At 39.9% G+C, this 125,271-nt stretch overlaps 11 protein-coding genes and 2 long non-coding RNA genes across 15 annotated transcripts; 4 read left to right on the top strand and 9 right to left on the bottom strand.

Annotated features, from left to right (window-relative positions):
- Window positions 1–1,341: 1,341 nt before the first annotated feature.
- Window positions 1,342–11,632, bottom strand: LOC146363349 (elongation factor 1-alpha). Its single transcript, XM_084918450.1, has 8 exons — window positions 11,521–11,632; window positions 10,339–10,491; window positions 8,507–8,686; window positions 8,114–8,410; window positions 7,881–8,031; window positions 6,104–6,360; window positions 4,461–4,695; window positions 1,342–1,718 (listed from the first exon to the last, which is right to left on the bottom strand). Exons 2-8 carry the CDS (start codon window positions 10,480–10,482, stop codon window positions 1,594–1,596), a joined length of 1,389 nt encoding a protein of 462 aa, XP_084774576.1. The 5' UTR covers window positions 10,483–10,491; window positions 11,521–11,632; the 3' UTR covers window positions 1,342–1,593.
- Window positions 11,633–11,820: 188 nt separating this feature from the next.
- On the bottom strand, window positions 11,821–15,452 carry LOC146363348 (elongation factor 1-alpha). The gene is made up of 8 exons (XM_084918449.1): window positions 15,318–15,452; window positions 14,329–14,483; window positions 13,647–13,826; window positions 13,254–13,550; window positions 13,019–13,169; window positions 12,682–12,938; window positions 12,366–12,600; window positions 11,821–12,278 (listed from the first exon to the last, which is right to left on the bottom strand). The coding sequence occupies exons 2-8, from the start codon at window positions 14,470–14,472 to the stop codon at window positions 12,154–12,156; spliced, it is 1,389 nt and encodes a 462-aa protein (XP_084774575.1). The 5' UTR covers window positions 14,473–14,483; window positions 15,318–15,452; the 3' UTR covers window positions 11,821–12,153.
- Window positions 15,453–28,046: 12,594 nt separating this feature from the next.
- Window positions 28,047–43,305, bottom strand: LOC146363347 (sialin). Its single transcript, XM_084918447.1, has 11 exons — window positions 43,140–43,305; window positions 38,734–38,887; window positions 37,830–38,047; window positions 37,502–37,735; window positions 36,871–37,045; window positions 36,452–36,570; window positions 34,582–34,743; window positions 34,040–34,172; window positions 32,012–32,159; window positions 31,730–31,820; window positions 28,047–30,436 (listed from the first exon to the last, which is right to left on the bottom strand). The coding sequence occupies exons 2-11, from the start codon at window positions 38,816–38,818 to the stop codon at window positions 30,269–30,271; spliced, it is 1,533 nt and encodes a 510-aa protein (XP_084774573.1). The 5' UTR covers window positions 38,819–38,887; window positions 43,140–43,305; the 3' UTR covers window positions 28,047–30,268.
- Window positions 43,306–43,431: 126 nt separating this feature from the next.
- Window positions 43,432–46,060, top strand: mycbp (MYC binding protein). Its single transcript, XM_084918453.1, has 5 exons — window positions 43,432–44,121; window positions 44,360–44,432; window positions 44,540–44,588; window positions 45,629–45,758; window positions 45,844–46,060. The coding sequence occupies exons 1-5, from the start codon at window positions 44,107–44,109 to the stop codon at window positions 45,886–45,888; spliced, it is 312 nt and encodes a 103-aa protein (XP_084774579.1). The 5' UTR covers window positions 43,432–44,106; the 3' UTR covers window positions 45,889–46,060.
- Window positions 46,061–46,162: 102 nt separating this feature from the next.
- Window positions 46,163–51,660, bottom strand: gja9b (gap junction protein alpha 9b). The gene is made up of 2 exons (XM_084918448.1): window positions 51,445–51,660; window positions 46,163–49,414 (listed from the first exon to the last, which is right to left on the bottom strand). Exon 2 carries the CDS (start codon window positions 49,395–49,397, stop codon window positions 47,892–47,894), a length of 1,506 nt encoding a protein of 501 aa, XP_084774574.1. The 5' UTR covers window positions 49,398–49,414; window positions 51,445–51,660; the 3' UTR covers window positions 46,163–47,891.
- A 2,199-nt stretch (window positions 51,661–53,859) lies between these two features.
- srsf10b (serine and arginine rich splicing factor 10b) lies at window positions 53,860–61,089 on the bottom strand. Its single transcript, XM_084918451.1, has 6 exons — window positions 60,916–61,089; window positions 58,497–58,601; window positions 57,469–57,572; window positions 56,236–56,407; window positions 56,100–56,153; window positions 53,860–54,985 (listed from the first exon to the last, which is right to left on the bottom strand). Exons 1-6 carry the CDS (start codon window positions 60,978–60,980, stop codon window positions 54,763–54,765), a joined length of 723 nt encoding a protein of 240 aa, XP_084774577.1. The 5' UTR covers window positions 60,981–61,089; the 3' UTR covers window positions 53,860–54,762.
- Window positions 61,090–61,173: 84 nt separating this feature from the next.
- fabp10b (fatty acid binding protein 10b, liver basic) lies at window positions 61,174–62,245 on the bottom strand. The gene is made up of 4 exons (XM_084918452.1): window positions 61,972–62,245; window positions 61,721–61,893; window positions 61,433–61,522; window positions 61,174–61,346 (listed from the first exon to the last, which is right to left on the bottom strand). The coding sequence occupies exons 1-4, from the start codon at window positions 62,165–62,167 to the stop codon at window positions 61,296–61,298; spliced, it is 510 nt and encodes a 169-aa protein (XP_084774578.1). The 5' UTR covers window positions 62,168–62,245; the 3' UTR covers window positions 61,174–61,295.
- Window positions 62,246–62,406: 161 nt separating this feature from the next.
- On the bottom strand, window positions 62,407–78,869 carry slc9a1b (solute carrier family 9 member A1b). The gene is made up of 12 exons (XM_084918445.1): window positions 78,288–78,869; window positions 71,302–71,762; window positions 70,647–70,897; window positions 69,567–69,784; window positions 68,567–68,763; window positions 68,171–68,260; window positions 67,967–68,037; window positions 67,464–67,637; window positions 66,923–67,031; window positions 66,692–66,787; window positions 65,515–65,587; window positions 62,407–64,659 (listed from the first exon to the last, which is right to left on the bottom strand). The coding sequence occupies exons 1-12, from the start codon at window positions 78,547–78,549 to the stop codon at window positions 64,406–64,408; spliced, it is 2,256 nt and encodes a 751-aa protein (XP_084774571.1). The 5' UTR covers window positions 78,550–78,869; the 3' UTR covers window positions 62,407–64,405.
- A 5,961-nt stretch (window positions 78,870–84,830) lies between these two features.
- Window positions 84,831–87,845, bottom strand: LOC146363341 (uncharacterized). The gene is made up of 3 exons (XR_014799190.1): window positions 87,756–87,845; window positions 86,704–86,792; window positions 84,831–84,919 (listed from the first exon to the last, which is right to left on the bottom strand). It is a non-coding gene; the product is annotated as an uncharacterized LOC146363341 (long non-coding RNA).
- On the top strand, window positions 84,852–90,661 carry LOC146363340 (uncharacterized). The gene is made up of 2 exons (XR_014799191.1): window positions 84,852–84,942; window positions 87,720–90,661. It is a non-coding gene; the product is annotated as an uncharacterized LOC146363340 (long non-coding RNA).
- Window positions 89,842–103,991, bottom strand: cfap69 (cilia and flagella associated protein 69). 2 transcript variants are annotated; one of them, XM_084918832.1, is made up of 23 exons: window positions 103,625–103,991; window positions 103,369–103,428; window positions 103,216–103,281; window positions 102,778–102,887; window positions 102,617–102,693; window positions 101,980–102,147; window positions 100,729–100,881; window positions 100,358–100,535; window positions 99,800–99,923; window positions 99,648–99,696; window positions 99,412–99,533; window positions 99,104–99,338; window positions 96,182–96,346; window positions 95,978–96,093; window positions 95,762–95,880; window positions 93,929–94,010; window positions 93,577–93,769; window positions 92,861–92,998; window positions 92,416–92,492; window positions 91,901–92,098; window positions 91,172–91,258; window positions 90,974–91,057; window positions 89,842–90,019 (listed from the first exon to the last, which is right to left on the bottom strand). In XM_084918832.1, exons 1-23 carry the CDS (start codon window positions 103,712–103,714, stop codon window positions 89,855–89,857), a joined length of 2,856 nt encoding a protein of 951 aa, XP_084774958.1. In that variant the 5' UTR covers window positions 103,715–103,991; the 3' UTR covers window positions 89,842–89,854. The 2 variants fall into 2 exon arrangements, with proteins under 2 accessions (XP_084774958.1, XP_084774959.1); XM_084918833.1 differs by having other exon boundaries at window positions 102,049–102,147.
- A 17-nt stretch (window positions 103,992–104,008) lies between these two features.
- Window positions 104,009–118,331, top strand: kdm1b (lysine demethylase 1B). Its single transcript, XM_084918834.1, has 21 exons — window positions 104,009–104,165; window positions 104,441–104,583; window positions 105,744–105,865; window positions 105,949–106,038; window positions 107,242–107,353; window positions 107,450–107,563; window positions 107,648–107,686; window positions 107,784–107,976; window positions 108,099–108,283; window positions 108,591–108,761; window positions 108,887–108,961; window positions 109,864–109,998; window positions 110,511–110,682; window positions 111,345–111,472; window positions 111,809–111,940; window positions 112,047–112,121; window positions 112,231–112,347; window positions 112,450–112,575; window positions 112,997–113,119; window positions 113,738–113,890; window positions 116,991–118,331. Exons 1-21 carry the CDS (start codon window positions 104,150–104,152, stop codon window positions 117,072–117,074), a joined length of 2,505 nt encoding a protein of 834 aa, XP_084774960.1. The 5' UTR covers window positions 104,009–104,149; the 3' UTR covers window positions 117,075–118,331.
- A 605-nt stretch (window positions 118,332–118,936) lies between these two features.
- On the top strand, window positions 118,937–124,778 carry LOC146363337 (uncharacterized). 2 transcript variants are annotated; one of them, XM_084918836.1, is made up of 10 exons: window positions 118,937–119,262; window positions 121,953–122,090; window positions 122,194–122,319; window positions 122,409–122,519; window positions 122,608–122,751; window positions 122,840–122,920; window positions 123,030–123,149; window positions 123,220–123,360; window positions 124,100–124,231; window positions 124,310–124,778. In XM_084918836.1, exons 1-10 carry the CDS (start codon window positions 119,211–119,213, stop codon window positions 124,381–124,383), a joined length of 1,119 nt encoding a protein of 372 aa, XP_084774962.1. In that variant the 5' UTR covers window positions 118,937–119,210; the 3' UTR covers window positions 124,384–124,778. The 2 variants fall into 2 exon arrangements, with proteins under 2 accessions (XP_084774962.1, XP_084774963.1); XM_084918837.1 differs by having other exon boundaries at window positions 118,938–119,262; window positions 123,223–123,360.
- The last annotated feature ends 493 nt before the right edge of the window (window positions 124,779–125,271 follow it).

The following is a 125,271-nucleotide window of genomic DNA, read 5'->3' as shown; positions in this document are numbered from 1 at the left end:
CCTGGACCCACAACACCAACGCCCTGGTAAAGAAAGAAAGCCCAAAAGCGGCTAAACTGTGTGCAGTTGGTCTCACAATGTGTTGCTAGCTGAAGGTCCAGCTGCTGTATTTCACAGGGAGAGAAAAGAAAGCGAGTTAACTTCACTCAGAGATGAAGATAAGAAAGACAGGAGAGGAGAGGAAGACGAGAGGTTAGGCGAGGTATAGCTGTGTTATTTAAAGTTACATGGCAATTCTTTACATTTAGTACAGGTTAGTTTGCTGTACTTCGAAAAGTAAAGATGAGGGTGCGACTGGTGCACAGTGGCTGTGGTTCATCGGTCAGAGTTAGGTTACACCCAGTGCAGCAGAGATTCATGTGAATTTTACCTGATGATGCTGAGATTGATTCACTGAATTCCAGCATAAACAGTGTACTGTCAGTGCAGAGGATGGAAATCAGCCAGGACAACTCATGACACATCTGCTGACATCTGTTCAAATTCAGTTGTGTACATCCACAAAGAGTATCAGGTCAGCTGATCACAGCCTGTACATTAGGAATATTTCTCAATAGAAATTGTGAGTTCTGATTCTTTTGCCAACACAGAGCCATCACAACTAATTTTAGGCTTCACCCACCTGCTGAGACTGTACACATTTTCCCGTTTAGAGGCAAACACAAAGCAGGGAACAGAAAATAGAGACATAGTTTTTAGTTTCCTTCATTTTCTTCAGATTCAAGCTGAGTATAATTAGAATAAACGAAAGTTAGACTGAAGTCTGTGTTCCCATTTGCTGATATTATTTTATCATTATGTAATTATAACACAAGGTTCAGTTAGTTTGCACAAAAATAGAAACATCCTACAAAGAGCTACTTTTTATTTCTTACTTTGAGTACATTTCAGAGCCTGTACTTCTTTACTTTTACTTGAGATGAATCAGTACTATAAGTTTTACTGGAGTATTTTTTATGAGTAGCATTTGTACTGCTACTTAAGTACAGAATGTCCGTATTTTTGCTACCCCTGAGAGTAACCCCTGTCACCCCTGGATGCCATTGCCAAATCCTCCTGTGTCTGTAAAACCAGGGCCATCACAGGTGACCCCTTGCACCCCGCCCACCACCTGTTTGACCCGATGCCCTCTGCTCGGCGCTGTATGCCAAATATCCTTTTGGCAAGATACTAAATGGTAGATAGAAAGCACTGAAGCATAGAGCAAAATACTGGTATGAATGGGTGAATGAGGCATGTATGAAGTGTTTGAGTGCTCAGGTAGAGCAGAAAAGTGCATAAAAGAACCAGTCCATTTACCAGTGCTTCCACTGTCTGCAGTCAATAAACACAAAAGAGGCGTTTTCATTTGGCAATGTTTGAGATTTTTATTGTTTTGGTTTAAATGTAATCATGATGGTAGTTTTCCCTTGAAGGCACGAACCTTCCTTTCCTACGGAAACTCTTCCGATGGGTTTTAATCAGCATAAGCCAGTCCTTGAGTAGAGAGCTCTGCCTCAGAGAAGACGGCGCTGGATGGAAGGGGGGAAGGGAGGATGGGGCGGCCCGCTGCTGCTGAGACGCGACTTGTTGGTGGACCTCCTGCACGAGGATTCATTTCTTTTTGTCGGCTTTCTGTGCGGACTTGGTGACCTTTCCACCGCTGGCAACCTTCTTCTCGACGGACTTGATGACGCCAACGGCAACGGTCTGCCTCATGTCACGCACGGCAAAGCGGCCTGAGAGGAAGAGGAGAGAGGACTCAATGAGAGGCTTGAAACAAAACCTTAAAAAGTTTTTAAGTTTGAACTTCACAATTCAAAAGACAGCTTGGTTAAGTCTCATAATGGGTTATAACAACAGTTATAACAGGTTATAACTACATTAAAGAATATGTCTGTGAAGGTTCGTATGGCACAACATAGAAGAGCCACCTCCACGGGACAAGACTCAGCTGTCCATCTGCATCTAAAGGTCAAAGGTCACTCTTTCAAGGACGCAAATGTTCACATTTTGGACAGAAAAGACAGATGGTTTGAAAGAGGAGTGGAAGAAGCGATCTATGTCCACTGTGAGCGACCATCTTTGAACAGAGGCGGTGGCTTACGACAAAAAACTGTCTGCCATCTATAATCCAGTTTTGAGCTCCCTTCCCAGACGCCTTAACGCCCACTCACATCTTGGGCCATTTGACCTCAGGAAATCACATGATAGGGTGGGGCCAGGTTTCACAATGAGCTCACCCGAAACCTTGGCTGATGGCGACCTACACCCGTTTTCACACCTGGCTCGATGATTAGGGGTCCCATTAAGACGAGGTGAAACGTCTTCAAGCAACTTAAAGAAGTCCGGACGCTTTTCTTTCCAAGCTCCTTAGACTACATTAAAGAATATTGTGCAACATTTAATAGGTCACAATACAGGAACTCCAGCAACACTTGAAGGGAAGAGGAACAACTTTATTGCCTGACCAACACGTTTCGGCTTGTGGACTAGGTCGGCTACTGGACTAAGTCATTAATGATGAAGACGGGGGTGAGGAGACATAATCCCCACCTGTCTTAAAATACATGCATGAAATACATAATAAGAATATTACAAATATACAAAAAAACGATTAAAAAGAAAAACATTTAATTCAAAAAGAAGTCAGTGCAGCAGTTAGATTAAAAAAAAAAGAGGACCTCATTTATGTCTCTCAAATTCAGACTTAAAACTAGACATCTAGAATGCTTTTATTGAAAAAATAAATATAAATAAATAAATAGATAAACATTACCCATGCGAGAATGATTGACAGAGCAAAGTAACTGGTAAAAAAGAATTAAAAAAAGGGTACAGTTCACAAAAACTCATTGATAGAAAAATGCTCATTCATGCCTCTAGGGTGCAGACTCTTAAAACAGAATATCCAAAATGCTTCTCTGTTTTTTCGGGATAAAATTAATATTACCACCTCTTTGGTTTAGTTTAATGGCTTCAATGCCTAGAAAGAATAGAGGTGAATCTGGATGTTTATCATTGAAGTGTCTTGCAACAGGGCTGGTTAGATCATTCCTCTTTGTGACTTTTTCATCCTCTTCACGCACCTTGGAAGTAGGTGAAGTTGTGCCAGAAATATTTGCTGTAGCATTTAATAGGTGACAACAACAACCTACATCTGAACACAGCCAAGGCCAAGGAGTAATCAACTTCAGACGAACAAAGCAATCTGAGCACTCTGCCCTCTACATTGATGGGAAGGGATAGAAAGGGTAGAAAGCTTTAGGTTCCCTGGGGTCCATATCTCGGCCAACATTACCTTCTCCACAAACATTTTCCACCAGGTAGGAAAAGCACAACAAAGAATGTACTTTGTCAGGAAGTTGCATCAGGCCCAATTAGACCAAAAACTGACTGCTAATCAACTTCTACCGCTCCACCATTGAGAGCCTTCTGACCTACTGCTGTACACTCTGGTTTAACTGCTTTACCGTGGAGGACAAGAGAAAACTGCAGCGGGTGGAGAGGGCAGCAGTGCGGGCAATTGGCACTTCACTAACCCCCTCCAGAGACATTTATACAGAAGCAGTATCATCATCAAGGACCTGTCGCACCTGGACACCCCCCCCCCCCCTTTCCCTCTGGTAAATGCTACAGGTCAATCAGGTCAAAGACAAACAGGCTCAATAGAAACATGCCCTACTTCCACCCTGATTGAAGGTTAACGGACGGTTAACTGTGCTGTTAACATTTATGGACATTTTAACTGTATTTATAAACTGCATTTATTGTAGTATAATGCAACCAGCATTCCTACCTCTAGTCCTACCTCTTACTCAGTTCACTACCATCACATTGCACCCTATATTGCACCTGCTCTTTTATATAGCATATATAACTTGTATATACCTTGGACATATCTGTGTAGACACTTACGTTGTTACATACATTCACTGTGTAGGCACCTCTTAAACTTCAAGTCCATTTTTTTGTTTCTCTTTTTTTTCTTTTTTGTTTTTTTTCTCTTATTCTGAAGGAATTTTAATGTTAAATTTCTATATGCTGCTAACGGAGAGATGCCAAACTGTGTTTCACTGTTCTTGTAACAGTGACAATAAAGATCTATTCTATTCTATTAATCATGACAGATCACATGAGGTTAAATGATCTCAAGTCACAGATACATTGTTAAACCTGACCACACTTTCAAATATGGAGCTGGATGTGACCCCTTTAAAGGCCCAGGGTGCTGCAATATTTTTTTTTGGCCGCAATGAGCACCCCAAAAACACAAACTTTGTCATGATGAAGCTTCAATTAATTTCACTCGATAATAAAATTACCATAAAACCCAAAATAATTCACGTAAACACTCACAAACCGACCTGATGTAACATTCCAAGCACACAGTAATTTTAACCACAACTGCACTGTTACTGCAGCTTTAAAGGAAAGGCTGACACATAATTATCTTCGAGACTAACAGCGTTTTTACTCACCAAGGGGAGGGTACTGGGAGAAGCTCTCGACACACATGGGTTTTCCAGGCACCATGGTGATGATGGCGGCATCTCCTGACTTCAGAGCCTTGGGGTTGTCCTCAAGCTTCTTGCCAGAACGACGGTCAATTTTCTCTTTGAGCTCACTGAATTTGCAGGCGATGTGAGCGGTGTGGCAGTCCAGCACGGGGGCGTAACCCTGGGCGATCTGGCCGGGGTGGTTCAGGATGATGACCTATGAAGGGAGAAATGAGGGAAGTGTTGTACTTAGAGATCATTATCCTTCCTCAGTTTATTACTGGACTTCTATTTGTGACAGAAATAACCGAAATGAGGAGGGCGGGGGGCTATCCAGGATTGTATTAGTTTCTGGATTAAGCTCCAAAAACATTTCCTTCAACTTTAACATTTTTAGTTTTCTGTGCAGCTTTTCTTAGGGGGATGTCTGTCAATGAAGATGTGCTTTTAAACAAACTGGTTCAAATTCTCTTCCTGTGCAGGATGTACTCATGCTTGGTTTAATCACAGCTAAGAGGCCTAAGTGGAAATACTTAGACTACATTAAATAAGGACTCCACTTGCTGACTATTGGGATAGGAAGAAGACTTTGCCTCAGAAAAATAGGATAGACAGTCATGTAATTCTGTCATTTTTTACCTGAATAAATGTAGTAGACATAAACAGTGATGAGGCATACTATATTTTTCAGATTTAAAAAAATCAGATAAATGAGTAATTAAAAAATTACATTTTAATTAAAAAGTGTCAAAATAGGTAATAGACACTATATGATTTACTTGGTTTAAAACTTTTTAAACAAAAGCTATTTATTTATTTGTGAAGGACCTCTTGCCTGCAGTACCTTCACAATCCAGCAGGGGTCCACCTGTATTTTGTTTTTGCTTTTATTTGTTTGTCAGCCATTATTTAGTGGTCAGTTTGTTTTTTCCATATGCAGATATGTGAAAAAGGACAAATAAAGCCCAAGACAAACCTTAAAACAGCAAAACAAAAGATGTTTCTCAAACCTTTGACAGCTCTAAAGAAAACAAAGTGCTCTTTACACTGAACTGATAAAGATCCCCTTTAATGCTCAGTGGTTAAAATGTGTAACTAATAAATCATGATTGATTTACAAACTGGGTGAGCTGATTCCCGAAATCAGGGCTGTGGTACACTGGTGGGGCCTGCAGATGCTGCAGGTAAACCACGAGAAGTCATTTATCATTAACCTGTAAGGCTTCATTTTCAGTTTTGTGAATTAGTTCACAATTATCAACAAATATCGACATTAAAGAATGAAATTACTTCTAAAGAACTTAGACTGGAGTAGGGGCTGTCAAGAGGCAGAGGTAAAGTAATGATGTGCCTTCTTGGCCAGAGTCTTTCCTGATAAATAAATAAATGGGGAATCACTCTTAACATGGAAACCATCGGAAGACTGAAATGAATCAGTGAATTAATAAGAAGAAACTATTTCATTTTAAATTTATTTATTTATGGGTGGCCCTGAGATTAGTTTGGATTTAAGCAGCGTAAAGCATTATACTGAAGTGTTGCTGTGTACCTGCTTCATATATAATCTACAAAAATAACTGTGTGCATGTTTATTATCACATGTTTAATCTTTTCTTTATGCTTACCTGGGCGGTGAAGTTCTCAGCAGCCTGGGGTGGGTCGTTCTTGCTGTCACCGGCCACGTTTCCACGGCGGATTTCCTTGACGGAGACGTTCTTGACGTTGAAGCCGACGTTGTCACCGGGCAGAGCTTCAGACAGAGACTCGTGGTGCATCTCCACGGACTTCACCTCTGTGGTCAGGTTGGGGGGAGCGAAAGTGACGACCATGCCGGGCTTCAGGATACCGGTCTCAACACGGCCGACGGGAACGGTTCCGATACCTGACAGGAGGGAAAGAAGTCAGCGCTCCTCCGTATCTGACTTGTCTTTTTTTTAGTATTCAAGCTTTTCTGCTTTTGTAAATAAAGACTGATCTGATTGGTTAAACACTTAAAACAGTGAGGAAGAAGCGGCTGGGTTTTTATTGTGTACTGTTTTTAGTACTAATAATAAAATTACATTTGTAAGTCCTGTAAAACCAGAGGTAGAAGAAGCTTCATAGAATTTAAAAGAATAGCAGCAGTAAAGAAATAAAATAGTCCAAAAACATATAAACAAAGAAATACATTTTAATAGTTAAAGCTAAATAAAGCTTAAACAACTTAAAACAATAAAAGTAAGGTCCCTCTTTGTTTTGATTCTGGAATCTAACGTGGCTTTAATGTTATCAACTAAACTGAGGTGACAAGATTTCATAATTAAATATCCTCTTTGCTTTTCCTGATATATTATTTCAAACTACCCAAGATGTTTATGGAGGAAGTTTTACAGTTTTCTTATTAATCACTCTTAAAAAGCACTGGATGTAACACAATACAAAGCAACACTGCAAAGTATTTAGATTACTTTTTTTCTCGTAAAAATGAACACAACGAGTGATTTGCCAGTGATTTAGTTACTTTTACAATCATCAAATCAGCAATCAGATCCTGGTATAAGGTATTTCTTTATTATTTCTGTTGTGACAAAACAAAAAACATAAAATAGAAAACCCCTGAAATATTTGTACTGCTTCTGTCCATCTTTGACTCTCGCAACAATCAGCTCTACATTACACTCACGCAATCCTGCAGCTGGAGTCGGCAAACGTAACGACAGCAAGGTCGAACTTTCGATTGTTTAAGTATTTTCATTATTTCCTGCTGGTGCTCAGATACTACTGAGGAGAACGATGCTGATGCTACAGCTCTGAAACGGCAATGAGGGAAATTAATAAGCTTGCTGCTGGTGATTTCAGAGTAGAGGAACACAGCGGTTGTCGGAGTCAGACTATATTAGTGTTTTGTTTGCAGCTATATTAGTTTTGAAGGTCCAAAAACCACTAAAAGTTATCCATAAACTCTGCAGGTGCACTGCACAGATGCAAATCTGTATATAATAAAAGAACAATAAATTAATTAAAAGCATAAACTTGGATGGTTTTTACCACACAGCAAGTCGTATCATTATTCAAATTATTGCATTAAAAATCTTCCAGAAGGCACAAAAAGCACAAACAGGGTCTGAAGGTCCAGTCCAGACACCGATTAGTGGAAGTGAGGTCAGGAAGTCAACAATAAATCTGTGTCAATCTCAGCAATCACACCTCTTAACTTTAAACCTTAACAAGATCCAAATAAATTACTTTTAAAAAACTACCTTTAGAGGTAGTTTTTTACTGTAGGCATTTAAAAATGGGAGTTTGTGGGCACTTACTCGCCTTTGGAGCCAGCCACGAGTGGGAAGAGACACAGGTTTTACTTTTTCCTTGAGATGTGTGATGACTTACTGGTTTTACAGGGTGCTGTGTGGCTTTACTTACCGCCAATCTTGTAGACGTCCTGCAGGGGCAGACGCAGAGGTTTGTCGGTGGGGCGGGTGGGTGGCATGATGGAGTCCAGGGCTTCCAGCAGGGTGGTGCCTGTGGCTCCGCCTTCCTTGCGCTCGATCTTCCAGCCCTTGAACCAGGCCATCTAAAGTGTAGAAAATGAGAGGAAGTGAAGAGAAAGACTCTTCGAGCAGACGTCTACACTGGGGTGTGTTTGAATCCCTCACCTTGTCACTGGGCTCCAGCATGTTGTCTCCGTGCCATCCGGAGATGGGGACGAAGGCAACCGTGGCGGGGTTGTAGCCGATCTTCTTGATGTAGGCGCTCACTTCCTTGGTGATTTCCTCAAAACGCTTCTGGCTGTAGGGGGGCTCGGTGGAGTCCATCTTGTTGACTCCGACGATGAGCTGCTTTACACCCAGAGTGTAGGCCAGCAGGGCGTGCTCACGGGTCTGGCCGTTCTTGGAGATACCAGCCTCGAACTCACCAACACCAGCAGCAACGATCAGCACAGCGCAGTCAGCCTGAAAATCAACACCAGGATGCAGATTAGATCCAAGTCCGCTGCAAGGTCAAGTTTGCAGGAGTCAAATCCTCATGTTGGAGCTTATGGTTCTTACCTGGGAGGTACCAGTGATCATGTTCTTGATGAAGTCTCTGTGTCCAGGGGCATCAATGATGGTCACGTAGTACTTGCTGGTCTCGAACTTCCACAGAGCGATATCGATGGTGATACCACGCTCACGCTCGGCCTTCAGTTTGTCCAGCACCCAGGCGTACTTGAAGGAGCCCTTTCCCATCTAAACCACAAAAAGCAAAGTAGAGGGAAGAATCAGTCAGAAAGGTTTAACAGAAGAGATTTCATTTAATCAGTTTTCTTCATAGATCTGAGAAAACTGAAGTCCAGCTTTATCAGAACTGAATTTAGAGAATTTTACTTTACTATTTTAATTTATTGTTAATCTTATAGAAATACAAGCATCCTTCACCACAGTGTTCATGACCTTGAAGCTTTGAAAAAATACAAATACTAAACTCCAGTTAATCCCTTAATCTGAAAAGGTAAAATCACCTTTTAACTGGCTCATAATGAGCTTTTTAAGGGGTGATTATGCAACTACGCTAGGCAGACAATCTGAGTTAGCTTGTTTAACAGAGGTACATCCCGAAAAGGTTGATTCTGTTAATCTGGTTGCAGCGTTTTCAGAGGTATATGCTGCAGTAAAATTACTGTGTTAAGGTTAAAAATCATAATGACAGCTGAATTTAATTCAGTTGCATCAGTTTGTGGGTGCATCAGGTTCGCCAAGGGCTTTGTTACATTTTTTTACCCATTTCATAAGCAAACAAAATATATATAATTAATTTATTCTTAAGTAAAGTAAACCCTACTAAAAAATGGTTAAAATCTTTTGTGATGTAAGGCCAAAACATGTTTTGCCACAAAACAAAAACTTTAATAAGCAGGGAAAACTCAGTTTGGTTAATTCAGTACCTCATAAATAAGTCTTATTTTTAAATATTTTTTTTCTAGACCTAAAGCTGTTTTTCTTCAGCTTACATTCAGGAGAGCATACTTTTAAAAAATGAACCTCTGTTCAGCCTAATAGCACCGATTTAAGGTGGGAAAAGAATAAAAAAATTTACAGGCTAGATAAGAAAAATTATGTAAAACATAACATCTTTTTGTACCTTATACAGTCAACCAGAATAGTTTCTTGCAGTTTTTGTATGTTTTGTGAATTGATTAAAACAGGTTTTCTTATGAAAATGCTGTTTTTTTCTGCCTTGTGTTTGTCTTTGTTAAATTCTTGTGTTCAAGGTCTGCTAAGCATTCTTTGGCATCCTTCAATGTCTGTGCCTTACTGAGGCCTAGGTTTCAGTGCTAATATCCTGTATTCATCCTAGTCCTATCGTAGAATACAGAATGTATCCAAAAACATTGGTTATTGGAACATTTCATGTTATAATATACAAGTAAAAAATTATAACAGATATAATTTTCATGATATATATCATGTATAATGATTATATTATATTGTATGGTCTTTACCTTATATTATAAACCACCTTAAGGGGAAAGCAGTGATTTGTCGCTATATTAAAAAATTAATTGAATGTTTGATAAGTTTCACTTTCAATGTTTAATTAATTCAGTTTCCCCTAAAATGTTGGGTAATATTAAATATATAATTATATACAAGCAAGATTTTAACTCTTATTTTGCACGACATAAATTAACCTAACATTTAAATCTTTATGCGTATTTTGCGCTTGAGGGCAGTGTGTATTTTTTAACAGTAGATGGCGGTTTTACCCAAATAATATCATTGAACAGTTATTCCACCACACCCCACCGTCTACTGTTATGGCATTTTACCTCAGTCTCACTGTTATATCCCATACAGTGTTTATGCGGTAAAAAGCCTAAGATTAGGCCGCAGTCACCCACCTCAGCGGCTTCCTTCTCAAACTTCTCGATGGTTCTCTTGTCGATTCCTCCGCACTTGTAGATCAGGTGACCGGTGGTGGTGGACTTGCCGGAGTCGACATGTCCGATGACCACGATGTTAATGTGGGTCTTTTCCTTTCCCATTTCGATTTACTGTTTTTAAAACAACACGAGGAGCAGTCATTTCCAGTTTTCAAATACATAATGTGCCATATATAATAGTAGTTGCCCCCAAAATGGTGTGAGCCCAGTGAACGCCATTGTGGCTCATTGCCTTCACCGAACATTAAGGATCCCCGTTTTTCTGCAGTTATTAAATTAACGGGGGATTCGTGTTTAATAAATTAATTCAGGCTCCAATTTATCTCAAAGGCCTTGTTCTTGGTCATTCCCCATGAGTTTTATGAAGCCAATTAAATAATTGAAAATTAACTTGTCAAAATGTAGTAATAAACTGTTTCTTTCCACTTTGCTGCAACTGCGGCATTAGAGGTTAAGTAATGTTAGCTAGGCGGTCCTTGCGCAACAAAAAAAAAAACACGCAAAGTCGTATGAATTGTAAATGGCTGCAGTATGCTAATATACGTTTTGAACATAAGAGACTATTGGGGAGGGGGTTTTTGTTTTTTGTTTTTTTAAATAAAGGACACCATCTATAATCATTAAGGACACCGAGGTGGGACGCTGATGAGTCACACGCCATGTGCGTGCTGGATGAAAACCGGCTCCTCGCCTCCATGTTGCACCCGTCGGGAGCGCGGAGCCGCCATGTTGTCAACTGATGCAAGCGCGCACCCGAACATACAGCATTGGGAGTCAATGCGCGCGTTCACGCAGGTGGAAAGAACAGGGCTACCATGACTGGCAGAAACAACCTGGCAACTCGTTTTTTGACATCTGTCCCCAGCGCCTGCCTAAAAATCCCGATGTGGACCCTTACAAGTGAGCCAGACAGGCTAAAACGAGCCAGGAGAAGCAAATAAGGTGAGCTGGCACGTTTTAAACCTTTCAATGAGAATTCTAAATGCTACGTTGCACTGAATGGATTACTAAGGTTTCTGGCTCTAGCCATCAGTTGATGATTTAAAGGATTTAAGCTCTCTACTACCCCAGCTTTTGTGGAAATGCATCAATGTTAAAAATTTAGCTCCAACAGCTGCATTTTAAATGAAATTCACCAACCTGTGTCCAGCAACTACCAAGACGTCCAGAGATTTCGAGCAGAGGCAAAAAAGGACAGAGCGTGATCTCTCCGGTGTTTATATACCGAACTAGAGGAGAGGGAGGGATGTGCATTGCTCTTGTTGTGTGTCAGACTAAAATAAGGGGTGCTATTGGCTGGGGTGGCATATCTCCTATGGAGGCGATTGGATGACAAGCGCATCACTGGACACAAATAGCATGGATAAAAAACAGCTGCAGCACATGACAGAGGCTCGCCTGTCATACCAACTGCAACTGTGAAGGATACAGACAAGCCAATTTCAATTTTTTTCGGAGACAATATTTTATTAGTTACCAGCAGCTTCTTTCCAATCAAATGTGGCATTTTAACATTGAGATACAGTTCTAAACCATTTCCAACTTAAACTCAACTGAGAAGAGGCACTGTCATGTGATTCAGGTAAGTGACAATGCCATAGAGTTCTTTTTCCTGCGAAAACTCTTGCGATGGGTTTTAATCAGCATAAGCCAGTCCTTGAGTATAGAGCTGTGCCTCAGCGAGGACGATCCAGGGTGGGAGGAAGATGTAAGGGAAGATGTTGCCCGCTGCTGCCGGCACACATCTTGTTGATGGATTCCCTGAACGGCCATTCATTTCTTGCCCTTCTGAGCCTTCTCAGCAGCCTTGGTTGTCTTTCCGGACACTTCCTTGGGGATAACAGACTTGATGACACCGACAGCCACTGTCTGCCTCATGTCACGCACGGCGAAACGACCTGAAATAGGAGCAGGGGAAAGGTGGGGTTAGCTGCTGTACATTATGCCTAGTCACATCAAGTAGGGCTTCTGGGAAGCAAACTTACCGAGGGGAGGGTAGTTGGAGAAGGACTCCACAACCATGGGCTTCTGTGGGATCAGTTTGACAATGGCGGCATCTCCGGACTTGACAAACTTGGGGCTGTCCTCAAGCTTCTTGCCAGAACGACGGTCGATCTTCTCAACCAGCTCGCTGAACTTGCAAGCGATGTGGGCAGTGTGGCAATCCAGCACAGGGGCATAGCCTGCAGCGATCTGACCGGGGTGGTTCAGGATGATGACCTGTGGACACGCTAAAAGTTAGCCAATTCCATAATACAACTCAACCCTGAAGACGCTCAGCACCATTGTCGCCACACCAACCTGAGCGTTGAAGCTCTCAGCACCCTTGGGTGGGTCGTTCTTGCTGTCGCCAGCAACGTATCCACGACGGATTTCCTTGACGGAGACGTTCTTGACGTTGAAGCCAACGTTGTCACCGGGCACGGCCTCGGGCAGAGACTCGTGGTGCATCTCCACGGACTTCACTTCAGTGGTCAGGTTGACAGGGGCGAAGGTGACGACGGTGCCGGGCTTGATGATACCAGTTTCAACACGGCCGACGGGTACAGTTCCAATACCTGAGAAATTAAAACATTGTTAAAGCACAGAAAACCATGGTAGTGCAATACTAGCCTTGCAGTACTATGACAGTTCTCACCGCCAATCTTGTAGACGTCCTGCAGGGGCAGACGGAGGGGCTTGTCAGTGGGGCGGGAAGGTGGCAGGATGGCATCCAGAGCCTCCAGCAGGGTGGTTCCAGAGGCATTGCCGTCCTTGCGCTCGATCTTCCATCCCTTGAACCAGCTCATCTACAGACAAAAGTCATTGATGGTTTAGTCTATGTTCAGTCAGATTAGCAAATTGAGATGTGTGGAATGGCTAGCAGTCCTCACCTTGTCACTGGTCTCCAGCATGTTGTCTCCGTGCCATCCGGAGATGGGGACGAAGGCAACGGCGGCGGGGTTGTAGCCGATCTTCTTGATGTAGGCGCTCACTTCCTTGGTGATTTCCTCGAAACGAGCCTGGCTGTAGGGGGGCTCGGTGGAGTCCATCTTGTTGACTCCAACGATGAGCTGCTTTACACCCAGGGTGAAGGCCAGCAGGGCGTGCTCACGGGTCTGGCCGTTCTTGGAGATACCAGCCTCGAACTCACCAACACCAGCAGCAACAATCAGCACAGCGCAGTCAGCCTGAAAATCAACACCAGGATGCAGATTAGATCCAAGTCCGCTGCAAGGCGAAGTTTGCAGGAGTCAAATCCTCATGTTGGAGCTTATTGTTTTTACCTGGGAGGTACCAGTGATCATGTTCTTGATGAAGTCTCTGTGTCCAGGGGCGTCAATGATGGTCACGTAGTACTTGCTGGTCTCGAACTTCCACAGAGCGATATCGATGGTGATACCACGCTCACGCTCGGCCTTCAGTTTGTCCAGCACCCAGGCGTACTTGAAGGAGCCCTTTCCCATCTGAGGGGGAAGGAATTCATGAAATTTAAGGTCACAATCCAAATATCTACATGGAAAATTTCACTGTCGATCCTAAGATTGAAATCTTAAGTGCATCCAGTATTCAAATTACCGGGAGCCCCCCCTCCTCAAAAAGGGACAATTAATCACCTCTTAGGTACAAACATTAAACCCACAATTTTCCAAAAGCATTAAAAGTATTTCTAAGTCTTAGTGTATGCAAGTCATATTCAAACAGAGGTTGTGCTTTGTTTTGTGTATAAATTTTAAGCTTTTATTCTGTTCACTGGAGGCCTCAGACTGTCAGACAAAGTGCACATTCACCACCAGCGCTCTGCGCGCGTTAAGCCCCACCCCGCATGCGCGCACACGGCTGTTACACCCTCGTGCCGGGCAGTTGAGCTCAGAGGAAGGCATGCCGACGCCGCCATCTTGGACTTTTTAACAGAAACTGTTTTCAAGATAAAATGGATAAAATGTATCTAAATACACAAGCTCTTACCTCAGCGGCTTCCTTCTCAAACTTCTCGATGGTTCTCTTGTCGATTCCTCCGCACTTGTAGATCAAGTGACCGGTGGAGGTGGACTTGCCGGAGTCGACATGGCCAATGACCACGATGTTAATGTGGGTCTTTTCCTTTCCCATTGTTTTAGTTTCTGTGGGCAAGATTAAATAAAAATAAAAATTGCGTTAGTCTTACTATTAAGTAGCCGTTAGGCTTCGTTAACAGACATGCATGTACAACTAAGCTATCGCATCTTGAGCCCGGCTACATTAGGAAACCATCCCGGCATGTAGGCATAATGAAAGGCGGTGAAAAAAAAAGCCTACTGAAACGTATTGTCTTTTTTAATTCATACGGAGTTAAAAACTGAAATTAAACTCCATGGCTACTCAGTCGCTAGGCTTTAGCCGCTAGTAGGCGGCTGCTACTGCTAGGCCTCACTCGGCCACAAGCCAGCCGAGACACGTGTTACTCCACTGGGCCACGTCGGATAAAGTTACAAAGATCGCCAAATATTCAGAAGCTCTCTTGTCCGGACTTCAAGCACCTGTTGCCGGATAAATACGGACAGTTGTTTCAGTGAGGAGAGAGAAGAAATGCCATTCAAGCATCTTCGGATCTCCGGTCTTGCAGCCCTCCTTTGTTCCCGTTGCCCACTCTACATTTTCTCCTCCCTCGTAAAAAATCTTTCGTCAAAAGTTTAAAAACAGCATCCAGTAAACCCACTAACGCACAAACCTCGCAAAAAACTATCATGTTAAATAAAATCAGGCGAGAACGACCTTTACCATTTTTTAGGGTTAATTCCCTCGAAAATTAAATCCACAGGTTAGTGTCAAGTTACGTAACCGAAAAAGCAAAGTTTGGGATTAAACGAAAGAAGCACAAAGAAGATGCTACCGCCTGAACAAATCACGTTTAACTACAACCTTTAAAGGCCCGAGGCCGGGTCCCTCTCTATGTGAAGAATGGGAGCTAAACTCACCGGTGTTTCTGGGTTTTCACGGCCAAAGCTGCTGCCCCTAAGCCAGGTAACAGAAAGAGGAAGACTGGGCCGGACTGGGAGGTTTTATACTCAATGGGAGGCGGCCTCATTTCCCGTCACCCTCCCCGGCGCAAAACCCCGCAAATCACACACATTCCTGCAAAAAACGTCAGCACGCCGCCGAATGAAGCCCTGCAACATGCATCATGTCTCATCAGTGATATGAATAAAATTCAGCAGCAAAAAACATAATAATAATAATTAATTAATTAAATTAAAAAAAATCTCCAGGGGAGAAACGAGGGTGACTTAAAGATACAGAAAAACACATCTTTAAAGTTAGATTTCACACAATTCCTCCACTTTTATTATGAAAAGGTGCACACTTTTACATTTTCCAGACATCAGAACACAAAATGCTGGATGCTGAGGGAAAATAATAATACTCTACTTTAATGCTATTTAAATGAAATATGTGTAGTATTGTTGTACATTAAAGAGTACTTTTATTATATTTTAGTTTTTTTTTCTTAGGTATAAATGATGTAATTTGGCAGCACCTATAGAGCTTTTAGAAAGAAAACATTAGCAGCACTCAAGTCAAGGAAAAAATTAACTAGTAGAATGTACTTTACTAAAGCTACGTATACAAGTTTATATATTAGGTGGCCAAGAAATGACTGGAAGATGCATAAACTTCTGTTAAGGCAAAAAAGACTCATGTCCATAACAGTCAAGCTTCCATACCCCCAAAAGGTCTGTTTATGCCAGGAAAAACCCTGATTCTTATTTATCATAATAATTCAGGCTTATAATTAGCACTGCAGTCAAACCCTTCAGAAAATAATGGGGAAAGGGGATTGCATCTGTGCTTTATTTAAAAAAATGTTTTAAATATTCATGATAATTCACTGATTTTATGTTTTTCAGGGACATCCAAGCAGAAACGTCACACACAGGTAACAGAATTTTGATTATTTTAATCACAATTTATGTTTTAGAAGTTTCAAACCTCAATCCAAAGTCCCTGAGGATACTCCCCACTTCCAACTACTGTTAACACTGGGTCGTCTCATCAGTCTGATGAGATTATTTAAATCCAATGAGATTCAAAGAGCACCCATGGTGGGGGGAAAGATGAAATCCTACTGTTTTCAAGACACCCTATCAGCCACACATCTACATTCCTGGCAGCTGCGTGTGAACATGTTTGATTGAATTAAAAGTGGGGGCTTGTTTACAACTGCAAACCAAAGCATGGTGGGAAATCCAAAAATATATATCTAAATCTTAAGAATATTTACAGCTAATGTGGCCACATTTTCTATGTGCGCCTCCCTGGTAAATCTGTACATTGTGAATAATTAAAACAAATAAAATAAAGGTGGAATAAGGCTGAGAACTCGGTCAGAGGATGCTGCTTGGAGGTCAGGAGGTCAGATTCTGCCTTTTCCTCGTCACTCTGGCATGTTGCCCAGCACAGAGGCAGCTGGCTTCCCCTGGTACTCTCTCACATACATACACACTAAATACTGGCTCGGCTTTCTCTTTGCAGTTCAGGTAGCAGGCACTTCGACTTGGCAGCTGCTGCCTTCACTCAGCACCAAGCACAGCGATGGCGAGGGGGGTGGGGGACAGAGTGAAAAGCCTGAGAGGTGGGTAGGGAGATAAGAAGAGAGCACGGAGGAGATAAGAGCAGAAAGAGCGTGGTGTGGAGCAGCAGGAAATTTACAGTTGTTAAAGAGCTCATCTTGGCAGGCACCTTTTAAAGTGTAGGTCTTTTTTATACGCAAAACACCAGTAAATGCACTGCTTATGCATGCATGTGAATTGCTCTTAATGTCTGACTATAAACTAGTTCTGCTGTGTTTTACATCTTTAAATATAACCCATCAGACGAGCTACAGATGAGGAGCCACGCCAATAACACAATGAAAGATTTAAATGTATTCACAGGGTGGATAACTGCCATTCTCCAGGAAGGGTGTAAAAATGTGAGCCTCAACAAGCTCGCAGGTAACTGGTAACCAAACACACCACCTGTGGATGTGATTCTGTGAACCCCTTTCATCATAAATCTGTGTTTTCCCTGCACATAAAAGGGGTTACATGAGCATGAAATACATTTTTGTTTATTAAATGGCCAAGAATTTCAGTTAATTAAGGTAACACAGGGTCATTGCTTTAACTATAGCCAGGAAACACCCTGTGAGTTCATCAAATTTGGACTATCTCACCATCATTAGGGAGTTTTTCACATTGTTTCTGTGAATTAGTCAACCTGCACTTCTCTTTTGTGCTGTCACAGTAGGTGGCAGTGTACCTGGAAACATAAACAATGAACTTTCAGTCAACCATAAATGAATCAAAAATAAATAAATGCTCTAGCGCCGAAAGGTTGCACTAGCAGTATTAACAGAAAAAATATGCCTCTGTGTAGGTACACTCATAAACGTTTTTGCATTGCAATAAAATACAAATTAACAAATTCAGATTATACACACACAGATACTTGCAGTTTTTCTTTGAGAGTACAAAACTACTATGTGCAGCCCTTCTACCAAACAAAGCCACAAAGGTGCTCAAGGTTTCAACCTGTTTCCTTAAATAGAGTATAGGTTTCTTTTAAACTCTTTCTTTTAAACTTTGAGAAAGTAAAATCACTTAAGGTCCAAATTAACATAGATCATCATTATTTATGTCTAAAGAAGGTAAATGCTACTGTTATGTTATCATTTCCCCATCTGCGAGCATCCAAGGATCCGCTCTCATAAATTTCATATAAATGTTATAATCAAATGGGATCTTCAGGACCTGTGAGGACATCCACATGTCTGCCAATTTTTAAATTTACTCCTTCAAAAGTATGACAACAGCGACTTCTTGTCAGCTGTGTTTGCAATTTATGCATGTTCATTGATTTAAATGGCCAAAAATAACAGGAATATGCTTTGACTTCAGGGAAGTAAGTTAATACAGATTCTTTCATGGGGACTAGTGGTGGTTATGTGCACAGTCGCACCTCAGAGACCCATCTCGAGGATAAAACCATACCCACTTAAACCTCCTGACAATCAGCCATTGTGAACCAGAAATGATGCAGTTTTTCTTGACTTTGATGATAAATGATCAATTGCTTGATCTCTAGGACTGGTTTATGTTTTGGGGAAATATACTTAAAAAAAAGAGAAGTATATTAAAATATGACACATTTAGTAACACACAGCTTATTTGGATATTTAGTTTCCATCACAAGATAAAACAATGATTTTCCAAACACAGGACCCAAATCTGTAACTGTACCTATTAATTACAATTTGTCTTCGGGCTTCAAACGAGGTGACTGGTTTTGACTTGTGAGTGCACAAAAATGTGGACACGCGTCTTTTGCCAGGCAGTTAGTTTGTAGCGTTGAGGTGTTGCCTCTGACCTGGAGCCTGATTGGCAGCTGTAAAAATGTCTTCATAGAAAAAGGATAAGTGTGAGAAAATAGGGACTATTTAACCTTTCTCCCTAATTTATGAGGTTGTCACTGATGAGTCATTAAGGAGTCAGGAAGAACCTGAAATTTAGAAAGTCAGTTTTCCAGTCTTTGAAAGGTGGAGTGAAGAAACATGGCAGAGATCCAGGGGTGAATTCAGCGTTCAAGGTGATTTAGACACGTAGGCACCTGACCTGTTCTCCCAGGAAAGTGGCTTTAGCTGCGTCTTTGGCAGGCAAACACACCACCCAGCTGCATTCACTTTCATGGTCGTCGGTCACCACTTGGCACATCAAGATCTCACGACCTTTGCACCCATATTTTAGATAACAGATCTTTCTGTGGTAATACTGCGCTCATGTGAAAAATCCACTGGGCTTCTGATCATCTGCATCATATTATATCACTCTATATTTCCTCCAATAATGACCTCAGTTGTAAACATAAAGCTGAGCAAAGTCCTTCCTAACTGACAATATCAGTAAAAACTAGAAAAATGTCTGAGTTTCATGAATACCAGCAAAACTGTTTAAATAAATTACACTAGTTTCAAGTATTGCTGTTATTTGATGCACATTAAAAAGACATTCACCATTATTGTTCTTTTATTTGCTTATTAGTTAGAGAGATTTGAGAGCAGCGGCACCTGATTAATAGGTTTGATATTCACTATATTCAACATAAATGTTGTAGTAAACACAAAGTGTTTACAGTTTTGCAGCTATTAGTAAATGATCCAAATTATTTATTGAACCAATTCCTTCCAAAGCAGAAATTTTAGTCTCACTGTGGTGCTAAAGGGAAAAACTGGGATCACCAATATCAGCGGGATCTATTTTTGGAATAACATGAATCAACCTGTTCTCATCACAACGCGATGTATGCTTCCTGTTTGCCCCCGTTACATATCGTTATCCTTTAGCATTAGGGCTCGAGGCTGTGTCAGCCAGTTACAGATAACAGTTTCATTTTTACAAGGCACTAACAACAACTTGGTTAGCTTTAGGCAATATTGAGGTTTTGCAGTCATGTAATCACTCACCATGTGAGTGATTGCTGAAGGTTGCTGGCAGTTGAGGGAGTCAGAGACCCTCTGGTCACCAGGAAAAACATGTATTCCCCGACCAGTTGCCAAAAACCTCCTTGTGATTGCAGTGATTGGCACTAACAGATTGTCGTAGTCAGCTGTAGTTTCCACGGAAAGTACCATCTCGTCTGTAAACACTTGCTAGCTACTCTCTGAGTGGCAGTGAAACCGTGAAACACAAACCGAAAACAGAGATTGCTCATCTTCAAGGTAAAAAGTTCACCTTTTGTGTTGGTTGCAGCGCTGAGGCCCAAGTCAGCATCCTACAGACAAGCAGGCAACTACTGCAATTTGCTTGTGACCAAAGCAATCACATGAAGGTTTTTGGTGCTAGCAACCAGTCGGTTACTAGTATTGGGTTATGTATTTTTTATCCTTGCAACTGGTGTTCACATCATCCAAATATGCTAGCAGCTCTCAAGCAGTGTGTGCATGACATCACACAGGGAACTTGACCACAACTATACTTTAGCATTGACGCCCCAGGGATGAGAGTGGGCTCTGTTGAAATGTGCCACATTTTATTCTGTTAGGCTACGTCCACACTAGACTGGATACATTTGAAAATGGCCTTTTTGTCTGAAAACGCTCCGCGTCCACACTATCGTTTTCAGTTGTTTCCACAGAGTTGTGCGTCCACATTGAAACGGACGAAAACGCTTACGTTCCAGTACTGGGCATGCGTGAAACGCAAGACGATTTGGTCTGCCTCATTTCTGTCTGCCGTTTATTTACTTTCCAGCTCTTTGCACCGAGTTTTTTAAATGGACTAACAATGAGGTGGAGTTGTTGTTGCGAGTAACACAAAAGTACAAAGTTGGAAAAGCGAGTGAGAATTAAAGAATTTGAAGAAAATCTAACTGGAGCATGTACAAACTGATATTAATCTTTCATAGGGCTGTCAAAATTGAGAGCAAACAAAACAACTGCTGTTTATTGCCCTCCGCTATCTTAGTTTAATTGGTCACTTGACTGCATCACACGACTAAAATGCGTCATCTTTTTAGAAAGTCTCCGTTTTCGCTGTCCACAATGCGACGCGAAAGCACCGTTTTCAAATATTTTTGAGAGCGTTTTCAAAACGCTGCGTTTTCCTTCAGCAAAAGCGCCGTCTCAGTGTGGATGGGAGGCCAAAACGTAGAGAAAACGATGTGTTTTCAAATGAAAACGTATTAGTGTGGACGTAGCCTTAGGAGCACATATATGGTGTGAGTAATGGTAGCTGATGAGCCCATCTGATGTTTATAGTGTTCAAATCTAAGTTCCTAACACTTGCTACCAAGTGAGATTAAACTCGCAGTAGTTACAGTTTTGCAGCCAAGTCAAACAGTATATACTCAAAACCATGCATTTTAGCTTCACTGTGGCGCTAAATCAAAAGTGAGGGGATCAGCTGTCTCACTGGACTCATTTTCTGGGTACCATGGATATTTGTGCCACATTAATTAGAAGTCCAACTTACTAGCAGTGCGTGGGTGCTCTTCCTCCAGCTCATAAAGATTTAGTCTGTTAATGATAGGACGAGTGAAGAGAGTGAAGTACAACGGCTGTGCTCTTATTTCAGGGACTAGCTAGAACAGGGCGGCAGAGAGGAGGAAGTATGACTCTTTCTGTGTGTGTGTTTGTGTGAGTGAAAGGGAGAATGTGATTCAACAGGCCGACCGACCGGCAGTCAGTCCCTGGCAGCACGTCAGTGATGACTCATCAGGTATGAGCGGTGGTCATGACAACGGCAGATCTGAACATTTCACTACTGACGTGGGAAAACATGTTTGTTAGTGAGGAGGATAGATAGACACATACCAGAATTGCAATAAATATACATTTTAACTACTTATAACCATGTAGTCAAGCATTTAATTTCAAATATAATTTTCCATAGTGCCATTGTACATGTACAATGACAATAAATGGCTATTCTATACTATAATACATTTTATTTATAAACCCTCTATTGATTAAGCTTTTTAAGCTCCCAATATGACCAAGTGGGTTATTTAAGACTACCTAGCTATAATATTTTACACAGGAAATGGCTCTGCTTGTGTACATCATATCAATACTATTTTTATTTATAAGAGATAATATAAAAAGTTCTGATTAATTATAAGTTTCAGTAATTTTTAATCCAAAGTATCTGTGTTTTCATTGTCACCTCAAGCATTAAATACAAACCTCAAGTATCTACTCAACACCTGTTAGCCACAGGTCACTGCAAAACATCACAAATTGATTAGAAGTGGGATGTTACAATAAAATAAAACCTGATAATGTTACGCCATACAACCTACAGTATTAGTGTCTCATTTCAAAAAAAGTAGAAGAAGTAGGTCAACAAATGTGATGTTAAATATTTTTACAAATAAACGGCACTAATAGATTTACAGCTGGGGCCGTCTATGACTTTAGGCAGTCACCTGAGGGTTAAAGAGCCAGAATTGTCAGATATATGCTCAGATGCTTTTGTTATCACAGACTCAGTGACTTAACTAAATGTGTGGCCAATTGTGCTGACGTCTGTAGTCACCACCACCCGCCACCCCCAAACATCTGAATTTGAGTGGAAAAACCCTGACTGCAATTAGATATGCATGCTTTTCTCTCCTTATCTTGTGTTATATCCAAATTCAAATGCCTCAAGTAACAAAATCCTCAACATGGGTTTGAAAAGGCTCTGGTGTTCCAAAATTATTTGGATACTCAAATATTACATCTACACAGATTGATGTCCATAACTTCGGACATTTAACTGTTGATATGACACAGAGATTTTTTTTAAATTATTCAAAGAAATCAGTTTGATTTAATATTAGGATACGTCTCAATCAATGTTTTATAAAACGCATTTTTATTTGAATAATTTACCTCCCACAGTAAACACAATGTCATTTGAAAAACATCCCGTTCTTATCTTACCTGAAATCACATTTTAAAAAATTCATTTTAATGTGAATTATGTTTGTTTATTTCACATTTACCCTCCAGTAACTGGTAATATTTACAAAGGAAGTATTCAGTTTCAAAGCTCTTGTGTATCTGGTGTAAGTGTTTACCAATATTGGGATGTTTTAGTTGCAGTCAAAGAAGAGACAAAGGCCACTTATGGTAAAGCTGTGGTGGACAAAAGGATCACCATGAGACTGGCTCCCATATTGAACTAAAAGTAACTATGGAATTTTTAGATTTACTGGATTTATGGCTGCTTTTCATCAAAGATGGACCCTTTCAAACTAACTACGTATTAAAAAGCAGTTAAAGGCATTAACATATCTGGTAAAGTCCAGTCTGGGTTTAGAAAAATAACAATATGGGATCAGCTTTATTTATTTGGAGAGAAATGAATGACACTTTTATGAGTGCAGACTCGGGTAACATTATTGTAAAAACAAATAAATAAAAAGGTCATTTTGTCAGCACATTATCTGTTTTTTTTAAATGAAGGTTTTGTAAATGGTAGCTAGTATTTTAAATAAAGTATTAAAACTGAAAGTAGCCTCTGTCCTTCTTATCTACATGCTTAGGTCCAATTAGACTGATTGTTTTCTTAAACCAGTAGCTTGTATATGGTGAGTAAATGACACTTCACAATAAAAAAAAATCGAAACTTTGCATTTATGCAGGTTAGACCATTAAATATTTGACTAAAATAGTTAATTGTAATAGTTTAAAATAAATGTTTATAATTTTGCTGACCTATTCTACTTTTCGGAGCCACTTTATAGTAGAGTCAGAGTGTTATATATTTTTATTTTATAGTAGTATATTGTATTTTACTTTGACGTTTTTTTTCTGAACTCAATTTTACTGTTTGTCTTTATTTTTTGTTTTTCCTTTATCATTGTATTTTATACAGATTCTACTTCATAAATGTGTTATGGCTGATGTTAAATGTCATAAATTAAGTTTTAATTTAACTTAATTTATGACATTTAACATTTTTTTTTATTATGTCACCATTAGCCAAAGCTTTATAGAGTTAATTTTTTTCCTCTGGATTGTTGTAGAAGATGCTGGATACATAAATAAATATACTTGAACTGAATTGTGAAAATAACTATTCTCACTAACAAGAGTTTCACGGTGAAGTCAGTTTCTGGTATCGCTCACAGTCTGTCTCTGTTCATCTGGGGCGTCACGATATGAGAGAAGAGAGATGGCTGTATGTTCAGCAAGATGGCAGCTACATGTTTCAGCTTTGTGACGTATTAATAGTCTTATGGTGGTAGTTTCAGGAGTATCTTTGGGCAGTAATTCAGTATTTAGATTATATTTGCAGACTTATGCATTTATTATAAGAAAGAAACACATCTGGCATGGTGTCAGTATTCAAAAACCAACTATTTGCAAAATAGATCTTAAGAAAAAAGTGGATGAAACCTTAAAAAACCTTACATAGATCGAGCATCACCCCACCAGGAAGAGCAATGAATGTTATTGAAAAAATATCATTTCAACACAATTGGCACCCTTGTATTAATCTAATGTCGTACTGTGCGTTGTAGCCTCCAGAACAAACATGCCCACATACTCTTGGGTATAGAGTGTAGCAAAGATCTCACACAGAAAAGATGCTGATGATGATTTAAAAGTGGGCGGCAGCAGCATCCACTCAGTCCTGGTACATCAGAGTTTTCTTTGTGAGCCAGTTTTTAAGAAACATAACTGGTGTGTCTGAGTGGGTGCAGGGTAAAAAAAAATCACTGCTAACATTCAGAAAATCCCACGTCATTGGCATTCATGTGCATACAGGCAGAGTTTAAGGTAACTCAATCTGAACTGCAATGTCAGCACAGACAGTGTATGCAAATACACCCTGAATGAGCTGCAGGAATGGGGACAGTTAATGCAAATAAAGCACATTTGCAACACATTGCTGGGCCCACATTTCCTTTTGGCTGCTACCCTCCACACACTCATGTTCACGCTTTCAGAGTATTCCCTTTAGGTTTCCTGGCTCTCATCTGCATTTCTTTCACACTCCAAGTGTTAAGAAGAAGACTGCATGCATTTAACAGTCTGCAGGGTAAAATAACGTCTGGCCTTTGCTACTTTGTTTCATTGCAGCCTCAATTCATCTTATTGAAATGCCTCTTTGATATCTCCTGACCCATATGCCACTCTTTGATATGTAACCCAGTTAAAATATTGTATTAGAAAATACAAATAAACATTATTTCTCTCACTAATAAAATGTTTTCCTGATTGCAAATGTAGTATTTTGAATATGTTCAATAAAGCATTCAACACTAATAAAATGTGTGATTTTTATCAATTAATATTAGTATGATGTCATTAGTTCATCTTCATTTAGGTTCAGGTATAAAGGTGAAATGATTCCCGAAATCATTAAATATAACCAGTGTCTCCCAAATAATCAGCATGAAACAATGTCAGTCAGTTAGTTGTAGCAATGTTTCACATATATGCATTTCTGACTTCAGGGCTGTGTGAGTGAGCAAACTGAAATGTTTAATGTGAATCTGGATTTTAAAAGAAGGAATAGTTAACACAAAAATACAGACTGATTACATATGAACAGGATAGATGTCATCTCCTGCAGGCGTGTCTTTGTGCTTTATTAATCTACACCAAAGGGGTGAATACCTGCTAACTACATTATACCCAAAAATATCAATTAGGTCACATTAGCTGCAAAATGCCAACTGCTAAGCTAAATTACACCAAGAATAAATACATGCGGGTGGGTTGGTTTGTTCGATAGTTGTGAAAGAGTGATAAGGTGAATACTGACACACACACACACACACACACACACACACACAAACGTTTGAATGAGCCAGTGTAAGCACAGACAGACGACCTTTTACTAAAAATTGTTAGCTTGCAAGCTAGCGCCAGATATTCTTTTGTTCGTAAATCAAAGTCAGTACAACAAACACGATTACACGTAAAAAGCAGTAACCATCCTGTATTAAATACTGAGAAAGAGAAACGTTTTTCTAGAATCAATAACCGTTAAATAGTAAAAGACGGCAAGAGGACGTGTGTACACGAATATGACTCCCGTTACACCAACGACACACCGACTCCACCATTAACATCCGGGTCATTCCCGGTCTGTCTGATGCAAGTTCCAACGGAGCGCTGAAACCAGCGGCACACCCTCTGAAACACACACACACACGGAGCTACAACAGCAGCCTGAAGATACAGAGATAGCATAAAAAAGTGTTTTATTACTGATGAACCAGTAATGTAGAAAACCCTATCTCAGTATCAATAAAATGTCTCAGTAATAATAAAATACGTCAAAGCCAAGTTTTGTAAGTTCACGGCATTGTTTGTTGTTAGTTTTAACATTTATTTCAGTCAACTAAAAGTTTTTTTTTTTTCAAAATTGGTTTTAATTGGTTTGTTTTAGTTAAGAAAAGACTTCTTAACTTGTTTCTTTTCTTTTCTGATAAATGCTAACACCAAAACTCAACTTACTGCATAACATGCAAGGCTGTGATATGTCAACCCAACAAAATATATTTTGTTATGTAAATATATAGAGAGCGAAAGCAAAAAGGAGAAAACAGACACAAACGTTAAATGTATTTTCTTGTGCCATCTAGTGGGTGTAGAGACGAACTGGGTGCAGCAAAGCTGACTGTGCAGAGGGCATTTACTGCTTACTGTAAAATCATGTGAATATATAAATGTCTCTTTATATAAAAAAACAAAAGAAAAAGTGACTGTAATCTATTTTGTATGGGGATTTGTACACAGGTCTCTTTCAAAAAAGAGATTCAGATCTCACTGAAAACATATGTTTACATAATAACGCCTGTAGATGTAGCTTTAGAAACAGTTATTACTGATTTTAATTTTTTAAATAGTTTTTATTTTTTAATTTCAAAAAGATTGTTTCTTTACTTTAAGTTTCTTTATCATATAGCCTCTGTCATATTGTAACTTTAGAACTGTAAAATAATGCAACACTTAACAATAGATGACCCAAAGCCTCTTAGATGTAGGTGCATTCATATAAAGTAGTTAACCAAAGTGAATAAAACTGAAGATGTCTCATGTATATTTTTATTTAATGAATTGATACCACGTTATTGAAGCTAAAATCTATTTTTATCAAAACATTGATTATTTAAACCCACCCCTACTGTGCAGCATACAGTACCAACAACACATGATATGTTCAGAGGCAGCAGCCAACAAAGGCATGGAGGGCCCCAGACATCCAGAGACCCCCAGAGAATGAGGGCCCAAGGATGACCACCGCACGTCATGGATTCTTGATATGATTCCGGTGAGGGTGACGTCAATCAGGTTGCCTCCCATTCAGTATAAAACCTCTCAATCCGGCCTCAGTCTTCCTCTTTTTTTACCTTGCTTAAAGGGAACCGAGAACCACCGGTGAGTTTATCTCTCATTCTTCAAGTAGAGAGGGACCCGTCTGGCCTTATCTTCTTCTTTCTTTGATTTTTAGGTTTACTGTGGTAAACATGGTAAAAAAAATTAGCCACCATACTTTCTCTGTATGTATTATTGTAGGGTCTACCTTACAATATAAAGCGCCTTGAGGTGACTGTTGTTGTGATTTGGTGCTTTATAAACAAAATTGAATTGACTGTAGAACACCTGCCTCCTCATTGTGCTGCCTGTTTTATTGTTGTTGTTATGACCATTGTTTGACCCCACACATCAATGATCCAAGATCAAAGATGTTTGAAAGCAGTATGGTGAATGAGGTCTTATTGGCCTTGAGCTTCAAATGGAATAAAGAAATTGTGTTAATGTGTTTGAATGAAGCTGTAATTGGAAGTGTAACAGAATTGAATGACGTATCCGCTTTATATTCTTTTCGTAGCAATCAAACCAGACAGGATAAATTTTGACCCCAGAGGACAACAGGTGTGATTATCAAATGATTCAAAAACAGCATCCTCACTAAATTGTGATATATACTACTCTGTGATCATTTAAATAGTCAAAAATAATTAAATGTTTCATTTAATTTTCACTCAAAAACATGATATACTTTTATGGAAATTAGGCCCTAAATTCCAAAATTAAGAGAAAATTTTGTTGTAATGCACTGGACCGAAGTAAGACTAAAGTTGTAACACAGAACTGATTGACAATTTATACCATATGTTTTACATAACAGTCAAATCAGAGGACAGAAGGAGTATGGGAGGACATTACGAGGGTTACATGCCACTCACTTTAATTTTCAGGTAATCCAAGTAAAAACAAAATTATTTTCAAAATAAAAGCACACATTTTCATGACATCGCACATTTTTAAAGCACAGAGGAGGTGAATAAATCATCACATCTTTACAATCACAGTGCTCTTTGAAAAACTGCATGATGGTATTTCCTAGATCATACAGAAACAATAATTACTGTAGTTTATAAAAGGAAGCTTCTTACTGTTGAAGCAAACCCATATGATTACAAACACTGCAAATGCTAGCACCCGAAGGTGCTTTAAGTCTTAAAAACAAGTGAAGAAACTCCAATCTAAAATGTAAGGTTTCACGTGACTTTGGCACTCTTATCAGAATAAAACATCCTGAGTATTCATGTCATTGAAAAGTGCTTCTGTTGGTCCTAATAAACAGTCTGTAGAAGTGGTCAGAAAACTGCAAACAAAGCAGTCAAAGACGAAGCTGTGCGACAAACTAATAAGAGGATCACTTCATGAAAAATCAGTCAGTGTCTCCCACCTGACCCCCTCAAAATCAGCTGATTTTTATGTCCAATAACTTTCATATCTTTAATGAAACCATGCAAAATTTTATTATAATACTGTGAGTATTTCTTGAGTTACAGGCTCCCAAAGTACACAGGGTGGGTTAAGATTTGGATAATTTTGAGATGACGAGGAAGCCGCACTGAAGGTAGCTTCACAGCAGCTGGATGTTCCTGTCTGAAGCTGTCTCATCCCAAAGGAAACTGACAGAAACTGAACAGGAAATGTGAAATAACCAGGATGAGAGTTTGAGGCTGTGGTTCCCTGCTTGAAAACGGAGGATCTTTAACTCTGAGTCGGAGGAGAGAGGAGTCCCCAGGCGAGGGAGCATTTTATCCATGAGTGATGGGATGGTGGAGGGTTAGGTGGGCTGACAGATTGAACATGAATGTTGTGGTGAAGAGAGAGCTGAGCTGGAGGCAAAGCTTTCAGTTTTACCTTTAAAAACATTCTTCAGGACCCAAACTTGCGCATGTCAAAACAATTACAAAGAGCAAGACATTGTTTCTCTCTTTTAACACAGAAGAAATCTGAGCTAGAAGATGATGCTGGTATCAAAATGTGGGAAAAAATAAGAACTTTCATGAAATATAATTTGTTTAGATCAGCCTCCCGTAAAACATGGTCATATGGTGCTTGAAAGTATACCCAAAATGCAGATATCTCCATTGAATTATAAGAAAACAGGTCAAACATCCAGTGATCATTCTTGTTCTTCTACATCAAAGATATTAAATTGTTGTTTCCTATTGAGCTATGATATAACCCATGACACCGATCCTGAAAAATGTGGATATATCCTGTATGTAGGTTAAAAAGGCTAAAAAAATGCTGGAAAAAAATTAAGTGACTTAAAAAGTAGCCCAAAATTTTAACACATCCCTGTGTACTCTGATGGCCTGTAACCCAGAAAATATTCACAGCATGAAGATTCAAAGCTTCATTAAATGTATAAAAGTTATTTTACTTTAAAGAAAAATCATCTGATGGTGGTTTTTTCCCCCCAGATATGTATATTTTATGTGGAGTGACCCTCCTGTTGTGCAAAATATGCATTTTGTTCCTAACTGTACCTTGTTCAAGGTAAAATTAAAAGAAAAACCAAAATAACTTTAAAAAAAGGTGATATGTTTTGGTCTCACCTGAAGTGTCGTAAGTATCAAACAGGTGCAAAGAAACAAAATCACCAGGAAAATTTTAAACAAAACTCACATACAAACGATTAAAACTTTATCAACAAGAGTAAACGTGTTTCCTGATTATTAAAAGGCAGCACATGTTCGAATATGTCATCTGCACCAAAACTAATCTTTTCTTAAAAGTAGTGATAACATTTTAACCCTTGAAATTTCACCTCCCAGCGAATTTAAATGGTTAAAAATGTGCCTAACAGGAAATTTTAAATGCTCCATAAGCTGTAATATAGTTGCTGGAATTACCGTAAAAGTAAGTCTATCAGCTCACCTCGTAAACAAGAAGAGCATATTGTACCTCTGAAGTCATTATTGGTTCATGAAGTGTGAATACTGCATGAAGTCCCTTAATTTATACCTGAATTTACAGATTAAACCTCCAGACACGTTTCTCTAAAATCAGAAAACTGTGTAAAACTAGCTAACCGTATATGTGTCTTTAAAGGCTCTGCTGCTGATGCATATTTCTGCTTTAATGTGAGATGGACCTGTTCCTCTTCCTCTCAGCTTCAGCTCGCTCCTCCTCAGTGAGGGCCCATGGTTGGAGCTCGCCGCTGCCAAGTAACGTGTAAATGACGGCACCGCCCGCGTTGATCCCAGCGGCAACCCAGAAGACTTTTGCCCAGCCGGCCAGAGTGTGCTGCCAACCAGAGGAGAGGACGATGAATGTTAAACACTGTGAATCTGACAGTGAATTATTGCTGCTTTCAACTATTTTATGATGCCTTCTGTGTATTTTCCACCTTGAAGAAATAAAAATATGAAGATATGATTTTATTATCATTCCTATTCCTGCTGTTTTCACACGTACGCTGCAGCCATTAACCCGAGAACTCAAACGTCCAGCAACATCAGCCCGACTTTAACCCTCCTAACATCCACCAGAGGACAGAGCACTAAAGCAGGATTATGGGCTTATCTCGATAACTTCATGATTAAACCTGGGTTTTTAGTCACACAGAGGTACATGTTTTTATACTGTAGACCTAACTTTGTCTGGAGCAGGTTATGTTTGAGATAAAAAGATCAACCAGTCCTTAGAAAACAGCTCTGTGTATTGGTTTTAAACTTTATAACAATTTTATTATTTTATATTATATATGATAGATAAAAAGGGCAACTATTTGTAAATTTGGACTTTATATTAATTTGTAAGAAGTCTATGCTTTTGTATTTACTCACCGCTCTCAGAACGTTTACACCACCAGGTGTTAACAGTCTGAGAAAGAGCTGTGATACTGCTCTATATGTTACCTCATAGAGTCTGCATTTTTGCCAGCTTTCCCTGAACTTTATTAATACAGTATTGCACAGAGATTCATATTGTACTTTTAATACTTTGCTGATATGTCTGCATCCGTTTTAGTGATGCAAGTCTGTTTTACATGTTTAACCCCTTCATGTTTTTCCAGTAATAAAGTTTTATCCTTATTTGTAAAATTATCACTGTCCATGTTTGTGATTGGTCAGATGCCGCCAACGCCAACCCTTTAATGTGAATGTTTTCATAGCTAGGTTGATAAACCCTCGGTTTAGCATTCACACACACACATTCACACACTGGTGATGGCAAGCTACATTGTAGCCACAGCCACCCTGGGGCGCACTGACAGAGGCGAGGCGAGGCGAGAGATGATAACCACCTTCGTTTATCCTGATTGCCATAGTTAGGATAAATGAATCCAGATAGCATAAATATGTCCTCCGTATAGTGACCTCGCTTTGTAGTTCAGGGCACAGGTCAAACTAGGTTAGGGTTGGGTTTTATTTACGCCACATTTCCAGCTTTCAAAACGAGCCTCACACATTAACTTTGGCATATCAGCTTCTGCTATGAAAGGTTTCCTCATGTTAGGAAGACACAAAATAGCTTAACCCTACTTAAGAAGACTTTGTGCTCTGGTGAGATGATGAATTTAGCCTTTATACTCACATCTTCAGTAAAGTATCCCGTTACGATCGGCGCCACGACCCCCGGGATAGTCCCGAAGGTGTTGGTGATTCCCAGCAGGAATCCTGCATACCTGCAGGAGCAGGAAACAAAGTACCTGTTTGTCACAGTTTCATTTATCCAAGTCTTCATTAGATCTGTGGACTCTGATTGTCAATGTATAGTTCACTTAAGTGATTTGCAGCTTTTATGTGTTTCATGTTTTTGGGGTTTAAACTGTTAAGCAGTAAAAACTTAATCAGCTGTTTGGACGACGACACCCACCGAGGAGCGATGTCTATCTGGTTGATGAAGACTCCGGCGGCGCTGAACCCTCCCGTTGTCATTGACAGTGTGAGGAAGGTGACGATGAGGATGTGGTCGCAGCCGGCGTAAACCACAGCCACGAGGAAAACCGAGGGCAGAAACAGACCTGTGGAGAGAAGAGACGGCCGTTGGAACAGGAAAAAAATAAAACAGTACCGGGTCACTTTCTCTCTTTAAGAGAGAATCTGATCTACTCATGTCCAGCTCTGTGTCTTTATACCTGGACACTACTAGAGCGGCTTTGCATTAGTCAAAGTCCAAAATAATCTCTATTTAGCTTATGCCCTGATACTACACCTCTGTTCATCCTCCGGGAAACAAGCTCCTCTCACTTTAAAGGCTGCTTCCTTCCAATTGGCTGACACTCACAAACAGAAGATTTCAATAGCAGGTGGGAGTGCGTAAGCTCTCAATGACATCACACAGAGTGAAAATAAAAAAACAAAACTGTTTGTTTAGAGGAGTGTGAGACCCGAGCTTTTCACAAGGATTACTCTCACATATTCTAACCTCATTAGTCCATAAGGGAAGAGAAAATTGTTATGTACAATTTACCTTAGAGTTTTTTTTAATATATTATTTATTTTATTGAGCTATGCAACCTAATTCAAAAACATCGTATATAAAAAACAAAACCAGGAAAAGCAGAATAGACCCACACTAATATTTAGGACGGTAGTTATTCTGAGTGAAGTGTTGGTTTTACTGGGAGGAAATTCACTTCAGTGCATGGGCCACATTCATCCCAGACCAGTAAAACCACAGCATACACACACGCATTAAAAAACAAGTACATTATAATCACAGTCACCTGGAGTCCTGCAGGCCTCATACTATTGCTTCACAACAACAAATGCAAACTAAACCACACGGGGGAAGCGTTGCTTCATTAAGTCACTCAAACTTTAATCTGCATTTGTTTGTGTTGAACAGCAACTGTTCCTGTGTCACATGTAAAAACTGCAGACGAAGCTTTGATGAACACAGTTTTTCATCTCGGGCAGGGACCCAGAGACGAATCACATAAAATGATCTCTGTAGTAAAATATTTGTGTTGCAAATGAGCCGAGTTTAGTTTGTGCCGTGTTATTCATTCTTTCTGGATGTTTGTAATTCCAATGCCTTGGCTTAAAGTGGGATTTTGCTGGCAGAGGAACACTAAGATCCAGCAAACTTATTAGTCTCAAAATAACTCCCAAATCAGCTGACTGCTGCTGCTGCTACTGCTGACTCTAAGGCTTTCTGCTCTTTGTGAATTCAGCTGCATCCTACATTCTAGGAGGATTTCATGAGTCATCATAGCAGGAATCCAGCATGAAGACAGAGTCAGGCATGAATAGGTAATCAAGTTGAATGGACTTCACAATAGATTGTTATCAGGAACAACTTTGATATTTAGGTTTTTATTTTTCTCTTTCTTAGTCACCAAGTCTGCCAACTATGACTCATGACAGGCTTATACTGTCGTTGTTGTGCAAGTTTAAAACAAATTAAAATGCAGTAAGATTTGCATTTTAAAAAAGCAGGCATGTTATTTTTTTACCCTCTCGGAACCTTAAATCCACAGAACCTTAAATCCACAGAGCCCTTATATGAAAGAAGAAATTCTGCAGGATTTTTTAATGTTTGATTCTACCCTCGATTCGGTCATAAACTTTCCTCAGTCAGGTCTGGGTTTTTTGTGTTCATCCTGTTTCACCAAACAGGTCTTGCAGGATTCACATGTTGCCCAAAAAACACGTGGACAACCTTTTGTGACTGTGTTTTCATATCAATGTTAAACCAGCAGCACAGGAATCCTGACTCCTTTCTAACCAGGCAGGGCCAGAAAATTCACACAATTCTTTACAAGTGGATGTAAAACTCTCTTAAAAGTCAAGACTTTAACCTGAGAGACTAACTTCCTGTTTTACCTTCTGAGTATGCAAACACCTATATGTATGTAAGCCTGCACACAGATGAAATGAGCACTAAAGTTTTATTTACCTACAAACGTGAAGATTTTGCGAACGACAGTGACGCTGAACACTCGCCGCTCGATGAGGGCGTCCGCCATGACTCCAGACAGCCACGCCATCAACCAGCTGCCCAGGTACGGCAGAGAGGACAGGAAGCCGTTCTGATACAGACACACAGACAGATGTTCAGACTTTGTCCCAACACAAAAATGCAGAAATATAAACGCTGACATCAGGAAAGTGTAAAGCTGATGCTGTAGTTTCAGATTTTGGGACTTTCACTTGATTTCCTCTCTGACATCTCCACATTTTTGGATAAAGCTACACGTTTACTATCCGACATTGTTTCAATTCTTCTATTTTTTACTATTTTTTTTTACAATTAAGAGAAAAAAGAAGCAGAGGTCAAAGATAAAAAAAAAAAGTCCTTGTAATCTATCATAAAACCGTCTGAAATTTCACATCATAGTTTTATTAAGTTTTACTCGGGTGAGTCTCATGTGTCTCTACTCTAATCTCAAACATCTGAAGCACTTTGGTAAACATGAAACAAGCAAAGGGAAATCTCACCGACTGCAGGTCGAAGTGCAGGATGACGTCCATGTAGGTGGGCAGGGATGTGAGCAGGGTGTAGAAGGCCCAGTTCGAGCACATCTGGGTGACGATGATGGCCCACAGTTGGACAGACAGCGCCATGTGCAGCAAAGGCAAGGACCAGCCATGACCTGTACCCTGAAGCATCGGTTCAGGTTAGAGAAAAATCATAACAATGTACTGAAATAATACAATTTAAGAACTTTGCAGTAGAATCTGACCGATATAGGGTTTTTAAGACCGATACTGATGCAGATATTTGACGATTTAAAAGCCAGTATGTCAGCCAATACTTTTTCATTTCAGACATATGAAACACAAACAGATTTACCCGAAGTTTGAGCAGATGTTTATTTACTTGTTTACGCTCAGGTTGGATCAGCTGGCTACATTTATGATGTTCCCATTGTTGCAAATGGGTGTCTTCTGGTGGACAAACCATGCAACATCAACACTCATAACATGCCTGAAGAGTGTTTCTGCTTACTTTTTCAATTTTCATTTATCATCTGCCAAAATAACTAATGCTGGATTCTACTCTGCAGCAATAAAAACATAATCATAGACAGAACATCTGTAGGGTTAAGAAGGATGTTCTGTTTTAAGTTATTATAGGTAAATAAAAAACTATTGACATACTGGCGACAGATAGTGGTCCCCCTCAGCCTCCTAGTAGATAGACTTATGTTATCAATTTCAAAATTCTAGGTGACTTCCTTCTAGAATTATCACACTCAGAAGATTTTCAGAAAACCTGACCTCTGACCTCAAACCTTGAGGTCTAGTACTCCATGAGCCTTTTATGGCTGTGGGGGAAAAAACCAAACTAAAAACAAAAACTAGACAAAATGATCCTCTGCCCCCCCCCAAACTGCACAAAACAGCATAAAAAATATGCAGGAAATGTCTTTTTTAGTCTTTATTTATTAGTTTGGTTAAACAGAGCTGCAAGGGAATTATTTTTTGCCAAGACCTGAATGTCTATGTGACGGTTTGTCTGCAGTTGTTTGTACTTTTAAACCAAATCTGAACTTGTTAAGCCCTTAAAACCAAGTTTACCACAATACTTGTCCATCGGTGTGATTCCCCCTCCTCTGAAACCTTTTCAAACAATAAAATCGAAACTGAAACGAAACCTACTGAAGAAGATCAAACTATAATATATTTGGATATAAAATATATTTGGATATAAAACCAACTGAGACAAAAGGTCAGCTGTGGGGAAGAGAGAGTAAGAAAAAGCAGAGCAGTAAGAGAAATGGAAACAGGAAGTCAGATAAAGGAAGTGATGAGTCACTCTTCACTGCAGGTAGTAGAAAAGAATACACAACATAGGAGCAGGTGAGGGACAATTTTGAACAGCAATGGAAAACAATGTCATTTGTATATACACTACCACTTTTTTCCACTTAAAAAAAAAAAAAAAAAAACATTTGCAAATCTTTGCAAATCTCTTTTTGGGGTTAAAAAAAGCTGCTGTTGGTATTTACTAAAGATGCCCAGTTAATCTAACAACTAAAAGGCAGGACTGAGGTCATGTGTTGCCTGTGAATCTGCAGGAGTTTCTTTATACGGGGTCACAGAGCAGTGCTTCTCAAAGCAAGGACCCTATATAGAGCACAAAATAATTAAAAAGCAGATGAGGACCAACAAAACAAACAAAAACAACTGTCACGTGGAGTCTGAAGCTTTATGTATAAAATAGATTTACACAAATAGCTCCAGATAAATATAAGGAGTATAAAAGATACGAAGGATTTGCTTGGTCAGATTATAACAGGGTCCCCTGACAGAGACACACACGAGGATCAATGTAAATAAATATCTGTTAATGTTTCACTCGTACCTGTGGTCCCACGGTTTTAATGATGTAATCTCGCTCCTCTTTGCTGATTCGGCGATGGTTGCGAGGGTCATCTGACACAAAGATAAACCAAAAGACTGCCCAGAGGCAACCAGCACTGCCTGGAAGAGGAGGTGAATGATTAAAAGAATCAGCGGATTTGACAGTGAAAGCAAAGAGCTAAACAGTGATTGTCTTCAAGGCCAAGTCAGAGGAAAAGTAATGTTACTGTTGTCATAAACCAAAGAGGAATAAGCTAAAATGTAAAATTGTGTGTACCAAAGATAGACTGCCATCACTGTACATTAAAACAAGACTTCTGTTTACCCTCAATAATACACAAATTGCTCTAAACAGTTTTTTGTTGTTCAGATGTAGTAAAAAAAATGGCTTGTGGTGGCACCAGTGTGTGTTCCCCTCACCACAGATGTAGAAGACAGTGGGCCAGCCCAGCATCTGGCAGATGTAGCCAGTGAGCGGCAGGGCCACAAAGGCGCCAAAGCTGCCCCCAGATGCCGACATGGCTATCAGGCGAGAGCGCTCCAGAGGAGGAGCCCACCTAGCCCATATCGCCATCATCGCCGGGTACGTCACACCCTAGAGATGCACACAGAGACAATGTAAAGAAAATAATCTGCTCGCTGTTATAGAAGCTTTTTACGTTGGCAACTACAAACACCTGGAGTCATTCTTGATGTGGGTGTAAAAAGGTTAAACCAAAAAGTGTACCAATGGTTTTTCTTCTCGTTACATTTTTGGCAGTCATTCACAGCTGATCACGCTGGCAGAGCGAGGCCTGTATCACCCATAGGAGCAGACGCAGGACTCCTCATACCACAACTTATTAAACCCCTAATTTGGATTTTTATTCTCTGAGATCTTGAGTTTTCCTATTATTTTCTTACCTTTCAAAGATTTTTGTTCAAGTAATAATTTATTTATTTAATCAATCCATCTTAGTATAAATACGGTTACCACAGATGGGTGTTCAGAGCTTAAACGAACCTGTCAAAGAAATAAAGAAAAGCATGTCTGGTCTCCCCCCTGTCGTACCTCTCCGAAGCCCTCCAGAGCTCGCAGTGCAAACAGCCAGTACGACCCCCATTTGGCAGCGAGAGGGGTGAGCAGAGTGAGGGCAGCCGTGCCCAGCACACCCAAACCCAGGAAAAACTTGCCCCCGTAGTGACCGGCCAGGTAGCCGCCCGGGATCTGCGTGCACAGGTAGCCGAAGAAGAAAGCCCCGAGCAGCCAGCCCTGAGTCTCAGAGTCCCAGTTGTAGTGAGGGACCTGGGGAAAGAGGTCACAGAGAGGAGGCGTCACAGAAAATAAAGCGTGAGGAGAGATCTTGATGGCGGCTCTTTCAATGCTCGAGCGGCGTTACCCCGGCAGGCTGCTGGAAATTATTGCTAGTGTTCTCGCGTCCTGATGGTGGTGGACAGGCGTTGGTGACGGAGTGGTTTCCGTCTGGATCTGGGTCGGTGCTGTTCACCATGGCTACCATGGCGACGCTGAGGTTGACACGGAGACCGTAGACCACAGTGAAGCCGAGGAACATCAGGAAGGCGAGGTTGAAGCGGGCCGAGCAGCACCGAGGAGGAACTGATCACACACAGAGAAATAAATAGTGAATTTTTTTAAGAGCCTTAAATTTGGCAGATCTCCTTTAGGTAATTTTCCCACGCATGTTTGAGCCGCTTCAAATACAGGCACTACTTTCAGATACCGCCCTAGAAGAGCTGCTTCCATACTCGCACCACAATGTGAAAGCATGATATTGCTTCCAATCATCAGTACTAGTACCCTGGAGTTTCTGTTTTTGATCACTCACTGGAGAAAAAACATAACAAAAGAATCCACAAAGAGCATTTTGGGTAAACTTTGAAGGCTTTGTAAATAAGCTGAATAGATAAATAATTTTCTTGACCTTATTACAAACATTTCTCTTTAAGCATTGCAGATTTTTCCTGTAACAAGCCAAAAAACTGGCCTCTAAGCATCACTAAGATCGTTTATATCTTTACAGTGGCATGTGATTCCATGTCAGCTGCCTCATTGAGGTCTTATATGACAGGTGATCTTTAATGCTGATGTGTGCACTGAAGAACTGAAAACCATCGCTACAAAACAACAAAAGTAACAGCTTCACTTTTGTAGTCATGTTCAAAATTAGATCCAAACACTTCAGTGACACCAAAAGCTCAACCTGCTGCGTGTTCAGCTTATTTTTTCAAAGCAGATTCAATATTTCCGGTAAAGATTCATATGTAAAAAAATGTTTTCCTCACTTTCATCACTCCCGATGAGAGGCTCGGTGTCCTCACTCTCATCGGAAGCGGCTGAGTTGATGGAGCAGCCATCGGGTGGCGGCATGGCAGGCGGCTGGATCCGGGAAAATATTCAGTCTGTGTCGATGTCAGTGAACCATGGTGCCCGGGACGTCTGCAAAGGCAAGATCAACTTATTAAACCGCAACAAAGAGGATGTGGGACAAACACATGACAAATGCCATGGCGTGCTGACAGGCAGCAGGTTTGGACACTGTAACATGCTGACCCACACACGCGCGCACACACACACACACACAGACTGGCTCTTCCACTTCCAAAATACTTCCACATGTCTGAACTCATTAAGTTACTGATGCCCGAATTGGCTCTGATGGAGATGATGCTGCTGACGATGAAGCTCAGAGAGCGTTCACACTAACACAGCAGTTATTGTTGCTGTTATTTCAGCTGCTCTTTGTTATAAATTTAAGCTTTTTGGGAACCGAGAACACAACCCACAACCTCAGGCTGACACACATCTGTTTTCACAGGTACAAACGTGGTTTTAAACAGGTTTTGTGTGACCAAAGATCAGATTAAAAGTTAGAAAATACAGACATACTAAGAGAGACAATTAATAATTAATATCAATTATCTTTAATTGATATTAGTTGGATGTAATGGAGGGATTTATTCTTATGTAATATAATAGATCATTTTATATTTGTTCCTGAATTATTTTCAAATTGTTCATAAGTTTTTTTTTTAAATTTTTTAAATATCTATCTAATTTTATATTTATGTTAAATTTTATTTGTTTATTTTTTTCCAAATTCATTTTTCTTATTGTATTTCATTTTTTTTCCTAAATCTTCCAATTGTGCTTATACACCCTTTTAAATTTTGTTTTTATTTCTTTATAATTTTATTTAATTTCTCTGTAGCTTTCTCTTTTACAAAACAAATATTATTAAATTATCAGCTGGTCCATCATCGGTGACGCAGTTTGAATTGAACCACAAATAAAGTCATGGTTACCAAAGTCAGTCAATGTCTGAAAATTAACACAACAGCTATTAGCCAAAACATTAAAAACACCAATAGGTTGAAGTGATAGATCGACAGTTTTTAAATACAATAATATTCTGCTGGGAAATACAGATGCAGAGGTTTCTTTGACATTGCAATATTGTTCCAAACACCCTGTTGGACGGGAGAGGAAAATTCGTAATCCAACGCTGCAAAAACTGCTGAAGAACTTTAACGATGCCAATCAAATCAAGAATCTTTCAAATGTGCTGGAAAAATCCGGACCCATGGATATATATAATAATTATAATAATAATCAATGTTTCAGTCTGTCTGAAATAAACGTGAAATAAATGTGGATCATCGTGGATAATGCAACACAGAAAAGCTGCAAAATGAGACTATAAAGATTAGATCTAAAGCAGAATGGAAAACACTGACAGTTGACTTTGTGGTAAGTTAAATCTATTTGCTGGAGTATGTTTGTTATGAGAGAAGATGACCTGAAGTGACTTTTAGTTCCTGCTTAGTTCCTGCATTTCGATCCTGCTCCTTGCAGCAAGTTTTTAAAAGGCTCTGCAGAAAAGATGACACCTACTCTTTAACTACAGGAAGTCTTTATATCTCTTTCAAAGTCATTTTGTTTCTGTCTGTTAAGTTTAAAGACATAATGAAGAGGTAAAATATAAAATCGGGACAAATGATGAAAACGTTTCAAACAAGAGGAAAACTGCAGAAGATCGTGGAGCTGTGCCAACTGGCCGATCAACAGATAATTAATTAAATTAACACCTGAAGCGTTTGCTTTTCTTTCTTTTGACCAACACACAGATTTAGCTGTTTTCCTTCTCACTGTTTTTGTTACAAATAAAAAGTTTGTCTCTATCAGTGAAACTCCAAAACAATTCCTGTTACTTCCTCACATCCTCTTTCTGGGGAACGGCTTCCTAAATATCATGACTTTAATTATTTACGTGACATATCATAGTAAATCTTAATTTACTTGAATTTTAGACTGTTGGAGTTTGGGTGGGGGATTTCTTTAAGCTTTTATTATAGAAGAGTGAAAGTCTGGTAGACTGCAATAAGAGCCATTTATTATGAGTTTAGTTAATCATCTCTGCATCTCAGTAGATTCAAGTTCATATATTTTGTGACTCTGATGCTCATCCAGCAGCCTTTAGACACATGAGACTGAACTTTAAATGTGTTTAAACGCCCACACGACCCAATCGAAACCCTGTAGTTAAGCTAACTACAGAGTTTTATAAGACAAAGAGGTCAAGATGTTCTCACATAAGAAGTGAAACTTGGTGTCATGACAGTGGCCTCTCTTATCTCATCAATGAACACTCGTAATCACTGTGAATAAGCCTTTGAACCACAGCTGCTGTCTGGCACACTTGGCTGAGATCATTAGGAGTTCACCTGGTCAGTCAATCTGTGTGTTTTCGTCCCAAACTGTGACTCAGACGGACATGTCCTAGATTTCAAAGCTTCAAAGACGCTGGACTGAACTTTAACGGAGTATAAGTTTGTGAGAGGTTTTCCATCAGCGGTTACTTTCTCTGGGTTGTTTTTTTTGATTATCCACTTTTTGGGGAAAAAAGGGAGACATCGCCATTAATTTGGCCTTAACTTGAGGTCATCCCCTCAGTGTTTTAAAAATAGATTTACAGTTTATGGTGCAAAAAGGTACAGTGAAAAAATAAAAAGTATTTATTGTTGACCTCAGTTTTTAGTCTTGTTGCCTACAGTTTTGGTTCTGATGTCATGGTCATTTGACTTTGAGCATCCTGTTCCCATTTTTTGTGAACGTCCTGGTGAAATGTCATTACTTTTTGGGTTCTATTTCATTTTTTATTTTAGTCTCTCACATTGTTTCCACTGTCTCTACATCCAGTGTGAGTCTGCTCATCTCTCTGCTTTGTTTCTGCCTTTCAGTTGTTTCCTGTTTTACTTTGATAGTGTCAGGTTTTCTCTTCTGTTTTGCTCTGGTGTTTGCTGTCATGTGTGCTGTGATTTCCTCGTCCTCCTGTGTTTCCCCAGCACCTTGTGGGTGTTTTTGGATTAATCTTTGCCCCCCCTGTTTTCCACTTCCACTTTGCATCCAGCTACAGCCTGACATGTTTCTTTAATAACAATAATTTATGCAAATAATCAGTCATTAAATCTGCAAAGAGTTTAATATTTTTTAAATGTAAGAAGTTTTTTCCTCTTTGATTTACTTTAAATTTGCCATGTCACTCTGAGAAGTATGCAAACTTGAATAGCCAGCTGTGTGGAAAAACACCTGAGACTTTAAAGTCTGTACTTTTTTATAGGCTCACCTCTTTGTTGTAATGCACCATGAACTCTCCAGATTTGTATTTTCAAACTTATGGTTACCACACACACACAAAAAGAACTAAAACAAAATAAAAAAAATAACCCTGAGAGAAAGTGAGCCCAATCAGGATAAGAATATTAGAAAATATCCACAATTAATATGACCTTTAAACAGGTACTTTAATCTGATTATTATCAGTTATCCTGAGATGGCTCCCACAATGTGTATTCTGTTAATCCATTTAAGAGTTTTGTGTGACAAAACTTATATTATTGCCTTTATTATGTGATTCGTGCCCCCGAGTGAGCGTGTGTGCAAATGTGTGTGTGTGAGAGTCTGTCATGATCCTCAGAGCACATTTCACCTCTTCAGGAATAGTTAACGTATTATTACACTGACTTTTTCTGCTGCTTAGTTTGGAGGGAACTGGGTTTGAAAAAGTAAAGACGGATAAATAAAATCTCAAATGTTCATATGCATAACTTTATGTAAATCAACACAGCTTCCAGGTTTGGCAGATTATATTCCACCAGCTTCCCATCCATAACTGGAAGTTAAAGTTTGTTTTTATGTTATTGTGTGATGGACTGTGTAGTCCAACGTGATGCTGAATAAGTCTTATTATCAGCACTGGCAGAGAAAGATAAAACCTCTTAAAACATTTACATAAACTTTTAGGGACCGCCTACTACAGAACTTGTTGTCGTTTTAACAAGTTTTTTTTTTTTTTTATATAACTCAATATAAATCCAACTAAATAATATTTAGAAACAGCATCTGTTCATCCTTCAGTAGATATAACATGAATATCATTAAATATTTTAGGAAACGGAGCTAAATCAACTCATCTTTCCCACACTAAGACACACCACAGTAATGTAATATGTCTAAATAACGTAACTGTAACTCTATATCAACATTCAGACACATTAAATAAGTGTTAATATACTTAAACGTTTCCAATTAAAGCTAGAACTAGCTTAAATGTCCTAGCCAGGAAATGTTTGTTAACAGCTCAGCTACAATGTGTCACTGATTAACTGGATATCGATCAAAAGCAGCTTACCTTGTGAAGGATTATAAACTATAATTCATTAGGTTTTATTGGAGGTAGAAGCACAGGAGGCTTAACACTTGACACTTGTCATGTTGAAGCCGGTGAAACAATAGAAACTCCTTTCCGTGCTGATGTTTTTACACCCAAGTCATATGAGCCCCGGGAAGGGGCCGATCAATGGATAAACCACGCCTAGTTTTAGACTATCCAATGACTGCAGCTCATATGTTTTATAAATCGGACGTTGCGCTGGTAGCGCGCTTCCGTGAAGGCTTGCGTTCACTTTTCCGTGTTGCCAGATAGGGGTGGCAGCAGTGAGGCCAAGCCATTTAAATGTAGAAACCAAATTAAACACAAAAAAGCAGAGAAGTTGCACGTATTTATTTGTTAGTTTAATTTGACTTTTTCTTCCTGAGGGTGACAATATCTCTCAAGAGTACCGTGAATATGCCAGTGTAGAAACCCGGGAAAAAAGACTTCGACAGTGAATTATGACATTTTTACGATACCTTCGGTATCAGAGCAATCCATTACTCGATTTTAGAGCACTCAGTAGTACATGGCAAACAGGAGCTCCTAACACAAAATTCGGCTTGCTTTATTTCCCAATTATAGCGGGTTGTTGCCTAACTGACGAAAAATCATAATATGGTAGGTAGGTTCTGCATGCCCGTGACGCAAATCTGGCAACACAGCTTCATAGTCTCGTTTCGATGTCTGAGGCGTTTCAGTTGTTTACAACTTACGTTTCTTTATTGTTTAAATGTATCTTATTTTGACAGCTACTCTGTAGTCTTTCTTCTCCTTTTACAAGCTGATTGTTTATCGGAAGAACTTCATTTCCGCGTGATTTGATGTGTTGTTATGGCAACAGAGTCACCTCCTGCGTAGCAATCAAACAGCTGCAGCTAGTCCGAGTTATTTTCCGTTTCGCACATTGTAGACGACCCGGAGTTACACTGCTATTATTGAAGTCATGGCTCAATATAGAGTAAGTATTTTTGGCCCTAATTTCTGTAGCTTTTATGTTTTACGTGGTACATTTAAAGTTTGTAAAACTAGCTAGCTAGCGTCATAACAACGTGACCCCTGCTCGTCAACACGGTGGAAGGCAGTGAAGGCACCATGGGCTGAAAACACTTCAGTGCAAGGAGTTTTTATAGCGCTCTTTATGTCGGTGTATGAATGGACTCCTAACTTGTGTCATCCAACTATTTGTCTTTTTTCAGGCCTCTGAGTCGAAGCGGGAGCAATTTAGAAGGTACCTCGAAAAATCTGGAGTCCTCGACACCTTAACAAGCGGTAAATTGACCCCCTGTTCAGCCTGGTGACATTAACGATAATGCATTCTGTGAAACAGTCTTTTAATTTGTTTTTACTGATATCCGTGCTCCCCCTCTTTCTTGCAGTTTTAGTTGCTCTTTATGAAGAGCCTGAGAAACCTAACAATGCACTGGAGTATCCTTTTCTCATTTTTGCAGCCTTACTACAACCTCAGGTGGTAACAATTAGTTCCTGATGTTGCTCTATCTTCAAAGCAAAAAAGATATGTCACACTGGTATGTTTCAGATCTAATGTGTTTTAATATTGGAAAATGCAGGTTTTAAATTATTATTTCATTTATTAAGGGGAAAAAGTTATCCAGAATTACCAGGCCTTATGTGGAAAAAGTGATTCCCCCTAAACCTAATAACTGGTTTTGCCACCACCAAGAACTGCACCTCTTTGGTATAACCAGTAACAAGTCTTTCACATCACTATGGAGGAATTTTGGCTCACTCTTCTTTGCAAAACTGTTTTACTTCAGCCACACTTGAGAGTTTATTAGCTTGAATAGCCAGTTTAAGTCCAAACTTTGACTAGATAAAGCCTTCCAAAATTTCATTATTATTTGAGTCATTAAGAAGTGGACATTCAGGTTATTTTTGTCCAATATTTGTTTGATCATGTGGAATATTTAAATGCAGCAAATATGTAAAAATAAGATCTGGAAGTTGGCAAATACTTTTTCACAAAATTTCAGTCAATATAAACAGGTTTAGAGCTTAAACCACTGCATTTAAAATAAAATGTTTTATTATTTTTTATTTATGGTATTATCAGTCTTAAAATGTTACGATTGCAGTCAAATTGATTATTTAAATGCACCGTCGTCGTCCCCTGAAACCTTCAGATGGGCAATGAGGTGACTCCTGGTCCATTTAGAGATGAATGGCAGCCTTTAAGACTTTGAGTTTTAATTCACAATAAAAATCTTAACATCTCCAATTCTTCAGCTATGTAGATACTTGCAGTGGGTGAGTCTGTCACAGGCCAACAGTTCTTAAGCTAAGGAGTCATTCTCCTGCACCAGTCTCTCCAACCTACAAACTGGATCATCATCATTCTCCTGAATTAACATGCAGAACCGAGTTGGACCTTGTTCTGCTCTAATAAAATTAGATAGTTTTGATGACTAAAATTTCCATGCACTCGTTAATCTTAACCATGGCAACAGTTTCATAAAGCTTCATCTCGGGGCAGCTGGTCCAGAGCCAGCAGACACAGAGGCTCTTCGTACGGAGCTGGCTGATCTACAACAGAAGTGCAGCGAGCTCATGGAGGAGAACAAAGAGCTGAGGAGCAGGGTGAGCGTTTACAGATAATCACATGTCTATATTTGGTCCGGATTCTGTGACCTTTAGCCTTCTCGTTTTCCTCCTTATCTTCCAGCTGATGCAGTATGAACCATCGCCTGATGGGGAAGCAGCAGAGTAGAGAGGTTTTCTTTGCTTTTGTGGAGGAATAAAAAGAAAAATGTTACTAAAGCCTTGTTTGTATGTAAATGTTTATTAAACAATGGATGTACAGTGAATGCAAAATCACTGTTATTTTTTTTTTTGTTGTATAACAAGAAGCTTTCTAAATTAAAAATGACATTTCAGCATCAGCCTTTCTCTCAGTCCTGAAGGTCCTTGATTTTGCTGATGGAAATTCTTCATTTGTTATTAAAGCTTCATCATGGATGAATTCAGACGCTGCGACTGACTGAAGTGTCTGGCTACAAAGGATCCTGCAGGAAGTAGTTACCAGAACATTTGTGCACTCTGGTTATTTCTTAGGTACATATACTTGCTAATAACAGGCCCAAAGTGTGGCAAGAAAATCACACTTTGATCTATACCACCACTCCCAGTCTGAACCATGACTTGAGGCATGTTGGATCCATCCTTTTCTGTTTTTCTACACCGAATTCTAACCCTACCATCCAAATGGTATTGCAGTAATTTTTACTTATCAGACCAGGCAATTTTGTTCCCGTATTCAGTTGTCTGATTTTGGTGAGTAAGTGTGAACTGTACCTTCAGTTTCCTGCTCTTCGTGGACAGGAGCGGCACGCGATGTAGTCTTCTGCTGCTGTAGCACATTTGCTTCAAGCTTTGGTGCGTTCAGAGATGCTCTTTGTTGTAATGATTTGTTATTTCAATTACTGTTGTCATTTAATCTCAGGGAAGTCAGGCTGCTCCCAGTCAACAAATCATATTACCCAGAGAACAGCTGCTCATTGGGTATTTTCTGTTTTTCAGACCATTCTCTGTAAATCCTACAGATTTACTCACTTGTGTGGCAACAGTCATGGAAACATCATTGTGGCTTATATGTATGTTATTTTCTAACCACTGTCATGTTTTGCTGCAAGTGAAATTTACTGCTGGAAAAGTCTTGAAGATATTTCATGTCAAAAGTAACGAAGAAAACAGAGATGAGTCAAGTTGACTCCTTTGTTGCATAAAAATGATTGAAATCATAATTATGATGCAGAGGTGCAAAATCAGTCTCCACCAGCCAGTGGGCCTGCTCAGTCTCACCCCTGACAAGTTAAAAGGCAAACTAAAATCCCCCCTTGTCAAAAGAAAAGAAAGAAATCTATAAAAGGCATTATTATGTTAATGAGGTAAATGATCCTAGTCAGTACTGTTATTTAAGTCGAGGTCAAAAGAGAGAAAACAACACTTGCTATGAACTCTCAGACAGTATAAAACATAGACGCAGGTTCGAGGTCTGAAAAGTGAAGCCAATGCAGAAACGCTTTAAACCTGCATTCTTACTAATGTCCACTAGGCTGTGATTCCTGTGATTTCAAAAACAACCTGGGTCTCAAAGAAGTCAATGGGGAAGCAGCCCTCTGCCCTGAGCTCTGCAAACACTTTCTCAAATAGTTTATGGGTTAAGTCACTCCGTTTGGGTCATATTATTAAAACATTAAGTCAAAAAAACAGGAAGTAAATGAATAAATGGATATTCTAAGGAAGAAGGATTATCCAGGAAATGCTCATTGGCTTACCACTTGACAGCTTGTTAGCCACTGAGGATGCTACAGTTCCCTGCCCATCTTTTATACTGTCTGTGAATTACCTGCAAGCCTTTATTTTAATTGTAAATATGAAAAAATGAAAGGTTAATAAAGCATTTGAGCAGATGTGTTTAGCGCACAGTGCACCACTTAAGTTGGTTTCTGAGACAAGGACCCATTCTTATCTGTGATAGCTAACAGAATTCATGGAGTTTAGCAATAATTCAGTGCTCGGTGCATGTTTCAGTTAAACAGTTCAGCGTGTGTGATCCTTCATTTGACCATTAAAACATTTCAGAATAACTTATCATGACTTATCATGAAACATCACGAGGCCCCACTCAGTCATGTCAGTTGCTAACATAGCTTGATTGTTTGAGGGTTGAAGCTCATTCATATCACAGATATGAGGACTTCTAAGCAGTCCTCATATCTGTAAATCAGTCGGGGCTCGTCTGCTGCTAGCGCTGCTGGCAGCTGACACTCGCCGGTTTGGTGGGGAGGTGGCGGGACTATTGCTCTCCCGGCTGTGTCGAGATATAGAGCTCAGCTCCCCCGCAGAGTCCGGGCTCTGGGGTCTGCTCGGTCTCTTAATGTCTGACTTGGAGAGGATCCTTGCTCTGGGGCCGCCGCCGCTTCGTAGCTTCATGCTGTTGTTCCTGTTGTAGGAGTCTCCGCTGTCTGAGCCATTTCCCTCCACGACTGTGGAGCAGTTCCACGGTGGGGTGATCCTTCGTGTCTTCCTCGTGAAGCCTGACAGCGCTGTGCTGGAGGAGGCATCTGAAACAGGCAGGGTGGGGTACTCAGATCTTGCACGCTCCAGGTCCTCGTTATGTGGTGGGGATTGATCTTCTCGTTCCTCCTGTTTGTCTGAAGGAGGGGACCGCGTCTCACTGCTGGTATTGTTGGAGTTGTTGTTGTGCTCCGTGGGACTCAGGACTCCTTCCTTGCCCTCCTTTTGACTGTCCGGCTTTCCACCAGGGTCCCCTTGAATTGGGACGAAGGCAGAGGAGGCGTTGAGGAGAGGGTAGTTGGGTCCGTTGCCCTGTTTCTCCAGCAGTAATGTGTACCCGCTTGGTGCTGTGGGGATCGTACTCTTGCGTCCCACAGTCGTTCCCATGCAAACCTGATGCATCACTGAGTCCTTTTTCGACTTGCTGACATAATAATCGTCCAGGTCATCCTTCAGGTGTGGGTAGTAGTCCAGAATGCCCTTCTTAATCCTCTTGAAGCCCAGGTGCATGATCTCCAGCAGACTGAGGAAGAGAGAGATGCAGGCGATAGCTTGCATGAACATCATGAAAACAGTTTTCTCTGTTGGTCTCGAGACGAAGCAGTCCACCACGTTAGGACACGGCTCCCTCTCGCACTTGTAAATGGTGCTCAGGCGGTTTCCATACAGGATGTATTGAACCGTCATAAAGCTGACCTCCACCACTGAGCGCGTAACAATGTGGGCCACGTAGGTGCACAGCAGAGAGCCCCTCAGTGGTGCTTTGTTGAGCTTCCCCTGCTCCAGCTGCCTCATCTCCTTTTCAATCCGCTTCTTCACCTCTGTCAGCTCTGCATCCACCGCCTCCAGCTCCCGCCGGAGAGCCACTTTCTTGCAGTGGCGTTCCTTCTCCAGAGCGCGCAGCTGGTAGATGGCATGACCCATGTACACCAGGGAGGGCGAGGACACAAATATCACCTGGAGCACCCAGTAGCGGATGAGGGAAATAGGGAAGGCCTGGTCATAGCATACATTCCGGCACCCCGGCTGCTCGGTGTTGCAGATGAAGTCGGACTGCTCGTCATTCCAAACGTCTTCTGCGGCGACGCCCAGGACCAGCATTCGGAATATGAACAGGATGGTCAGCCAGATCTTGCCAACCATGGTGGAGTGGATATGCACCTCCTCCAAGATCCCACCAAGGAAGTTCCAGTCTCCCATTTTCTACTTTAGCAGCTCTGTAACAAAAAAAAGAGAGAGAAACTCATTTATATACTAGGAGTTCAGTGTTTCTTCTAACCACTTGCACTGTGCACCTGTGATCTCACCTTCTCTCTGTCAGAATGAGAACCTTTCAACCTTCCTAAAGGACATTCAAAGCTCTTCTTTGGACCTTGGCTGCTTTTTTTTATGTACTCCATAAACATGATCCCACACTGCTTCAGTAATGTTCCACTGTCTAGGGATGCTTTTACTGCATTGGCAGTGAAACAAAAAATGAAGCCAATCAGATTCATCCCAGATGGTGTTGCATGATAGATCAAAATGTGAAGGTACTTTTCAGCAGATCCTTAACAACATCAGCTGAAATTAAGCCCCATGCATTGACAGCCCCCACCGTATTTTACAGATGCCAGTAGACCTTCACTGTTGTAGCTCTCTGTTGATAAGTGACAAAGACAAACTTTGAAAGCTCTTCGGAAAGTCTGGAGAATTACTGCCCAAAACCAAAAAGTCTTTACAATAAGTCTGGCTCCTTGTCATTTAAGGTGGGTAGTAAGCCACAGTTAAAACGAGACACACACCACATATGGGGCGGCTGCAGCTTAGGAGGTAGATGGAGGTCAAATATCCTTCGGCAAGATACTGAACCCCAAGTAAATATCAGAGTCTGTATGTGTGCGAACATGCTTGGATTAATAGCTGAATGAATGAATGAGTGAAGGGCATGTTGTATAAAGCTCTGGTACTCAGGCACAGTAGAAAAGCGCTGTATAAGAACCAATGGTAAATGGATGGATTGATGGATACAACATGCCACATTCACCCATTCTCACAAGCACTCCCTCTAAACCGAGTGCTTTATAACTACATTCACACACATTCACACTCCGACGGATGCATCAGAGAGCAATTTGGGGTTAGTATCTTGCCAAAGGATACTTGACATGCAGATTGGAGGAGCCAGGGACTACTACTAACTAATCGAACCACTAACCCTCCGATCAGTAGGTGACCTGCTTTACCTCCTGAGCTACAGCTAATCCGTTAACAAGTTTGAAGATTGCCCTCACATTGCAACAGGATGCAGCGTTACAATCCTGAAAAGTACAAGTCCATGTAGCCCATTGGAAACAGAAGCTGATGTTTGCTTTTCACGTGTGGTGAAATCACAGATGCACATGTGCCAGTGGTTAGAACAGGATTTTCATAGAACAAAAGGAGAAAACTGTGAAGGGGAACGCGGGTGTATTTAAAGGTTTTGCATGTTTTTATGGATAGAGACGAAGACTACTGACTAACACTATCTTTAAAATGGTTTATTGATATTTTATATTATATCAAAGGAACAGAACAGCACAGTGTAATTTAGAAGGTATAAAATTCATTCACATCAGTTAGATGCTTATTTCAGTGTGAACCTGAACATTTGTCTGCTGCTTTTCATTTTGAGCATGAAAATAAGTCACTTTAAAAGTTGTTTCAATATAAATCGATTCTTTAAGGTTAGAAAAATTTCACTTATCATCTTTTTAATGTGTGATGTATTTACATTTGTGTAGTTGTTAATTAGCGAACAAGTTTTTTAAAAAAAAAAAAAAAAAGGATGCAAAGAAGCATATACCAGGTAATAGCTGAGCATAACCTAATCCCAGAGAAGAGCTTCAATTGCTTATTTTTTAAATATTAAAAATTTACACGGCAAAATTAGTTTTCAAAATGAGCTGAAACATAAGAAAAATGGCTTTAAAATGCTTCTTACATGCTGATACATCAGTAATTATTTTATAGTCTGATTCAAGAAAAAATACAACACTGTTAGGTTACATTTCACTGCTGATGCTTTTAAATGTAATCATCATTCCTTCAGAATAAAAGCCCCAGCTTACTGAGTTACAACTAAACCACAGCCCAGCAGACACCATTTGAGACAGGACTCTATTCACCACTATTTTGTGTCATCATTATAAAAACTTCCAGATAAATGAGTAAAACCAAACACAACCGATCATTTTAAATACAAATCAATAACTTAGCATTAACTCACCTTTTATCTTCCATATGAAAATGTAACCATAAAGACCTTTTTGATGTAACGCTGCCGATTTCTGACCTATGAAAGCATTTTTCCTTTTTTTTTCATCTCTTATCAAAGGTAAAATCTTCCCACTGGTAGACATTTAACTCCCTGCTGTTGGTCACGAACTGGGCAAAAACAAATGAGGCGAGCTGGCACTAACTCTTCTCGACTTATAGGGTGTGAAACACCATCAATCAATTCCGTGGCAATGGTCTGCTGCCATTTACCTCGCAGCAGTATGAATGGACGACCTGCCAGTTCCTGCGAGTCATCAGGGGTGAAATGTGCTCCAAAATATTTGGTTGTCTGTCGCCTATTTCTGGTTGAACCCAGAGGATCCTGGACGGGTTTGATCCTCTAAATTTAGATGAAAGCAGCACAGAACTGGGTGCACTGGGCTGGGCCTTGGTGGGAATATGGGTTCTGAGACGGCGCTCTCATTTTCTAAACAGTAGGATATTTTTGGATCTTACCCGAGGACAAAACAAACAAACAAACAAACGAATTGAAGACCGGTACTCCCAAAACTAGAGATATTAATTTTACAGAACCTCAATTCTACTTTCTTCCAACAACAGATGTCACAATAGACAATAGAGAGCTTTACTACATGGGCCTCTATGTTTGTTTTTTCAGGCTAATTGTTTTAATGAATATTTGTTTGACTATTTACCAGAATATGTTTTTAAAATTGCACAAATTAATGAGGAATTCAAAGAAAAATCCTATTTTTTTTCTTAATGCACCTTCATAGATGCATATCTATTCATTTTGTTTTCCTCCATGAAGGAACTTTGTCATTTGCAGCGTTTTTCTTGCATAATGGATTTCATCTGCTCCCTTTATGGGACCCCACAGTCCCTGCCTCCCTCTCACCCTGTCCCTAGTATCGTCCTCTGTCACTCTAACCCTCCTCCACTACACTCATGAATCTTCTCCTCCTCCTCACAACATGTCTTGCTTCTACTGACTGCTCATACCTCCAACTCTCCAGGTTCTCTAACACCTCTGAAGATCACAACGTCATCTGCGAACAGACTCCTGTCTGACCTCATCTGTCAACCTGCCAATCATAAACTGTCTATTGTGCTTATCTATCAATTAACCAGAAAAAAAAGATTTATTTGATTTATGTACAGTAAAATGTACTACCAGTGTTTCTGTTTTATCTTTGTTTCCTATTTCTGCTACAGCAAGCAAATAATTCTTATAAAAATAAGGGTGTTCAAACATCAGACTGTTATATTTAACCAGTGAAACAGTGCACTGAATAGGCAGGTTGGTGGTGGTGTAAATCACAACAATGTGAGCCTGGGGTCATGTCCTGGTAATGATCATCTACGGTTCCAACCCTGCAGGCTGGAATATTTTCCCCTACATTCACACAGAACTTTTTAAGCTCTTCCAGGAGCCCCGCCTCACAACTAATTTCTTAACACATTAATTATTAAACATAGATGGCTGTGGCTCAGGTCATCTTTGAATCGGAAGGCTGGTGGTTTGAACCCAGCTGCTCTAGTCTGCATGTCAAAGTATCCTTGGGCAAGATACTGAACCCTGAGTATGTGTTTATGCCCCCAACCTGTTCACTGGAGTGTAAACATACAGAAAGTGCTTGTGTGATTGAGACATGTTTAAAGTATTCAAATAGAAATGCGTTATAGGAATCAGTCTGTTTACCAAATCTTCAGCCTTATACTGAAAATAAACCTGATCTTGAGTATTGAACCTCCCTCATAGTTCACCTTAAATGATACTGGTGATGTAGCTGTTCAGTTCTGCTCAGATAGAAAAGCAGTAGAAACAATAAATGAAGCTCGATCTTCAGCCGTTACAGCTCATCTCTGTACATTTTGTGTTTTTTTAGAAGGTGGCAGGTACAAAAAGTCCAAACAGGAGTTTTAGGGGGTTTATGGATAACTGGCATCATAGATGTGACACTACAATCTTTACAGGGTGGAGTACAGCTGGATTAAACTGACCAGGAGTGGCAGGGACTGAGAGAAACCCAGAAACCCGTCTGATTACAGCATCATCGTGGTGCAGCCTCTTGTTTTTGTGATTATGCTCATACTGGTGACTGCATGGTTGATAAGGACTTCCACCATCTGCAGCTTTATTCGTCTGACTGATGCATTTTTCCAGTACGGCGATCAATGAGACACGTCCGATTTCATCCATGGCTGCCTCTTTGCTGAGAATCTAATTTCAGTTGTTCCATTAAAAGGAAATCGATGGACGGGGCCGTGCTCACTGACTGTCCTGCTCCGTTTTCCAGGCAGACACTGGGGATCCACAGGACACCGAGGTGGAGGAGAAAACTCTGAATTGTGTTCAATAATGAACTTTGGTCAAGCAAGTACAAAAACAAGCCACGCAATGTTTTCTTTAACCGAAAGTTAACCATTTATTAATCAAAATAACTGTTTTTTTTTCCCTACTAAAGATAGAAGATAAGAATAAAACATGCAGCGACACGAGTTGTTCTGAAAAACACCGTCAAGTAAACCTGCTTCTCCTCAAAGAAACAATAACTTGGGGGAAAAAACAGAAAAAAAAGTTTAACTCTTACAGAAAACACCACAAAGAAAAAACAAATGACCGTATAGGTCAGCTTGTTGTTGACGTCTTTAACACTTTAGGGACCACAGCATCACCTCTGTGCGTTTTAGCATCCGTGCTCATGTACTTGACTAAACTGCAGACGCACACCATCAGCTTTAATGCCTTTTCTTTCAAGAAGTTCTCGGTTTCTTCCATAAAACACATCTTTAAAAAATCTTGAATACATTTATCTCATGGTGATGGTTTATCACTGTCAAACAAATGTAAATTTAAAAAACAGCGGTGAAACTGGCTGACAGTAAAGTACCTAGTACATGATTAGTTATAAAACACACAAAGATGCATTTGGTTCACCAACAGACTCAATACTTCCTTAGAATACTGAATGTCAGGGATTGTTTAGCAAAAGTGGGTGCATAGGGTTTAGAAAACAAAAATCATCAGTAACTGGTTGTATATATATAAAAAAGACTGGATATTCTTTCCGTCAGGCTGAGCGCAGAAACCGCTGAATCTTGCTCCTAAAGAGAAATATCACCGAACAACTTTATAAAACCAAGCCGAGGAGCTGCAGCGCTGTTCTTAAAATGGAATAGCGAAAACGAGCTTTCTACAAATGGACGTTACATTCATGGCAAACAAACACCTTTACTTAACAAAACGACCAGCTCTGCTCTGTCTGACAGAACCGGGGGAACGGGGTGGGGAGTGGGTTCTGCTTTAGCGTCCTCCTGTCTTGCGCCCGGCCCAGGACCGGGACCGAGAACGTGAGCGAGAGTGTGATCTCGACGCAGACCGGGACCTGGAGCGGGACGGGGAATGCGTCTGTCGGACTTCTTCCTCAACGTAGCGGGACGTGGACGGCGGTTTGACGTTCTCTCGTGGAGATGCGGATCTGGAGCGGGATCGCTCTCTGGAGACTCTCCGGGGTCTCTGCTTGTATCTGAAGGCACACAAAGTAAAAGAGTGATACGTCACACTTTTAGATGCAGTGCAGATCAGATTTTACTTTCAACTGGCTGTGGGGTGACGTGATTGACTGTCTGGTCCTTATTTTTTCCGCCTCTTCTCTCATTAAAACAGAAAACTGATGAGTGTTAAATGTGGAATTTCCTCCTCAGAGCATAAGGATCATTAGGGTTACTCCCCAGGAGTCAAATCTGATGATATCCCATGAATTTCTAACTTGTGGGCACCGTTACAGATGAAATGACGCATATTACATCTAACAATAACTGGTAGAACATGGATAACATGAACAGTAATATATGTAAAGGAGGAAAAGACTGTAGGGTTCAATAATATCACCACATCAGTACAAAAGAGCTTAAAAACCAGTTCATGAAGCTATCAGTTTTCACCCAGCTGTGCTGCTGTGTGCGCCAAATGGTTTAAGACTGACACTGTCCAACAACTTGATGCTGACACACACAACATAGAGCCACGATGGCTGGACCACCTGGTTCCTTCTGTATTTTAACTGCCCCTAAAATAAATAAATAAACGCGTCACACCTTGCTTTACACCCAACCTGCATCTTTCAGTTCATCTGCACACGACAGAGACAGCTGCAGAATGAAGACTAAAACAAATGGCAGTCGATGAAAAAAATAAGTAAATAAAGGACTCGTGTTAACTGCTTTTATGGAAATGAGCAGCTGTCAACTGCAGAGAAACACTTTCTTCATTGAACTCATTTCATTTATTTCATTCGAGTCCTTCTACCATCTGGAGTCGCCTTTGCCGCTGTATGACAAAGCTGACGTCAAATTAACAAGCTGCTGTTTCTGCACCTCTCGATTTTTCCGACCTGGTGTGTTGTACCGCTGCAGCTGAACTGAGGACACAAGTGTTGTATTGTATTGTGACGTGGGTATTCCAGGGCATTTAGTCGCACGTTATCCTATTTGTCATTTAATGGTTGTTGGCAAAGAAAATCTACATTACTTCCACCTTCTGGTTGCAGTAGCACATTACAAAGATGGATTTTAGGAAGCAAAACAACAGACAGGCTACATCTGTGTAAATGTGGTCTTAGTCTAGAAGAGAAGTTGTACCTGTCATCCTCGCGGCTCCTGCTTCTTCCTCTTCCATACACCCGTCCACGAGACCTAAGGAAAAATGAAAACGTTATTTTCCTTCTCACAAAGAACACCTGGGACTGACCGACTCTCTTCTGAGAGATTAACTCACTCTCGAGGACTCTCCGAACGTCTGCGGCGGCGATCGTAAGACGGGCTGCGCGACCTGTATCTTTCGTAACTGCGGCTGCGTGACCGCCGGCGCCGGCTGTCTCGATCGTAGTCGTCATACCGGGAGGATCTTCCTGGGGAACGCCGCTCCTTTGATTTCATCTGATTTGGTGCTGGTGAAAAAGAGGAGGAGGAAGAAGTGGTTAAAGCAGAAAACAATTCAAACCATGATGGTTGATGCTTAATTTTAAACACTTAACAAATCTGAAAACGTGATTTAAAAGGAACCCTGACTATGACGACACATACTGCAGATTTCTTGGTTGTTAAAAAGTTTGGGGGGGGGGGGGGGGGGGGGGATCCTTTCAGTCTCAGTTCGTGACTGTTGTTTATGTCACAATGCAGTCTGGGTAATGATGCCTAACAGCTTGAACAAGAGTGTACTAGTGTAAGGCTCATTGGGAAGCTTTTACTACACTGACTCGCCACAGTGGGTAGCTCCACATATTTAATTCAGCAGATTTTTATACCGTTTGTCCTGATGCAACCACAAATGGATTTCTGTCTCCTCCTGGCACCAAACCCTGAATCTTTTGCATGTTAAATAAATGTGTGGAGCCACAGAACTGATGCAGGTTATTTGTTTTTGCCTGAGTGGCGACGTTTATCATTCCAGATGAGACTGCAGCACACCTCAGCAGCTTAAGCCAGTGTGCTGATGTAACCGTTGGCTCATGCAACAACCAAAGCAGCGTAACTGAGCTGAAATGAGACCAGTGCAGATAAATTGCATGAATAACACTTATGCATTCTCACCAATTTACTCAGTAAATCTGCTTGTTTTCTATATTTTGAAAAGTTAACAGGACAATGTTAGAGTCGATTCTGATGTCTCCTTATAAATAAAAGGATCATTTCCAGTTCTTCTTCACACTGAGGAAAGCTTCCTAATACTAAACTGGTATCAGATAAATTCAGTGTCTGCAGATGTTGAAAACAGAGTACCGGCATGTTGTTGGAAATGGATCTAATTTTAAACGGCATGTTTCATGGGGAGGAGACCACCACCTAAATATTAATAAATAATAAATAATCAGGGTTCCTTTTAAAAAGATGAAACCGAGCTGGTCACACATTTTTCTATCATTGGAAGTCACAGATTAATATTTAAACCAACAGCAAAAATATTTCAAAGTGTTTGAATCTAATTCAGACACAAAAACCAGACACTTACTCTTCCTGTCGCCCTGTGCAAACTGGATTTCAATCTGCCGACCACAGACCCACTTTCTGTCCAGGCTGTGAAGAGCATCTTCGGCATCACGCACGTCCTCAAATATGCTGAGTGGTTAAGGTTTCTGTTTCTTTCTCTTTTTTTAAGGCCTCACAAATTTAAAGACATGTTTTTTTTCTCCTAAACAAATAAAAGGCTTCTCAAGAAAAAGAACCATGCACTTCATAAACTTTTACTTTAGTTAAATTTGTGAGGCCCATGTAAAAACATTTATAAAAAGACACCGTTTACATTACTGTAAGACAGGTGAGAAAACAACACAAAAACGCTCAGCTGACTGCTTTTTTTTTTTTAAGGGATAAAAGATGAAGCAAGCTCTTTTCAAACACATCATCTAACTGTCTGAGGGATCAGGACAGTGACTATATATAAAAAAATAAAAATCAAACACAATAAGACTGGATTAAATCGTTTCATCAGTGTCACAGGGAAAGCTGATTTTGGTGTCATGTCAAATTTGTGGATGGGAGGATACAAAATAATTCAGACTTGTTACCTTTGCCCATGCTTGACTTTGAACTTCATCTTGATCTTTACACTCTTTAACCGACTCCCACAGAGACTCGGGGGTTTCCTGCTTGCTTTCTCCTCTTAAACCTCTTTTTCTTTTCCCCATTCTTTGCCGCCATATCCAAATCCAAGCTTTGTCTCCGTTCCCTTTTTCCTCTTCATGCTTTACTTTCTCTTTTCAACCTTTTCCCTCCCTCTGATCCTGCAGGTCTGTGTGTCTTTACAGCTACTCTATATGGGTCTTTGTAACTCTTTGTGGCCGGTTTCCACAACTGGACGCGTTTACATTTTCTGAAGCAATAACAGAGAAATATGCGTGTTAGATATTCAATCAGATTATGTGCAAAAAGAAAATGCATCACAAAAAATAAATTAATAAAAATCTTCTCTGCCGAAAGGAAATTTAAATAATTTGTTAGCAGCAGCATACACAGTTAAAAGTCATTGGGAAAGGATATTGAATGTATGCAAATCCTCTTGGCTGACGTGTATAGAAGTCAAGTGGGATGTAGACATCTACTATCGGCCCATAGCGGCCAAACTCACGCCGCAAATCCTCAGGCCTGAACACCGTAAATACAAGTATAACTCAACTGACCATCACGGGCATCTCTACCTACATCATTAACCAGTGGCAACAGCTGGAAGAGCAGCTGTTGAATGAAGGGACAGTTCACCTCAGAGTACATTTTGTTTCCTCTTACCTGGAGGGTGATCCACCTGTTAAAAGAGCTCAAAGACAATTTGTATCCCAGCAGGGCTGTTTTTAAACAGAGCAGGTGGCAAACACTGAGGAGCTCTTTTAGGCATTTTTTAAATTTATTTATTTATTTATTTATTAATCAACCAAGAAACAAGAGGCCTGGATGACAAAGCAGGATTTGGGTAACTTCCGTATTACGAAGGTGCCTCACGTTAACCCAGCTGATGGTAACTAACCTGCCCCACAGTACATTAAGTTCGATATTAGAGAGCAGTGAAATCAACAGCCTGTATTTTTTGCTCATGATTCAGTTGTGGTCACATAATCAGCCCATTTTCCATCCATCCCCTTTGAATATAAGACTTCCTGATCTTATATCAAATACAACTTCAGGGTTTTCCCTTCATACAAATGCTTTTAATGTCACTCAGAGAGCTTCTCACCTTCAAAGAAAGAAAAATATACCAAAACTGTCATTAAAATATAAAGCATTTGAATCATGTTGTGGATGTAATTTACTCAAGTATAAAATACCCTCTGTTTTATCAAGTGACCTCAATTAACAGGAAACTGGTTTTCTCTTCTTGTGGCCTATATATGTGCACAGTCATTGCAAAAATGAAAAACACTCAACTTGTGCACATAAAGCTTAAAAACGTTAATTTGGTTAAGAAACAATCTTTTATTTTGTGTCCAGATAAGATTTTGTCCTTGTATGTAAAGCATTTTTAGTCAACTGGTCTTTTCTCCAAGGCAAAAGCCACCAAGGCTCATGGGTATTGTAATTTTTAGAAGTTTCATTGCCTAGTAGTCCATTGTTTTTTTCTGCATTTAAACAAATAAAAAAAAATCTTTAGTAAAATAATCTGGGAAATTTTTAGAAAATAGGGGCAAAAAAGCTCCTCACAGTTTGCCACACTCTTCAGGTGAACTATCCCTTTAAAATATCCACACTTTTTAATATTAACATGCAATTCATGTTAATGTCACTGGTGTAGCACTGACACATTATAAACAGTTACAAGGCCGTCCACAGATGCAAATGTAAAATTGAAGAAATTAAGGAAATTAAGTTCAGGTCACAGTGTCAGTGAGATTAAAATCAGCTTCAACATCCATGTCAAACAGAGTTAATCAGTTGTGAAAGAGGTCAGTGATACTTTTTTTGGTTTGTGTTGTTAATAGTTTTGGAGATGTTCGTGTTTAAATATTGCCTCAGATTGCAATGTGTTTAAAAAGTGGTTGGACTGACCTTTAATTTTCAATATATGAGTTAAAACATCACAGCAATCATTGCATATGCCCAAACTTTGGACCATACATTTTTTAGGCAATTCTAAGATGATTGAGAACAAAATGTTGATGATTTTTTATCGATTTACCCATTTCACTCTGCTTTTAAATACTAGTGCAAAACTTTAACTATTTAAAAGTTATTAACACATCTAGCAAGTTTAGTATTTTTTAAACCAACCCTATGTGGTCAGATTAGATTAACACTGAGACTAAACCTAGATATAACAACAACAATGAAATATGATAATAAGAAATACATGCGAAACCATTACAGGTACAGATTAATTCACAACATTAATTTAATACAACATTATAACTAGCTTTCATTTGCGATCGTGTATTCTGAGGTCAGTATTTTGGCAGTTTAAATGAGAATTTCTGTGCTAATCACATTTAAATATACAAACTTAAATCAGCAAACCGACCTCTCAGATTGTAACTAATCAATTAACCACGCTTGTTTAAAATTGATAACGGCCAACAAACATCAGGTTAACGTTAGCCGAGGCCATTCATTTTTTCCCCTTCATATTAAATCCACATTGTAGGATTTCTTGCCTCCTTTAAAATCTTTCAAAGTTTCACGGAGCTGTTTACGAGCTTTCGTTAGCCAGTTAGCTTTGATAGCTTTACTGTAAACATGAAAAAGTTCGCGTCTAAAGAGCAACACAGACGTTAATAATGTTTATAAAACCACAACAAAGACATATATGGCCAAAATAATGTAACGTAGATTTGAAATGCGGCGCTGCTCCCGGTCAGCGTTACCCTTTCAGTTTGCACGTTGAGGCCTACCTTGCCTACCAGGCTAACTTAACTAGCTACAATTAACACGAGTTAACTCGTAGACGAGTAGCGGCTTCTTTACGAGGACTCACCTGGACTCATCAGAGATGTTCCTGACAAACAAAGACGTATTTGGAGGCCTCATGTATCTGGCCATAAAGTTACACTCACGTAGCAGAAGGATGTTTTCTTTTAGAGGGAAAACGAAAGGCTGCGAAGGGGAAAAAATTAGCAACGCATGCGCACTCAGAAGGCGCCTTCCTGCTTCTTCTTCGTTCACATGAAAGCGTGCACTTAAAAATCCCCACAGCGCCCTCTACAATCAGAATACTGCCTTACAGTAAATAACGATAAGAGTTTTATAGTGTTTGCACATTTTATTTTATTAACTTCAGCTTTATTTATTTAGTTATATGTTAACTCCGTTCATCTTCAGATGAGGTATTCTGAGAGGGATCCATGAGCTGGCCGGTCAGACTCGTTTGCTCCTGCTGGTGAAGGTTATAGAGCCAGCAGTGATAGTCTAGATATAAACAGTAAGCAGACACATTAGGAGAACATGGATGATTCACATTCATAGCAGTTTTAAGAAGAATTAGAGCCACCCACCTCAATCATTTCATCCCCTTGAATCTCTCTGACTGAGGTAAACTTGTCATTTTCAGCTATCAGCTTCCCGTTCTCCTCTCTGACAATGCACTAACCAGGAACAAAATCATTGTTGTAGTCAATAATAATTAAATATTAAAAGGTAAATAAATAGCAGAGATACGGCTCCTGCTTACTGTGCCTGCATAAATCACATCATTCATTTCTGCACTGCTCCTTCCAATATTAATTTAAAATTCACAAAACTCTAAAAACTCAAATGTGTTGAGCATGAGGTCCCTGAACTACCTTAAACTTCCTTCCATCCACAGCTGTTATTTCTGACTCTTTTCCCAGGCTGAACGAGTGGACTTTGGTGCAGACTGGAGTCTTCACGGTGCAGGTGAAGTCTTTGCCGTTCTGCTCTATGATGATCACCGGTTTCACTTCCTTACGCATTTTAATAATCATTTGAGGTGCACCTGGAAAGTATAAATAAAAAAAAAACCATTTAATATATTCAGGAAATAAATAATCCTTTAGTTTTTAAAATATCTTACCTATGGATTTGAGAAACTCCTCAAGGTTTTCCTCAGAATAAACTTTCCAGGTGCCGTTGAAGTTCATGTTTGCTGCAGAGGATGTTGTCACAGTCTCATCACACGCTGCTGGTTGGCACGCTGGGGATTTCAAATTCCCTGTTATTTTTTTAATTGTCTTTCCACTGAGAGGCCTCAGTAGCCTGAACTCATCCATTAGTCCTCATTCACAGTATCTTCTTTTTAATCCTGACATCTTTAAAGTATTCCCGCAGCCAGGCAGCTACACAGGTAGAGTCTGCTCCACCTTTTTTTGACTCCTACTATCTGCACAGTTTGAATCAAACAAAATCAGCAGTAAGAAACTTTTTTTAAAGACAGGAATTAAAGCTTTCCTTATGATTTCAACAATTTTTTTTATTTTTGCAAAATAAACATATAACAATATGTAATATAAAGAACATTACAACTGGTAAAAGCATAAAAAGCAAAAACACTTTTAAGGCAAATGTGTGCAGGCAGCAAAAGCTCAGGCAGTCCAGTCTCTTAAACACTGACAGGTCTTGGAGCATGCTCAGTTAACAGGAACACACACACACAAAAAGAGCTTTGTTTACAAAACGTGGAAACATCACCAACACCTTGTTCGGTTTGACAAGAGCTGAAAACACTTTAGCGTACAAAAACAGGCACATTATAAACTGTGGAGCACGTATTAGTCATACAAACACACCGTCTGTCGAATTCCCTGAGAAAACACTGATCAGACATGCAGCGACAGCTGTGGAGATAAACACAGTGCTAAGCTTGTCCGCAAATATCTGCAGCTCATTTTTTAATTTTAAGCTCGTCAATGGCCTCTGATCATCAGATCGGTCTTTTCTTTACCAACATGAAACTTCAAGCAGTGCGAACATATTTACAATACAACATTTATGCATCTGATGCTGGAATTTTGTAAAGGCCGATGTGAGTGTGACTCGGGAACAATACAGATTGTTTTTTTTAAAGCAAAAGAATCTGTTTTGATAGCAGTTTTTCTCAATTAGAGAAATTTGGCCAAGATATGTCAAAGCGGAACTTTTAAGGCCACACACTGTGCCACATAATAAACCTGATTATAGCGCCTAGGTTGATGCGTGTAGAGCAGAACAGATCTGGCTGACTGTGCAGTTTTCAACCTCTGTAGCCTGGCAATTATGTTTTAGCAAAGTGATCACGAGGGGTATCTTTTTTTGGACTTTTGGCTTAGGCTTATTAAAACTCAAAGCTATAGCTCAGCTAAACATTTTCAGAATACTTCCTTTAGACTTAAAGAGAGGTGAATGTGGGTCTTTATAGAGATTATTATGGAGTATGTTTAATCGTCCTATTTGATTGAAATCAAAACAGTCTATATGTCTGAGTTTGAATGTACACTGAAAATACTGACTAAGTCATGAAAACATTAGTTTTGGATGTTTTACTTCAGTCTCATGTTTGGATATAGCTTGTTTTTATAATAAGTGCTGCTCTCACATTGACCAGCAGTCCGGAGGAGAAACTCCACGTGAACCAGGTTCAGGGAGGAGCAGCTATCTGCACGGTGAGACTGGACAAAACACAAACTGTGGAAGAGAAAATGACATGCAACAATGGTTTCTAAACACATGTGGAGTGACATGAAGTGAGTGAAAAAGAAGTGCTCAGTGCATCATGGGAAGACCCCCAGCAGCCTGACTCTATAGCAGCATATCTAAGAGATGGTTCAGCCTCACCTGATCCAGCCCAAACTATAAGCTCTATCAGGAAAGTCTTGAGTCTAATCCAATCTAAGCTTCTGATTCTACTTTTAGAAACCACAAGTAACCCTGCAGTTTGAGAGCAATGAGCTCTGACAAGATAATATGATACTATGAGGTCTTATTTTGGGAACTGTATGTGAAGAGAAATACTTTAAATTCAGTTCTGGATTCAACAGGGAGCCCGTGACGGCTTTAAGTTGTGAGGATTCATCCTCTGGGCACCATAGATGAACAAAACGTCATGGCAACCCATCTAAAGGTTGTTTAGATGTTTCAGTCTGTGATAAATACCCCAGACAGACAAACACTGGCAGCCAACGGCGTTTATCAGCCGGGCTTTACCTCATTATGTTTCTTATCTGTGCTTTCAGGGCAGGAGACTCCACCCGTCTGGTGCTTCAAGCTCATTGAAACAAATGCTTTGGCTTGAGGCGCATGTTAAAATTCAAAATGCTGAAACTTCAGGCGGGTATAAAAACTTCAAATAAGAAATGTCCTCTGCAGCACGCTTTGGCAATTCTGCATGTTGCATGATAAAAAAACATGTTATGAACGTATGGAACGAAGATTGCATAATCCTACATCACAAACATACAACAATTTAAATGATAAATATCAAGCTTTGCTAAAGCTCTCTTGTCTTCAGGCCTTTCCTGTAAAATGTGCTTCACTCATGGCAGGAAGGTGCTGTCCTCATCATCCTCCGGGTTTGGACCGGGGTCACTGAGGCAGCGTGATACTTTCAGCTGATCCCCCTGGTCATCCTGCTCTTTTGGCTTCAGCTCGGCGTCCCTGTTGGCCCTCGGCGTGCTGCTCTGATCGGGCTTCTCAGGGGTCTCCTTCAGCTCGCTGACATCATCAGCACAGCTGGGAGAAGCCCGCCCTCGGGGACTCTCGCTGTCATCGTAGGTGTACACTTTGTGCTCTGGAGAATAAAGGCAGGGGCTCATTAACAGTTTAACACCTTCTACAAACACCTTCAGATTTGGTTAATTAGGAACACCAGCACCAGTTATACTTTAAAATAATTTAGAGCATGCATATTCACTTACACATAGAAACTATTGTTTTAGGATAGGAAAGGATTAAAAAGAAAAATTATTGCAGTGAAAATAACAAAAAAATGAATAAATTAAACAGATTTTTACTTTTAACAGTTTATATCGTCCTTTGCTTCTATTTATAAATGACGCACTTATTAATCTTTACTATTAATGAAAATGTTAAAATATTATTTATGGACACTTTTAGGCTTTTACTGATGTGGGTGGAAATATTATTTAAATTAATTTAGGAAAAACAACCTCATTATTAAACAGAATTAAACAGAAATCACAGGTAAATATCGCACATTTGTACAGTACATTAAAAATGTGCAACCTCATCCACTTAATCAAATTTTCCTCTAGGTGTAAATGTTTATAATAATCTGGTTATTCCATTTTAAAATCCTAAGCCATTCTTGTAGCTAAATATGATACCCAACACAGTATAATATGATTAGAAAAGATCCAGGGCAGACACAGTGGAAGATTCATTCTGTTTAATGCAAAATATTTGCATCATTGAACAGGACATATCCCATGTGGAAAAGAAAAGTATTGTATTGATGCACAGACTTCCAGGTCTGCACCCGGCAGCAGGACACAGCTGCTCAAATGCCCCAAAAGAATCCAGCAGCACAAAACTCAAAACAATGAGTGACTTTAAAGCCCTGAACATAATTTTCATTCTCATAAAGCATTTTAAAATCATGCTTTAAACTGGCTCTTAGACTGACCTGGTTGAAAAAATACTTTTCTCACAGGGGGCGTCTCCTGGCGGTTTGCAGGGACCGTGAGGTAGTGGCTCATCTGTAAGAGAAGCATAACAGAGTTTAAAGAAGGACTTTACAGGAAGTCACACCCAACAACGGAACAAAGCACTTTAGTATTGATTCTTATCCACAGCAAAACACAAGGATGGAGGGTTCTAATGGGTCCTGAAATGATTCTGGTGCTGGATGGAGAGTCCTCTGACTGTCTGTTAAACACCTTTGTTACACTTTCAAGAGGTTCAATCACTTTTAGACTCAGCACCAGGACATTTTAAATAAGCTCTCTGAAGTTTCTCTCAATGCAAAGATCCCTTTCTGCAGAGTTTGGCTATGCATTTGAGCATTTGATTTAAAAAAAAAAAAAGTACCAGTTATGATTAAATAAAACCACAATTTACAAAATTGGCTGGAAAAGATAAAAAAATCTATTTAGATAATGTTTGGTCACTGCCGAGCTTTCCTTTGGAGCTGGTTAAAACCTCCCTTATTGTTTTAAATGTGCTGTAAAATAAAACTGACATTGACAAAAATAGTTTTCCCCCACTGGCTGTCTCTGTGTCTCCTCTCTGCCTTCAGCTCTGCCTGCTGAGGAGTTTTTACACTTCTCCTTCATATTTAATGTTGTTTCTTTGTAACAACTTGTATCTTGTACTTGATTCTGTTCATCTGGACGCAGAGTTCTAGGAGGAAGAAATATTTGTCACTCCTATCAGGGACTTCAGTCTGAAACATTTCTCCCTCCTAAAACTCTGCGTCCAGATGAACAGAATCAGCTTCCTGAGATTTCATTATCTGTATTACTTAGAATGCATCAAGACACATCCTTCGAGTATCTTTAAAGGAAAGCTTGCATCTGGTACTCTATTTGATAAAAAAATAAATGTATCTGAAAGTATCCTCATTTTACTTTTACTGCCTAAAATCTTCACACATTTCTGTAAATCTGCATTTTTTATTAGCCCAAATTACCCTTTTAACTCTGTGAGTTCTCTGATTTTAACTCTTTGACATTAAAAACGTGGTAGTCAGGGAACAAAAAAATAAAACCAGATGCACAAAAAGTTGGACAGATGTGAAATGTTCTAATGTTTCTAATTTGTTTAAGTCGATAGCTTTAGAGTTTAGAGTTGTTTAAACTCACCCTTCTCTCCATCTCCTTCTGCTTCCTGAAGCGAGCCTCGCTTATATTGTCCTCAAGCGCGTCATTTAGCAGCTCATATCTGCTGTACGAGCGAAGCTGCAGAGGAGGAAGAAAGTATTAAATGCACATTTATTTTAAAAAGGATGGACCTTGTTTGCAACTCATGAACATGCATGCAAACATTCAGATTAGTCCAATCCATTTTGAACAAGCCGTCGATGTCTTCCTCACCCTGTGTCGGGTATTCTGCAGGTTGGCTCGCAGGACTCTTCTGATCTCCTCCTCACGACTCTTTGAGATGGCTCGGCTCGGTTTGGGCGTCCCTTTGGGCTGAACGTTTCTGTTTGGATACAGTGAACAAATTTAAAGTCCAGAACCTGCATTAGTGTGATATTACTCACAGCTTATACTTTTTTTTAAAGCCATTCAGTTAGATTTTAATGTGCCTAACACAGAAAACAAGCACAAAGTGTATCCGCTGAGGGGGAGAATTGATAACCTGTTATGTAGAGGATCAGCAGCATCAGTGTTTTTGGTGGCATCTGACTTTACTTATAATAAAAAAACTTCCTGAGATGTGTTTTTTAACCTTAGCTTTATGCTGGGGAACAAAAAGACCTCCATCCTCCACAAAATCAATTTGAAATAAGGGTTAGTTCACCCAAAAAATACAGGTATGTCCGGGTTACTCAGTAATTCACTTCAATACTGTTTTTGGGGAATATCTCATGCACAGAAAGCAGTTCTTGCAGGACTTGCTTCTGACATTTACCGGATGGAGACGGTCGACACAATCGTGGGCAGCTTGGCGGCGCTCCCGCTCTCCACCATCATCATCGCCTGTTTCAGCTCCATCTTATTGTAGAAGGAGATGAGCTGAGGCTCGGTGGAGCGTTCTCCTGCGATCAGCCATCTCTTCACATAGGTCTTATTGAAGCGATTCAGCCTGTATACAGGAGAAAAAGTTATATTTTCTGTTTTGTAAAAGGGGGATACAGTAATCTGACTTTGCAGTCCTGAGAAAAACTGAGTGCACCCTTACTGTTTAATCAGATGTGCTTGAAGTTTGAGCACTTCTATCAAAGCAGAGGTTTTGGCAGTTAGAGTTACTTGTTGATCTACAATCTACTGAGTCATCGTCATGTTTTTTATAGGACTGCACAAAGACCAGTGAAAAATTTCTTTTTCACATGGCTGCATAACAACTTGAGGGCTTCTTCTGAACTACAAAGATGGAGGTGATAGAGAGGATACATTAAGAAAGAAAATACATACTTGTCCTTCCAGTGATGATGCCCATAATGACCACAGATGTCTTCAATTCCTGTGAGGAGATGATCCAGGAACTGATGGCAAAATTAGTTTACAGAGGGTGTTATTTATACATCTTATACATTGTTTAATCTGTAGCCCCATCCCTCTCGTATGTTAACAAGGACTGATGTGTTTTCTTATACATGAAGTGAATGAAATTGTCACCTGTGTGTGGATCTCCTCATTAATTGATTCTTTGCGCTCTTTCTTTTTCTTCACAGCTAGGAGCTCCACCAGGGGCCTGATCGTCATCCCCTGAAGAAAAAAAGAGAAATTAAGTTTTAAAAAACATACTGCACATTTATTTTAGACATATAAACACACTCACGTAACAATACCCAATAAAAATACTGATTACTATAATTACTGATGTTGATACAGACAGGTGGAAGCCACAGCAACTTACAACTAGAAAAAATGTGTGCGGGAAAAACATTAAACATAAAAGAGACAACTGATACACGTCTCTTTTCTTTATGTCCAGCCTCACATGCAAGCCTTTTCCTTTGCCATGTTGTTTTTGTCATACACCTAAATCCCAAGTACTCGTGTTATTCCCACCTGCACAAAGACAGTGAAGAAGACGACGGTGATGATGGCAGTGAGGAACAAGTTCTTGATTTCATTATTGTCCAGCAGGAACCCCAGTGAGAAGGCTATGGCACCTCGCAGGCCACCGTAGGCAATAATGAACTGGTCCTTTTTGGTCAGCTTCACAATACGGAATTTATTGATGAAGGCTGTAAGCCCGATGACTCCTGAAACACAGAAAAAAAAAAGAAGAATTGATTAATTCATTATCAATATGATCATCAGTTTCCCTTTATTGGGTCTCTACACTTAACTGGTTACTGAATTTCACGACTGGATTTTCCCCATGAGGAAAAAAGTAGAGGAGCAAGATTCTGTTTTGCTCAGGCAGCAATGCCACCATGGCTAAAAAACAGTATCGATCAAAGCCACCACCCACTGATTTGAGTGTTAAAGCCTCAAAGTTAGTGTTTCGGTCTCTTCATGTTATTTCTTTCGAGCCAGAAGGGACCCTACTTGAATGAAAGGGTGAAGTTTTACAGTCATGGCCAAAGGCTGTGGAAGCACTGCCAAAACTAAACTTTGATTTACTTGCCTATAAAAAAAGTTTGGAACTTATGAAATGCTTGTGATTGTTCTCCACTATATCATAAAAAACATAAAGAAGAATAATTAAAATAAAAATAAACATTAGGACCACTGCCAAAACCCTTTGCTCATGACTGTAGACCTGATTAAACCAGGTCAGGGTAAGCAAGGCAGGCAGTGCTTGACCTCTTTCCTTGCATCTCTAACAGCGCTCTGTCATGAAGCAGAACTGACCTTGCTTGGTTTTGATCACGCTGTAATCTGTACTGCATTTCAATTACATGGGAGCCTTTGGGTTGTGTCCAGCGTGCTAGACAAGCTGCTCCTAGCTCCGCTTTCGCTGCACTTTCAGATTAGCATATATTACTATACAATGTTTATTGTGTTGGTAATAGGCAAGAAACAGAGAACTTCCTGGTTTATTGTGTTTTATTGTACTGACCCAGCACTCTGGAGACCAGACAGAAGATCACCGTGAAGATGACAAAGATCCAGTTCCAGGTGTGAGGACCAGCCACTGTGGAAACCCCGAGGAAAATGAAGATGAGTGTGTCGCTCACACTGCTCCACATCTTCAGGAAGTATTTGACGGTGGTGTAAGACTTGTGGGAGATGTTGGCCTCAACATATGGCCGCATAATCACGCCACAAGCAATCAAACTGTTTGGCAAGGAAAAGAAGGAAAGAAGCAGTCAACATAATGAGGTTTGATAGAAGTTTCTCTAAAGTTAGGGTTATTGGATTATTTAATGTATGATTTCAGCTGTGCCACTGTAACCAAGACAAAAACCTAGAGTCTGTCGTGGTTTTATCGACACAAACTGTATATAAAGAAGGATAAAGTGTCTTCTTTTCCTTTCGCATTAAAGCCACCAGACGTAGAGGAGTAAAAGGGCCACCGTCTTTAAGCTGCACATGTAGTCAAGAAAACAGACAGCTGGGTGGTTCTGTTGGCTTAGTGTCAAGAACAGTGTAGGCGACAGGATCTCAGTATCAAATATCCACCCACGGTGCCACTAGTGGGCAAATTTGATTTCTGCAGCAGCAGAACAACAGGGCTGTAACCCACAGTTGAAATAATTCGACTTAAATCCAGGGGAACTGTTATATTATCCTTCTTTATACACAGTCTAAGGTTAACACCACTTCCCAGCAGCCCCTGTTTGTGGGTAAATTCACAGTTATTAGTGCAAATATGTGACTATACTGTTAATGGCTGGTATGTTTTGTAATGAATAAAAATGACATTTTTACCTAACTGCTAACTGATATTTGTTAAATAAATATAAAAAATTAGTTTGATAATTAATGTTTTATCAAGTTTACAATATGACAAAGGAGAGAGATTTTAATTAAGATACATTTAATTTAGTTACATTTTTAATAAATTTGCAAAAATGTTTTCACTTTCTCATTAGTAAATATTAACACTAGTGTATTATATCTGATACAGAGTTTTTGTGAGTTTGAGACTCAAACCTTTTTATCATAAAGCTCAGAGACCGAGAGCTCGTCTACTTACGACATGATCCCTGACAGGTGAAAGATCTCCGCTGAGAGGTAAGCCATGTAGCTGTAGAGGAAGACGAACAGCGGCTCGATGACGCGCGAGTATGAGGTGAAGCGGGACGTAAAAGCTCCCACGATGCCGTAGATGACGCCCACCATGACACCTCCCAGGGAAACCACGAAGAAAGAGATGACACCGAGGACGGCGCCGGTCACGGTAATCGCCTGCTCGTGAGCAAATTCCTTAAACAGGTGATACAGGACCTGGAGCAGAAACAGGGGTGTTTGTGTTTGCTTTTGCTTTTGTTCATGATTGTTTCATGGACCTAAAAACTTTATTTTATATTGATAATTTCATTATTTAATGGGTTTATTACCTGATCAGCAGAAAATTTATACTTCAGAAACTTTCTCAAGTGAAAATTTATACGTGAAAAAAAATTTCCTTTCCTCCTAAATTGAGAGATTTCCTGCTTAGTCTTTATTTTTCTTTCACTACTTTTCTGTATCTATTGACTATTTTTAGTGTTAACTGGATATAACAACACCTCAAAGTTTGTTTGTTTTTTACTATATTTAACATTTTATAGAAAAGTAATTAATTCACATTAAAAAGAATGAGTTTAATTATAATATATTTACTATTTGAGAATGCGAACGTTGCTCACCACAGTGACGGCATCATTGAGGAGCGACTCCCCGAACACGAGGATGTGCAGCAGCTCATTAATGTGGATCTCCTCGAACACGGCCAGGACGGACACGGGGTCCACGGCCGAGATGATGGAGCCAAACAGCAGGCAGGACAGCAGGTCCACGTGAGCCAGCTTGGCCGCATCAATCTGACAGACAGCATACATCATCCCACCGATGAAAAAGACGTTCCACAGTGTCCCCACCACTGCAAACATCAGGATGGTGCCAATGTTCTCGGTGAAGGGGCGCATGGGCAGGAAGTAGCCCGCATCCAGGATGATAGGAGGCAGCAGGTACAGGAAGAACAGATTGGAGTCAAGGACGGGGGGTTGTTCTCCAGTCGCTTTGATGATGCCACCCACCAGCAGGCCAACAAAGATTAGCAGACAACTCTCTGGCACGATGTGAGACACAGTGGGAATGATGTGAAATCCTGCAGACACACCATAATCAAATTTAATACAATCATTAAGAAAAAATACCAAAGACTCCCTGGACTGAACGTTTGAAATGTGGAGTTGTCCACTCTTCTCTGTTTTGTTGTTAAAATATGATTTTTGACACTAATAAATTACTTTTCAATATGTCGAATGTTCTTAATACTGAAAATAATTAGCAGTCAATGCCTGCATGAAGTCTAGAGCCCATGGACATCACTTTCAGTTGATGCTTTCCCTTGGGATAAATAAAGTATTATCAATCAATCAATCAATCAAGGCTTGTTTCTGTCTTCAGTTTTGTATTTAAACCATCTCAAAAGCAACTTCCTGAGTTGGTCGGTGCATTCATTAAGTATGTACCACAATGTTGACATGTCCATTTCTAAGATGTTTGCTATCTCTCTGATAGGTTTTATTTTCTTCACTTGTATTGACATCTGTCTGGACCTCACATTAAGAGATCCTCACATTAAGAGATCCAAATTTAAATTTAACACTTGGGATCAACTCCAGAACTTTGATCTACTTACACACGTGGACAAAACTGTTGGTACTCTCACAATGGTCACAGAAATAACTTTAATCTGACAAAAGTAACAATAAACAAAAAATTCTATGAATGCTAACCAGTGAAAGTCAGAAATTGTTTTTCAACCACGTTTCAACTGAATTATTTAAAAAAATAAATAAATGCATGAAACAGGCCTGGACAAAAATGATGGACCCACAACTTAATATTTTGTTGCACAACCTTTTGAGGCAATCACTGCAATCAAACGATTCCTGTAACTGTTAATGAGACTTCTGCAGGATTTATGGCTCACTCCTCATGAGCAAACTGCTCCAGTTGTTTCCGGTTTGAAGGGCGCCTTTTCCAGACTGCATGCTTCCTTCCAAAGAGGCTCAATAGGATTGAGGTCAGGGCTCATAGAACGCCACTTTAAAACAGTCCAATGTTTTCCTCTTAGCCATTCTTGGGTGTTTTTAGCTGTGTGTTTTGGCTCATTGTCCTGTTGTAAGACCCATGACCTGCTTTCTGACACTGGCCAGCACATTTCTCTCTATAATCGCTTGACAGTCTTGAGATTTCATTATACCCTGCACAGAATTAAGACACCCTGTGCCAGATGCAGCAAAGCAGCCCCAGAACATGACCGAGCCTCCTCCGTGTTTTACAGCAGGGACAGCGTTCTTTTCTTGATAAGCTTCATTTTTCCGTCTGTGAACACAGACCTGATGTGCCTTGGCAAAAAGTTCAGTTTTTGTCTCATCTGCCCACAGGACAGTTGTTTGAGCCAAAGTGGACTGCATGGGACTATTACCATGTACAATAGCCAAATAGTGAATACACCTTGTATTAACATGTCCCTTTGGTCACATTATTTTCAGTCTTTTCTTGGGGTACCATCATTTTAGTCTAGGCCTGTGCCATGAGTTTATTTTTTTTTTAAATAATTCAGTTAAAGCATGGTTGAAAAGCAATGTCTGACTTTCACTGGTTAACATTCATAGAATTTTTATTTAATTTTACTTTTGTCAGATTAAAGTTATTTGTGTGACCATTGTGAGTTTTTCCTTTCATTGACCGAAGGGTACCAACAATTTTGTACACATGTGTAATTTGGCATAAAATAATAAAGGAACAGGCTTCAACCGGTTATAAAACTGGCTGCCAGCCATTGTTTAAATTCTGAGCCTTTGAAATAGACACCTTGAATTAAAGTTGAAAATTTTCATTTATTGTTTGATTTAAAATCCACTGTGGATAACTATCATCTAACTCTCACCATCAGAGAGTCTCTCAGTCTTGCTCTCTACAACCTAAAGAATTATGGATTTGATCAACTGGTCCCTAAAAAACATGACACCCTATTCTAAACGAGAAGCCTGGGCTCGGGAGAGCCCGATTGTCCTGCAGAGACGTTTGCTGCCGGATACTCGATGATCATTCGCAACTGTTGATGGACGGCATTGAACGAGATTTGCCTATTCGGAACAATGATAACAGAGTTCTGGCTGACTGGACCTGGCTTATTGAAGAACAAAGAAAGTGGTTACAGCTGTTCAAAACCCCACAAGGCTGGCCGACATGATTGACGACGGGCAAGCCGTGAGTACTCAGACTGTGTTTATTGAATGCAATATTGATAAGAATGGGAACTGAGAGACCTGATGACCAACTGCGAAATTGTAATGCAGTTGTTCGTTTGAACCCAAACAACCATCTCCTTCATGCGGCTACCCAAAGCCAAGACTGGCCAGAGAATTCTCCTTGATAAGAGGACTGTGCTTTGACTATCTGCTCCCATCCTTCAAGGTCACGTGCATCAGCTGGAGGACTGTTGACTTTTGATTAACCGGGCGAAAGAACACTCTCTCTCTCAAGTTGAACACAGGATACACACATACACGCAAATCTCATGTACACTGACACAGACACGCACTCACCCCCCTCCTTTTAATTTTTATGATTTTTTTGTGCATGAAAACATGTAAATCACATTTTAGCTAAAAACTTTAGAGCAGACATGCACTTGTCTCCATGTGTTGCACCTTTTAAACGTGTCAGGTGAACACATTTGAAAGCACAGTTTCCTGAAGAACAAATTTATAGTTTCATGCACCGGCCTCCACTTATAGGGTTTCATAATGGTTGACAAATATATGAATAAACCATTTATCAAAACATTATATATGGCTCATAAATGCTGGCTTAGAAGAAACTTGGATAGAAAGAACCTTGGAGAGCCTGAGAGATCAAACTGAACCGATTACCAATCTGAATTAAAAATTTGACTTTCTCCCTGAAGGATCATGGGAGAAAGTATCATTAGGATTAAATGGGACCTGCACTCACTGGCCACTTTATTAGATTCAGCTTCTCAATAATACAATCAGCACACTGATTCATTCAGCCAATCACATGGTAGCAACTCAATGTATTTATGCATGTGGAGATGGCTAAATACACTGAAGCATTGGAAAGGGGAGGAAAGGAGGTTTAAGTGACGCTGTGATCTCCAGGGTTTACAGAGAACGGACAGAAAAAGAGAAAATATCCAGTGAGCGGCAGATCTCTGGTTAAAAATGCCGTCATGATGTCAGAGTTCAGATTCACTCGAGCTTAGATATGTCTCTATGAGAACATGATAGTAAAGGATATTCCCACTGCACACAATTATACACAGAATGCTTCAGTTATTTTAGGACAAAGCTGGACAGAACATCTATTTCCTGTTTCCAAAGCAAACGCTGGATTCAGACCTATGAAAGGGATCTCTGTGGAGATTTGTGGTACTCATACTCTTCAAATAGCCTTCAGGTTTGACACAGCTGGACCCCTCCTTACTTTGGACTCCCTATTTTACTAATTATATCATTCATATGTCAGTTTAGCTCTAAATTGCTGCAAATTTTAATGCGGGAGACTATGTTGAATTTTATTGGAGAATTAAGTTATTTAATATTATTATTATTATTATTATTATTATTATTATTATTATTATTATTAATATGGGGATATTTTAGACATTTATTAAAGACAGATGTTGCGCTGTTGCAGCTAATGGTCCAGATGCAGATAACTAAGAAGAAAACAAAACAAAATAATAATCCCGGTGGATGATTTTCTCACAATCTGGCAACCAGTGACTCTGTTGTTACCATTTTAGTATATTTTGTTGGCTTTTTAAAGCATAAATAAATCCATTTAATACCATAATACCATTTAATACCTATAATTTATAATCTTTATAATCTCTTCTGCTATTTGCACATTCTTTACTGTAAATTCCTAAGTTAATTTGTAAATTTTGTAGTGACCTGTAAATTGTAAATATTGTAAAACTTTTTTTCTGTCATTTAATGGTCGGGCATTGTACAGCTACAAGCATTTCACCCCCATGTCATACTGTGTATGGTTGTGTGTGTGTGTGACAAATAAAATTTGAATTTGAATTTGAAAATGTGTATCAGTTTCTGTTTGTGTCTGCTTTTGATTTATAAAACCTGTAAGTTATCTACTTTAAGATTTCAAAAAAACAAAGCTGAACACAAGCAGTGAGTGTACAAATTGTTCTTCTGCTCGGTGAAGCTGCAGGCCTCCCTACAACTACTGTAGCTCTTTCTTAGGACATTTTCAACACAGAAAAAGATCCATCCTGACTCTTTTGTTGCTATATTATCCACCATGTTAAATGTCTAAAACATGTGGTGTTTTGCGGCGACTCTGATTGGCTTTCTCAGTCTCTCCTGTGGGTTTCCATTGGCTGAGCGGGGACAGCGAGGTTCTTTAGCGTCTTATCTGTTTGTCCAGCTGTTGTGACCGAGGGCCTGTCCGTCTTCCTGTCCTAATGCACTGCTTGATAACAAAGATCTCAGTGTGCAGAGTCAGGGAGGGGATGTGGGGGCGACGCAGGCTTCAAGCAAAACCAGTGACTGCATAAACGTTCTTTACAGCAGCCTGGACCGCGGTCACATGTCGGGGAGACTGAATGTCAAAGCTTCTTTTAGCTCATTTGAATGTTTTGTTATTTCTGGCGATGAATTTCAAAAGTAACAACTATCAGGTTCCTGAAATCTCTGCTTGCTACAAAGTGCTGGCTACAAACAACAAAAACTCCAAAGACAAACACACAGTTGCTAACAGTTTAGATAAGCAATGAGTCATTTAAGTCTTTTCTTGGTGGGAGGAAATTCTTTGTTAGTAGCTTCACATATGAGCATTTTTAAGTTTTTTTAAGCTTCTGTAACAGCAAACTCAACAGTTTTTAGGTTTTCACTGTTACAAAGACAATAACAACATTTTATTATGTTTAACTTGCAAAGAATTAGCATTTAAATATTACAAAAATAATTAAAAGATTCAGTGATTAAATAAAATAATGTTAAATGCAAAGCATTTTTAAGCTTTATTTGGTGCAACTACCAGACAGTAAAGCTGACTTGTGTTTTTCTGCATTATTCCATCATATATATACACTGACCCTGTGGTGGATGCTCATATTAAGGTTCAAGTGATGAGGTCAGCCAAACCCACCTGGTGTCCAAACCCTTCCTCAGAGAGAGAGAAATCAGAAGAAGTTGGTTTAAACTGAGCATGAAGGGAGACACGGCTTGCTTTGACCCGTGAATCATGCAAAGCTACTCTAATAGAGTCCAATAATAAAATTATATAGAAGATGATGAGTAGAATATGTCCTCTTTAACGAAAGCAGCTGTCATTTATACTGAAACAGTTATACGCTTTGCAGTTGTTTATGATGGATTAACATGAGCTTACTGCGTGTTTTCTGTGTTTTCCATCAATACGTGAGCTTTCCGACAAGGAATAACAACATCCTGGACCACGTCTACAGCAATGTAAGGGGCGCATACAAGGCAGTGCCTCGCCCACATTTTGGACAGTCCGACCACATTTCTGTGTTCCTCTATCCAGCATACAGGCAGCTCCTCAAACGAGCCCCGTGAGTAAGTAAAATTACTAAAGTTTGGAGTGAAGAGACTAATTCGGCGCTTCAGGACTGCTTTGGTGCTACAAACTGGGATGTGTTTAAGACTGCTCCCATGAGAGAGGACGGTTCTGTGGATTTAGAGGAATATGCATCAGTGGTCACCAGCTACATCAGCACATGCATTGACAATATTGTCCCCACGAAGTGCTATAAAACATCCAAATCAGAAGCCATGGTTGAACTGTGAGGTACGTTCCATGCTACATGCACGCTCCATTGCATTTACCTCTGGTGACGCAGAGGGCTACAAAAAGACCAGATATGACCTACTATTGACCAGAGGATGAGGAGAGACCAGCACGCCCCACTATACATCAACGGGATTCAGGTGGAGAGGGTGAAGACCATCAAATTCATTGACACCCACATTAGTGAGGATCTCACCTGGACCCATAACACATGGCAGATCACGAAGAAGGCTCAACAACGACTCTTTTTCCTAAGGAAGCTGAGAAAATTTGGATTAACTTCTCAGCAAGTTTTACATGTGCACAGTGGAGAGTATCCTGACAAACTCCATCGCAGTGTGGTATGGAAACGACACCACTCAGGACAGGAAGGCTCTCCAGCAAAACTCATCTGTGGAGTACCCCTCCCACCACTACAGGACATTTACAGCACTCGGGTCAGGAAAAGGACACACAACATCATCAAGGACAAACTTCTTGAATCACTTTCAACACAAAGATAAAGAAAATAAACAGATAAAAAGAATGTAAATAAATGACTGAAACTTTAAAGAATGTGAAGACAGTGGAACCCTAAAAGGTGATGCTCGTCTTCATTGGTGCAGACCTGCAGCTCTGAGGCTTCCTGCTTTGGAAATCGGTCAGCTTGTTTGTATCGGAGCATTCTGCACCTTTATAATTGCATCTTCAATAGAACTTGCATAAATAAACAACAAAATAAACTTGGACTTTAAATAATTTCTGAAAGCTGCCTGAGAAGTCAGCTTAGAAGGACGTATTTATTCATGTTGCGTTGCTTCATTAGAGCGACACTCACCAAGTTTCATGAACAGGGCCAGGAGGATCCACAGAGAGATCTCAAAGGGCGTCCTAACATGTTCATAGTTGAAGGAGAGGACGGGGAAAGTCTTTTTATGAGCCGTGGAGTTTGCTTGGCTACGGGAATCATCTTGTATCGTTCCGGATGATTTTTCTGAAACAACATCATGACTCGCGAAGCCACGAGAGAAGAAAACGAGAAATAAAAGGCACAATAACCCCGTCAGTCGCAGAGTGGAGCTCCTCCGGAGTGGAGCCATTTTCAGCTGGTCTGAAGGATGGACCGCCGCGGCTGCTGTTGCTGCTACTCAGATCCGAGGAAGATGAGGGTGAGGATAGGATGGGAAGAGAGCTTGGGGAGCCACGGAGAAGCGCGCACGTTTACGCACAAACTCTCCAGGCATGTTAAAATCACGCATAACGCTGTCTTCTTGCCATCAGCTGGAGGTTTTACAGGTGGTTTAAACCCACCTGAGTCTTCAGTTGATCTAGATTTTCTTTCCTCCCCTTTTAGTGTAACTCTAAGAAGTTACATTCGTCAGATGGATTTCTATCTTGATCACACCCGCTCCTCTCTTCCTTCACGGGCTGCTCGAAGCGAAGTGCCACCTGCTGGAGTGGAAGACCAAAACCGGCCACCAGGAAGAGTACAATATTACATTGCACTTCTGAGTTTTTGTTCTGTAGTTTTACTTCTTAGATTAGGTTCCAAATTAAATAAGGTATATAATTTTAATAATAGGTAAATCAGGGGTGTTACACATGCAGTACAGGGCTCAGAAGCAGCCTATCAGAGGGTCTTTTAGCTGTTCCCTACTTGCAAAACGAAAGTAAAGGCTTTGTTCCTTTTGAGATTCAGTTTGTGTGTCAGCAGTGTTCATTTATATTCTTTGAAGAAATTTAACAACCTGTAAACTAAACATTGCATAGGATCAAAATGAACCTGACGTGGTTCCTTGTTGCTAAAACTTGTATTCTACCATCAGCAGAGGAACACAGTACTGCCTACAAGTTTTGGCACACCCCTCATTTCTTTGCACCTTGCTAGGAAAAACAAAGAAATGGCTGTAAACACTGTATAGAAGGGAAAACAGTTTGTACAACAAAAATTAAATTGGCGAGGGGGCAGCTCAAAACTTTTGCACAGTTCTGTATTATAATTTCACATTTTTAACATGTGATAGTTACGCAGTATAAACTAGTGTTGCACTGAGATTATGTACCCACTTCTCATGTGATTTAAACAGCACTGGCTCAGTATCACATAATGCCAGCTTAAACTGAGGGAGAAAGCAGTGCGATAAATCACAACTTTCTGTTACCACAGAGGATGCGTCTGCATCAGTCAGCAGCCAGAATAAGAAGTCAATCTGCTCTTTGGTCGTGACTCATTTGCGGTTTTATTTGCTCAAACCGTTCCTGGGGATCCAGAGACCTGCGATTGTGAAATCAAATGAGCTCAAACACCTTCTTAGGTTTATTAATTTAAACATAAATTAAATCAGAATTAAACTGGCTCACACATCTGTGTCTCCATCTGTCACCAGCACAGAAGAATGAGTAAAAACCAACATCCAAACTCATTAGACACACCATTTATTTTCAAACACGGCCTGTTCCCACTGTGCCAGCTTTCCTCTTCTGGCGGATGGAAGCAGCTGCCTGCAGGCTGTTTGCTGTTAATCAGTCTCAGAGCTGTTAGCTGCAGAGAGATGAAGACAAATGGATTTATTAAGTATGGGTTCCAGAGAAAAGGATTTGTTTTGGGCACTTGATCAGAAGGCTAAATAATTAATCCACATACAAATATGAACACTCCCTTTCCATGTTTAGGTTCAACTTTAAATGAATGCAGTTCAAATTAACAGGCTGTCCACTCTGAAAAGGAAGCAAAAGACTTAATGTGCTAGAAAGTTTATTCTGTTCATCTGGACCAGGTAAACATTTTCTCCCAGGTGTCATCCACATACTTGAACCACTGGCCAGGTGCTGCTGCAGGATCAAACCTCTCTTCATGCATTGCTGGTCTTTGGATATGAAATATGGAGATTGAAGACAGTGCTAAGCAGTGGCGGTCCTAGCCTGTTTGCCCCCCCCCCCTTCCCACACACGCACAAAACATATTAAGGATTGTACATTAACATAAAACTGTTGTCGGAACCATACTGAATTTCACCAGAGAAACAAACACACACACATATGAAGAGAGTATGCATAGTATGCAAACGTCTACCAAACAGAGCTCATAATTCGTCATACAATGAGAACAGGACAAATCAACAATTGACACTGTATTGTTTGGAGTTTAGTCTGTTACTATTTTTACCATTTCTTCTTGGAGCAACTGTAACCCACATTATTTCCTTAGGGATTAAAGTATTCTGATTGTTTCAGGATGACCTGCCATTATCCAATGACACATCTGCTTACATGTATCTTTCGCTCGTTTCTCCTCTTCTTTTTTTCTAAACTGAGGACCTGATGGCTTTGAACTTTTCTTGTCCATCTTGGTTTTAATTTTGCACTCCAGTATGAACACCCATCCGCCAACTCGAGGATCACCACAACATAACCTAACAGACCTACACCTTAGTTCACAGATTTACTTTGTTTAGGGTTTATTTCTGGGATTTCACACAACCCAGGATTCAAATCATGAATAGATAATGGACTTTGATTTACAACATTATGAATGAAATGTGTTCTATTTGGAAGCAGACGGCCCCCCTCCCCTTTCGACGGTTGTGTGTGAGACTTTAAATCATCAAACTGTAAATTATAAATTTTCAATTGTTATTGATCCCTTTACCCCGAGTCCAAAAGTGTATATTTATTTTCTTACTCTTCTTATATTTTGTTTGTTTACTTGCACTGCTGTAACCGGAGCCTCGTCCTCTCGTCTCTCTATATACTGGACTGTATGTTGCGGAGATGACAAGAAAGTTTACTTTGACTTCAGCAGCGAGCAGGCGCACCGAGGGCTCTCGCGCTCACTTTTCGCGTATAGAATTTCGAAAAAACATCGGTGCAAATTTTCGGTGCAAAGACTGAAGAAGTCACTTGGATGAGTGACGAAACGTTTCTCCCACAAGCAGCAGGCGCACCTCGCAAACGGAGGGCTCCCTTTCTCCCAGCAAATGGGCGATAGAAAACCGATCGGTTCCTATGCCATTCCTACTATGCGCTGGCATGACGTCGGGGAAGCACGAGTACGAGCATTTTTTTTTTTTTTTTTGTCGATGCCCGTGATGCCGCCCCGGGCAACCGCCCGTATCAAAAACCGCTACTGGTGCCAAGAGCAGATCTAGTTGGTGAAGGGTTGTGTTGTTGCGAAGGCTAGCAGTAGGGTCATCCTGTAATTTCTTACAAACTACCTCCACTGTTTCAGCAAATGAAACATCAGACCATCGTTTCATCTTACCTTCCACAAAATCTAAAGTGTTCTGAACGTGTTTGGAGCTTCCTAACAGCAAGCTGACCACTGAAACCAGAAACTGAAGTTGTGTGTTGATCATGTTGACAATGGGCCTTAAAGTTACCCCTAGTTTGTGGAAAGCCATAGCTGTAGCTTCCCTGGGTATAATCTGTTGCATGAGGTCCAGTCAGTAGCGGCGTCCTGCTCCATCTGCTTCAGATCGTGTCACCCTTTTCCTGCAGCCACCACCTGGATCTTATTTTCAAGGCTTATTTCAGAATAATTTTCTCATTAGTCGGGTTTAATAAAACTGTACACCTACCTTTCACAAGAATTATTCTTCTCTGTTTTAGTGGTTTATTAGACAAACTTCACCCACTCATCCACATCCTCAGTGCGAGTCTGGCATACATTGCTCTGCCTGCAGCCGAGGTCCTGGTTTAAAGTACGTTGAAGTACATCAAACTTCTCCCTGGGGGCTATGACTTCATGATGTGCTGGATGAGCCTTCTCAGTAAATTCAATCACCTGTTGAAAACCTTTCTCATCAGAATCTGCATCGAATCATTGAATCCGTTCTGCTTTAGATTTAAACACATCGATTGCGTTTGTTTGTCTGCATCTGAAGCTGAAACTCGGGTAGTTCCTGTAGTCTGCCATCTCCAGTGACATTTGCTCATACTCGCGTATCAGTTTTAGGCAGTTCTTACACAGGTGAGGCAAAATATCATCATGCATTCCCAACAATCCAGGTAGGGTGGCCGACCTCAGGCATGCCTTTTTCCACACCACAACAGGTGTAAACAATTGGCAATTAAGCTGTGGCAACACCCAGAGACTTGCACTGGCACTGCAAGGCGAGTAGTTTCAGAGAGATGTAGCACAGGGAAATTGTTAGTATGCACATCTTACGTACACCTTTCAGGACCTGGATTATTAATTATGACTATTAATATAAGTGATTACATTTCCCACTTATTTTAGGATCAATAAAGTTAAACTAAATAAAGTTAAATTAACTCAAAATAAGAAGATGAGAGAATCAACGATGAGTAAAGGAGGACAAGAGCGAGGTAAAGTCAGTGAGGGAACAGGTAAATAAACAGGAATCTTTTAATCTGAGTGAAGGCTACACATATCATCCTAATTATTTCAGATTCTGCGGGTCTGCAGACTCAGACGTTTGCCCTGCTCACAAACAAACATAAGATTTATGACCACAGTTAATATAAAGAGATCATGGTCTCAGTTTGCTCTTCAGTTATCTTATTGAGTACAGCATGTGGTTCATTCTGTAATTTGTGGTCCCATTAGAGTCAATCAGAAGGAAACAACAGGGCACAGCTGCTCTGTGATTTACACCACGAGAGTTGTGTTTTCTCTTCCTCAGTTCACAACTCTGTCCTCACAAACAAACAGCCTCGGTGGCTAAAGATCGACTTTTATTTACACTCTGTGCTCACAAATGAAAGTCAAACAATAAAATTATGAACACCAGAGATGTTGAAATGTCAATTCTAAGATGAACATGATCACCATGTAGTTAACAGGCACTAACTAAATTTCCTAGAAACTCTTTCAATGTAATCTCAATCTATATTAGAAGCATCAATTTTATGGTTTTGTATGTCTTTATGTTCAGGAATGAGAGACAGAAAAGGACAGGGTGTTATTCGGTGTCCATCTGGAGGCAGATGTGCTGATATGATACAGAAACAAGTCCCGTGCAGTGACCCACAGGAGGGCTCGGTCATCTAGATCAGCAGTGATATTGTAATTCCCCTATTTATTACTGGGTATCATCCTTTACAGCTCTGAGTCACTCACAGGTCTGATTGGAAAGAACCGACCCAAAGCGAGAACCAGAAAAGGGAGTCTGTTCATCCCAACATCCCGGACCATTTGACAAACTCATGTGAGACCGAAGAATCAGTCGATTTGAAAATAAACTCATGTCACGATTCACGCCTTGCAGTAAAATCACTTCCACTGCTGGAGCTTCAGTCACATTAATCACCCCATACAGACTGTGCAGTCGCCTGACAGCATCCGTTTCCCCTCAGACCGTTTCCACATGGATGAAGCCTGAGAACCAGAGAGCGCTTTGAAAACATTCTGACTGATGTGTCCGTCCTGTCTGCTTTTACAGGACAGAATGGTGCGATCCTGTTGTGCTTTAAAGGCTTGTTGTCCTTGAGCCGAGAAGCACCTGAATGGACTGCAGTCTGCTGTTTGAAAACATTAGTCTGCACACAGAGCTCAGAAAATGTGAACATTTTTATTAGACGCACAAATAAGTGTAGATATCTCTGAGTTAGCATCTTACATTTACAGACATTTTCTTCAGTAAGTCGTTCGAAGATGCTTCGAAGATGCTTAGTGTGATTAGTGAAGAAATACTCAGATGTGATGCTGCTTAATAATTTATATAAAAACTACCAAAAATGCCTGGAAAGGTGCGTTTGTGACTAATAATAATGAATAAAATAACTTTGTAAGATTTTCAACTTACATTAGTTCTGCTGGATGTTTCTTCCTGTTAAAAAGGAGTTTTTCCTTCCCACTGTCACCAAAGCACTTGTTCATAGGGGGTCTAATCATTGTTGGACTTTTCTCTGTTTTCCGTGTATTATTGTAGGATTTTTAGCTCACAATAAAAAGCACCTTGAGGCGACTTGTTGTGATTTGGTTCTATATAAACAAAATTGAATTGAATTACATCTGTATTATACACATTTTTAAATTAAAACTAAACTCTAATGCTGTTTGTTAATTGATGAGTAACTGAATTAAAGTACAAATCTCTGATTTAATACGCACTCCTTTTAAAGACATCCTGCACACAACACGTAGGGTTATCAAACGACAGCTTCACACATGTGACATGCTGATGACCGACTCACATTTTCCTTCGGGGACACTTAGATTTTCCTTCTAGAACCACACAGACACACCCACACACATAAACACACTCCTCCTCCGCTGACTTTCTCTGACGTTCACAAACACATGTCGCATGAACCGCCCGCGCAGCAGAAACTGAACCGGTGAACAGGTGAGATCTCTCAGGCGTTTGGCCGCTTCAGCTGGACTCTCTCTGACATCCGCCTGGCGCTGTACAGAGACACTCCCATCCCCACCGCGGCCATCGTCATGGCGATAGGATCGATGAGGCTGCTCTGCGGCTGAATCTGGACCTCACCCGACATCTGCCTCTGTGGACGAGGTGGACACACAGGTGAAGAAAGGCTGTTAAAATATTCTTACTCCTCACTGAGTGTTTTCCTTTCAGTCACCTAGGGACTGCTATAGTGAGACACTCATGACGTAAGCTTTCAGTGAATGCTCCACTTGGGTAATAATTCATCTGGCTGATGACAGCTTTAAATGTTCACGCTGTCCAATAAAGTTAAATTCAATAAAACAAAGGAAAGTCCCCAGAAGGTGCTTTAATTTCCACACCTTAAATGAGACTGCTAACTGGGATGAAATATGTGATGCTTACATCATATATAACTTCTCTGGTTGGGTTTAGGAAAGGTCGTGGTTTGGGGTAAAATGAACCCTTTTACCACTGATGATGATGAGTTGGAAGTGACAGATTCATCTCATCAATGTGTGTCAGGGCACAAATGCTTGCTTTGACAAAACAGCACTAATAACGTTAATAGAAATGTGTGGGCATACAGAACACAAATGAATCCTGATCCCTTTATTTTCCTGGTAACATTTCACTAATGTAAAAATAACCAACACAAATGACCAAATCGTGATATCGAATCAGTCCTCACACACCCTCCATAACCGACTCCATCTCCCCGTGGACCAGCACTATTTCTCGTTTATTATTAATAAATACCCTCTAACTGGGTCTTAGTTTGTTTCTTTACATTGTCATTCTGTATTTCTTTAGTCTTTTCAGTCTTGAGGTCTTTGTTCGAGTTACTGTATATATCAGAGTTTATTAGTTTGCTCAGATTTTTTCCCCATGTTAAGTTTATGTTTGTGTTTCACTATTTGGTTATGATTGCTTACTTCCTGTTCTACTTTATAAGTCATCTTCCGTGACTCGTAATCAGTTTTACGTCCTCCCCTGTGATTGTGCTGATTGTCTGCACCTACTTCTTGTTTTTCACTGCTGTGTTCACATCTCCGATTGCATTTCTGTGTATACACAGCGCCGTCTCACCCCTCAGTCCTTTGCCTCACTGTCTCTTCTGCATGTCTTCAGTTAGTTTTCCATTTTTTTATTTTCAGAGTGGATTAATAAAATCTAATCATTGTTAAAGTAACAAGTTTTAAACCCTTTCCAACTTCACTACTGTAGCAAACATCATAACCTGTCATCTGTGCATCTGTTAGACACACCCAGGGGTCCACATAACTCCACCCTTTAGGGGTGACAGACCTACCTCCTTACCACTATAGACACAACCTGCTTCACTGCAGTTTTTTTCAACTACTTTAATATAGCTTAAATTAACAGTATATGAAGGAATTAAATTAGACACAAAAAGTGTGATTTAATCGCCCGATGGGCCAATGGAGGGAAAAAGTTTTCCTGAACCACTGATGTGTCTTTGATCTGTGAGCGATTAAAGATCAAATTGATATAAAGTAAAGGTTAAAGAAGAAGTCACTCATTTTTTATGAAGGTAAACATTAAATCTACTCACCTACCTCACCACCATTTTTGGTACTTTTGAGAACTGAGCAGGACGACAGCATCAGTTATTTTTCTGTTGCTGGAGTCTGAACAGCTTATATAACATAAACCCTCCTGAGATGGAGCTTTCTGAACATCCTGTCCACTGCTGCTGTTTTTCATAGTCTAAAGTATCGCTATTAAAAATGTATAGAAACCATAAAATATTCATTCAGACTCAGATTTGCTTTATGATAACGACAGCTAGAAGACTTTTCTGTGCACGCACGTTTACTGATGAAGAACCACTTAATGATGAAACATGGATGTAATCAGGAATTAAGAGTCACAAACCTGGAGGAGGCGGAAGTATCCCGGTGTCAGTCTTCCCAGTCTGATCATCATTCCTGCTGCCTCAGTATCTCAGACGGGAGAGGAGCTTCCTGCAGGAGAGGAAAACTCCCATCCCTCTTACTGTTTTCATTAAGTGAGCATTGTTAGATGAGATTTATGCAGACAGTATGGCTCAGTTTCCCAGACATGGACTTAGATTTAAAACAATTTTCAGAGGAGCTCTTCAGTGAAATTTTCTTTTAATTTAGGACTAGGCTCACTCAGTGTCTGGCAAACTGGCTGAATATATTATGGTTGCTTTGGATGCCTTCACTGTTTGACGGGAAAAGCCCAAAAAGATATAATTAGATGCATTTTACAGAAAAATAAAGGGAAAAGACACATTTTTTCTTCCACATCTCATTTATCCTGCTGTGACACCCTCCGATTTATCTCAAGGAGAACTTAATCTTCTTGATGGAAATCAGTGACTTTAAAAACAGATTTCTGCCTCACTTTGACCTGCCTGGTTTATTTGAGGGTGTTTTTAATAGATACATATTTAAACCATACTCAAGAGAAGTAAATCTCTGTGGAGAAATGAACACTTTTAAATTTTATTTTGAGCTATTCATTGTAACAAACCTAATACGTCGCAGACAACATAAAACTGTCTTTAACCCAACTAGTTTAGTCATATTGAGGTAATTCAAACTGATATCACAGCCTTACATATGTTTTGTCACATAAATCTCAGTTTCAAAGCCACTAAAGCAAGGAAATGTTTGAGGATATAAATTTTTTATTAATATCAATACCTTATTTTAAGTCTTCTTGTTTAGTATTTCTAAGGCTTACACTGTGTGACCCTTTAATAAACAGTTTATAACACATTTTAAAGTGTTTTTGGACATATTTGCCTTAAGCAGAAGCTAACTGATGACAGTAAAAGCTGTAATTATATAAACTTTTACTTTATCACTTTAACAGCTTCATTATAATGTGTTATAAACCATTTATTGTTGGTGTCTCCACAGCGTCATCAGCCTTCAGGTAAAACATATCAGCCTCACAGTTTGAAGTTAGGAGGTCCTCGTGGAGTTGATGAGCATCCAGTTGGGATCCAGACGTGCCTTCATCGACCTCCGGCCCCGTGAAGCCCCTCGGCAGTCTGAGCAAACAGCGGGCAGCCTGATGTGCTGAAGAGGGTCCTGTGTGTCCCTGCTCTTTTGTACAGTGTGCCACACAAACACTCGCAGCGCCGCATGAAAAGCTCCGGCCTGTCAGGGGTGATTTGGCCATCCAGCCAGTGAAACGGGTGAGAGCGGAGAGAGGAGGAGAAGAAGAAGAGGTCGCTCTGTGCAGCATGTTGCACGCTTGAAGGAACATGTGTGTTAATGCACTGCAGTCACTTATGTAACCCATAAAAGAGAAAATACTTTTTAACAACCCAGCAGTAAAAAGTTTAATTTTTACTGCCAAAAAACCAGCAAACTGCAGCATTTAATGAGAGCGTTAACCTCGAGTGGATGTAATTACACTGTGGGCTTATTATGTTTGAAGGTAAAGTGATGTTACATAATGCAGCGGAGTCTATGAGGCCACATTGATTGTTCAGGCTCTCTTTGTTCGTGGTGCAGGAGTGGTTACATAAATGCAGGATGAAAACATACCAAAACATTAGAATTTTATTTTTAACAATTTAAAGATTATTGTTAATAAATCTAATTACTTTATTAGTTTTGATGCAAAAACTATAATTATTTGAAAAAAAAACAACAATTTGAATTTAAAACAGACTGTACATGAATGCTCTGTGCACTGAAATAAGTCATGTTAGCTCCAAAGGAAAGCCAAGTTACTGCTTCTGACAGTCACACTGAGAGGACTTGAAAAATATGTAAATAAAAAAAAATATAATAGTCTGGTTATGGCTCAGATAAGTCTTCAGGAAATTAAAGTAAGCCAGTGTAACGTTGTCTGAAAGGACAGAGACTGTGTGTGTGTGCCTGTATAAAGGGCTGGGGTGGTGGGCTAGACTACAAGGTGTTGATTGTACACATGGAGTGACCTCACGTCTGCATCTGCTGCATCCCTCTAGAGCCACAGGAACCAGAAATATAAACACTATAAGCGGCTTTCTTGAATTATTTTTCTTTTATCTTTCTTGTTTTCTCTTCCTGACAAGTTGGTTTTCTTGTTCTAGCCTTAGTTTTTAGATCTTGGTCTGTATTTTGCTTCAGTTCCTATTTTGAGTTTAGATTGTCCCAATCTGTTCTTGTCTTTGTGTTAATGCTGTTGGGTTCATGTTTAATATGAGTTTTCTTGTCTCTGTGTTTAGTACGTGTCTTTTTTATGCAAGCTTGTTTCTGCCACAGAAAAAGAAAAAAAACATTTTGCCAGGCAGAGCAAAGGTAAAATTTTAAGCTATTTTCTTTTTAAGTTAACAACCCCAAATTGTGTTTTTTAGATGGTGGATACAAACTTCCATACCTTTAGGTTGTTTTCTCTTCATTTTCCTTCTGTTTTGCTCTGGAGTTTTGTCCCCCCGCCCGTATGAGTCTCCACCTGTGTCTAATCCCGAATCGTCACTCTGTCTAGAATTACACCTTGCACTCAAAACAATGGTACTTGTCCTCATAAATACGAAGCAATAACTGTGAGTAAAATGCAAATTATTCAGATTATTAATGAATAAGGTAAACATGCTTGGTATAAACTGAATGCACACCAATTAAGTAAATTTCATTTAACCATTAAGTTTAATGTTTAACATTTCACTTTGGTAACAAAATTACAAAAAACTTGCATAATTAACTTACTTGAAGTCTGCATTTTTGGGTATAATAATATTATTTTTTTAGTGTGGGTTGTTTGCACTGAGTCACTCCTTCACTGCCCTTTTTCCCCCCGTTTAAAAAAAACCAAAACGTATGTATCTTCTTGCCGATTGGACTCAGTTATTTTGGACTGCTTTAAACTATTAAAGTTCACTTTAAGTTGTAATGAACTTTCTGACCCCTCTGCTCTACTCATGTATCTTGACAATTCCTGTAAAACACCTTAATGCAGTCTTTACATTAATGCAGTTTAATTTTATGAGCGTACAGCACAATAAATGCTGTTACATGAACAATGTGAATGCCTTGTATTAAGAGTGACTTCGGTAACGTCAGTCTTCAGAAGACGCCGTGCTGAAGTAGTCTGGGTTTGGTGTTGTTGGTTCTCCTTTGTCCTGACGTGGGGCTCTGACCGGCGTTCTGACCAGCGTCACCTTCACTCCTGCCGGACCCTGAGCGTCCGTGCTCTCCACTCCAACGACGTGTCCGATGAAATGCTGAAACACACCGAAACAGAACGTCAAGACTACAGCAAGTTGCTCCTCAATTTTTAAAATTTTGATCATTGTTCACAAATAACAGGAAAAGAACTGAATTAAAGATAAAGAAACTCTTTTGTATCTAACAACTCTTTACAGAGCATATTCTAAAGGGCATCACATTTCACCAAAACTTCAGATTTATATTTGGTTATCACCTTAAAATATTAAAAGTTTGCATAATAACTACACCAATTCCTCACCACCATTTGTTCTCACCCCCTGCGTATTTAAGCTGACTTCATGATCATTTTGTGCTTTGTGCATTATTAGTGCAGAGTTAAGATCTACTGAAGTTATTAGTTAGTGAAGTCAAGCTACAGCAAGTCTAGTTAAGAGTATTTTCCTTTGTGCGTCGTACTTAACCCTGTCTCCCTGTCTACAGAGCTTCCTGGATTTCCCCCCGTGTGATTCCCGTGTGGCAGTGTCGGAGTGTAAGCCTGTGATCGTGTGTGTGGATGATCTGAAGAACGCGTGCTTTCCCCCTGGACTTCCCTGGAGACCCCTTCTTCCCTCACTCAGCTGTATATAGCACCCCCCGCACCTTCTTGTATATACACCTGGTGAATTGTAAATAAATCCTTCTTGTGAGCATCAGAACTGGAGTCCTGCGCTTGAGTCCTCCTCCAAACCGTAACATAAAGTACGTCTAATCTCATCTTATATATTTTCATTCATCTTCTTCTTCTATTAAAACTAATTTCAGAGATGCTTTCTAAGCCACAAACTCCAAATTAAGCTGAAATTCATTACATGCATTAAAAATGCTCATTATCAGAACCAGAAAATGAGCTATACCTGAAACAGACTTTTTTCTTTGCTCCATTTTGTGAAAATAAGATATGAGATTTAAGTATTTTAATCAATGAAGCGGGTGACCTGTAAAAGTCATGAAAGGTTAAGTGTAAAGACCTCAGCAGGGCGGATAGCAGCATCCTCGTGCTTTGGTTTAGGTCTGGATGATTCGGCGTTCTTCTCCCTCTGTGCTTTTACTTCCTGTATACAAAGCGCATAACAAAAATATACACTTACTACTTATACTGAGAATCTAGATATTATCATTATTATTATTATTATTAGGATAGAATTTATGGTTAAAAATCTTTAAACCTTCAGGGCTTCATAGTTTGAAGTCCTAGAAACATAATCATCCCATGACTTCGCCATGAACTCCTTTTGCTTCCAGCGAGACTTCATCTGCGATAAAGACAGAAAAAAGTCAGAATTCATTTTACTATCAAATCAAATCAATTTTATTTATATAGCACTTTTAAAAACAACAACAACTGTTGACCAGAGTACTGTACAATAAAATAATCAGATAAAATTTAAAAGGAAAGTAAAATAAAAGATAAGAAAAAAATAAGAATAAAATAAGAATTTTATCATTAATAATAAAATAATGACAAAATAATGACATTTTTACTCTTTGGCTTTTAATAATGCATGAACATTATTAAAAGCCAAAGAGTAAAAATGGGACTTTAAACGAGTTTTAAATGTATCCAGTGTTGGAGAGGTCCTGATATGTGAAGGCAGTTTCGGAGCAGTCACAGCAAAAGCCTGATCTCCTCCTACTAAAACAAATTGTCCCAGAGGATCTCTGCTTCTAGTCAAACATACAATGAAAACGTTTTACTAGACATACAAAAAAAGAAAAAAAAAAAGACTGAATTTGTTTGATTATGCATGTGAAAAAAAATCTGATTATTTGTATAGTAGCTCAGAAAGAAAAAAAACAATCTGTGTAATATAATTTGTCTTTTTGGGGGTTTTTGTTAAAGAAAAACATTTTAAGCTGACTTTCATGTAAGCTATTTCCACTCCTTTACTCCGTACCTCTGTGTATGTGAGTTTCTCCTCGCTGATGTCCTCCTTCTGATGGTGCTCCAGGATGCTGTTTTGTTCCTCCACGATCCTCCTCGCCGTGTCCTCTGCGATCTTGCAGATGGTGCTCAGAGCCTCCTGGTCGGGGCTGATCGGCCTCACGCCTTCCAGACTCAGTTCCCGGCTGATCTCATCCCACACCTCACCGACCTGCAGCACCACAAGAGACAGACATGTTGATGTTTATCTCGGTTTATGTCCTCTGCATCTGAAACCTTTAAGAGAGCTCCAGACTCCTTTAAGTCTTTACTCCCTGTGACTAACGGTTATTTATAGATTGTTTTCCTGACAGATTCTCAAATCCGTCTCAGTATTTTGTATAACGAGGAATTTTGTACTTTCACTTTGAACATCTCTACTCTACTCACAGCTGAAGCTTTACATTAATTTCAAGTTTGAACAAACTTTGAACACAGTCTGAGCAACTATTATATGAAGCATCTACAATATTTTTTCTTCACTTTTACCTTAAAGTCTAGATATCTCCTGATGATGGTCAGAGTCACATAATCTTTACCCAGCAATCCAGGAAGATCCTGAAACCCTGAAAGGAAAAAGTCACAAATACTACTGACTGCTTTTAATATAACAATATTAGCGAATGCTTTGACCGGAACATTATGATATCGTTTTATCACTATATTCAATATTTCAAAACTTTAAAAGATCTTCAATCAATAAGAGATAAACTTAATTTAAGAAAGCCAAATTGAGACTGAATATCATTTGAAAGGCTGCGAGAAGTGACATGTTAAAGTAGCATTTTGTTTTACATAGTAGTATTTTTTTATTGCCTAAATATGTATATAGGAGGAGCTACAAAGAAACTGGGCCAATCAAATAATATAATTACAAAATCTTCTTAATAAATACTTTACATTTAGTATGAAACTGAATAATTTGTTTGGTTACCAATTTTGCAGAAGACGGAGTAAATCTTCAATCGCAGGTTCTCTGACATCTCCAATACTGCAGCACTCGGCACGTTAGAAGGAAATGAAAGCTGAGCTTCATCCAGCTGGAAAAGACTGAGGATGGGCCTCTGAGGATCTTCAAGATAAAAGAAATAACAAAGAGAAATATATGAGATTACAAAAGGGCCTAAAATCAGATTTTTACCTGCTGGCAAAATGTAAAACTTTTAAAACCTTCTGTCTGAGATGGAGAGATGAAAAAAAAATCCATCAGCTATGCAAAAACACACAAAAAAATGTATTTTCATTTACATTATGTTTCCAGTTATTTTTAAACATTCCCTGGATCTGGTTGGCTCAGTGGTACAGAACGTTATCGTTACATAAAAATGTCAGATAAAAATCAGATGTTTATAAAATCCAGGTTGGGAAAAGAAATAATGCTGTGTATGTCGAAGTCCAACACAGACAGTGGAAGACAAAGCAGAGGCGCCCGTAAAAGACCCCAAAACAACATTACAGACTAACAGGATACTTTTTAAAAAAAAAAAAAATTGCATCAGCAGTTTAGTAGAAACATTTACCTGTTAGTGCAGCAGAAATCTAAAAAAACATAAAGTTCTTTATTTTGATTTGATATCTAATTGAAAGAAAAAGGTGAAATCTGTTCTCAGTGCGATGATCTGAATCAACATGGAAGCATCGCAGACCGACCTGCGATGCTTCCATGTTGATTTCGAGGAACTCCTAGCTCCTCCTCTTCCTCTCTCCACAGCTGCAGCAGGAGTCTCGGAGCCGTCTGTCCGTTGCCGTACCTCCACGTCAGAATGTACGGCACCGTGTTCGGGTTGTCACATAACTCTAGCAGGGTGGCGAGGACGACACCGTGCACACACCTGGGGCTTGTCTGCAGGAGAAAAGGACGTTTATATTACCTGTGAACGCTGCCTTACATGAACTAGCTTTAACACAGAGCAGCTGAAATCCTATTTTTAATCACAAAATACAGGAAGAGAAAAGGAAACTTTTAAAGCCTCGACAGTAAATTCAGGAAATTTTTACTCACACTGAGTAAGTTGAGGAGAAGAAACACCCCGTCTTTAACCAGAAAGTAATCTTCTGTGGTGTAGCAGCCTACGATACACGACCTGATGGGAGAAAAGGCGCACAGACAGAAACTTTCTCAGCTGTAGGAGACAAAAAATAGACCCCTGATAGTTGGCTTGTAATTGCAACAAAAAATGTGCTTGTTGAGCTGCTCGCAGGTCCATAACAGAACTGAAAAATCAAGTTCAGACCCGTATAACAAGTGTTATGATGACCTGAACTCGAGGTCTTTATAACAGATCTCGAGATTCTGTACTTTTATTTCTAATGGGGTAGACATCAAATATTTCTCCAGATTAGGTTAAAATTCACTGACCCTCTTCATGCTGATGGTCATATCTGTTACTACACTATAGCCTATGGATAAAACTATGATTAAATGTAGGTAATATTGTAGAAAGTAGTAAATAATGTTTCCCAGAAAGTTGATTCTGTTCATATGGACCACAATTCACTCACGTTCTGTGGACAAACGCATCGAGTTCACCAGGGAGGATATGAAATAGGACAGGCAAAGGACAAATTACTGTGAGTAATAGGGAAACTTTTGAAAGTTCATGTGTACCATAAACCAATGCTTACAGCCCAGTATTTAAGGTATAACTCTCACCAGTCTGTGGAGCACAAATTGGGTATTATTAGAACGCTACAGCACCATCTCCTCAGAGCACAGTCCCCCCCCTCCAGGATCCTCCAGGATCCAGAAGGTTAATCACTGCCTGCATAAAAACTGTTGGTGATCCCTCATGTCAGGGGTGTCCAACTCCAGGCCTCGAGGGCCGGTGTCCTGCAGGTTTTAGATGTGTTTGATCCAACACAGCTGATTTAAATGATAAAATTACCTCCTCAACATGTCTTGAAGTTCTCCAGAGGCCTGGTAATGAAATAATCATTTGATTCAGGTGTGTTAACCCAGAGTGATATCTAAAACCTGCAGGACACCGGCCCTTAAGGCCTGGAGTTGGATACCCCTGCCTTATGTGAACAGCTGAGACAGGCTTTTTGAAAAACACAGCATCTCTGTCACTTTCCAAAGCATACTACGCCAAAAAATGGTCCACTCCAAGGACCCCAGGTCTCTCGGAGTAAACAGAATAATATAGTGTACGTCATTAAGTGCCAGGAGGACTGCTGTTTATCATTCATCAGGGAAACCAAACAACCTCTCGCTAAACACACAGAAGACCTGCTTCCTTGGGGTCAGACTCTGCAGTCTATTGAACCTGCAGGCCAGTGGCCAATCTTTCAATTATGAGGAAGTGCACATCCTGGGCAGGGAGCAACACTGGTTAGAGCGAGGAGTCAAGGAAGGCGAACAACCATAGTACATCTGTCACCTTCTTACAGTGCCGTGATTGCAGCCACTCCCAAGCTCACTGTGAGTCGTTCATTATGACTAGTTTACTGCATAAACCTTCAGAAAAACGAAAATAAAATTGAAAATAAAATACATATCAGCAAAAGGCCCCATATTTAAGAGGTTAAATGCCTCTGAGCTGAACTGCATTCATATTATGTAAACTGAGCATTAGAATAGAAAAAACTAACTCCCATTTGTCCGCTAAGGCAGTTATGCCATTAAATCGAAGTGAGTTTTTCATCTGCTCCAATACAGAAACTATATTATACAATTAAATTATGCCTAACAAAGACATCATCATACATCTGGCTAACAGAGTTACACTTCTGGTTTCTCATATTACTCTAGCCTGGATCTGGCAAATGTAAATGACGGTACAAATATGAATAAATACAGCAGTTAATCTATTAAAGTGTGCTGCAGTTCACTGACCACACACAGTCCACTGTGGAGAGCACGAGCTTGTTGTGTCCGAGGCCGCTGTAAAACTTGTCGGAGCCTTTTTTCAGAAAATGAACCGCCATCTCAACTCCCTCTGAGCCAAACAGTTCCTATGAAACAGAACAGGCAGCAAACAAACACAGACTCACCGGATATCCAACTACCCAGTTCTAAGCGCTTTTATTAAGTTAGCAATATGAGCTTTACCTTTCTGTGCATGTCGGTCTCACACAGCGTTGAAAGGATCACCTGAATATCCGACTTTATCTCCAGAGTGACGACATCATCTTCATCAGGACCCGCGTCTATCTGCATGAGAATCCCTGAGGAAACACGACAGCTTTGACTCTACTGAATTCATCAACAGTAAATGTTGATATTGAGCATGTGTCATGTGTCCAGTCCAGTCACCCAGAAGCTGGTTGATGATTCCCTGATCACAGAGGTCCTGGTTTACAGACTCTTCACCCAGAGAAGTCACCGATCTCAGCACTCTGATACAGTGCCGCGTCTGTGCCTTCTTACCGCCTCTGCCTCCGGTGGCGTGGAAGCTGTGACCCTGGCCAAAGTAAGAATCTGAAATAAAGGAGAGAATATAGTTACTGACTGATTGATCAGTTCGTGAAAAAGTTTGCGAACCCTTTAAGATTTTGTATATTTCTGCATAGATATTATCTAAAATATAACAAGTGTTTTACCCATTTCCTAAATACAGATAAAGAAAACCTGATTAAAAATTCAAATGAAAATGTTTCATTGGACTTTATTTAATGAGGTGTGTATTACATGGATTACATACTTCATTAAAAGTCAAAAGCATGTGAGAGTCCTATATTTTGTCAGGTTATCCCACTTATGAGTCTGTGTTTGTCAATAGAAAATTGTACTTAGTAGTCAGTATAATCTTTTAATTATATAAGTTTGCATATGGTAGTGATAGGATGTGCGATCCTTAATAGTCTGCAAAGGCTTTTGTGTGCATTCCAGAGTGCTCTGGCATTCACACCCACATCCTGGGAGCATGGGAACGGTCGTACCTTGTCTTATTGTTTTACGGTAGGATAAATGTAGCTATGTCAGTTTTAGTCTAAGTGCCCTTTTTTACATATAGATGAACTGTTGGATTTTCCAGTCCAGCAGGTTAAGGGAAGTCGTTTATGGGGTCACACTCTGACACACACACACACACACACACATACACCTCTACATTCCAATGTAAGGAACAAACACCCACTGATGTATAAATAAAGACCAGGGCAGTCTCAGAGCTGCGAGTCTCTGAGCCCTCACTCTCTCGTGCGAGCGCTCTGGTGGCTGCCCTTGCTAGCAAGAAAACCTGTGTGTTTCTCCTCTCTGATTCTCTGCTGAAGAATTGTTTTAGAATACATCTCTTGACATTATTACATGGCTAGTCGCCTTCAGTTTCCTTGATTAGTACACAGTCTGTCTGACGGTGGATTGGTGTAGACCAAACTCTTTAGAGACGGATGAGCATCCGTCCATAGAAATCTTTATAATTAAGAAAATTGATTTTAAATAGCTAATTTAAAATGTTTACAAAGTGCTCTGACAGACAGGAAAAAGCAGAATATTGAAAGGCTTATAACACACCGAAAGCCAAACACATAAGTCACTCAAACCAGGAACAATTTAAAACTGACAACCAAAAACGAATAATAAAAAAAACCAAAACACAAAATGCAAAAATATCTCATGTAATGGAATTACTGAGTCATAAAAATGTGTTTAAAGAAGCATTTTAAAGATGTTTCTGGTTTTGTGAGTCTAATCTCCTCGGGTGGGTTGTTCCAAAGTCTGAGAGGCACTGATAGCAAACAGTCTGGTCATCGTTTGATTTACGGTAAGCCTTGACATTGGCACAGCTAAAAGGGACACACCTGACACACATAAGGCTTCAACCTGGCTCACACGGGGGTCAAACAGGGCCAGACATGCTTTAACAGTGATCCGTTAAACCTCAAAATCTATTTTTTAAAATTACAGGGAGTCAACGAAGAGAAGCCAGGATTGGGGCGATGAAACGCCTTCTGCTTAAAGCCAGAATTTTATAGCTAGATAATTAATTCCTCAAACATGTGTTGATAAATTAGATTTAAATAAATCCACTGTTAAAAAATAAAGACCAGGTGCCCCCTCACACCTTTTGTCCCTCTAACTGAAAACATCTGCCTCTAATTTAAAATTAATAAATAACAAATAAAGAACTGTCTGAAGTTTATCCATAAGCTAAGAATGTCACGGGCCTGGGTCTGGGGACCCAGGGTTCATGTGTTTCTTGTGGACTTGTTTATATTTCTGGGTTTATCTTGGGTTGGTCGCCCTGCCTGTGTGTCTGTTTAACATGCCTTGCTGTCGTATGTTTGTTGTTGTCCTCTCCCGTTCCCTCGTTTCCTTATGTACAAGTTGATGTGTGTGTGTGTGTGTGTGTGTGTGTGTGGTGGTGTCCGGGGTTTCCTGAGACGTCAGGCCCGGAGAGTTTTTCCCGCAGGGGAGCCAGCCACACCTGAGGGATAATTACGCGCACCTGTTGCTGATCAGCCTCATCTGAAGGGATTACTTAACAGAGGAGCTGAACTTCAGTTGATGTGGGAATTTTGTGAGAAACCCCGTCAGGGCCCAGCTAGTTTGTGGCAGTGTCTTGGTTCTCTGATCGTTGCATGTACTAACAGCAACCTGTTGTTGTTTCCAGAGGGTTGCGGAAATGAGTGGAAGAAGTGTAGCACTGTTGGCACCATCGGGAGAAGATTAACTCACCAAAGACAGTGAGAAGCCACAGCACGGGAGCAGGGAATGAGCACGGGAAGCATGGATATGATTATTTGCATCTTTGTCTTGCTTCACTGTAAATAAACACACTGAGCTCTACACAGGAAGTCCTGTGTTTGGGTCCTGCTTTCACATTGTTGACAAAAAAAATGGTTAAAGTGACAGAGATTATAAGGTATAAGTTAAAGCGTCAGCTGAAGTGCTGAGAGGAGTTGAAATGTGTATTATTTAAGAGCTATTTTTGGTTAGATTTGGGGGTGTGATTATGAGGTATTTTGTAAGCTGTGAAACTAGTTAAACTATCAGTTGCATTAAAAAATAACCTTTAAGAGCTAAAAGAAGCTGAAGAGTATGATAAAGTGTAAGAGATAAAAGCTGTTTAAATGTCTGTTGCGTAGCAAATCATGGTAATGACAAAAAGTGAGTGTATAAGTGACTTGGTTTGGCTCAAATACACTCTGATAGGACACTGCAATTCCCTTGACCTTTAACCTTTCAGATACAGTACAGATTCTGCTTGGTCTTGTTTTTCTTGTGTTTCCTAACCTGGCCCAACACACCAGTCCAGCAGGAGTAGCAGACAGGTACTCCCCTCACAGGAAATGTACTCCTCCAACATGAGCGGCCCGATGGTGGCGAGGGTGGCCAGCGCCTGCAGCTGGAGCTCCTCCTTCTGCGCAGCGGACCAGTGACGTGATCCCGACTGACGCTCAGACGAGGAGGCGACAGGCGGCTTCATGAGCGCCAGCAGAGCCAGAACAACACGTTCTTCTTTATAAAGCTGAGAGAAGAAAACTGAGTCATCACACAGGTTATCCAAACTTAAACAATGACTGGGTGAGCGTGTGACTGACCTGCAGGGTAGCCAAGTCCCTCGACATAACAACCAGCAGATTCAACAGCAACTTCTTCATTTTCAAGTCTTCGTTACTATAGCTGAGCTTCAGGTTGCGGATCAAAGGGTTGTGACTTTTCACTAAAACATAAAAAAATAAGCAGTTTTATTTTCATAAAAGATGCTACTGTATTCATGAATAATGAAGTCATTTGTAAAAAAGTGTGTAACATTTAAAGGATCGAGTGCCCTCACGCTCTGGAAATGTGCTGAAAACCACAAGCTGTTTGGCAAATGAACTCTCCTGAAAATTAGAAACACCTCAAATTATTAAAAAAATTCATAAAAACACCCGGTGGGTGAAAAAAAGTAACAAATTACTATTTATTAAACTGTCCTGTACTCACAATAAGCTGTGAGCCTGGACTTTCTGCAATGAGAGTTGTGATCACGAGCAGATCGTTTCTGAGTTGGAGGTCTGAATGTCCAGAGCCGGTGTTCAGCAGGTGAAAAAATGCTTCTTTCAGAGAGCTGAGGAACAAATAAAGCCAAAAGTCAGCTATCAAAGGATAAATGACAGCACAAAGGCCTGCCACATGAAGAACACACAACCAACAGAAATCAGACGAATTACAAATAATTAAACTTTTCCATTAAAAATAATGGTTTGGCAAAATTCAGAGTATAAGTATAAGAAATGTAAAATCATTACACATAACAAAAGAATGATGTATTTGTTATGTTTATTTCATTGTAGTTCTGTATTTCTTCCCTAGTCTTTTAAAGGTGTGTTGACTGTTCGAGGCATTTAATAGATTAGAAAAACATTGTACTTAAAATCTTGAAATTTTTGTGACGTAAACTCCAAGGAAATTTCCCTTATGCTGCCTCATTTAAAAGATCCTACATCCATCAGGCACATCGTGCACATTTAAAAGCATCTTAAATGAGGAGGACATGCGTACAGGACACACTCCAGGGTGCCGAGCTGAGCGGTGACCACCTCCTTGTTGCCCCTCTCCAGCAGGTTCCAGAGGATTTCGGAAGAACGGAACAGGACCTGGCCGGTCGGATCGTGGTCGTTCATGTGGAGACATACCGTCTCTGCTCCTCGTGCGTGGAGTATTGAAGAACAGTTCATATCTGTGGTTGTAAAGTGAAACATAGACGTGTGTAACCCAGTAAATAACCCAGTTATTTTAAGGACACTTAAAATCATAATTGTCCGAAAGTCTGATTTATGTTCTTGAGAGCTGGCTACGTTCTCCAATGAAGGAGGTCATCTGCTCCTCCCCTTCCCTCCCTCACTGGCTCTGCATTGAAATAAATGACTGACCAGAGCAGCTGGAGAGGATCTGAAGGATGTGAAGGAGTTGCAGTTTGATGGTGGGCTGGTTTTCGAGAGTGGCCATGGAGAGGAGAAGTGTCTGAGCCAGCTCACTGCGCTCCAGCAGCTGCAGCCTGTAGCCTGGAGAGGTCGGCTGGAGGCCTGAGGAAACAGAGCAGAAACATTATTAAATACAACTATAAATGTTTAAATGCCAGGTTCAACATCAGGGAAGAAACATGCTAAGAGATCATTATAAGCCATTTAAAGTGGATTTATTAAGGTGATTTCCAGCCCCACGTTTGGACTGTACTGCAGTAGTTTTGTATGACTCACAGTTCAAAATGATTTATCTTGTACTCAGCCATAGCGCAATCCCTCACATCAGCTTCTGTTTAAAACAAGTAATTTTAGCCCTTTTCCTCTTACCCCAACCTCATCCTGATTGGCTGACCCTCACAAACAGAAGCAGGTGGTGCTTCTATGCTTATATGCAGAGTTGTGCAACTTAGATGAACATATTAGAGTTATCAGCCTTTACAGAGCCAGGAGATGAAAAAAAGGCTTTTGTCAAACATGGATTAATTTTTCATACAATCTCCTCATTACCCAAAACTTTTGAAACGTTAAAAATAATCATTAAAAATTCTAAAAGCGTGCATAAAACAGAAATTAAGGAAAAGCACATTATGTCCACTTTAAGGAACAAGACAATTACACTAATAACTAAAGAGGAATCAACATTTAAAAAAGTCATGCCACGGTCAGAAAAAAAAACACAAATTAGATTCAGATGAAAATAAAAATTAGAGTCTCACTAAACATGAGTTTCTGGAACAAATGATGGTCAATTACTTTAATAAGGACTAAACTAACAACAAAATATATAAGTAAAAATGAGCCCTTGTACTGACCAGCCACCTACTTCACACTGGTGATATGCCTCTTGAAAGTCTACCCAAAACACTCTTTTAAATTATCAGAAAAATAACTTACCAATCCTTATTTCAGCCTCATATTTGACAGATTTTATGATCTATTCAACTTGTGCTATCATGTGTTCAAAAACTTTATCTCTTAATCCTGAACAGCCTCATAGGACACTGGGTACGGCTGTAAGCTCATGTACATATCTATATGAAATCTAACCAATTCTAATAAAGAAAACATGAAGAAAACAAATGAAAAGAAAAGAGAAGAAACACAAAGGACAAAGAAAAGCACAAGCATGCCACCACAGACGCCATGACAGAGCCTCACTTAGTGAAAGTCTAGAAAATCGGTTGTTAGAAGGGAAAGTCCGAGGCTTTCGTGTGGTACCATCCGTACCATCGAGCATCTGTTTTGGAGCCACAGAGCTGTAGAAAGATTTCACGCATTCAAATATGAGCTGCCTCACTTCGGCATCAGACACTCTCATCAGACACCCTGCCAAGAGAAACACAACTCAGAAGCGCTCCATGTCGTCATTCTCATCTGAAGAACAAAAAGTTCAAATGATTAAACATTTCTTAAAATGTAATAATCTATGTTTCTGAGTTGTTTTTAAAAATTCACATCTTTAGAGGGAGCTAGCTTGTTTTGAATGTCATGCAGCATGTAAGGTTAACATGCCACAGCAGAAATCTTTCGATCATTAGGTTTGTAAAAATGTGATCATGTATTGCAAACAAGACCATTAAAAGCCAACTAAAATAATAAAAATGTTTCAAAATTAGAAGCTGGAATTATGAAATGTTTCACAATTTTGTTCCGGTTTTGAATTTTTAACACTCTACGATCAAATAATGTTACTTTCTGTCTTTTTGTTTTAAAAAAACCCAACAACATAATTTGCACCTGTATATAAATGTATTTAAAGCAGCAGTGACTGGCCAATCTGCGAGCCCTTTATTACCCATATGAGAGAGAAACTCTGTGACATCCTGAGCGTAGTGCAGCTCGTCAGATGTCTTCTCCTTCAGAAAGGGAAGCCTGAGACAAAAGACAGCAGCACTCTGATGATCAGATCATCTTGTGAGATAAAATATGAGCTGTTTGCTTGAAAGGGTTTCTTACCTACAAATTGTAAGAGCTTCACACAGAATGGACACATATTCGGGGTGATCTGTCACCTTCTCTGCACAGATGTTGAGTATTTTTGCGATGGCTGACAGTTCTTTTAAAAGCTTCAGACAGTTAAAGAAGTTTTTGGCAGATTGTTCACTCATGCAGAGCTAAATCCCGATAAGGGAGGGGAGGTGATGGGTCATTGTGATAACTGAGCCTATTTCTGAACACAGAAAATGCTGACAGAAAGAGTGATGCTGTGATAAATTAGAGCCTTGGGACCAATGTTTGGTTTTGTGTTTACATGGTATGAGAGCAGATCTATTTCCATCACTGCAGCAGGGGACCATAATGAGGAAAATTTGACAATCTGCTGCGCTGTGTGACGCATGAGAGGGATTTCTTAGAAAGACAGTCTACAATATGAGAAAAAAAATGAAAGGATACAAAGCCAATTTGGCTTTTCTTCAGTAGTTTCTTCAGAACAAAAAGGTGCCTTTCCTTCAAGTTAGTCTTTAGTAAAAATAGGGGGATTAAATGCACTATATGTGTAATACAATAGCAGAAAAAAGAGGACTGGCATTCAGGTTTTTAACTTACTGTCAAAGGATCTTCAAGAAGACGAATCACCTTACTGAGATCGAGACTTTTAGCATTAACCTGGAGAGGAATTTAGGTTATAGTTTAGGCTGGGATATAATTTGCAATTTCTGAAATGCTCAGAAAAGTTAGAAACAATTTAACAGCAACACTATTGTGTTCAGCTGTTGATGCTTTAAATACCTGTAAATCAGGCGTTATCACACTCTAACAATGTCATTTACTTTCCCGGTGGAGACATTTCCAAACTGCTCACCTCCTGATGGCGGTGGCTCTTCTGGGATGCTTTCAAACCAATTACAGGGATCCCCGGCTTTCTTCTGTGCACAACTTTTCCCGAATCCATTTGTAAATTCAGAACCGCTTTCTGGCTTCAGTTTTTAAAGGCTAAAATTTTTAAAAATTAAACATCCTCTTTTTTTAATACATGCTGTTTTTGTTTTCGAACAAACATGCTAACATTAAACGATGCTCAGCCTGAACTTACGTAGCTTTTTAACAATCACCTCTCCTCTTCTTCTCTCCGTTTATGTTGCCAGAGTCTGACAGCGTACTGTCGTTGCTATGGTTACCCTGGCAGTACGGAGAGCGGCAGAGTTCAAAAATCAGAGCGACACGCCCATTTCCTCTTCAAAACCGGAAGTGGTATTCTGGAAACGACAGCGCATTCATTTTCGTCCCCACAACAATAAAATAGAGACAAAACAACGATTAAAAGCAAAAAGGCGTCTCAGAATTTCACTTGGACGTCGAGGGCTTGAAAGAAACCCCGCGGGCAGCCATGCTGTCGGACGCAGGTCAGTGCCAAAGAGGCGCCGCTGCTGCTTGCTAGGTGCTAAAGTGACAGCTGACGTTGTTGGGCAGATTTAAAGAGCTGGCTAATGTGCGCGTCTTTGCTATGTTTACATACCAATTGGCCTCGTGTTTCGGTCGCTTTTTTCAGCTATTTATAACCTGAGTGAATTCTATGTTTTTGCACACGTGTTCTATGTCATAAATATTTTTGTCAGCGTTAATAGAGGCCCGAGCTGCACTACACAGTCACTATTATATTGTTGTCATTGGTGTTAAGACTATCCCGGTAATGCTTCTGGTGCACGGAGAGCCAAGAAGAGGAGCTCCGGGGAGTCACCAGGGGACGGACAGACACTGCGCTCCTCAGGAAGGCAGGTCAACGTCCGGGTGAAGCGCACCAACAACCCTCCACCTGGTCAGGTAAGGTACACAATGAGTTAATATACTGACTATATCTCGGTTAAGTTTCAGTTCGCATTCATGCAAAGTAGGGTCACACAAAGGTTTCAGTTTGGTTTTTAATGTTTCCAGGTCTGCAGTTTTAGGTAAATGTTGCTTTTATTATTATACTAGAAGGTTAGTTTTCAGGGGGCAGTGTTTAAGCAATTCATCAACAAAGCACCTTTTAAAGCCAGTTGACTGGCAGTGATGTAGACGTAGAAGTCTTAGTCAACATACCACCAACACACCTCATGAAGTTATGAGGATTTGCCCCTTGACCTCTGTTGAGGTTGTTGGGCCACCACTCTCTGGGTCTCTGTGGGGTTCGTGCCTACCTGTTCACAGATCTTATCCACCCATAATCTTAATCTGTCTGTTTTGTCTCTGCATTCACTTAACTGTTCCTTGCGGTATGATTTTCACAAGGCCTGAAAAACCAGAGACACTCTCTATACCATCTCAAGTTGCAAAGAGATTATGCAGACCTTTTATACCTGTCACAGGTTTAGGGCATGAGATCTTCCTGTAGCATCTCAACTTATGCTACGATTCTTCTTACGGTTTTGCCGTAAGAAGACACTACTGACACTCAAAAGACAACGGAGCACAGCAGGTAGACTTTGGATCGGAGACAGATGTTTTTGTCTCTAGATTCCCGTAACGCTTGCTATGACAGCTGTGTTATCCTTGCCAAAATCTTAGGTTTTGAGCTTTCATTTGATACAGTATGACAGGACCAAGGTACTTGAAATCCTTCGTTATTTCTAGTCTTCTCCTGCTGACTTTAACCAAATCCCATAATTTACAGGGAGATTCCTAAGCCCCCTATATAATATGTGCACCACATTGTTCAAATTAAATTTATGCCCATAGTCAGAATATGTATTTCTATATATATTATGTGTTCCTGAAGTCTGTCTCAAAGAAATTACTTTAAAAACCAAGGCTAGTTAGAACTGTCCAGTCAAAGCAACAAGATCCTAGGGTTGAAGCTAGGCTAGGGCTTTTCCATGTAGTGTTTGTATGTTGGCCTGCATGTGGTTGTCTTGGAGTGTATGTTACGTTAAATTGTGATTGTGAATTGGACATAGGAATGAATGTGAGTCTCATGATATTTCATTTTTCTCTTTGGATTACAGAGCAAAAGAAAAGCCACAGACACAGAGGAAGAAGATGACCAGTCTGAGAAGAAGTACAGAAAATGTGAGAAGGCCGGGTGTTCTGCCATGTACCCTGTTTGTTTTGCAAGCGCATCTGAAAGGTAACATCAGATGTCAGGTAAATCAGATAGTTACTTATATCACTTTTTACAGTTCTCAAACAGCACTTCTTGTCTCTTTTCAGATGTGCTAAAAATGGGTACACGTCGCGGTGGTATCATCTGTCATGTGGGGAGCATTTTTGCAATGAGTGTTTTGATCACTACTACAGAAGGTGAGACAAATGCAGGCTGAAGATATGAACAGTGTTTCTGTAGCACTGCTTAAAATGCCTCTTTAAGTTGTTTACAGTGATTTCTGCTACATTAAGTTGAGAATATGGATATTTTATGGTTTCCATCATCTCAGAAATTTAGTGGCACGCTTCCCTCTCTCGTTTGCAGCAATCTATTTAAAAATAAATGTTAACATACCAGGAAGGCACAAAATTACAGTTACATACAGACAACATTTATAACAGCAAACTGCTCCCTGCAAAAAGAAGCATACTTAAAAGGTGTAAAAGAAAAGAAACTGCAGAACCCTCAACAAACAACTGTTCTGACTGACACGTGGTTTAAAAAGCTCAGAATTTCACATCAATCCACTGACAGTCAGATTAGTGCATCATGTAAAGCATTACAGATGTTGTACTGGTTGGTTACAGTCCTGAGTGAAAAAAATAAACATCTTAATGTACCAGTGGATCTACATTCCTACTCTCTCTAATTACTGCAAGAAAAGAGAAGAAACCGATATGGATACAAGCAACGGAAATGAGTGTCTTCTGAAGAGTATCTGGGCTCTCCCTTAGAGACAGGGTGAGCAGTTTAATCATTCAGGAGCAAGTCAAGACTAGAGCAGGAACCCCTCCACATTGAAAGGAGCCACATGATGTGGTTCAGCATCTGATTGGCACATCTAGGATCTGTTTCATGCTTATCAGACTGGGAGGAGATCCCAGGAAAAATTTAGGACATGCTGGAAAAAGTATGCCCTATGGCTGGTTTGGGAATTCCTTTGTGTCCCCTCAGAAGAACTAGAAGAGGTGGCCTAGTTGAGGGAAATCTAGACGTCAATGAAACTGCTGCTGAAAGGATAATTGGATGGATTGATATTTTTCTATCTTTTTTTCCCTTCAATGTTCTTTCTAGAAGGGAGGAAACCAGTGCATAACATTTAATCTGAGTTTTTTTTCTTTCCCCATATCAGTGCTGTTTGATTTTTGCCACTTGCTTTGAGTCATTAAATTCTAAGTATGTATCGCTGTATACACGCAAACCTGAAACAGCCGTGGGTTCAGTGACATTACTTTTGAAATAATCTTGTCACATGTTCCTCAGACCTATTTACATTGTTTCTGCACTACCAAACTGTGAAGCTGTGAGTTACTTGTCAAAATAATTAGAATAACTTTTTTTTTGCTCCTTCACTTCAGTCACAAAGACGGCTTTGAGACCTTTGCTTCGTGGAAGAAAGTGTGGACTAGTAATGGGAAAAGTGAGCCCAGTCTTAAAGCTTTCATGGCAGATCAGCAGCTGCCATACTGGGTATGTATAAGAAGCTTTTCTGGTTCTAGATACATGTATTAACTGTTCACACATGTAGCTACGTGTCATAAATACTCTCATGTTCATTTCCTTCAGGCTCAATGCACCAAACCCAACTGCAGGAAGTGGCGCCAGCTGACCAAGGAGATCCAGCTCACTGCCTCCTTAGCAGCAGCATACCGCTGTGGGATGAAGTTCAACAACATTAAGGTAAAGAGGGAAAAATATAATCATCAATCCCCATCAAGACAAAAATCTATTTTTCTGATAAAAATCTTGCTCATTTGCCTACAGAGCGAGGAACCCGACCAGTGCTCCCAACCGGAGGACTTGGTAAGCTAGTTGTGTTTGCTAGAATCTGTTTGAGGACAGTGTGTAAACTTTACAAGTTACTGCATTTGTTTAATGCTGAGCTGTTTTATTCCTGAAGAGAGTGGCAGAGGTGACGGACAGCTGGTGGCATTCAATGCTCATTTTGCCGCCACTGTTTAAAGACAGCCCAGCCAGCCCTTTCCTCACTGCGTACTACCCCGACTGTGTGGGGATGAGTCCATCAGGTTCTTCTAGCAACATGTCTCTGGGCGAGCTGAGGGCAGATCACTGCAGAGCTGCTCAGCCTCAAAGTAAGTCTGAGTTCAGAAGAAATGCCATATTTAAGCACCTACTATTCACCATGCTATTTTTTTACACATAATTACTGTTTTGTGTCCCCATTGGAGATCCTGATCATTATTATGTCCCTCAGTTCCAGGCTTGTGTCCATACTTCCAGCCCTTCTACCAGCCAAATGAGTGCGGAAAGGCTCTGTGTGTGCGGCCTGATATGATGGAGTTAGATGAGCTTTATGAGTTTCCAGAGTTTTCCCGCGATCCCACCATGTATCTGGCTCTGCGTAACCTTATCCTGGCCTCCTGGCACAAGAACTGTAAGGTACAACAAAGCCAAAAGTGACCACTGGGGTCATTTAAAATCCCAAATAAGGGTGAAAAAGATCACTCAGAAAATTTTTTTTATTTTAGTGTAGAAAAATATTTTGTTTAAATTCAGAGGTGTCATGGGATTTGTCTTTGTACAAATAATAAAACTCAACCAGTTTAATATGTTTAAACTAGGCAATATATAATGCGCTTGCGTTCTTTTCACCTTTTCCTACAAAAAAGGAACAGAAATCTCCAAAAGAACAACAAACAAATAAAACAATTAGATTTTCTTCCTGTTTTCCTTCCTGTTTTTGAAGGAGGTGCTGACTTCAGAGAAATGTGCCCAGCACATCATTGTTCGGGGGTTGGTGCGTGTGCGCTGCGTGCAGGAGTTGGACCGAGTGCTCCATTTCATGACCAGGAAGGGTCTCATCAACACCGGTGTGCTGGCAGCAAAACAGCCTCTGCTCCCAGAAACATACTGCTCTGTGAGCATCCTCATCTACACAAGATTATTACACATCTGTACTGTCATGTGAAGTTTTTATTGTTTTTGCTACTACTTATTTTCTTATGTCTTTTAGCACCTTGTACATTTTATGATTTTATGCAGAAAAATGTTATCATCATTGGTGCCGGGGCTTCAGGACTGGCTGCTGCACGCCAGCTGCAAAACTTTGGCACTCAGGTAAAGATCCTCATCTCGCCTCGAGTCTCGTTGCATCTTTTCCCTGATTGTGATTAAATAGTTAATTTTGCTTAGGAAGTTTCCTGTTTGTATGAGGACCATGAAAACATTTCAATTTTCTGCTGTCTGCCAAGAAGGTTGTATTTTTGGTAGTATTTCTGTGCACATCATTCACTCTGTAAACACGATAGCTCTAAAAATGTTAATGAATTCTTTATAAGGGTGTAGAGTGGAGTCATGTTAGCAATCCATTAAAATTCAACCTACTTTCACCAAAGCCTTGTAACTTACAAATGATGGTTTTTGTAAGTGTGGTGCGTATTGTCAACATAGAAAGTACCATCTAAAGATTTAAAATATCATGTCACATCTGACCTTTGACCTCTCCTTCAATGTCAGTCAATAGATATGAACGTCAAAGTGAGTTATATAGAGCTATCTAAAACTGTGTTTACTACCATTGTTTGTATTCACAACGTATGGGGAATGACATATGGGGTGTTTTACTGTTTACAAATGCTCAGTTGTTCCTAACTGAGGGTATTATGCACACTTGGCTTAGTGTGCCAAGAAAATGTCCTCTGCTCAGAGAAATCCTGCTCACTGCAGATTTTCTTTTTCGGGCCCGATGGTTGTGTGGGGAAAATCCCAGTAGACTGAGAAACACAGACTAGCCCAAGTCCCTTAAATCACCTTTCTTATCCATTCTGATCCTTGGTTTAAACTTCAGCAGGTCGTCTTGATCATGTCTACATGCTTAATTGCATTGGGTTTTACCATGTGATTGGCTGAGTAGATATTTGCATCAATAAGCAGTTGAACAGGTGTACCTAATGAATTGTTCTGTGAGCGTATTTCACCCTGATGAGTTTTACATACTCTTCGTTTGTTTGGGCTTACAGGTGGTGGTGCTCGAGGCGAGAGACAGAATAGGTGGTCGGGTGTGGGATGATGCCTCTCTGGGTGTCACTGTGGGTCGAGGAGCTCAAATCGTTAATGGCTGTGTAAACAACCCCATTGCCCTGATGTGTGAACAGGTAAGAATGAGTGTGCTGAACTTTACCTATTTCTGATAAATCTTAAGTCAGAGCTTTGCAAAAGTTTCAGTTTTAATGCCAAAATATTTTTAAAACCCTATTCCTTTTTGTAATGAATGCAGAAATGCAGCTTCAGTGTTGCATTATTGAAAGGACAGGTTACAGGACACTTTGGGACTCTCAAAGTTCATACTCTTAGAAGTTAATATTTTGAGACTGTGCCACCTGTGTTCAGTCTTCTTTACCTGCCATGGTGAACCTAGGGTTGAGATATGCTGATCATAGTTTTGTTTGTTTTGTTGTATGTATTTAAGTTTACCTGGAAGTCCTTTTTACAGACTTGTCCATGCTCACAGTACATAGACATGCGTTGTTTTTATTTAGCCCCGCTGTGCTCTCTAGTTTTGGAACCACTGTTCCACTGTCTGTAATTTTTTTTTAAATGCATATTAAATTTGATAAATAAAAAAAACACTACTATTAGGTACCCTTTTGTGACTTCTCTCCTGTAGTTGGGCATCAAGATGCACAAGCTCGGAGAGCGATGTGACCTCTTTCAGGAGGGAGGGCAGGTCACTGACCCTGCCATCGACAAGCGCATGGACTTCCACTTTAATGCCATCCTGGATGTGGTGTCAGAATGGAGGAAGGACAAGTCGCAGAACCAGGACACACCACTGGGAGGTGCTGTCATCATGTGTTTCACTGAAGCTCCTTTTGCTTAATTCTTTTTGATGAGAATTCCCAATGAGAGAAGAAAAGTCTCACAAAGCTACTCTTGCCTCATCACGTTTGGGTCATAATCTTAGAAAATATTTCTTAGTGTTTGCACTTATCAGCCAATAATTACGCTGCAGTCAGGACTTTGAACTCTGTGTATAAAATACTGATGTCATGGCTGTTTTATTAAGAAGTAGTTCTAAAATCATAGACTGTTTATAAAAGATGGCCATAACCACTATGACACTTGTGAGGTCCAGCTGCTCTCCCTAAAACACACCCTGCTTTTTTGTCAGTTTGATTTTAATAGGAACCATAATTTATTAAATGAATATTGTGTTAAATAAGCCTAGAAACTAGCAAATAAGATCATAAAATCATCAGAGAAGTGTTTGCTAAGATCACAGATCAACCGACTTGTAGGATCATATTTCCTAAGACTTCTTCTGTGCAAGTCCTTTTTTAAACTAAATGAGTCGCCCCCTGCTGGCCAATACAATGCATGGTTAACTTTCACATTGGCTTCATGTTTCAGATGATCTTTCATATTCTGGAGGAGTGCTCCTCAGCAAAGCTCCTGTACAGAAACAGGAAATATTTGTGTCTGTGGCATTTTCTCGTTACAGAAAAAGTCCAAGAAGTTAAGAAGAACTTTCTCCAGGAGTCTGGGATGCAATTCAGTGAGCTGGAGGAGAAGGTGCTTCAGTTTCACCTCAGCAACCTGGAGTTTGCCTGTGGAAGCACATTAGACCAGGTCTGGAAACTAAACTTAAAAAGAGCTTTTCAGATTTATTTTGTTGTAATTTTTTTATGAGTTTAACAGAAAGGTCAGGCTGGGGGTTTATTATGATGAAAACTGTAACTTCCCACATCGGAAATTATTCACGCTCTGAGATGACTAATAAGAATTAGTCTGTTTGAGGTGTGAGGTTTGTTTTTTATTTTTAGTGGAAAGTCTTTCAGTGTTTCTGATCCCTTAAGGTGAATGTAGTCGAACATATTGTGTTTTTTATTTGTGAGGATTTATGTAAATTGTATTAGATTATAGCACTGGGACTGAAAGTGAATTTTTTTCTGGCTGTTTCTGTAGGTATCGGCAAGATCCTGGGACCACAATGAATTTTTTGCCCAATTCTCAGGAGACCACACTTTACTTACCAAGGGCTACTCTGTTTTACTCTACAAACTGGCCGAGGGCCTCGACATCCACACAAAGTGTCCGGTCTGTATTCCAGTTTTTTAAACTCTATAGTTTACCTTGAATCCACCTGTATTACATTCTTGAAGTCTTATGCTTATTAGATAAGTTTACTTTTTAAAAATTGTAGGTTCAGGCCATTGATTACTCAGGTGACGTTGTCAAAGTTACCTCCTCTGATGGGTCGCAGTGGACAGCACAGAAGGTAAAAACATCTTTGCTGTGATACTGTACAGTTTCTGTTATCTAAATACAGAATCTTATGATCTCAGTTAATCTTTTAGTTACTCTAACAGCCTAATGTCATCTTTCAGGTGCTTGTTACAGTTCCTTTGACTTTGCTTCAGAGGAACCTGATTCAATTCAACCCACCACTTCCTGAAAGGAAATTGAAGGCGATCCACAGTCTGGGGGCGGGTATAATAGAAAAGGTCATTAAAGTTCAACTAACCTACTGTGCTGCAGTAGAATAAAAAGGATGATGAAGTTGCTTCCCGGTAGTTGCTCATATTTACTCTTTGTTCTGTGTGCAGATCTCGCTTCAGTTCCCGTACAGATTCTGGGACAAAAAAATCCAAGGAGCAGACTACTTCGGTCACATCCCACCAGGTCTTGAAAAGAGAGGCATGTTCAGTGTCTTCTATGACCTGGATCCACAGGTGTGTTTTTGTTCTTGTGTTGAGCGGTTTGGAGACAAGGTTAGAGAGGCAAAGCTAAGGTGGTTTGGACATGTGCAGATGAAGGAGAGTGAATGTATTGGACAAAGATGGTGAAGATGGAGATGACAGGCAGGAGGAAAGGATGAAGAGTAAAGAAATGGTTCGTGTATGCAGTGAAGGAGGACATGCAAAGCGTAGGTGCAATAGAAGAGGATGCTAGAAATGGGGTAAGATGGTGGCAGATGATCGACAAATCAGAGAAACAGCCAAACAAATAAGAGGTTTATCCACGTGGCCAGAAAAGTTAGAGCCGCTGGTGTTAGGCTGCAAAATTGTATTTATATTTAAATTGATAAATGGTGTAGAAAAAGATGGAGGAGATTAATACAGAATCTAATGGTTTAAATGTGTGTTTGTGTAGAGGAAGCAGGCTGTGCTGATGTCTATTATCAGTGGTGACGCTGTTTCTTCTGTGCGGGACATGGAGGACAAAGAGGTGGTCGATGAGTGCATGAGGGTACTGCGGGAACTTTTCAAAGAGCAGGTAATCCTCCTACTTCTCCTAAAATCTTTCAGGAGTTATACTTAGAAGTTTGAGAATAATAAAGAAATAATAGGAGTATTTAAAAAAAACAAACAAAAAAAAAACAAAAAAAAAACAACCAAAAATCATATTTTTGAAATGAGAGAGAACTCCGTCTGAAATTTGTTATATGATATTACCAGAAACCTTCCAAGAAAGTTAATTTGGATTCAATGTGTTATACCTGGGGAAATATCACATTGAAGTAAGATCCTCTGTCAGAGATTAAAATATTTAAGGACTCCAAACATCCATCAATCAATATTCATAGACTCATTGTGTCAGATATTTACACAAAACAACTGAACAACTTACCTTTTGATATTTATTCTTTTTATTTTTTTTAAGATACAGGAATTAAAAAAAAAAAATTATATTACTACAAGGGCAGAAAGAACACCTCTACCTACAGCCATTAAAATATATTTTGGACAATGCTTACTTGAAATTTTGTATATCTCCTAATTAGAGGTGTATTATTTTCCCCTGGATTCCTGTTTTTTCATTTTTTCCTTTTATTAATTTTTTTAGTTCCCAATGCTCTCATTTAAGTTCAGATTTATATATGCATGTATTTAGGAGGTTCCTGAGCCAATGAATTTCTTCATCACTCATTGGAGCAAAGACATCTGGTCCCAGATGTCCTACAGCTTTGTGAAGACAGGGGGCAGCGGAGAGGCCTACGACATTCTCGCTGAAGACGTGCAGGGAAAGGTGTTCTTTGCTGGCGAGGTAACATTTTTCTAATTTTTACCAAATGAGTCCAGAAACGTCAGGTTTTATGAAGTGCTACTGAGGCATTTAATTAATTTCTATTTTACATAAATGTGTTTTGCATTAACACGATCCTGCTGTGGCTGTATGTATCACACTAACTTTGCATTCTTAATCTTTGTTGTAGAAATTGAGTCGCACAAGGCCTGTAATAGTGAGCCGCCTCATGTTTCAGTTATTTTTACAGGAATCATTTTAAATATTCGTTTTAGAGTCTGACTGAACGTTGACAGAAGTCATCCACCATGAGGTTGACGGTCTGGAAACTCAGCTCCAAACATCATTAAGCAGCCTTTTGTGTTACTGCTTGTTTCCACAAATCTCTTCTACAAAGGCAAGAGTGCAAAATTTATGTGAGCCACAGACATTCTACATTTAATCACACTATCTCTGGCATCTTTTTTTCAATCCAGCAGGTTGAGGGGGGGGAAATTAAATTATATTTGAGTCTTCTGTAGATGATGTCCAACAAAGATTTCTATTCAAAGATAACTTTTCTGATGTTCTAGAGCTGTTTAACACTAAAACAGACCTAAGTGGATAAGGATGAATTTGCTTATGATTTGTCACTTAGAGAATCTAAATTCATTTGGTCAGTGCTTTGATGTCTTTCCCCTGTAACAGGTCTATCAAATTTTATTACAGTGATTTAATTTAATGAAGTCTTCCAGTAAGCTGCTCTGCCCAATAAGAATAATTCTGGAGCAGCAGTCAGGCCTCGCATCCTTCTCTCCTGTTGTTTTCCTGCTCTGACAAATTAAAATGTCTCCTGCTGTGGAAATGGTCCCTATACACTTAAGGCCACTGTGTTAGGTACACCTTTTCAATGCTTATTAATGCAAATATCTAATCGGCAATCTAATTTTTGGCTCTCGGAGGAGGCGGACGGACTTTTTCTCCTCTCCCTTATCTTCCCTGCTAGTTCTTATGTCCTTGTCTAGTCTCGTGTCTTTTTTGTATTACTTTCCCTGGAACACTCTCTCACAGTCTGTGTCTAAAACCTAAAAGAGAATTATGGATTTGATCAACTGGTCTCTGAATGCTATTGACACCCTTTAACGAGAAGTCTGGGCTCGGGAGAACCCGAGTGCCCTGGAGGGACTTTCCCTGCCGGATACACGATGGACGGGTGGCAGAGGATCGTGTGCCTGGCGGGACTGTCGATCGAGGACGCTGAAGATATCTACCTATTCGGAACCATGATAACAGGGTTCTTGCTGATCGGAGCTGGCTTGGCCCTGGCTTATCGGAGAATTAAGAGAGCGGAACCGGCTGTTCAAACCCCCACAAGGCTGCCCGCTGGGATTGGTGCGACTTCTCAGAAAGGGCTCACTGAAGGCAGCATGGTTAAGAGCTTGGAGGCGCTTACGACTGCAGTGAATGCTCAGAATAACACCTTTGAGCGTATGTATGTTGGATTACATCAGGAAAGAATCAACTCAGAACAACATCTCTGGGCGGAAGCTGGATTACATCTCGGATCAGTTGGCTGCGGTCGTGAGGTCTCAGAATCTGCTATGTGAGCAAAAAAGAGTGACAAGACCACAGAATCGACGGCTAATAACATCACGGAGAAGCTCGCAGCTATTAACGGGAGATTGAGAGACCAGTGTCGGAGTGTTAAAAACAGCTTGAAATTCTCATGAGTTGTTTGCAAAAGAAAAATTACCATCATAATGCGGCTACCCCTTCGGCGCCAGCTGTGGGCTCAAGGCTGGAGCCGAACAAAAACTCCCTGATAACGACTGTGTTGAGTCTGTTACCTTCCCATTCCCTACAAGGCCACCTGGGTTGGCTGGAAGACTGTTTACTTAGCCTGGCAGGGCGAAGGACACTGTCTCAGCTGAACTATGGACACGCACACACATACATATACTGATACTGATAAGCACTCACTGACGCATCACCCTCCCTACCCCGGATCCAACGCCACCTCCAACGCTTACCTCCCCCATGATGTGGACATCGGGTCAGCTGGAGGCGCAGTCGAAAGATTGCAGCGGTCCCAGATCAGATGTACACACTGGAACTCTTTCCCATGTTGCTTGTCTGTGTTTATTGTGTTATGGTGTGTTGATACCTGTGCATTCCTGTATTATCCTTTTGTGTTGCACATTTCAATGTTTTTTTTCCTCGCTACCTGGCCTGACCTGTCTCCCCAATGTGATGTTTGTATTGTATGTACGGTCGGCAAGGTCTGTCATCTTGGTTGTGGGCAAAAGACCTGCAACTGACAAATAAAGGCTATCTCATCTCTCTCATCTCAAAACACATGGAAGCAGCTCAGTGCGTTTTGGAATGTAGAGATGGGCAAGATGACCTGCTGAAACTCGAACTGAGCATCAGAATGGGAAAGAAGAAGATTTGAGAGAATTTGACTGTAGCATGGTTGTTGGTGCCAGACAGGATGGTCTGAGTATTTTCATAGCTGCTGAGATTTTCCCACACAACCATGTATATGGTTTATGGAGAATGCAATTCTCTGAGCAAAAATGTCTTATTGAGGTCAGAGGAAAATGGCCAGACTGCTTTGAGCTGATACTAAGGTAACAGTAACTCAAATAACCACCCATTGTACTGAAGCGAAGCAGAAGAGCATCTTTGAATGAAAAACATGCCAAACCTTGAAGCAGATGGGCTACAGCAGCAGAAGACCACACAGGAACAGGAAACTGAAGCTACAATTCTCATAGGCTCACCAAAACTAGACAACAAAAAGTTGGAAAAGTGTTGTCTGGTCTGATAAGTCTCTATTTCTGCTGTGACATTTAGATGGAAGGGTCAGAATTTGCGATCGATAACATGAAAGCATGGATCCATTCTGCTTTGTATCACAGGTACAAGCTGCTGGTATAAGAAGGTACGGGTGTTTCCTGGACCTCCTGATTATTATTTATATTCTATAGCCTATCTAACCTCTCTGAAGACCAAAAGGAGGTCCAACACAGTATTAACAAGATGTAGCTAACAAAGTGGCCATGAGTGTATATGGGTATTTTTAAACTAGCTCTCTGTGTCCGTGAAATGTGCTTTTAATGCATTTTGTCCCTTATATCAGGCAACCAACAGACACTTTCCTCAGACTGTGACGGGAGCCTACCTCAGTGGCGTCAGAGAGGCCAGCAAGATGGCCGCTATGTAACCTGTCACTCCCAGAGCACTCATAAACACCAGCACGGACTCACGGGTTGCACCGAACAACAGACCATTAATAAAGTCGGACTGTGTTGTCTCACTTGCTCCACTTGAAACACTGTTTTGCTGTACTGTTATGTATCTGATCAGCAAAGTGTTGTGAATGGTTTTTCAGTAGCGGGGTTAGCCAGGGCCTGGCTCTACATATCTAACAAGTGCTTTTTATTTATATCAAAATCCAACAGGTAACATGTTGGTGACAAGATGCAAAAAAAGAAAAACAAAATTATGAGGAAGTCTCCATAGCCCCTAAGTAGCTCTGCCTAACTCTGCTGTGCTGGAAAGGAGGATGGTATTTTGTTTTAATGATATTTGTTTTTAGCAATGCATGAAACATTGGAAAATCTGAGTGATCTGATCATAAACTTAACCGAATATAATTTAACCTCCAATCATCAGGTTTTAAGTGATTATAGGATATATATGTAACATGTCTTCTTTGAGAATTACCAATGTTTTCTACAACTGTAGTGATTTGACTCGTTCTATTTGTGAGTCACGTGTTGCTATAAATGGTGAAGTTGAATGGATGAAAGGATATATATATATATATATATATATATATATATATATATATATATACACACGTGTACATACACATATATATATATACGTACGTATACGTATACACGTATATACGTATACACGTGTATACGTATATACGTGTATACGTATATACGTATATATACACGTATATACGTGTATATATACACGTATGTAATACAAGTACCTCTACAGTAGCTCTTAAATCAACAGCAACAAAATGAAAAAAATCACCTGTGGAAAAATTGAATGACCCTTTGAGCTAAGGTTGATCACCTGGTTGTCCCCATATTTTCTCAGGGATGCGTTCAGGACACTTTTCACCCATCAAACTAAACCTAATGAGTCATAGAGTAAAATGATAAGAACTGACAGTTTTAAAGGCAGTTTTTGTGAAGAAAAACCACAACTAACCAAAGTATTAAAACTCCACACTGCTCTTGTATTTATTCTTGAACAGTTAATTTCCTGAGGATTGTTGAGCAGCACAGACTCTTCTCACTTTTTTTTTTGATTAATATTGACTGATTTGTCATTAGGTTCATATCGTTGTCTAGATCAGCACATTTACAGCATGTGGTCATGTCCTGTTTGTCATTATAGTGCTTTAGTATTTATCTTGTATGTGTGTAATAAACTGAGCTACCAACTGCCACAGTAATCACGTTTACTCGTGGATAATTTTTTTTCCTGCTAAAGTCATACTAAGATCAGAATCGTACAGAAACTACACAAATGTTTTGGGTTCCTCCTCATTACTTTATATTTTGCTTCCAAGGAAACAGACTTTCTTCCAAATTTTTAAAGGTAGTAGTTCTCCAGGCTTTAAAAAAATTTCTTTGGGCATTGGCTGCTTGTTTCACTTTTTTCAGTCCCTATATTTGTCCATTTTCAGAGGAATGTTTTGTTTATTGAACCACTAAATAATCTGAACAATTATGAATTATTCTTCATATTAATTTTATATTAATAAAAAATAACTACGTTTATTATGAGCAAACATCGAGTAGTCTCACTGCTCCTTAAAAGGTTAGTCGACTATGTCCCAAAAAAGTAAGTAATAATAAATAAATAATATTTTATTAATAGTAAAAAATAACAAATGACGGAATGAAGACTGTGAATTTCTCTCACAGATGTTTTCTTTTTATTTCAAATCCAGAATTCCTTCTGCGCCATGTCTGACTCTGGTTTAGATTAGTTGCTAGGTTTTGTTGCGAGGCAACCGTGGAGCCAGTAGACGAATGACGTTAATAAGCGTCATCAATGCGAGCCCAAGTGCTTTCCCTCCCCAAACTAAAGCGGAAGTAAACAAATCAAACATGAGCTGGGACCGTATTACACCCGTTATTGCAAAATCTGCTTGTTAAACTGTAGCTTTAGATTGCGGGTCGGTTCTGTTAATATCGGCTCATAAATACATCCTAGAGGCAGCTGAAACAAACCGCCACCTTCAACCCACAGCGAAAATCAAGTAACAGTAAAATCAAGTTGGCGCGTTTTGGATGAAGAGCAATATTTGCTTACACTGACCAACATAATGGACTGTAGCACCGCTGACCTGCACGCTAACGTGGCACACGACTCTCCAGGTAGCCGGATGCTGTTCTTAATTTTACCTGAAGAGGCAAACATGTTATTGAACTGCGCAGCTAACTGCTAACTTAGCTTATAACTTCGTGGTAATGCACCCACGCCACTGCTGATAGCTTGATTTAAAAGCGTTAATCATGAAAAAGTTTAACCTGATTTAATTCAGTAATTATTTTTTTAACGGTGGGTATGGTTTGATCAGAGATTTTTGCAAAACATCACTTTTGCACACAAGACGTACTTCTGGTATTAACGATAAACTGTGATGGATAATGGAAACTTAGCTAAACACTACACTCTTCTCCTCATACTATAGTTATTGCACGTGTAACTAGACCACATTCACGTGTACGTTTTGCTTTTGACTTTGGAGATTTTAAATTCATATAAGAAAATATGTGCCTTTATAGTAATACATAATTAAATCCCCAATATTTGATCAATGATAAGTCTAGCTAAGATTAGCTCAGTGTGGACCAGATACATCATTGAGTGGCTGTATATTCATAGGTTATTATCAGGAATGTATTCAAAGGGAAAGAAAGGACAGAATACTAGAGATGCTAGGCATCAGAAAAAGATGGCAAGGGAAGGCTCAAAGTGAGTTTTGTATGAAACTCGACACTACGGATGGAGAAAATGGGCCGGGGTGAATAGTAAAGAGTAACTGAGGGCATCTATGAAGAGAATGAAGGGTGGGGAGAGATGAAGACATGACATACCTATGGAAGTATGGAGAAGTCTAGGAGAGAATGTCTTTGGAATCAGAATACTTTATTAATCCCCAAGGAAATTATGTGGGTTACAGTTGCTCCAAGACAGTAACAGTAACAGATTAAACTATTTAAATAATACAATATGTTACAGAGTTTACAAACTTATGAAGTAGCGCTAATATATACAAATTGCGCAATTATACACATCACGGATATTACAGAGGTGATTATAAATATCAAGAATATTGACAAAGAATTTTACAGAGGTGGAATATATATGATTCACATTTAACTCTGTGAATCTATGAATTTTGCAATTTGCTATTTTACTGTAGAGCGTGTGCAAAAAAGGGTGTAACTATTATTGCAGTGTTTACAGTGTATTAGGTGGAGGAGTTGTACAGGGAGATGGCCACGACAGGAATGATTTCCTGTGTTGTTCAGTGGTGCTTTTTGGTAATCTCAGTCCCTCACTGAACGTGCTCCTGTGACTACTTGGAGAGTAAGAGGATGCCTGAGGGATGGAAAAGACAGACTGGTACTGATTTTCAAGAATAAGGGAAATGTTCAGTGCTGTAGTAACTACAGAGGGATAGAGTTGATGAGTCATTGTTGAAGCTAGGCTGAGAAGAGAAGTTATGAGGTGACGATCTGTGAGGAGCAGTACGATTTCTTTCTGAAAAATAATACTACAAACGTGATGTTTTGAGAGTGTTGATGGAGAAGAATATAGAAGGTTTGATGGAGGTGCAGGGCATGATGATGGTCATGGTGAGTACAGTGAGATAGTAGTGTAATGGGTGGAGGTGGGATTACATTGGGGACTGGGTCTCAGTCCTTTTTTCTTTGCAGTGGGTCATGTATGAGGTCAGACAGGAGTCTCTATGGAGTAGGATGTTTGTAGACGACATTGTGATCTGCAGGGAGCAGGTGGACCTGCTATGATGTATGTTTTGAAGATGGTGGCTCTGACAAAAACACTGGAGGATGAGCTGGAGAAGGCAGAGCTGACAATATTAAGATTGTAATGGTGACTAACCAGAATGGATAAGATTAGAAATGAGTACATCAGAGGGGCAGCTCAGGTTGAGCTGTTTGGAGGCAACGTTAGAGAGACAAGGCTGAGATGGTTTGGACATGTGCAGAGGGATATATGTGGATGGATATATTGGAGAAGTTGGAGGAGATTGCTAAGAAAAGGTTGAGATTGAGGTAGATGATCTGCTGTGATGATCCTCAAAAGGGAGCAGCTAGAAGAAGAAAATGATGATGTACTCAGCGTATGATAAGAAAGGGATGTACTGAGCCAATGCATGATAAATGGATATTGCTAAATAAGTTGTCATTTCACAATCATACTGCACCATATGACATACAGTATGATATGGTGCAACTGTGGCACCAATCAAGAAAGTTAAAGATCAACATTGGATTTTTTTATAGAAAGAAATGCTGTTTCTCATCCACTGGGTGTAGCATCATAGCACAGTCTGCAGATTTATATTTTATTTTTATTGTGACATTGTTTATATGAATGATTCTGCATTCAATTTGAAGCCTCTTGAGCCTTGGTATTATTGTGCACTGGGTTTTTTGCAACTACCTTTGAACATCCTGTTTTATTTATGAACATGTATATTGCGTTCTTCTCTGTCTGTCTAAAGTCTTGTATTTTTTTGTCTTTGTTGAAAAAAAGATCTTGATCTGAGATGACCTGTTCAAATAAAGGAATTAATCGTAATAATAATCAGTGTGTCAAATGAAGGTGAATGCAATAAGAAATCATCATATGAATGCTGTTTTTTTTTAATTAAATCACAAATATGATTTGATTTTTGAAAAGATTTCATATTAAGTAGCTTATCCTTTTTTCTAAAGTAACATTAACTACATTATTACATTTGCTGTACCAAAAATACAAATATTTACTGATATTTACAGTTATTTATCCGACTGTGTCTCTGACTAATCAGATGTGAGCTCCAGCAGTGATGAGGACTTAGTGCCTCTATCAAAGCTGCTGATGAGGCAACAGAGTGATGAGAAGGAGTCATGCGACAATACCCGCAGCTTATCCTCCAACTCCAACAATAAATCAAAAAAGGACAAAGGTGATGATAATACCAGCTGTTTTATCAGTAAAAGTGTTTACACTAAATATTTCTCCGACCAATTATTTGGTTACATTTTACATGTTTATATCTTCTCTCACAGGTTCAGATGGCTCCTCGGATGATGAGCCACTAGTAAAGATGAAGACAAGCCTTGCAGCACCTAAGAAACAAGAGAAAAAGGAAAACACACCACCCAAATCTAACAGCACAAATAACAAGAACACAGGTGACCGCATGCTCTTTTCATCGTTTGTTCTTCTGACTTGTGTATAGAGTGAATGGCTTCACATTTTTGCTTTCTGTGTTTAAATACAGACGAAGACTCTGACAATGAGCCTTTGATAAAAATTGCCAAAATGTCCTTGAAAGCTGTGAAAAAACCTCCCTCAGTTCCAACCAAAAAAACTGCTGGTAGAAAGAAGAAAGGTGAGATGACTTTCTCTCCAGTGGACTGGGGTATCGTCAGACATCTGCTATATCAGATACTTACTATGGGATTCCTTTTCTCACACAGAGTCACTGGACAAGGACGACAGCTCCGATGATGAGCCTTTGAGTCAAGTTGCCAAGAAACCTCGGTCACGGCACGAGAGAAAAGCAGCTGCTGAAAAAGCAAACCCGGTTACCAAATCCAAAAGAAATGCTGCAAAGAAAAAGGGTTGGTTTGAAAGTTTGAGCTCAACTAAAATGAAAAAATCCCACAAGACCTTTATTGAGTTCAAATAACTTGTTGCTGTTTCGTTTAGTTAAATATACTGAGACGTCCACTGACAGCTCAGATGATGAGCCACTGGCAGCGATAAAGAGGAAGTCATCAAAACATAAAGGTAGGCAAAGTCTTCAGTAGGCTGAGCGCAAGGATTGATTTTAAGCAGGTTTTAACTATAGGTAGTTTCGTTTTTAGCCTCTTGAATTTTAAAACCGCTTTATTTGCAGACAGCAGCTCAGATGATGATGTGCCCCTTGTGGACCTCGTTGCCAAGAAAAGGAGGCCAGTGAAGAAAAGCCCAAAGAAGAGCACTGTAACACGAGGGCGAGCATCAAACAAGAGAAAAGGTACTCTCACAGCACTGATGACTTGAACAAAACAAAGAAAAGTTTAAAACATTTTCAATCTTTGTTTTAGCAGAAGTCAGTGATGATAGCTCAGATGAAGAACCGTTGATTAATCTTGTGAAAAAACCTCGTGCTATCAAAAAACCCAAAACAAAGGCTCCCACTCCGAAGAAGAAGAGCACACCTTCTAGGAGTCCAAGAAAGAAGCCAGGTAAAGACTGACCACACCACTCTGAGATGTCACATTTATAACTTAGAAGTTTGAGTCATTACGTTGAAATCTTCAGCTTGGCTCTGCCATGCAAAATAAATTTATTGGTTTTTTTTTTTTTATATTTTTAGCGGTAGAAACAAACTTCCATACTTCTCCGTTTGGTGTAGTAACAAACATACGTCTTACAAGCTTCTGAAATATTAAACAATTTGTCACAATTGTTTAATCGGCTTCCTTAATCGGCTGAATATTTGATTTTGAGCTCACATTTTTCACTCTGCAGGCATCAGTTTATCAATAAACAAGGAGGACAATTTGTCAACTTTGAATATTAATTTTCTCAAAGCCGTCTAGAGACTGTCTGGAGTCTACTACATAAATTACACAAGTAGGCCACACCTAGGAATGTGCTAAAGTCTTAGCCACGGTAACTGACACAAGTGTAAGCATTAGCCATTTGGAGTTATCAGTCTGATTGGTGCATTTTAATGTCTTCCCTCTCTGCTGTGCCTCTGATTGGTGGATAATTCTGATGTGTTTTCACAGGAAAAGCTTTCTAGTTAACCCGTCAACCTACCAGCGTTTTAGCAGCGAGCACAATCCCATCAGAAATCACATAGTCTAGTTTTTAATTAATTATGTTTTTCACACAACTTCAAATCACACTTGTCTATGAATGCTGCTTCTCTCATGTATTCATGTTGACCTTAAATTAATATTGCTTCTGATTCATCAGGTAACAGTACAGATGACAAGCCATTGAAGGCAGCTAAGCATCCACAAGTGACCAAAACCCTGACAATCCTACTAGAGAGGTGTGATGCTGGACACGCTGGGGCAGCAGGAAGCCTAAAGAAAGCCAGCAAAGGTACAAACTGCATACCAACTCATTACTAATGCTACAGTAAAATGAAAGTAAATAACACAGTTTTCTTATTCATGAAAGGAGAAAAACATGTTGCTGAAAAACCAGAGAAGGAGGACTCGGCCGGTTCAGAAGAATCTTCAGAAGAAGAATAAGTAAATGAAACAAATTTCTCAAAGCGTTGTGAAACATAACGGTCACAGTTAGTGTTCATGTAAAGTTCTTCACTGTGCTTTATCTCACTATTTGTTAATTTATGCGCATTGTATTTTTACTCCAGATTTTAGGTGTGGGACCAAATTTTGTGGGTTCCTTAAAGATTTTATGCACTGTCTTTGATGCTATGTTTTTTAATGTTACGTGCCAATTGTTTGCAGTTTTTGATTCCTATGAGTTTAATTTGTTTTTATTTTTAAAAAAAGAAGAAAACAGTGTAGCTCTCATTGCTGTAAGTTACATTTCACCTTTCAGGCATTTTAGCTTTAAGTACACCCTCAGCATGCAGCTATAAAATTTGTTGTGTTGGAATTAAAGTCCTTTCACAAAGAAATTCACATAAGAGTAAGTCACATTTGTTCAGCTTTCAGTGATTCTTTTTTTGTCATTGTTTGTCATGTTAATAACCCAAATCACAAAGGACGCCTTTAGATTTGTCCATCACAGACATTGATTTGTTTGCATGGTAATTACAAAAACACCACTTTTTTCTTAGTGATTCTACATTTCAATTTGACCTAATGAGGTCACCCAGTACAGCTTTCTGTATAGGTCATACATATAGAGCTGGCATTATTCATTAACCTTTTTTAATTGTATTTTCTTGGCTAACTTGTCCTGTTAGAATGTGCTACCTTCAAAAAGTAGAGCTGCAACTAAGTAATTAGTGTTTTGTTTTTAGTGTTTGTTTCAGTGTTTTGAATACTTTTGAAAACCTTGGTGGTTAAAAAAAAAAGGGTTACTACAGTTACACAATTTTCTTTTTCCATAAGACTGTTATAGGGTCTGCAACTAGTTAGCTTTATTATTAATTTAAAATGTCTTTA

This window comes from Perissodus microlepis, chromosome 22 (genome assembly GCF_051167445.1).
Source record: "Perissodus microlepis isolate ML-2025 ecotype Zambia chromosome 22, ASM5116744v1, whole genome shotgun sequence".
NCBI lineage: Eukaryota > Metazoa > Chordata > Actinopteri > Cichliformes > Cichlidae > Perissodus > Perissodus microlepis.
The sequence above is the reverse complement of the archived record's forward strand: the minus strand, read 5'-3'. Positions and strand labels throughout refer to the sequence as shown.

Coding starts and splice junctions, on each gene's coding strand:
- slc9a1b (XM_084918445.1), bottom strand. CDS start 78,549: ATGGCTCCACTCCGGAGGAGCTCCACTCTGCGACTGACGGGGTTATTG. Junction 69,785..70,646: donor CACCTGTCAGGGATCATGTC/GTAAGTAGACGA, acceptor CTTGCCAAACAG/TTTGATTGCTTGTGGCGTGA. Junction 68,261..68,566: donor TCTTCACTGTCTTTGTGCAG/GTGGGAATAACA, acceptor TTTTTTCTTCAG/GGGATGACGATCAGGCCCCT.
- LOC146363348 (XM_084918449.1), bottom strand. CDS start 14,472: ATGGGAAAGGAAAAGACCCACATTAACATCGTGGTCATTGGCCATGTC. Junction 13,551..13,646: donor TGATCACTGGTACCTCCCAG/GTAAAAACAATA, acceptor GTTGATTTTCAG/GCTGACTGCGCTGTGCTGAT. Junction 12,279..12,365: donor CTCCAACTACCCTCCCCTCG/GTAAGTTTGCTT, acceptor CTCCTATTTCAG/GTCGTTTCGCCGTGCGTGAC.
- cfap69 (XM_084918832.1), bottom strand. CDS start 103,714: ATGGATTCGGGAAAAGTTGTGCACAGAAGAAAGCCGGGGATCCCTGTA. Junction 99,697..99,799: donor GTCCAGGCTCACAGCTTATT/GTGAGTACAGGA, acceptor TCTAATTTTCAG/GAGAGTTCATTTGCCAAACA. Junction 95,881..95,977: donor AGACCGACATGCACAGAAAG/GTAAAGCTCATA, acceptor TCTGTTTCATAG/GAACTGTTTGGCTCAGAGGG.
- kdm1b (XM_084918834.1), top strand. Junction 108,284..108,590: donor CCTGGCACAAGAACTGTAAG/GTACAACAAAGC, acceptor CTGTTTTTGAAG/GAGGTGCTGACTTCAGAGAA. Junction 113,891..116,990: donor AGGTGTTCTTTGCTGGCGAG/GTAACATTTTTC, acceptor CCCTTATATCAG/GCAACCAACAGACACTTTCC.
- fabp10b (XM_084918452.1), bottom strand. CDS start 62,167: ATGGATGAGTTCAGGCTACTGAGGCCTCTCAGTGGAAAGACAATTAAA. Junction 61,523..61,720: donor TGGATGGAAGGAAGTTTAAG/GTAGTTCAGGGA, acceptor GTTCCTGGTTAG/TGCATTGTCAGAGAGGAGAA. Junction 61,347..61,432: donor AAGGGGATGAAATGATTGAG/GTGGGTGGCTCT, acceptor GTTTATATCTAG/ACTATCACTGCTGGCTCTAT.
- LOC146363337 (XM_084918836.1), top strand. CDS start 119,211: ATGGACTGTAGCACCGCTGACCTGCACGCTAACGTGGCACACGACTCT. Junction 122,320..122,408: donor CACAAATAACAAGAACACAG/GTGACCGCATGC, acceptor GTTTAAATACAG/ACGAAGACTCTGACAATGAG. Junction 123,150..123,219: donor AGCATCAAACAAGAGAAAAG/GTACTCTCACAG, acceptor TCTTTGTTTTAG/CAGAAGTCAGTGATGATAGC.
- srsf10b (XM_084918451.1), bottom strand. CDS start 60,980: ATGGCCAGATACATGAGGCCTCCAAATACGTCTTTGTTTGTCAGGAAC. Junction 56,408..57,468: donor TGCACAGGGCGACAGGAAGA/GTAAGTGTCTGG, acceptor CTTTTTCACCAG/CACCAAATCAGATGAAATCA. Junction 54,986..56,099: donor AGGAGCCGCGAGGATGACAG/GTACAACTTCTC, acceptor GTGTGCCTTCAG/ATACAAGCAGAGACCCCGGA.
- LOC146363349 (XM_084918450.1), bottom strand. CDS start 10,482: ATGGGAAAGGAAAAGACCCACATTAACATCGTGGTCATCGGACATGTC. Junction 8,032..8,113: donor TGCTGGAGCCCAGTGACAAG/GTGAGGGATTCA, acceptor TCTACACTTTAG/ATGGCCTGGTTCAAGGGCTG. Junction 6,361..7,880: donor GGACGTCTACAAGATTGGCG/GTAAGTAAAGCC, acceptor CCCTCCTGTCAG/GTATCGGAACCGTTCCCGTC.
- LOC146363347 (XM_084918447.1), bottom strand. CDS start 38,818: ATGCCGCCACCCGATGGCTGCTCCATCAACTCAGCCGCTTCCGATGAG. Junction 36,571..36,870: donor CACTGTCTTCTACATCTGTG/GTGAGGGGAACA, acceptor CTCCTCTTCCAG/GCAGTGCTGGTTGCCTCTGG. Junction 30,437..31,729: donor CGGGATACTTTACTGAAGAT/GTGAGTATAAAG, acceptor TCTGGTTGGCAG/CACACTCTGGCCGGCTGGGC.
- mycbp (XM_084918453.1), top strand. Junction 44,433..44,539: donor CCTCGACACCTTAACAAGCG/GTAAATTGACCC, acceptor TCTTTCTTGCAG/TTTTAGTTGCTCTTTATGAA. Junction 44,589..45,628: donor AAACCTAACAATGCACTGGA/GTATCCTTTTCT, acceptor CCATGGCAACAG/TTTCATAAAGCTTCATCTCG.
- gja9b (XM_084918448.1), bottom strand. CDS start 49,397: ATGGGAGACTGGAACTTCCTTGGTGGGATCTTGGAGGAGGTGCATATC.